Here is a 141,455-nt window from a genome sequence, read left to right as displayed (position 1 = left end):
GGGATTGATAGACACTATTACTCTATAACAAAGACTTCAAAAAACAACGTGGAAAGGAGATGCAGAATCCAAGGTTCAGCCCAGGAAAGGAAAAGGAATTCAAAAATAAACTACCAAGTCATTTGCTACAAGCTGCAGCTGGGGGCCGGGGCCACATCTCCTCCCCCTGCACAAGCCAAGGAGGAGCAGAGCTTCAGGGTGCACAGCCCCTGCATCCCAGGGCTTGCCTGCTGATTTTAGCCTGGCTCAGATGCCCATCCCCAGTTCTGGGCAACTCAGCCACAGGTTTGTGCCCTGGCCAGGAGGCAGGCGGGCTGCCTTACCCATTGCCTCCTCAACAGCAGCTTGCCTTGCCGCTGCTCCCAGCCTTGTGGCAAGCTGCTGGTGCTCCCAACACAGCCTCCCCACGTCCACCCACTGCGAGTGCTGCCTTAGCGGCTGGCTTTCTGTGCACCTCTGCTGAAGCCTCCCCACCTGCCTGATGCCTGCTCCCCTCCTGGGATTTTTCCCAAGCTCGCTCCTGCCAGCGCACGCAAGTTACTGCTGTTCTGGTTCTCACACGTTGAGCACAAACTGCTCCTCTCCACATGTGTTTTCTGTTCACCGATACATGGATCTGGTAACAGTAATCCTCTTTATTTTCAAAATGGTTAATGAATTCAGGCTCAATTTATCTCCACTGCGTGTTCAGCTTTCTGGCCTCTATGAAGTGAGCATAAAACAGAGTTTCAGACACTTCTGTTCACTGTGCACAAGAGTAAAGTGCTTGAAAAGATGCAAGATAGTGAAAAATCAGTGCGGTGTCTTTCTGCCTCACTCATGCCTGCCAATATCATTTAAAAAAAATCAATAGATTGCAATTTGCATTAATTTTAATAAATTTGCATAAACTCAGGCAAATACATTGAAAGCTTTGTCCCTAACAATTTTAAAGTTATGCTGGAGCAAAATGCTAGCATCAAGAGCTCATTGCAAGCAGTTGCCTTGCGGGGTTGGTTAAAGCAGGCAAGTATTCCTCTCTGTACACGGTACAACGTGGGCAGGCAGCATGAGCATGGGAGCAGGGCCTGACCCTGCCCCGGTAACACTCTTGGGATAAAACAGGCACATCCCAGGCTACAGTACGGCACGGGTGCACGTGTGTATTCAAAATACTACACGCTGCTGGGTAGCCAAAAATGTAACTTCATACAATTAGAAGTAAAGCAATCATTTGGTGGTAGAACAAGGGAGCCCAGACTTGTTTTATGACTGCAGCTAAGTTCTCAGGCTCAGACTTTTAGAGTAGCCTGTAACTGGTTTACTCCCACATTTTGGAGCCCAGCATTAGGTCCTTGAGGTGCTGATGAGTCCCATGCTACCCACAGCAGCCACTGAGTAGCAGATAGTTCAGGTGTGCACAAAAGTGTGGTTTGACATTGGGAAAAGGTTTAGATTTGTGCAGGCTAACAAATCTTTCTTCCCTTGACTAAGCCTCTAGGTCAGATCTGCAAGTCCACTTACTCCAGGCTCCCCCAGCAACCTCCAAGCCAGTATTTCTCTTTTCAAGAGGGTATCATAGAACAGTTTGGGTTGGAAGGGACCTTAGAGACCATCTAGTGCCAACCCCCCCGCCATGGGCAGAGACACCTTCCACTAGACCAGGTTGCTCAAAGCCCCATCCAGCCTGGCCTTGAACACTTCCAGGGATGGGGCATCCACAGCCTCTCTGGGCAGCCTGTTCCAGTGCCTCACCACCCTCAGGGTGAAGAATTTCTTCCTTTATCTACTTTAAATCTACCCTCAGGTATGTTTCTTATCTCCCGAATCCGTAACTGATCAGGTATAAAATTTGTTGCAAGACACTGAGATTGCTTTAAAAGCATCAGGTTTCCTGGCTCTCATTTGTGTTCTTCAGTCAGAGATGCATTCCCTCAGCCTATGGTATAACCTGCTACATGCAGGACCACCCCGCTGGTACAAGGCACCACACGCTTAGTGGCATGGACCAGGTAAAACCAAGCAGACAGGGCAGTGTGGTGTTGGCAGGGAAAACCATGAGCTCCTTAGCCACATCCCAATGTCAGCAGTTTGCAGCTCAGCCCTTCAGCAGGGCAGGCAGGCAGGCCATCGTGCCATCCCCCACAAGCAGCCATGCCTCTTGCCTCTCGGCATAGCAAGTCTGAGCAGAAACATGACTTCTGTAAGGTTTTTAAGCTGTGTTTTTCTGCAAAAATGATGTAGGTGACAGACAGGCATAGCACAGCGCCCTTAAACCTTAGTCAGCCAGCCTCAGGCAACAAGCTACCATGCCAGAGCCCCTACTAAGATTTAAGGGAGAAGAAAAATATTGCTGCTTACAGGCCTAAAAACAGAAATACAAGGGTAAAAATGCAGTAACCACTTTTCTGCAAAATGTGTAAAATATCAGAGAGAATAAAATCTGCAGTTGGCTGAAATATAAATAACAAAAATCTCACAAATACACCAAGGCCTTCAACATTGCAGCTAGACCAAAGAGAAGCAATACATTGGAAAAAATTCTTTCAAATCCAGTTCAGAGAAGCTGATTTCTGATGTTCAACTCGGAGCTTAGAATAATTTTTTTTCCCCTGTAGGAACTTACACAAAAATGACAAAGAAGGAAAAATATATAAAAAGCCAAGAAATAATGACTTTTTAATCTTTGATGATATCTACTCAGAGGGTAACTATCTGTGAGGATTGCAAAATTTAACCTATCATTTTCATAGTGACAACAGAATTTATAGATTAAAGATTTATAGATTTTAAACATTTGGAACGAAACCATCTGGCTCTGCAATAGCCAGCCCCAGACTCAGTGCTTCAATAGCTAGAGCTTTTCACACTGAACAAAAGCCAAACCTCAAGTCATCAACAGCATCTGGCTACGATAAAGCCTTGCTCCAACACCAGCTATTCAGAGATGCACTGCTAAATTAGCAGGATGCGCCTGAGAAGTTGAACTGCATAAACGTTAGGTGGAGATGCGGTCAGTGTCCCGGGAAGGCTGGATAAGGTATTGAGCACGTGCCTTGCTGACTCGAGAAGAGGACAATTAAAGGTGGGTAGACACAGACTAAGTTTTTTTAAATCTGCACTCACAGGGATCAAACACCATGTGGGTGCTTACAGATGCTTCCAGCTGGGGAGGAGGCGGCTCCTGGGAGCAGCTGGTGGGATGGTGCCATGCCAGGGAGGGTACCAGTGCAGCACCCAGCTCCGCTTGCCCAGGGAAGCCACCTCCACGCTCCCTCACCATCCCCACCCTGGGGCTGGAGACCCAAAACACCCCATTGCCCAAGCCTCAGCAGGGAAATGGGGTCTCCAGGGCCAGGGTGGCCAGAGGCTCGCTCCCCACCCACCCACGAGCCCCTCACGCTGCCCGTTTTGAAGCCAGTTCTGTTCCTCAATGGTGAGGTAGAAATAAAATACTTGAGACAAATCTCTGACATTTTATAACTGCATTTGCACTAACAAATGTAGACGACACATTTATTGACATTGTAACAACTCCTCCAGGACAACAACATTTTTAAAAAAATGGAAGAGTAAAGATAAATCTCCCATAGATATTGCAATGAATCTTACACTGACATCCTAACAGCTCTGATTCAATCCTTGAATAGGGAAGAGCTCATTAAAAATATCTTCCCCAGTCACTGCATGGGGCCGATGGCTCCTTCAGCCCAGCCCCAGCGACTCCTGCGTGCAGCTGGTGATGCCAGACAGGAACAATTTATGGTTTCATGAATTTGATGAAGTGACATATACACTCAGATTAGTATGTTCGTAAGAATTGTAAAGGTTTCAGGCCCAGATTTTGTGAACTACAAGTTTAATTGGCCTGCGATTACTATGACTGCATATGCAAATTAGATCAGAGCAATTTCACATGTAAATGGCCATAAATTGGGCACGCCAAGCCTGCTGCGGACTCACTGCTGCTCTGCCCGCGTGGCACATGAGCCAGCCCCCGAACTCTCCACACCTGCATCTTGCTGGTGCTACCCTCGGGATCCCATCTATGCAGCAACTGCATTCGTATCAGTACTGCAGACTGTTGTAATACACGGCTGAAAGCTTAAGCGATGGAGTAGGGAAAGCACAGAGCAATACATGGTCAAGAAATGGGAGGTGAGAGGAAGGGGTTGCAACCCAAAGGGTGAGCCAGCACATCTCCTCTGAGGAGGCTGCCTCTCTCACCATGTGAAATCCTAACCCAAGCCTCTGCCAAGGGCTCGCCTGTGCTGAAAACTCAGCAGTAACTAGAAGTGAACTTCATCCTAAAGATTTTCGTACAGACTTAGCTGCTCTTCAGAATGTTCACAAGTTCTCCAGACTTCAGCGCCTTTCCCCCAGGACAGTCCCTCTCTCCCTCCTGGTCTTGGTTCAAGGCAACAGGTTCCCACGGTTACTACCCCGAGCAGCAGGTATGGAAGTTGAGACTGAGCCCTCAAGACAAGGTGACTCAGTAGATTTAAGTCACCCTGGACTGCTGCATTTCCAGCCAGGGCCTGGAGGAAACGAGAGGAGCTTAAGGTCTGGCACAGTCACTCCTGTCCAGGCAGGAGGCACCTGGCAAGCTCTCGTTCTGTCATTAACACGAGCTTTGCTCTTGTGTATGGGACAAAGCTACACAAGGACAAATGCTATCAATTATTATTGCAAATGCAACAGTAATTCAGACAAAAGAACTGTTGCTGTAGGTTCAAACTGAATTTTTTGGTGGCAGAGGAGAGCAGCTGGGGCACAGGTGCACTGTGGGGCAGCACCTCACCTTTCTGCAGAGCCAAGCGCCCGCCCCAGGGTGCCCATCCTCAGGGCTGAGGGGGAGATGCTGCAGCAGCAGCACCTGGGGATGCCATTTGTTGTTATTTTTAATGAAGAAAGACTTCAGATCTTCAGCTGTGGACTTGGAGCTCTTAAAAAAAATTGAAAGGATAAAAGCCTAATATTAATGAAGAAAAACAGAGCTATGCAAGCCTGAGACAACTAATAACCTATGCAGAGCTATAAACTGATAAAGATTTGCTGGTCTCTAGTAAGAAGTGAAGCACCAAGAGTTTTCATATAATATGCTCTTAAGGAAGACTCCAGCATTCAGTCTATCTGAACAAGATGCTTTAGGCTTAGTTTCCTGAAGACTTTTGTGCCATTTATGGACCATTTCTGCATGTAAAACAGGAAATTAGTGCACTAAAAATGACTTATGCACCAAATTAGTCTGTTTTCATACCCACAAAATCCCAAAGCAGCTGTATTTAACTCTGACCCAAGTATTCACCTCAGGGGTGAATTACCTAGAGAAGCTGGAGTCAGATGGAAAAGCATTTGCAGCCTTAGGAAGCTTATTTTACATATTCACCAATAACTTCATCTTGTGGGAAAAAAGTGCAGATTTGGTGCCACGACCCAGGGTGGCAGGAGCCATTCCCATAGCACTGGATCCCCGCAGTGCTGCTCCGCCTGATCACTTCTGTTATTCTCAGGTCTTTCCATTTTAGGTAAGTCCTAAAAATATATTCCAACTTAAAAAATGAATCCAGACTACACAACTTCAATAAGCCACGTACATAACAGTGCCACGCTTTCCATGCCCTGCTGCTGGGCTGCAAACCTCACCCAGGGATGGGCACACAGATCTTGGGATCCCACATCAGTCTCCTTCCACATCATCCCATGCCTGATGGTAGGGAAGGAAAGCTAAGCCTGGGCTGTGTTGTACAACAGCTTCCTGAACTGTGGGACCTTTTCCCATCCATTTTCTGAGCATTTTGCAGAAATACAGAGATCCTCCTGGTTTCAACAGGAGGCACCACTGAAAACTTTCTCGTAACTGTCGCTCAGCCTCTGGGTGCGTGTTAGCCTTGGGGAGGTCACAAGCAAGAGCTGGAATGAGAAATTGCTTCTTTTGCTCCTTTTAACTCAATACAATCTCCTCTGTTTGCATCTGGAAGCTAGACTCAGCAAAAACATCCTGTGCAGATGAACCGTACAAGTTCATAATAAATAAATAATAACAATAACACTTTGTGTTAATATAGCACCTCTAATCCAATTATCTGAAAGCTCTTTGCAAATACTAATTAATTAAGTCTTGCAACACCCCTGTGACGTAGGTTGTTATTATTATCCCCATTTTACACATGATAAACGGGAGTCACCAGGATGCCGCTGCTTGCCTCGAGCGCACAGTTTGCAGCATGGCCAGAGCAAGCCTCAGCTGGGCAGAGCCTTCAGCCTGCGCTCCTGCACCAGCTCTTGCTTTGCATGCACATAATGTCACTCTGAGAAAAGGGGAGATTTGGGAAAGACTGTCACACTACAACAGCAGAAGGGTGGGAAACTTCCCAGCCATGCTGATGTACCACTAGAGCCAGCCCTCACGCACAGCAAGCACCAGGCTCTTACTTGCTGCTTTCCTGCCCCAGAGGGCCCCCACAGGGCCCTAGATCCACACAGAGGAAAGATGAGATCACACCTTACCTCTCCAGCCACCAGCACAGCATGGAGCAACAATTGTTTGCTTTGGGTCTACTCCAAGGCAGGAATTGTAAAACAAAAAGGCATAGGACAAGAGCTCAAGCCCCAACAGTGCTCACAAAAGCACAGGACCCTTTTATAGGCAGCTTTGGTTTCTTCCAGGTGCCATGAATTTAAGCATCCCCAGAAAAATCTGTAATTTGTGTCAGGTGGAGCTATTTGTGTTTAGCTAGGAAATGGCCCATCACCAAAGGGCAGGTCCATGGAGGCTGGAAGGGACTGAGAGCCTCTAAGTACCAGCCTTGCCCACGGCAGCCGAGGAGGCTTGGGCTAAGCACTGGTGCTCACACAAGTGATCTGCGCCGATGCCTTTTACGTGTCTCAGCAATTTCAATATTCACTTTATTCATCAATCCTTTCAAAGAGATTCTAACATCAAGAATGCAAATGATTTTTTAACTTGCATTTTATGAAAAATTCATTGTTAAAAAGAAAGACGGTTGCTGCTCACTCTCTGCTGGAAGCAGGTTGGGTTACTTTATGTATCGGGAAAGTCAAGGCAAAACACCTCTGAAAATGACCCTTTTCTTCTCTCCTCTGACAGGGGAACGCATTTGAAGGGCTTTGCATTTCTTACAACTGTTTTACACCCGCGCTGGTTTTAATTAACTGCTGCTGGCTGGAGGAGCTGCCGCAGCTCCCTGGACCAGCCATCCAAGTTGGGGACGCCCTGGGGCACTTTGGGCAGGAGTGTGGCTGGAGCCAGACCTCAACTTGTTTCAACTTACCCCAACACAAACGAAATGGTTCAAAAAATGAAATATTTTACATTCCTGTTGTACCTTTTCAGGAACATGCTGGTTTTCACTCCAGAAGAGTGTTGCTGTCAAACCCATCTGGGCTGTGCACTGAGCCATGGGCTGCTTGGTAGTAATGGAGGGAACCACCCTTTCGTCTGCAATGAAATCCATCCTCCCCGTTTTTAACATCCAAGCAATAAAATTCACACAGCTAAATGAAATATGTTGCTAATTATTTTATGGACTCGTTGCCAATTCATTCTCTCCCATGTTATGCTGAGGTCAGTTAAGTGCCGCCCCTAGCCCCCTGCTTCCCCAGCAGCACCGCGCGTGCCATGCGGAGGAAAATGGGCGAGAAGGTGTAGTGCTTTAAGTCAAACAAGATAAGGCATGTTTGCCAGTTGATTACTAAACCTAGGAAAGATCAAACAGCTCCAGTGGCGGAGAACTGGGTACAGCAGCTCGTAGCAAGTGCTGTGGCTAATTCCAGACCAAAGGGGAAGCAGGATAAGAGGAAATTTATGAGTAAGCTCTTGAAGTAATGAAACGAAAGTAATGCTGATTGGCCTCATTTACAGCAGTTCAAAAGCTGATCGGCATCACTGAAGTAGCGAAGGATCAACTGACAGTCATTTCCGCGGCGAGGAGAGGAGCTGACCCACAGGACACAGCGCGGGGGGTGCGGGCATGGTGGGCCACAGCCACCAGCCCCCATGTCCCCTCCCAGCATCGCCCGGAGGTCCTGCTGGCCCTGCTGGGGCACCAGCCCAGCTTCCTTGGGAAATGGGGTACGCAGTGCTGAGTGATGACCAGAGCGGCTCACTGGCTCGTTTTTTTGCCTCTGTAAAAGGGGGTGCAAGGCTGGAGAGCGGGTGAGTGCCCCAAAGACAGCTGCTAGGAGACGAGCACCGTGCACGGAAAGCACTGCCCTGGTGCAAAGAGGAGCCCGTGGCCGGCCGGGCTTCGTGGGAGCAGGACGTTGGCCAAGGTCCCACCAAGCGCTTGACCTGTCCGTGGAGCTCGCGTGGCCACCCGGGCTGTGGCAGGCTGGGGCGAGCACGGGCCCTGCGGCACGTGGTCCTCCCTGCTCGCCTGGCATGGTCCGGGCTGTGCTCAATCGCAGCAGCCAGTAACCAACAAATAAAAGCCGGTGGATCTTCAATTATTCGAGAGCCTATTTTTAGAATTAAGGAGGTTTCTCTCCAGTGGTTCACAGTGCGCTCACCCAGAAATGGGGCAGGGAGAAAGAGCGGCACATTTGTTACTAATATACCTCCGCTTCAAGACTGAGTTTGACCCGTGTCTGGGTCAGAGTTGTATGGGAATACATTATTTGTGAACGTGGAGCCATCTGGAAAACATGTGATTCCGCTGAATTTGGACAAAACCATCTGCCCATAGGTTGCACCGATGTGCTGATGGAACATGCAGTTTATGGAAATGTTTGTCTCTTCCTGGCTGGTGTACTGTGTTATGACTAATTTTTGTAGGCCACATTGCATTAAGTCAGGATGTGCGGTGAAAACAACATGCCTGATAAAATCTTATGTGAGACAATGAAACGTAATACATACATTTTGAAAGTGTGGAGAGAAAAATGGCCTTTTCCACCTACACATTGATTCAAGTCCTTATGTAAGCACGAAGTCGCTGTCCATAAACCTATGTGGCCAAAACCATGGTGTTTCACATACCTGGGGGGAAAAAAAAAGCTGAACCCCAAACGAGTGAAGTGGTTTTAAGCTGTTGTATTGGGATACTAAACACAGTGAGCTGGTTTAGTTTTGTCTCCAACGCAGAGAATCGTAATCCACAGCTGCGCCAGCTGTTTCCCAGGACACGGTGGTGGTGCCTCTCTGAGTCCGTGGGCATCGAAACCCAAACTTTGTTCGCGTAGAAAACAAAAATCCCATCAGATGCCCGGGAGTTTCCCGGTGTCCATGCGGACGCACGGCGGGACCGGGTGGCTCGGTCAGCGGCGGGTGAGGCTCCCCGGGGTGAGGCTGCTCAGCGAGCGCATTTCCCCCAAGGGAAACCTGTTGTTTCGGGGTGGCGGGGAGGCAGCGGCGTGGGTGCAGCCGTGGCTCTGCGGGTGCGGCGGGGAGGGGGCCGGGGCGGGCGCGGCGCCGGCGGGCGGGAGCCCCGCGGGGGAGCTCGGCGGGGCCCGGCGGGGCTGGTGGCGGCGCGGCCCACGAGGTGGCAGCAGACCCTTTGCAATGCGGCGGCCGGGGGCGGCGGGGGGGGGGGGGGCTCTGCCGGGCCGGGCCGGCCCCGCCCCGCGCCCTTCCCGCCCGCAGCCGCGCGGGGCGGGAGAGCAGCGGGGGCTGCCGCGGGGTGAGGTGCCCTCAGAGCGGGCTGACAGGGCGGCAGGACGGGCCCGCCGCGGAGCGGCCTCCTGGCGGGGCTGGGGCGACGGGGCGTCTGTCCCGGCGGTAACTCGGGGTCCGGGGACCGGTAGCCGCCGGTGTGCGGTGCTCGGGCGTGAAAAGCGCTGCCCCCGTACGAGCCCGGCTCTGCCCCGGTCCCGCTCGCTGTCGGGCGTGCTGCTGATACGATAAGCAACTTCATGCTGTTGAGATCTTTTGAACGTAACAACAGGAGAACATTGTATCTGAAGTATCTTGACCTCCTAGGAGCTGATCCGCCAAGGGAGGCAGGGCGAGAGGAGCAACCGGCGAGGCCCTCAGCCGGGCCGCCCAGCTGGGCAGCCAAGCGCTGCCGGGGCGGCGATGCTGCTGGAGCAAGAAGGTCCTCGCCCGTCCCCCGTGCCACGGGCAGAAAGGGGCTCTTCACCTGCTGGGGGACACGAAGGCATTTCCCACGAGGTGTGCGCAGCGAGTCCCGAGCCCCGCGCTAGCCGCCCTCCTCTGGGAGCCGCGTCCCCGGGCCCCGCGGACGTGGGTGTGCGGGGGGCCGGGTGGCGCCGCGGCCCGGGCGGGCAGGAGGCCCCTGCGGCAGGGTGGGACGAGGCGGGCTGGTTTTAGCTGCAGCGACAAGGCACGATCCGCAGTGCAAACCCAGACGGGGCACCATCAAAATTCAGCGGCTGGTAACTGTATCTGGGGACCGGCGGGGGGATGGCAGATGGCTGAAGGAGTTTTTCTTTATAAACTGAAAATGCAAACGTGGAATCGCTGTCCGCACTGATTTTTCCCCCCCAGAGAGCTCGCGCACTAATAGAGACTGCTACACATCTCCTCAATTAAGCAGTCAAGACGTGCTGAATAATAAATGAGCTCAGAACGGCCTTGGCTGCAGCTGGGACCGAGCCCCCCGGTAACTGCGGCGAGGGCAGTGGGTGCGCGCCGCGCTGGCAGAGCGCTCCCAGCCCCCGGCTTTGCCAGGGAGGCTCCTCTCTGAAGAGCCCCGCTTTCTTGCCATAGCCGGTGCCTTCTCCCTCGCCCGTCCCAGCCAGCCTCTGGGAGCCTGCAGCGCTGGTGGGGAGGACCGAGCCCAAAGACCCAAGCATCCCACCGGCCTTCACCTCTCTGCTCACAGCTGCCGCTTTCCTGGCACCTTTGCATCTGCGATACACAGACCACTGCCCACTTGAAATGAGTTATGGGGGGTTATATGTATACATATGAGAATAAAGTAAAAGTTAATTAAAAGATATGACCTACATCAGGCAAGACCATCAAATATCTGTTACGTTAAATGAGGTGGATGAGTTCGCCATCCTGCTCAGTTTTAGCATTTGTTTTTGGGCAAAGTGTGGGCATGATGGCATTTTACTCCCACCTTGGGTGCCAATATACCTTTGTTTATAAGACTGTAAGGAGCAGAGAAGTGAAAGGAATGAATATAGTCTGAGGTTATTGCTTGGGTGGGCAGGAGAACATGAAAATTCAAAACATCCCAGCAGCCTATAGATGTAGGCAAACTCCTGGCTGTTCAGGCAACTGATTGTTCAGTAAATGCAAACGGACAAAGCAAAGCATCACTGAACTTGAGAGATAAAGGTCCTAACAATAGAGGCTTTTTACAGTGTAAGGCCAATTTTTTTTGCCTGTTTATATAAGTAAAACCCAATTTGAGCAACTGGAGCATCAGCTCTTTGCAATGAAAGATAATTTGGCTGGAGCAGCGAATAAGATCATGTAAGATCCTCTAAAGAAAGCCCAAAATATGTATCCTCATTTCGTTAATAAATGGCTTGAATCCAAGCATAAAAACGATGTGACTTTAATGGTTTCTCCAACTGGTAGCCACATTCCTTGTTAGCGAGAGATCCCATGTGGGAACATTAAAATAAGACATCCCCACACAGGCTGGGAGTGATGAAACACGACCTAGCAGCTTCAGCACACATCAGAGGATGGAGCTTGGTAGTAAAATATTCAAATAAGCAATTCAGCCCTAAATGTTTCTGTACCTGCTGGGTGTCCAGATTTTGAAACTGGGATTTAAAGATCTTTATATTTCTAAGTGCCAAGTCTCCATAAGTAAATATGAAACCGAATGTCAAAAGCTGATAATTATGACCCAGTTTGTAGCTGGAAGTCTAACTGGATAATTTAAACCCATATTTTGGCTTAGTCCAGGAAAACCATCAAAATCTAGCATCTCTTTGTGAATAAATCTTTGTGAAGTTGGCATGCCACAGGTAGGAGAGGGACCACGTGATATGGTAGGTTCTCATTTTTTGCTTCAGTAGACTCATTTTTTATTGAATAGCAGAGTAAATATTTAAGCAAAACTAGTGTAAACTGCTGGCAGGTATGCCATGCTAAGTAGCAGTCATTTACTTTTAAATAATTAAAAGTCAATATACAAGCATAGCATTCTTGTTGCAGTGCGGCATAAAGTACCACCGCTCTGCCTACGTGTCACTTCAGAGCCTGATTTACTAACAAAACGTTTAGCTCAGCTCATTTTGCAAAAAAAAAAACCCAAAAGAGGTTTTTAAAAACCAGCCCGCTCTATTGTGTATATTCCAGGTATTTTGGCTACACAGACCCCAGCTCTTTCTGGGTAAGGCTGAATCTGCAGTACTTGTGGGGCTGATAAGGAAAGCCCTGATTTCCTTTGCATTATGCATAGTGGAAGTGTCAGGATGGCTCTGATGGCGTTTAATTAAATATTTGGCAGTGTTTAATTAATTAAATATTTAAACATTAAATACTAAATAGGATGTGATATCTGCTTAGTGGACATTATGTCTCAATAGCCATTAGTCATTAAATACGACTCAAATTGGCCCTAGAAGACTCCCCTTAGCTAAGCAAGGTCTTAAGTACATGCACTTTTGGATCTTCATTAATAAGTAATAGAGGCCAATTCAGACTATGTAGCAACACAGAGATCCCTATTAACGGAAATGTTAATGTCTCTGTTTGAGACCAAGCTCTCCAGTCCAGACAGCAGATGAGATGCTCAGAGCGGAGGGGTGGGACGCAGCTCCTCGGGTGATGTACGGGGCAGCAGCCGGGGCGGGAAGGCAGCAGCTGGGGAGAGCCCGCCACGGCTGTGGGACGCGGGCCGGCACCTTCGCAGGGAAGGACAAGGGTGCAGTGCTCGGATGTCTGTGGTCTACCAGCCCCGCCATGTCTGTATGGGACTATTTTGGGGTGAACTTCAGGGGATTTTAAATTAATTACATGGTTCAGCGTTCGCACACGCTTATGCTCGCTGCAAGAGCCCCGCTCACCCGGGGAGCCATGTACAGCCGCCTCAGCGTAAATGAGAATCAGGCTCCGCACACCCGCCCGCTGCCAGATTCCCACAAGCGTTCACCACGGGCTGATCCAGCCAAACGTTACCACATGCCAGCGCTCCAAACCCATGCTCTTCCCACAGCACCCACAGAACAGCTCACGCGCTGAAAACTAAGCACATGCATAAGCGCTTGGATGAGGCGAGGTCTATAAAAAAGATGGGGACTGATGCTTTAAAGATTTTTCCGTGAGATATTTTTAGCAGGGAAACGACGTTTTACAGGCCCTTGTGGTTTTGAATTTGCTGTTGCATTATTCTCTGTTCCCTAGATGACTACTAGTGGCAAACACTTCATACTTTTAATTTCAGTGATATTTTTGGTAAGATTTATCATTTTTAACATTAAATCCGAATACTGCACTCAAGTACGCATTTGCAGTTCCTTTCAGCGCCGCTTTGCTCAGCAGCGGTTTCGCAGCCTGCACAGGCGGTGCCCAAGGGACGCCGGCTTCCCGGGGAGGGGGGGCGATCCCGGCACCCACCCTGCCAGCGACCTGGGCCTTTTCAGAGGGTGATAAACTGATTGTAATTTAAAGCAACTCTGACATCATTTCAAATGATGCTGAAGTCAAATTGAAACCCAGCAAGAGGATCCCTAATCAGCTCAAGATTCCTTTTCTTTGGGGATCTGCCGTAACATGCCACGTGCCATCAGTGGGACTTCTGGAGGGGCAGCGGTGGCCGGCCAGCAGGACCGCTGCATGGGGCTCAGCCTGCTCCTGCCCCGCACTTCTCCCCAGCCTCAGCGTTCATAGATCTTCCATGCCTCCCAGGCTGCATACACGCCAATAATCAGATTGCACTTCTGCCTAGTAGTTTTTACTTGAAATATCATTGAGTTAGCTCTTGAGGGATTTGTGTCTGGTGACATATATATTGGTATTGAAGTCAGAGGTCGCCTATTGCAAAGATCATCTGGATAGGATGATTATGAAAAAAGCCATGCTGGTTAGAAGACCCTCTAACTAGATTTGGTCTTTTTCCTTCAGCCTCACATTAGCGACTCCTGGTTTCTCTCTCAGTTTTAGTGATCCAATCTTTCTTCTTCTGAATTTCTCCCTTGGGAGCTTTCTACACAGACACTTTAATATATCATGCTATTCTCTGCAGAAATCATTTGCTCAATAAAAAGACTGGATTTTTTTTAATTGTAATATTAGCAGTGTTCAATAGCAGCCACGATGCCCGCACCTACGCCTGGCACAGGCTGAGAAGGGCTGGTCCTGGATCAAAGCCATCTTAGGAGTGAGTCAGTCCTTTCGCCTTCGTGTTTCTACCGCGCGCAGCTCCCGGGGCAGCTGGGACCGGCCTTGGAGGGGACGATGTGGCTCCTGGGAGTAGCACTCTGCAGAAGACGTTCCTCCACCATTTTGCTCCATGCAAACTCTGGATGCACCTTCTGCACGTTTTAAGAAATTGTCAGTGATGGGATAGACACTGTAAAGCAAGCACCCTATCAAATATTAAGCAGCACAGTCAGTTGCTGAATTACCAGCTAACTGCCAAATGCAGGTTTATTTTTCAGTTTTAATGCTTCTTGTTGCACAATGTCAAGTTGTCAGAAGACACTGCCTGCAGAACACAAAACAAATATTAGTGCCACACATCCTAATAATTCAGACAACCTGCTCAGCATCCTCTGCCCACACCACCTTCCCAGGCGAGGCGAGCCCGCCCGAGCTGCAGGTGGGCTGCTCTGCTCCCCGCTCTCCCAGTTATTTCTCCTGGTAGCTTTGCATGCTTGTTGCGTGCTGTTAAAAGGCTTTTCATTTCCCGACAATTTATAAATATGTATTGGGCCTGAAGGATGAGGGTAAAGCAACTGCTGTTCCTTTTTTTAAAGAAAATTAAACATGACAAACTTAGTTATTCATGCAAACCATCCGCCTGTTATCTCTGATTATGCAGGATCCGAATGGTGAAGCTGAGTGAATGAGTGCATTCATCAAAGTAAACTGTCAGAGGCAGGAACACCGGTTTTAACCTACCCCTACCTATTCTCTTTTGTACTTGCGTTTCATCATCTTCAACAGGCAGTGCAGTTGCTTGGTACCAAGTGCACCTATCTCACTACTATCTCTCTATTTTAAGGGGATTAATTAGCCTCCAGAGAACGGAGAAGAAACCCTGTGTGTAGTGATCTCGTGCTTTAAAACATCACTTTATTGGGATATTTTAAGCTCACAGGCCAGAATGTATGATACTTCAGGAACAGAAGCTGGAAGCACAGTGCACGTGTATTCCTTCACACACCCAGCGCGGAAGGAGGTGAAGCATTTTGTTAAGCCTCGGCGTGCGTGCATATGTACGTATGCATGGGAGAAATAAGCAGAAATAAACTTCACACACTGAAAAGTGGCAGATTTATTTTCACCCATCCACCAACCTGCCCCACAGCAACAGTGAAAACCTGGGATACCTAAACTTGAGAAAACAAGAAAGATTGTATCATACCGTCTGAAATTTGTGCAAGTTCCACGGTTCACTTGTCTGTTTTAATCCAGAGTGACTGCCTCGGACATCAGTTCTTATATTCAGGAACAGGTTTGATATATCTTTGGGAGAAGCTCCCTTTTACCTGGCCCAGGGAGGAGGCTCCCATGCTTGGGGCCACGTCCCCTCCCGAGGTGGCAGTGGCCGTGGCCCCAGGGCTGCCTGCAGCACGGGCAGCAGAAAGGGCGCTGCTCTCCCTGCAGCCACCGCCGGAGTCAGGGAGAACCACCTCGCTGTCCCTCCAGGCATGGCCTTGCATCTCCTCACCTTCCAATGGGGTGTTACACCAAAACACTCATGTCTTTCTCACCTGCCTTAACCTGTCTGTTCGGCAGCTTGCTGGCTGCTTTCATAGGAGACTCAGGTGAAGACAAAATCGTTTTGAGCACACTTACTTAAAGTAGCTGACAGGGTAAAGACAGCGTTTAGGCAGTGCATTACGATGCTGCCTACCACAGCTATGTGCCCTGTCACGTCTGCCTGGACTGTAACAGCTCGCAACAGAAACCAGACTCCAGCACATGCTTATGTTGAGAGGCCCACACTACCCCAGCTGCGCACATGTAACTCTCAGTAATGTTTTCTTAATACCTTTTTATTTATCTCAGAGTGCACATACACATTGGGAAGGGCCAATTACTGTTTAATATGGCACACTTGGATCATCTGTGCAAAATTTGCAAGTTAATTAATTGGTTACAAGTCATCTTTTCTTCTTCCCCCAAAAATATCAACATTGCGTTGAATGGTACCTCCTGCCCAGATGCTGTTCAGGGGACCGCGGAGGCCCCCCACCTCCGTCCTGCACTACCCTTCACCACCGATCCCACTCATGTTGGTACAAGGCAAGGACCAGAATTTTAAGCTTTTGATGGCACTGACAGCAGCCACCAGCTCTGCGGGAGCCAAACTGACCAGGAATTTTCAGGGTGGGCCGAAGGGCAAGGAGGACTTGCAATCCTTTCTGTGGTACAATATGATGCTTTAGGACCAGGAAAAAGCCACAGCTCTCTCTCCACCGTGATTTACACTCTGGTTGAGTCAGTGTGACAGCAGGACTACTTAACGCTACCCTCCGCCCCCACTGTTACAGAGTTATGACTTTAAACACCGAATATGAATCAAGAATTTCCTTTCCATTCAAATTCTCCTTCTGCCCTTCTTATCTGACTCATTTCCAAGCTGCCCACTGACCTTCATGCTAATTGATCATTACTAATAGATAAGGGTAATGCAGCTTTTGAACTGTACTTACTGCGTGCTCTATACTTCTTGATTGGCACAGACTGCATTTTTTTGCCTGGACTAAGATCATCTGAAATTAAATCAGAAGCCAGTGGACAATACTTTGAGAATACCACTGCACGCTGGAGCGAGCTGCCGTGCTACTACACGCGTTACCTGAAACAAGGTAAAGCCTAATTCCATCAGAGGCGGGAATTTGCAGGGGGGGGGTGAGGGGGGGTCTTTAACACCCCCACGTAGCATGCTTGGTGTCACCAAGCCCTCTTACTCACACCATCACTACCACCACATCTCATGGGAAGGTGCCTGGATTCACTGCTTGGAGTGTAAGCGCTTACCAGTTGCACTTCCCTGAAGGCTGGGGTGCTTTGCTTCGTGCCTGGCCAACCTGATGGCCTTCTGTGATGGAGTGACTACATCAGTGCACAAGGGAAGAGCTATGGATGTCATTTATCTGGACTTCTGTAAGGTCTCTAACACAGTCCCCCACAACATCCTTCTCTCTAAATTGGAGAGATATGGATTTGATGGGCACACTCTTCGGTGGATGAGGAATTGGTTGGATGGTCACATCCAGAGGGTAATGGTCAATGGCTCAAGGTCCAGATGGAGACTGGTGACAGGTGGTGTCCCTCAGGGGTCTGTATTGGGACCAGTGCTGTTTAATATCTTCATCAGTGACATAGTGGGATCAAGTGCCCCCTCAGCAAGTTTGCAGACAACACCAGGCTGAGTGTTGCGGTTGACATGCCTGAGGGATGGGATGCCATCCAGAGGGACCTGGACAAGCTCAAGAAGTGGGCCCGTGTCAACCTCATGAGGTTCAACAAGGCCAAGTGCAGGATCCTGTACCTGGGTCGGGGCAACCCCGGTATCAATCCAGGCTGGTGGATGAAGGGATTGAGAGCAGCCCTGCAGAGAAGGACTTGCGGGTACTGGTGGATGAAAAGCTGGACATGAGCTGGCAATGTGTGCTTGCAGCCCAGAAAGCCAACCGTATCCTGGGCTGCATCAAAAGAAGGGTGGCCAGCAGGTCGAGGGAGGTGATTCTGCCCCTCTACTCTGCTCTGGTGAGACCCCAGCTGGAGTACTGTGCCCAGCTCTGGAGCCCTCAGCACAGGAAAGACATGGACCTGTTGGAGCGGGTCCAGAGGAGGGCCACAAAAATGATCAGAGAGATGGAGCACCTCTCCTACGAAGAAAGGCTGAGAGAGTTTTCAGCTTGGGGAAGAGAAGGCTGTGGGGAGACCTTATTGCAGCCTTTCAATACTTAAAGGGGGCTTATAAGAAAGATGGGGACAGACTTTTTAGCAGGGGCAGTAGTGATAGGACAAGGGGTAATGGTTTTAAACTAAGAGAGGATAGATTTAGACTAGATATAAGGAAGAAGTTTTTTTTTTACAATAAGGGTGGTGAAACACTGCAAAAGGTTGCCCAGAGAGGTGGTAGATGCCCCATCCTTCAAAACATTCAAGGACAGGTTGGACAGGGCTCTGAGCAGCCTAATCTAGTTTAAGGTGTCCCTGCTCTTTGCCAGGGGGTTGGACTAGATGACCTTTAAATGTCCCTTCCAACTCAAACTATTTTATGATTTGCAGGTGTTAGCGCAGGAAGCCACGCAGCACCCTGCGCATCCGACGAGCTGAGCGACGTCTGCCTTTGGATACAGTGAACTGCAAAGAATTTAAGTGACTTGTCAGGAGTTATCGGGAGAGCCCGAGGTGCAGCTCAGAACACAGTTGCTGCCCATAGCCTCCTCTGCAGCTATCAGATAATGCCAACCCTGTGTGATGCGCTAATACTGAAGAGCACATTTCATACACAAATGGATTATTACTGGAATCTTATAGATAAAGCCATTCATCTTCTGAGGCCCTTGGGAGTCTGAGTAGTTAATACATATCACAGCAGAAAGATATATAAAGCACACAATACAAAGACGTAGCAAGAAGCATGTACAGAAGTGCTGAAAGGGAGAGAAGAACCAGAGCAGAAAAGCAAATCTGCACAAGATACACAGCAGATGTGCATGCAAGTTGACCAAATAAACCAGTGCTCTTCAAGCACTTTCAGGTGGGGTCTTCAAAAGTATCAACATGAGCTAAAAACTTCAAACTCCAATTGTTCAGCCACCAATTTTCCTAGAAACACCGTCAACAATACAGGAATGATCAGCCCTTATTATCAGATTTGCACATGCGTGGGAGCAGTTGCAGGTGGAAGTAGGTGCTGGCGACTCAGGACACCCAGTCCGCCTAGCCCAGGTGTTTGTACATCTGCCCCTTTATCCAACCACAGTGACAAAAATAAGAGCCGAAATCCTGACGCCCCATTTTCACCAGCGCTCATACCCTGGTGATGAGCACTCTAAGAACCCATTTCAGGCAGAATAGAAAATTAATGAGGGAATAAAAGAGGTTGAGTCACACATCTTACATCTCAAATATGCCTTGCATAAATGGGCCGTGATGAATTGTTGTATGAAGTCTGGGTAAGGCTCCTCGCTGGTCAGAATACAGATAAAGCATGTGTGGGCTTCTCACATGTTAAACAGAGCTCATTAAGGGAAAGATGCTGTTTATCCTTTTAATTCTGACCACATCATTCACTCGTCATCTTAGTTAGACCCTATTTTTCCCCAGACTGGCAGGTGATATGATTGCATTGGCCTCGATACAATCACAGCTCGCACTCTGCTCGGCAATCCAGCAGCAGTGACCAGAGCTTTTGTGCCGGTGCAGCTGGGAGAGACGAGTGCCTGCACACGGAGATCCCACCCCATCAAAACCACGCGGCCAGCATAAAAACAAAACAGGCAACTTTCAGTCCATGAATATACATCTTATTCAAAGCAAAAAGGAGGCTCTCCAGCAGCAATGCCAAACACGCAGATTAATGACAATGCTTTGCCTGTGAAAATGGCCTTGCTGAGTCCAAACACGTTCTCCCAAGATGCCAGATTTTGTAAGTTAGCAAAAATGTTGAGCTGTCTGTTTGCTTTAAACAATTATGCCAGCTCTGCAAGTAAAATATGTTCCCTCGTCTGACCTCCCCATGCTGCTAGGTAGGGCAGCATTTGGCTGTCTCTTGCTTTATCACAGCCATGAGGGGACAGCTGGAGAGTTTCCTTTGGAAAAGCAGGACACAGCCAGCGAGGGGAGAGGCGGAGGGACCAGAAGCGCTGACGGGCTCTTGCAGCAATGTGCTTTATCACCTGCTGCATCACGGCAAAGCCCTAATACCCCAGTTTAGGTGCAGGCCCTGGTCAGGTGTGAGTTTAAGTCTTAACTGCCAAGTAAAAACCGACCTGTTTTGGGAAGGCAGCCCTTTAAATAGATGTCTGGTGCCACACTTTATTAAAAACATAGCCCTAAAGCAGACGAGATGAAGGAGGCTATTATTGTGGCTCCCACCTCTCTCCCCAAAAGGGGAGCTCCTGCAGAGAGAGAGATTAAATGATTTATCCCGGATCACAGGAGAAGTTTGAGGCAGAACAGGGAATTGCAGAGGCTCCCCTGGGTGCCCGCCCAGTACATTAAGCACAAGCTCAACCTTCTTCTCCACAGCACCAGGTCAGAGGCTGGGTCAGGCAGCCCCCATACTGGAACAGCCTGTCAGCGCCTGGCACTGGGCTGCCGAGCAGAAAAACGCTCGCTGTCAATAGTGAGGGCAGAGCAGCAATATTTATATCGGAGCTAATGGAGGTAAACACCGATCGCTTTCTTATGATTTACACCGAACATACCATAGCCAAGCTCAGCTGGAGGAGTCAGTCCCTCCGCCACCTTTCCCAAGGATGCTCAGCTGTGCCCAGGGGAGCTACACCAGCACCCTGTACCAGCGGGACTAGGCTAGAGCCAGCCTGCCAGGATATTTTCTCACACGAGCAAGGACTCACTTGAATTTTTCCCCCATTCAGTACAATGAATCATACAAATGTAGTTTACCCTAGGGCTGATACTTGATGTAAGACTGGAAGATGCATAGGAGCACTGCTCAGACAAACCTGGGCTAGATGACAACAGCCTTGAGCGAATTGCAGTGGAAATAAAACTAGCGGGCAACCTAGTGCTAGTGTTAGCATATACACATATCCCAAATATTTCATTGCTGTTATCTCCAGAGCCCATCTAGGCAGCCTTCTGCCATGTGGAAGATCAGGTTTGGGAAACCCAGAAACACTGGGGGTTATGCTGAAACGGTTGATTACAGCACAAGCCGATTTTGAACAAATAGGGGAAAAAAAAAGAAGGAAAATTAAAAAAAAAAAAAAAAGGGGTCTTCAGTTTTGCCACTGCATTGCCCTGCACCTTTCCACTACTAACCCATAAAAGTTGCTGCTCAGGATACAACTGCATATAAAGGCAATAGTCATCTTGGCTCAAACACAGTGAATAAATGTGTGCATGAGAATACACAGTGGTTATGGAAGGTATTTCCCACGTCGTAACCATGCGAAGAGAGAACATAACTGTGTAACAAATCCAAAAGCTATGACACTTTTGTCTCTGATGTTTCCACTTCCAAGCTAGCAGCAGGTGAGAGGACAACATAACTTGCTCTTTCCAATGTTCAGATACAGTTTAGCATCAAAAAATCTTTCAGACTGATCACAGTCCAGGAGAATACATCTAATTCCCTCTAAAATAATTTGGAGCTTCACCGAGTAGAAAATTGCTATTTCTGCTCCAATGCCAGAGAATTCCATTTTTAATTATAGAAATTTCTGTTATGCACAATTATAATATTCTTTCATATTCTCTCTCCCTCGTAGTTCAAACATACTATTAGCTTTTTAAACTACTGCTATGCGTTGAGCAGACACAGGTCACTCCTGCTGCAGAGGAATGCCGACGTTCATGCCTCTTGAATCAACTCAGACCAAGTAACAGAGGATGAAGCATCCTTTTTGTATGTTCCAGGACAAATTATCCTAACAATCAATGACTGTTTGGATGCAACCTTCAGTCAGATGAAATTAGAACAGAAAAATGTTATATACCTTCTCCAGAGTGCACATAAATTCTCATGTCCCAAACCAATAAACACAAAATTATCTTTACACAATAATTAATCATCCTGTAGAATTAATCAGCTGAACCAAAAATATCAACCTGTTTCTGAGGAGACAGCTATTCAAGGGCAACAGTGGGAGATTCGCAGCTCAAATCTGTCCCGGTCAGACGAAATGAGAAGACTCCAAACACGCAGGAGCTGGTCCAGACCCATATCCTGAGGATTAGCATTTGTAAAGATACGAAGATGATAAATCAGTTGCCTTAATCCATAGCTGCATTAAACAGATTGTCTCTGTGAGTTTAGTACCTGCTTCTTCAGTTCCGACTGGAATTTAGTACCTTTGCCGATCAGAATCAATAACTTTAACTGGTAGTTTAGAGTTAGGTGCAAGATGCATTGACACTAATGAAAATTAGTCGCTTAATTCGCCGGCAATGCAGGGGAGCATGCCAGGGAAAGTGGTGGGAAAGCCGAGGAAGGCTGCTGCTCTCTGCGCCCGTTCCCTGGGGTATGGAGGGATGGGACGGGGGCTGATGCAGACAGGCAGCAGGAGGAGGGCATGCAGGCAGCTGGCTGTGCCTGCCCAGAAGCACAGGCAACGGCCGCATCGCTGCACGAGCGGACACGAGGGCACAGAGAAGTTACTTACACACCGGCGCAGGGGAGAGCCGTGTCCCTGCCTGCTGCCCAGGAAGGTCAGAGCGCAGGGCACAGCCAGGCTGCTCTGTAAGCATCGGGGCTTTAAATGCACCAGGCAGGTCTCTCGCCCCTCAAGGAGGAAACTTTTCCTCGATACCAATCCAACACAAACCACAGCTCTGCAGGCAGGAGAGGAGGCAGGGCTGCGCCTGCCTGCACTGGGGGAACCTGGCAGTGAGCTCCCTGCTGCCGGGACACCCGCCCCATCACGCTAGAGACCACCTTGGCATCTGCTTTAACAGTGTCCTCTGCTCAACAAATTGAAGAGGCCGTATGCGTCAAAACCCCCAGTATCTTCCAATTAAGCTCTTTTGGTATGGATGAAAATTAAAACACAGTCACCATGCAGGCACATTTGAAGCCCTCGCTAGCCAGCAACTAAAGGGTCCAGGCTGGCCCTGTTTCCTTTGAAGCATGCCTGCTGGCTGTAGGTTTCTATAGTGCTCACTTGCAATTACAGCTCTTTTCAACTTTTCTCTCTCTTTTTTTTTTTAATTTAAAGAGGCTGAGAGGAATTAAAAAACCCTCATCAATCAGATTTATCAAATAAAACTGTAGAGGTAGGGCCAGCTGCAGCTACACATGTCAAACTCAGCTGCAGATATGAAAGGAAAGGCTGTAATTCATAATTAGGGTGCTCAGCTTTTTGAGGGTTTAGCAGCGAAGCTAGTCCCATTGCTGTATGCCTAAACCTGCAGAGATGCCCAACTCTGAGCTAGGCGAGAGCACCCCAGGGTCGGTCCCTGCATACACGGGTCGGGACTCTGCACCCTGTATAAGGGGGTACCTGCACTGTGCTTGCCGTCTGGGCACGCTCCTTCACATACTGCTGCGATGTCCCCGTTCTCAGGGCTCGTGAAGGACTTGAGAGTCATTTGGTTCCTTTCCTTCTCCTTGTACAACATGTGTGGCTGAGCAGCGTGGATGCATCATTTGTCTAAGACGGTATGCACAGGTTACTCTGCTCATAAGAGTTCAAATGAAAGACAATAATAACGGCAAAGCTTCTCATTGATTTACATGGGCCAGTATTTTATCAGCCTTATCAAGTTTTGCCTCACTGAGGTCTACTATTCTTGAATACCATTAGCTGAGTGGCGATGCAGCCCAAAAAATTCAAAAGCCAGTAACATCTGCAGATGCTTACACAGGGATTTTCAGACGTGGATGAGAGGTGCCTTGAGGGGGCAGGAGCTGAAAACGATGATGAGGAATAGATGGCATGGGAACAGATAAAGTCAGAGGTGGAGCAGTCTTCCCTCTTCTGCCTATAATTACTGTTATGACGATGTAACCCCCCCAAGTGTCGCAGTGCTGGGACACAAGCGATGCCCCTGATTCTCCTCCAGGCCCTGCTGTCCACTACTTTTTGCAAAGTCCCTGATCACGACCCTCCTTCTGCTATGGCAAAGTGTCAGGGGAGCACTCAGAAACCACAGGTATCCTCTCCCTCTGCTTTGCCACGCTGCTGTCCGAATGGCCAACTCCGTGCAAAGAACATCCCAGCGATTGCCGACACTTGCAAATAACAATCCTCTTCCTGTTAAAAACCCCAGGGAATTCAGGGACAAAGACATGTGCCTGTGCACAACGAGAGATGCTCAGGGATGCAAAAGTGTGGAGGTGCTTCATGATTTTCCTCATAATTATTTTAAACAAAAAAATTGTAAAAACTAAGAAGAGAAAGGATAAGGAGCTTTCCCACCCCACCTAACTGCATGCACAAGCCTCGCACATGGGCTCTGCCCTGGCCTCTCTTGCATCCAAGCTTCCACAGAGATGCTCTCCGACACAAACCATCACAGCCTGCCTTTAGACAGATGTTATAGTGCTGAGCAGCATCTTGTGTGGAAAGATAAGAGCATGACGTTTATCTTCCCTTCAGACCACCCCAGCAGCTTTGCCCTGCAGCGCAGCTGTGCTGCGGGGCGGCTCCCAGAGCCTTCCAGCACCCCCAAAACCACCACCCCGCTCCAGCAGGCCAGCGATGCTCGCCCAGCAAGGCTACAGCTTCTGCAGGGCCCAGGGCAGCTGCCATGTCAGAGCACACCTGCCTGCACCCCGTCGGACGTCCACGCTCCTGTACTTTTGTGCAGTTGAATGCAAAGCTGCTAATGCTGAAAAATACCAGTTGGCTGTGCTGAAACCAAAGCCTGTTGGTTTTTCCACCATCCAGCAGAAAGCGGCAGCAATGGTACCAGCCACCTTTGACTGCTCCTGGCCAAATCCCTTCTACCAGGGGCACAGGATCCCATACTGTCTCACCCAGGTTCCCGGCAAAGCTGCTCTCTGCAAATGCAGATGCTTCAGCATCAACCAACTTCTTTAGCAGAGGTTTCCAGACTGCGTCTCACATGGTAAAGGTTTTCAGTCATCACTCGCTTATGCAATCGAGCTGGTTTCTGAGGCTGCTGCCAGACCGTCATGTCCTCCAACAGACTCCATCTGCTGGTTTTTTAGACAAGCAACTCCTGCAAAGACTAAATATATTGAGTTAAATAATATATACTTCATCTTCTGTTTCTCTCAGCAAAACTGTGCAATTTTGGAGATCTTTTGTAAATTCAGATTTATGATAGTTATTTTTCGTACTATGGCTACCACAGTGACCACAGAGAATTTATTGAGGTAATAAAGTATTTAAATAGCCAATTTTCAAAAATTTGAACCATTGCAATGGATCAACTTTCAAACCATTAATATTCAAACATATTAAGTCACTTAAAGGATTTTTGTGGTGCGTACGCACATTTTGGGGTATATTCTCCTCATAATACATGAAGAGCAGATATGCTTTACTGTTGACATTTAGCACATTTTCTTTATTGCTTTTCATTTCATTATGAGTAAAAGTGTTATTTGTCCACCCAGCCTTCCCTAGGACGAATGCCATTATTTCTGTTTGCAGAGGCAACCAAAAATTAAAGGAAATATTTTAGATGTCAACATTAAATGTCAAAAACCGATTTTAAGTAATTACTAATACCCTGGCACGTATGCATTTTATTCAGAAAATCCCTGTTAAAAATATTCATCTGGGGATATTCAAATTTATTATGTAGAACAACACAGCGTTAACGCGCTAGCTTCTATTTAATGCTTTGGTTCATAGCAACAAAGATACCAATGGGAAATCATTAAACAAATATGCAATTTTTGCAGCATAATAGGTCTATGTTTGGTATCATTTGAAAAAAACTCACCGAGCTCAAACCGACAGAAAAAATGCAGTGATCAGGCAAAGTACAGCAACATTATAAATGTTAACAGATTTCAGAAAGTGATTTTATGTTAATTCAAATGTTAATGCTGTCCGAGGCTGCTGAAAGGAGCACGGGGCTGCGGGAAGAGATAGACATTGCAGGCAGGGGAAAGCACAGGGAACACAAAGGGCCGCCTCTTGGTGTGGGTGGGGGAGTTTCATTAATTATATTTCTTTTAGAGCCCTAACAATAACATCTCAGTAATCTACACATTCTGTACTTAATTGACGTTAATAATTTGGCCGGTTCCTGGTCATCGCCGGCGAGCCTCCCCACGCCGTGAGAATCCTGGCCATCTTGTGTTCCTCCAGCCCCACAGCACAGCCCCAATTAAGTCAATGAGCGCGGGGGCTGCTGAGCTGCTCCCGCTATCTTTGCAGCCCCTCTCCCAGCCAGGTCGCACCCAGACATCTTCCAACCCACTCTGCATCCCTGAAGGAGTGCACGACCCCCAGCGCAGCCCCACACAAAGCGATGCATTCATGCTTCCCCCACACCCCAGAGATGAACACCCAGCACGCATGGTTCCCCTGGCCGCAGTGGGCAGAGAGGGAGGTGGAAGAGGCTCGTCCGGTTCCCCTCCGACACCAACAGCTGGGGGAGAGTCAGGGATCTCTCTCACGCCCATGAGCAACAAATGCCAGAACACACACAGCCATCCCAAACCCAGCGTCTGACGTGCCTGCAGCTGCCCTCGAGGGGATGACCTATTTGTAAGCACGCAGCGAAGTCAGATACACAATTATAAGTGGTGAATTGATGCCTCTCAAAACTACTCCCCGGCTGGGTTGCTCTGGTACGTCTACCCTTGGTGCCAACCAGCAATGTGTCCCAGACTCCTGTGACTTCCCTTCTCCAGAGTCGAACCCTTCCGTTACGTCAATCCCAGGAAACGGGGTTTCTGTTCAGGCAGGCTGCTGGGGAGCAAAGTCCACCTGGCAGCAGGAGGATCCAAACTCGCTGCAGCTGCCAGCACACCCCAGCCCTGTTGCCACCGGCAGGCAGCCCTCAGAAACCACAGGAGAAACCTGCCGTCTTACCATAATTCAAGAGCACTTGCAAGTTACAGCAATGACAAAACCAGGTTGTTCTGGGCAGACGCACAATGGCTTCTTGGTACATTCAACCAATGCATTTCTTGCATCATCCCAGTGCGATGGTAGTACAGAAGCCAAGCAAATTTCTCCTTGAGCACCAGACTAACAGGCCCGCTCTTGTGCATGGCACTTCTTCCCTCCTTGGAGCCACTCTTAGCCTCTACTCAGCCCCCTTCAATGCCAGATGTACATCACGGCTGCCAGTGCTACAACCCCGATTCCTTCTTCCCTCTTGCTTCCCACCTTTCGTCCTGCCAGCACAGACCCCCTGCTGTCACTCGTCCAGGGCTCCGGCCGAGCACAGAGCACAGTGGCCGAGCCTGTGCCTCTCCTTCACATGGAGGATCAGCAGCCTGGCTGACTCCTTTTTCTTACCTATATTAACAGAAGTCAGGTCCTCTTGAAGTTGTCCAATGGAAGAAGCCAACAGATTGGGCGGGGGGGAGGGGGGCTGGGGAAAACCACCAGAAAAAAAAAAAACATGAATCCAGTTTTGATAGGAAATTAGGCTAAAAAAAAATTTAAAAATCAGTACACTATCACTGCAAGAAAATACCATCCTCTATTACGTTTCAGGACCAGCCACCCAGCAGGAGCACCTCTCCCACTCCCAGCGTAACAGGGTGGCACAGGCAGCAAAACATTCAACAAATTGTTCTGTTGCCACTTCTCAGGGGAAAACATTTGCTTAAAACAGTCAGATGAATTTGGAGTGATCTATAGGGCACTTTGTTATGTTAATGACTGTTACCAACTGTCTCTTCTTTATATTAAAGTGTTGACTCATTGTCAGTTGGGGCAAGACATGACAGCTTGCTTGTGCCTTGCGGTCCTTTTGCACTCACCCAAACTACTCATGTGAAGACACTTTAATATGAAGAGACACTGTCTATGGCCATTATTAATCTCCTGACTGAAGCTTAGAATACTAATAAAACCACGCAGGATCAGCTACCCTTTCCTTGGTGCATTCTTCATTCTGCAAGATTTTGGCTAAAATTAAAACACTTGTCTTTGATCTTGCAAGCCTGTGGCTGACAACCAGACTTCCCAAACCAAGATGTAAAAAGGTTTTCACTTGCCCTCTACTGTGCCCAAAATAACATCATCATCATTGTTCTGGCATAGGTAAGCAGGCATGCGTCCTGCGAGCCCAGAAACACCGGCTTTACGAACATCAGACAGCAACGTTTTGCAGATCTGGCTGAGATGAGAGAGCGACTTGTTTATTCTCAGACCGACCTTAAACTGAGGCATAACGACCAAACCTCACTGTGAGCTGTATGGTCCAAATATTACATTGATGTCTGGTAGGAACTTGGAAGATTAATGTTGGGGTGGGGAAGAAAAAAGGTTTTCTTTTAATTCATGTCATGGTCAATAATTCTTTAACATACAGAAAGACTGGGCTGAGGTGCTGAGCTGCAGAGGCTGGCATTTTGGTAGAGCACGCCTCCCCCACCCCCCCCAAATTAAAACACCTTACACAGAATTATAAAATAAAGCACTATATTACTCTTTTCTGTCTGATGTTGTTACTCTGGGATTCAATCCAAGAACGCTCAAACCATTTATCCTAGTTACATGCAGGGCACGCAATAGGTAGACTCATGTAACTGGAGTCTGAACACGATAACCTGGCAAATCACAGCTGTCCCTACTTCTTTTGCCTTGGGGGGGCGGGTGGGAAAATCAAACCCTTTCCTACACAGCTTTATTACATCTTTACTGTCATTGCAGTGAGTGCCTAATTTCCAGCCAAGCCACTTATTTTTAGTTCTACACGAGAACTCTTCCATCCATATTTAAGAAAAAAGCAATGATCCGAGATCCAGAGTGTAGTGGGGTGTGCTGCCTGCTCATGCTAACCAGCTGCAGTCTCACGCTCTCAGCTTTTGTGGATTTTGCATCCTTACACCATCAACGTATATGGTGGTTTCTTTCTGAAAGCTCACATCTGTACACAAGTTACTTTGGACCCCTGACCCTACTGAAAATAAAAGAATCTGCCTCCAATGGAAGAAAATATGACATACCAAGATATGCTTTTAGTACCAGGAAAATCATGTCTGTGGCATGGCCTTTAGCTGCATGATTTTCCAGAAAATGTTTAGGCTTGTTGCTTTTCTCTGTCAGGACAATTGTTTAGCTCATGATTAAAACCAGTGTCATTTCAGTTTCAAGGAACTTTGTTGTATACAGTTCGTAAAAAACCAAACATTTGATCATTTGATTTTGTCTTTATAGCTTAAGAGTCCCTTAACATATGTGGCTGAATATTTTATTTTTAAACAAAGTAAAGACCAACTGAAATATTGCCAGAAAGACACTAAATTGCATTTAGATTTAGAGAACCGTTTCCCCATCACAGCCGCTGCCCGTAAACGCACTAGCTCCTCCTCTTTCCAATGCTTATGGAAATTTCAGAAAGCAACTAAACCCTTATTTCTCTAGCCAAGCCCAAGTCAGAAATGTAACATTTGAGACTTGTAATACATCACAGGAAAACAGGCTGAGAAAGGAAACGCTTCCCCCTTAACCAAAGAGAAGGTCTTGTTCCCCATCTCAGGCGCAGAGGCTGGTGCACACGTCTTGGAGTACAGGCACCAGTCGGTAGAAGTAAGGTCTTAGTCTCATGCCAAGGAGTAGGAGATTTTCACCCCCCTTACGTGTTGGTGGCAGTCTCTTCAGCTCAAACAAGCAGATATTTAACTGAAACCCATGGGAAAAGGAAGGACAGGTCTACTCAGCCGGAGTCCACCAGCAAAACGAAGGTTAGGGTGAAGCTCTGTGCATTATTTTTCCTTATATGCCAGGTGATCACATATCCTAAGCCAAACAGAAATAGGCGTTCCATATTTTTCCTCTTGAGTATTATTGCAGCCCTGCCGAAACATCAAAAATCAGTACATTATAAAATACATTTGCCTTCTTTCTATACTTGTTACACAAGAGCATGTTCAGCTCGGCAAAACAAAACCAGTTTGCAAATAATATGCAGTTCCAACAGACAGTCTGCTCCTCTGAATTGCCAGCAGCCGTAGGACCAAAGCCCCCTGGGATCAGAAAGGTTTTCCTTCCTTCCTTGATAGCCATTTGATCTAATTTGCCCTCAAACATGCCAGTCTGCAGAGTTTTGAAAACCCTGGTTTTATTCAGTCTGCAAAGAATACTTTATCTCTTTTTATAATCTCAAATTCACCATAAACAGAAATAAAAACCTTCATATACAAACTTATCCTTTTGGGCTTGACTTGAACTGCTTATTTCAAGAGACTGAAAGGAGACAGATTACATAGTATTGCGATATTCTGCAGTCTTAATTAAATGTTTGATTAAGTATAAGTTGTGTCAGTAGCGGACAATTAAAAACTTGAGAGAAACAGGTTTTGTACTTTAAAGGTAAGACAATGTGACTTGTTTGCAGGTAGCATGGCTGAAAGAGCCCATCACCAAAATACTTATTGTTCAACAACCCAAGCCAAGTTGACTTTTTTTGCTGGAGTCTTAACTTCAAAGCACAGAAGCTTTGCAAGTGCTGTAATGGCAAGAAACGAACATTAAAGTCTTCTCCCCATTTGTACATAGTCATCACCTCCTGCCATCTCACAGACACAAAAAAATTTAAAAAATAAAAAAAAAACACCCAAACCTCTCAGTTACCCCACCTTGACTGCCCACCCTGCCCTCGCCAGTCTGCGCCCTGCGGCACAGGCGATGCTGGCCGGGGCGAGGGCAGGAGGAGAGGAAGGAAGAGGCATGCCGCTTCCTGCCATAGGCATCACACGACGGAGCTGCACCCCCTATTTACGTGCCAAGTCTGAGCAGATCTCCAGAGACAGAACAAAAGCCCAGGTCAAGCTGGTCTCAACCTTGACAGCAAGGAGGAGCTGTACTTAATCCCCAACAAATTCAAGGCTAGACAAAGTCTGGGTTAACCCGTATTATTTCACAGTATATGCTAGAGTCTCCCTTTTTTTGAGGGCAGAGGAAGGTTTGGAAGATGAGGGTGTAAGTAATCTAATGCTTTAGATGCATGTTGTTAAATACCTAGAGGAAGCACGTTCCCAAAATAAGAGAAGATTTATGCCAACAAACAAGGTAAAGTGGGTCCATCCAATGTCAGCCTGTGCACCCGCCAGTTCCCCCGCCACAGTACACACTGGCCCCCTGACGATTTCCTAACACACTTTACCTAACCTTGCAGTGCCCCGGCTGGGTTACTCCCACATTACTCCCATTAATGTCTGGAGGAAAGCCAGTTGTAGCCTTTGGCAATTCCCAAGCTAAAGTTCAGGTGCCTTGATGCCACCCACCGAGAGGCAACGCTGCAGTAAGCCTTGTATGCTTGCACCGAGGTCCGACTTCACAGCCTGGTCAAAAGAAGACCGTTTTACCCAGCTGCTTGAATTCAGGTTGATACTGCTGTGAGACAAGCCACCTGAAGGAACCAGCACCCAGGAACTCAGAGAAACTCAAGCCAGGCTATAGGAGCTTAGAGGGCCCGTAGCTCCCATGGGACGCCTGGCTGAATATTTGCACAAGCACTCCACTGAACTTGCGCCAGCTGCTTACCTCCACCTCATGCAAGCGAGGATGTAATAAAACCCCTCGTGATGTAATTCTTGAGAACCAAGAGGAGATGCTGACCTGAGACCTAGAAACTGACAGCCACAGGCAGACCATCCTACTGCTTTATGGGAGCCAAGCTGTGCAGAACTATTCCTATGAAGTACTGGTAGGTAATTACAGCATTTTCAACAGCTTAGCATCTGGCAGGCTCACAGCACAGACTTCTGCATCTTCCTCCTTTCTGCTCACGAGCGCTCCTCCTCCCCAGCCCCAGCTCACAACTGCAGCCTTGCTCACTCATTTGGGGTTATTTCCTTCCATACAGTCACAGCTACTGCCAACTTTCAATTTCATAGTAGCAGTAATAGAAAATTAGGACTGGATTCATTTCTCTTGTTCAAAGTTTCTCTGATGCCCCCAGCTTTCAGACCAAGGTGAGGTTTTGATACATAGTTATGACAAACCTTTCAGGAGGAGGAAGATAATCATATGCCACCTGGGTTACTGCAGAATTCAATTTACTTTGCAGCATGCTTTATGCTGGTCTGCAGCTATTAAGGCAGAGACAGTTTCCAGCGGAGGAGCATGCAGCAATACACAGCTAAATTGCTTTCTCGGCGTTCCCCAGCACCTTCGAGCCCCCCGCACTCCTGCGCCAGGAACAGCAGCCTTGCACATTGCCCCAGGGCCGTCCTCCCCTGGAGCCGTCTCCCCACCTCTCAGGGTACCAGGCTTAAAGTCAGAGACAGCTTGCAGGAACATATTATTTGGTATTAGCTCATCTTTGTTGCACAAACTTCAGCCCACTTGTAAACACACTAAACCTTTTTCTCTTACCTGGTCAGGCAGAACTGCCCACTCGCTTCCCCCTGCCTGCCATCAATCGGTCTCCAGATTGATCCAGGACCAGAGAGAATTTAGAATAGGATCTTCAGGCAAAGAAATATAGAGGGAACTCCCTCCTCGTTTTGTTTTGGGGGTCTTTAATAGGGACAATTATCTTCCTTAAAATTAGTTGCACCATTCCTCCCTAAAATGGTTTTCAGCATATAGTAACCAGTGTATAATTTTTTCAAGCTACCCTAGAAAGACAGCACATTCAGACAGACATAAGTACCCACATGTGTTGCAAGACAGCCAGAAACAAAGATTCTTAAAGCATGAGATAAAGACGAGAAAATAAGAAAATAGCTCTTAAGGTAAGTCACCCCTGCTGGAAAGTACTGCATCGTTGGTGCATGATTGCGTTCCTACCTGGGAAGCGGCAAAGCCATCACCTCCATCCTCTGAGCGGACTGCTTCCCATCGAAATAAAGCAGGTTGACCTTTCAGGAAGGGGAAAAAAAAAAAAGTTACAAAATTAGCAGGATTACCATCTAAAGCAGTTACAAAATTAGCAAGATTACTATCTAAAGCACAGATCCAATTGAGAAAGAGGCCTGTTATCTGAGCAGTTTCACTCATAGATAAATGCGTGTCTCTCAGATACAGGTTTCCCACACAGCTGAGAACACATGGAACACCTGCATTCACTCTTGAATAGGTATTAACCAAAAAGGTATATTTAGCTTAAACTGAAAGTTCATCATATCTGTAATGTTTTTACAGAATATTTTCTTGAACAGTTAAAAGTCAAAGCAAATGCAATCCCTATTTATAAGGGGCCAGTCATAGTTTAAATATGATTTTTTAAAATTAGTTTATAAATTAGTTTTTTTTAGAAACAGACGAAACATACTCAGGACTGAAAAGTAACAGCAAAAGGACTAGTACTGAAGCTTGGCTCGTGATTTAGGAATTAAGCCTAGAGACTACCTTTGAGGAGGGCTACTGTTCCCCCCGCCCAGGTTGGGTGTTCTAAATTGAAGGACAAAGTACCAAAATGTATCTTGACAATTCCTCCAATGTTACAAACTTTTTCAATAATAGGCAAATATAACACTCCTTTGTACAGGATATGTAGTTCCCCGAGAAATTAAAACCTCTCTGAACCAGCACCAGCTAACTTCATCAGCTAACATTGTTTTGTTAGCACAGAACTTATAACCATTCATTGCAAGGGGAGAAAAAAAAAAAGCCAGCAGCACCACATAATTTGTTTACCATTAGTTACCATAGGCATTTTTATTACATTAAAGCTTTAACATTTATCAGAATACTGGGTCAGGGAAGAGCAAAAGGGAAAATAACTTAAAAAAAAAAAGCAGCCTTGCTGGGAACTAATGTTTAGAAAAATTAACCAACAGCAGAGTAGGAGCTTCCTGAAATATAAGTGTTGTACATTTATCTACAGGAAGAGATGAACCCTGGTAGTCTCACAAGTTTTCAGTGTTGTTGAACAGTCCTTCAAAGTGAACATCATGAGAAAAACAAGCAAGCATTTTTTTACATTTATTTCTCTATTTCCCTTTTCTCCAGCACCATGACTCTCCAGAAAACGTCTTATTAGGACTTCTCAGATTCTCAGACTTTGCAAAGGTCAAGAAGCACAACTCCTCCTGTTAAAAGGCACACACCATTCCAGAATTCAATTTTGCACAGAAGACAATTAGTTGTCAAAGACTACGCCAAAATCCCAAAGTTTAAATGATTATGTTTTAAGAAAAGGTAGGCTTTTCCCAGCGATCATTTCTTGCTATTAAGCATAACAATCTAGACAATTCAAGAATTTCCCAATACACTGATCATTAGAAAGTGTGTTGTGGAAGGATCCCCCATATACTTGTCATGTTTATTATCCCCTCCCTAGCCACCTGCATCTGGCTAAGGGAAATCCAAGTAGCCCAACATGACAATTTTATCTTAGTATCCAAAAAGGAAGTTTTAATTGATAAGCCAGTAGTGGTAAATAAATAAAGCAATAGTTACTACATTATTCATCCCCAACTCCCACACTACTACTGGTCACAGTCTGAAAAACCTTAGCTGACCATAATTAAAAGAAAAATAGGAATATACATAAAACCAGCTGTCTTAGACAGCATTTTTATTAAAAATGGATACACAGAGACATAGCAGCATTTACAATAAAGGGTTTTTAAAAAGGCATCAAGTTGTAAGCCAACCATTTGAAAAAGAGGCTTTGAAATCTTGCCTTCCACAGCACTTTTTGCCCATTTGTCAACAGATAACAGTATGACTGCAGATTATCCAAAGGACAAACAGGCACAGTAACTAATCAAGCCCTTTTTCTGAACAGTTGGTCACATCAAGCATCACCCTCCATAGCAGCATTTGGAGCACTCTTCGGTGTTCTTTAAGTGGCTGGTGTACTTGATCCATTACTTTAAAATATTTTAACGTTCAATAAAAATATTTCAAATAGAAAAATTCTTCTGTCCCGAAAAAAGTAAAGTTTCCTTTTCAGATTCCATAAAAGCTTATGAACTTCACTGGCAGCATTTCTGTAATGGAGCAGGAGTTACAACCAGCAGAACAGGCACTTCAGCAAAATTGTCTGTCAACCGTTTCTATAGTCATATTGGCTTCAGTCCAGAAGACTGTTTCTTACTACTTTGTGGTGGTGTAAGGACACCGGTGGGGAAAGGTGAAGTCCTATTTTGCTCAGCCAATATGGCTTGTTTTGCTTGAGCTTTGTCCTGAAAGCACAGGAAAAGGAGAAAAAAAAAAAATCTTTATGTTGGTACATCTATGCAATAGATCAATATAATTCAGTGTCTTATAACTTGATAGATTGCTAATCTGGAAATGCATATCTGTATCTAACCCCCCAACAGTAACTGATACATCATGCAGTACATAACAGTTAGTGAACACAAACCCCAAGAAATCAGTATTAACTTTTGGAATCTGATGATCAGCATTATGGTACTTGTATCTTCAATAAAGCAAAATTCAGAAGCAACTGAACAGGAAGAACTTTCACTTCCACTACAATTAAATAACCTAAATAGAAAAAAAGCCCAATAGCTTAGATTAACTACAATTTGTTGGACAAGATTTTGTTCCTCTGCGAGTTCTTTGTGCTAAAAACCACTCTTGCTCAACTTCTTGTCAACCACCGCTGTCACATAACAGTCCCACAAGATCAGTCTCAAGTGATCAGTCTTTATTTTCTTTTTCATCAGACAAGGTTGTATTGCCTGTATTTCCTATAGAGGAAGGTCTAACATACAATATTTGAAGTATCCCAAAGGGTAGAAATATGCTTCCTATTACCAGGGTAATTATTTGCTGTTTGAGATGAGAGGCTTAAGTCAAAATCATCTTTTTAAACTAACTGAGCAAGTCAGTCCCAAGAGAAGTCTCTGTCCCAAGAGTTTTGGAACTGGAGTACAACCTTATGCCTTGTATCATCTGAATACACTCAGTCTCAGTCTGATAATGCTTCACTTAAGTTTACTGTATGTTCTGACCAAAGAAGAAACAAGATTTAGAAGATTTTACAGACAGATTTTTGTCTTCATTATGCACATACATACCAGCAAATCCAAGCTGTTTATGTGCGTCTGTATATTGTGCAAGTCTTCAGGAGCTATACCTCTAAAGTGTTTGAGTTTGGAGCTTCCTACTTCCCTTATAGCCATCGCAAACGGAACCATCCATTTTACACATTCCTCTATCTCACACCATTCGTAACCTGGAAGACAAGACATATATGCTTATCTACCTGAATGAAGACTTAATGTTTGTAAATATATTAGACTTAGTTTATAAATGCCAATACCTGAAACTTTCTGCATCAGCTCAGATGAGGAGAAATGATACAAAGCAGAAGCTGCAAGTACTCCATATGTATATTCCAAGCAGCCAATATCCAGCACACAGAGATCCAAGAGCTACAGGACAACAGATGTTTAATAAGTCTATCACAAGACCACTTTTTTCCCCCCAGGTGACATAGCATTTGAAGGAAGAAATCAGTCTTACCTCTGCTATTTGTACAAATATTTGCTGTGGATATTGTGGCAGCAATACCTCATAAAGCTCATTTAAATATGCAACTTGCATGTAAATGTTTAGCCATGATACAACTGTCAGCGGATTTAAGTTCCAATTAAGAGCCTGAAAGAGTAGACATGCACAAGACTTCAGTATTAATAAAGAGTTCCTAACTTAAACCATGCAACTTTATTTACTCCAGATCAGAAGCTGTAATTCCAGTTGGTCAAGGCATCTTTGAAACATGCAAATCTAATCCTCTCCTGTACCTCCTCCTGCTGATAGGGTGGGGGAACGATTCATTTTGTTAATACGCACGGACTGGTGGATGCTTTAAATCACTTGTTACCTAGAGAACACTATATTCTAATTAGAAAGAGAAATTGTGCCTCTTAGCAGCACATAAGATTAACTGAGGCTCTCTGCTTTTAGTCTGATTATGCTATACGTTTTTAAAAACTAAAGTAGAACTAATTCGACTTTGAAATATTACCTTCATAATGATCAATTCCATACTGAGGATTTCATCTTCTGTACAAGCTCCATCTGTAACATAGGCAAACTGGTGCAACTTTGGTGGATAAATTTCCTGAAAGATAAGAGATCAAGTATTTAATTTGTGGGATAGGTTGTAACTAGGCTCATGTGCTTAAAAGAAAGAAAAAAGAAAAAGAACAATCCACCACTACTTCAGCACTTCAAAACAGAGGGGGGAAAAAAAAAAAAGGAAAAAGAACTAACCCCCCATCATTACTTATGGTGTTCTCTTCTGCCTTTAATACACAGAGTTCCTGTTCAACCTTCCTGCTCATAGCCTTCACCTTTCACCTTTAATGGATCAGTACAACATGTATTATGTTTGACTACAGCACCACTGAGATGGTACCATAATTGACATCAAGATTTTTTTTTTACGCATCCCAAAGAAAAGGCCTTTTATCCCTTGCTTGAGAAGAGCAGATTGAAGAATAGCCCTCTTAAAAGACAAACAGTAAGAACTTAAAAAGCACTATGTATTTTAATAGTTCAATTTGTTCCAGTAAATAAAGAATAGCTCAGACTATCATCCAGTAGGTACTGCACTGACAACAGATATGGAACAAGTGGTCTCTGTATACAGCAGCCAGCCAAAACACTCCTTTAGCAACTGCAGTTAAAAACTTTAGATTTATTCTAACACTGAAAAGACTACCCTTTTAAGATTAAAGAGATATACGGTGATGTTAGCTAGTCTTAATTTTAGCCACTTCTAAAAAAAAAAAAGGAGGAACTTTGAAAAGAAAAAAAGGATTTTTTTCCTGTCTCTCAGCTGAAAAGTCATAGCAACAAACTTCATAAAGAATGCCAAAATGCGTCTAGTGTACAATAAGTGTACCGTCTGTCCATTCACATTTTTATGTTTAAGTAAAGCTGGAGATACTTACCTCAAGCTTTGCTGCTATGAATAAAGAAGAGATACCAATAAGCTGCAATAGTGTTTTTACAACATTCTGTTGTGTTGCCATAAACCGATCAAAGAAATCTTGTGCTAAATAAAAAGTTTCTCTATGAAGCTTGTAGACTTCACAAACCTGGAGAGACATCAGAGATTACAAAGGTCAAGAACAGTGTTATAAAGTCAAAAACAGATGCTACAGATGTATTAAAAAAAGCACAAGAGCTAAACATAAATTTCATATTGGCTTTCTGCTTCACTGCTATTGCAAAGTAACATGTTAACTAAGAGCATGAGTTAAACAGTTTCCTTTGACACAAGACAACTGCCACTACAGTAACTCCCTCCCCCCCCCCCCCCCCCCCAAAAAAAAAAAACAGATCAGAGTGAAAACCCTTTTAGGAAATGCAAGCACATGTTCTAACAGTGTCAGAACATCAGTTCCTCATTTTTGCAAAGCTGCACCATTCCAACACCTCAAAAGAGAAAATCCTCACAAATACTTCAGAATTAACAAAGACTATGCCACCAAGTCAGCCAAACGGCAAAAAAGACTCATATACAGACAGAAGAGTTGTAGTACATTCTACCTGCCAATAACAGATAGAGAGGTTGTGAGATGCATCTGGTCTCTAAGCTGCCACAACCTTCCTTTATACAGTGACTTTCATAATCATTTGTGCAGCTTTTATCTGCAGTGTGACCTTAAAAAGCTTACATCGTGGAGCTTTAGGGACAAACTGATTATTATCCACTATCAATCTAAATGAATATCAGAATATATTGTCAGTTTGTACACCATCAACTCAATCTATTATATATTCTTTTTTAAAGTTTGGTGCCATTAATTGACAAACTTTAAGATGAAGACAAGTGTCTAGTGCTAAATGGGTTATGCAAAGATCATGAAATGTACTCATGACAGTTATTAATGTGCTTCAACAAAAGCACACTTGAAATACTCACAAGCACAGACGCTTACCTCCATTAGCCAGTCTAGAAGAATTGTTCTCATTTTAGGTTGCAGGAGAGGGTGCCTTTGCATGTAAAGTTTATCCCTCACATACGTCTCTTCTTTGTTTATCATGTTTTTCCATACGTCTTCTCTGTTTGCCCAGCTAAGACAGATCAATGTTTAGTCTCGAATCATAAGGCAAAAGGCAGGCAGACAAGCAGCAGCAAAGTAGCACACTTACCCTAGAACTGGTAATGGTGAAGCTCTAGTTGGAACGACACTTAGATGTATAAAGTGAGAGTAATCAACACCAACTGGATCATCATCTTTATCCGGAGTAGGAATCAGCATATGGGCATTTTTGTGAACATTATTCCAGGATGGCTGTTAAATGAAATACAAGACTTTACACACTCTGCCTTTTAAAATAATCATTTTAGCTATAAATAGACAACAAGACTTGGCAAGAAACTATGACAGAAACCATGATTACCGCTTTAAACTGCGCAGAATCTGACAGAATCAGAAGGGACCTCTGTAGGTCATTTTGTCCAACTCGCCTGCTCAAGCAGGGCCACCTAGAGCCGGTGGCCCAGGAACATGTCTGGATGGCTTTTGGGTATCTCTAAGGATGGAGGCTCCACAACCTCTCTGGGCAACATGGGCCAGTACTTAGTCACCCTCACGCTAAAAAAAAGTGTTTCTAGGCGTTCAGAGGGAACCTCTGTGCTTCAGTTTGTGTCCACCTCCTCTTGTCTCATCACTGGGCATCACTGAAAAGAACCTTGCTCCATCTTCTTTACATTGTCCCTTCAGGTATTTATATACATTGATACCATCTCCCCGAGCCTTCTTTTCTCCAGGCTAAACAGTCCCAGCTCCCTCAGCCTTTCCTTATAGGAGAGATGCCCTGGTCCCTTAATCATCTTAGTGAACCTTTGCTGGACTCTTTCCAGTATGTTCAAGTCTCTCTTGCACTAGGGAGCCCAGAACTGGACACAGTACTCCAGGTGTAGCCTCTCCAGTGCTGAGTAGAGAGGTGTTGCTTATTGTCACAGTAGAGAAAGTTTGCAACTAAAGCTGAAGAACATTTACCCTGTTCTCCCTTTGAAGGATCACAACTGTTTCATGGAAGAATATCCAAGTCAGAGTCTCCTATTGTCATGTTACCTTTTGTTTTGACCAAAAAGATTTTGCATTAAAGCTAAATGCTTGCCTTCAGGTAAAGAATAAGCAGACAGAACTTTAAAACCCAATTTGTGATTATAATTATACAGATACAAGGTCAGGATTTCTGGTAAGGAATATATAGATGCAACACCTGAAGTTGTGATTCCATGCAAAGCAACCTTGACAATGAACACAGCAAAAGAGTAGTTTACAGAATTTTTCTTAATCATTCATCTTGCAGTGCTAAGATTAAAAAAAAAAACAAAGCACTTATGATCCAATTGTTTTCAGAATGAAGCAAGTACATGTTAAGCAACTGCCATGAAAGTATCAAGTTGACCAGTTCATATACAGAATTTTGCCAGTCTGCAAGCATCAGACATCCAACATTTCACTCATCATATCCTTTTACTTTTATTTGGACCAGAACTTAAGTTTAGGTTTACTTTTCTCCTGGCTAACTGTTAAACAAGATCTTGGTGTATGCTTCACACAGTTCCCCAGGAAAATACTACCTGTTTTATTTTGCAGTAGAATACAAAGCTAGCCCCATATCATCATGCCTAAGCAAATTAAAATTTGGCATTTCTGCCTAACAGTGAAGTCAGCCATCTTGCTGCAAACTGATCTGTTCTCTGCAGCACTAAAAGGACGGAACACAGTAACAAGATACTTAAAAATTTAAAAAAAATCAGAAGAATCATTAGGTGCTAACAAGTAAAATGCTCTACAGGAAATTTGCCTTTCACAAATAAGCTTCCACACCTGATTTTTGCCCTATCCTTGCTACAAATGACATCACTTTCCAGCAAAATGGCTACCTCCTAGCACCAGCTTCAGAAACAGAAACCACTAACTTGATGAAACCAAAAGCACATTTTGCAGTTCGCTCACAGCTAAGACTGCATTGTACTTTGAGTTACTGACACACAGATGGGTAGTTTTTCTTCTTGGAGTTCTACATGCAAATCTAGCATAGCTACATACCCAGCCATGCCACGATTTAATCTGGGTGGGGGAAAGCAAAAAGATGGAATAGTATCTTTATCTTAAAAATTACAGATTCCTTATGAACTGAAAGTTTGTATAAAAGTGCCACATCAGCATTGCTTTAAGTTAATTTTTGTCCTCCCTCAAAACTAGACTTTAGTCACACTTTGTCCTCCAAACTGGATGGCAAGCCCAGCTGCCAACGGCCTTTGGAGAAGGGCTGCCTTATCAGTTAATCAGCAAATCAACAGAAAGGCAGTAGATGATATAATATATATTTAAAGGTGCCTACTACACCAGCAGCTTCTGAAGGACAAGGGATCTGCTCCAGAGAGTCCTCAATCAAAGCAGGTACCTCGCATACTATATGGCAGCAACACTGACAATTGATTTAGGAGATTCCACCACTCCCAATCTTCTATATGGAAATATAAATCAAGGGTCAAGAGCCTCTTCCAGGCAAGAAGGAAACAAATGCGTAGGGGTGTAGGACCCTCAAAAGCAAGGAGCTACTGGGAAGGGAGACAGGAGTCTGAATTAGCGTAAGTGAGGGAACACCACAGCTCTGGCATGGACTCTGGCTGAGAGAATGAGCATATTAATCAGACTCTTTAAAGCAGATTTAGCAAAACGTTCAACCAAAACTAAGAAACAATATCAAGAAACTGCATTACATCACACTAACTGTAAGGAAATAGGAGCCACCACTGAAAAAAGAAACAGTTTAAGGTGGGGAGGGCGTGAGGAAACCATGAAGAGCTTCCTTTGGGCTTGCACAGAGCAAATATGAAAGCAGGAAACTGCCAGAAAGTGACAGATGTTACAGAGAATCTGTGCAGCCTAAGGGAGGAAATCCTACAGTCCTGGGCTTACTTCTGAGGCCAATAGGAGCTCAAGTAGGATGCAAGCCAAAAATCGGTGGGGAAAACTGCCTCTTGACATCTATGTGGAGCCCAGCAAGATATCTTGGTGACACCCACAGTAATATTCCAGATACAGGAATAGGATCTGTATCTCAGACCTGAGAACTAGATACACATTGGAGAAACTGAACTGAGGACACAAGAAGGCTCATTAAAGAGCACCAAGAAGGGCAGAAGGTAGGTGACCAAAGAAGTCCATCAGAGCAGTCAAGCCTATACAGCTCCAAAGAAAGAACACCTAGCAGTTCAGAGGTTGGGTTTGTTTTTTTTGGGTTTTTTTAAAGCTCAAATGTTCCCACACCTGAGTTTTCTGCAGCATGTCATCATTCAGTGATATATCAAACATTCATTTAAGTGGATCTTTTGGATATCCTTCAGGCATATAAGCCAGACACAAAATGGAGCAGGTAGCAACCATTGGGGTTATTGGTTACAGGCAGAGCCTTCAGTGAAGCAGCCACACCCAAGAACACAAGCTGCTGAGACACTCGAGCATGGGAGCCACCAGAACAAGCTTCCACAGACCCAGGGCGAGGAGAGCAGCAGGAAAGCAGAGGTAGAGGGTGACCTAGGACTGCATTCAAACAGCAAGATCAGAGGATTTTCTGCATGGCAATCCAAGGCAGAGAAACAGGACAGGGATAGGCCTGTTTGTCTCATCCTAAAAAGCAGCACCTCATAACAGAGAGACATCGATATCAACTACTGGACTGCAGCCTTAGTTTGCGCATCAAAAATAGTAAGACCTATAAATCCAGCCATTTTTCACTCACAGGATGCATTAGTTTGAAGTATAGTGATTTTCTTTGCCATCAGAAAGGGATCCCAGAATTAATAAATAGGAGAGAGAAGAGCAATTCCCATTATTAAGTTGTTCCAATTCTTTCTGAATAGCATAGGCACTTCTACTGCTTTTAATTTTCTAGAGAGTCTGAATTTTGTCCTGCCCCAAATCTGGGCCAATTCAAGCTCTCACACTGGATATAGTTTAACTTTCTTTATCTGTTTGTTTGAAGACTTGTAAGTTGTTTTTTGGGGTTTCTGTTTTGTTTTTTAAATTGGATCTTCCAAAGATAACCTAGACCAGTTAAAGAAACTTTTTGGAGGATATTTTCAAACCAGTTAGGTGGAACATTTTGACAACAGTAAGACCGGATTCTGGAAAAATGTCTAATGATAAATTGATCAAAACTATTTCCTGAAAGTTTACTCCATTTCTTTTCACCTGAAAAGATTGGTTAGTTTCACCCAAAGAAACTACCTTCTAGATTCCATTATCCACTCTAGATGGAGGTGGCCATGTAATTTGTATCACAATTGCTTGGATGACTCTAATCCAGTTAGATGAATTTGGTTTTACACGGAGCCTTGGAAGTATATCCGTCCACAGAAAGCAGCCAGAATTAATATGAGAATTGCTAGCAGAACTACAGCAGTGCCAGTTCTCTAAAATCAAACACAGAATTTATGCAATATTCTGCTGTCACAAACCTGATGATATAGCCACCCTTTCATCACATAAAGGGTAACAGCATCCTAATTAAGAACTCAGGCCTTATGTTCAACAGAAGCAAACTAATGAATTGACTATGAAGATGCTATAAAGTGGGATGTGACTATGATATTTTGCCTTGTGCATAAACTACTGTCAGTAAACAATTTATTTAATGTAGAAGTCATGTGGTATAGGCTGCAGTGGATTTATAGCTACTTGCATTTTAGAATTGTTGTGCCTCAACAGAATAACTATCTCACTGGCTATCATACAAGCCAGCTATACTGCTGCTGGAACCGTAAACATATTCTCATTAGGGGCCCATGGCAATTTATATCAGAGAATAGCTTGTGTCACACCATAGACTGAAGAGCTGCTGCTGTGCAGCCAAATGTTAGCTTTTTTAAACAGATCTGTAACAATCTGGCTACTTTGTCACAACAAATAACCTTCTCTATGTAGGGACGGATATACAGGTACCCATTTTATTTATGGTTTACAGAATCAAAGGGCCAAATCCCACCAGTATCCTAAGCTTAACTTGAAAAATTCTCAAGTAAATAGCTTGGATGCCTACTGCCTAAATTATCCAAATTTTAATTTACCTATCATTCCAGAAGTAACATTGAACAGCCACCAGGCCAGGAACACAAAGAAGAACAAAAAATTCTAAGTCTTTATCTACTTTCAAAGTTGAAGGTCAGTGTATACCAAATATATTTCAAGTTTCTTTTCACTGTCTTTCTGGAAGAAAGTAAAATTAGGCCCCTGCTGAGGGTTTTTTAACACTACCTTACTATTATGCAATAAACATGCACAAGGAGCCCTTGCTCAGCTCAAACAGAATAAATCTTTTGGTGAAGGAGAGAGCTGTGGTGAAGGACAGGCAGCTCTTCCTTGTCAGAAGTGAGAAATTAGTTCAATATACTGCACAAAAGAAAGACAGAAGGGAAGGAGAGATCCCCTCATTAAATGCTCACCATTTGAGCCCTGCTTAATATGTTGACTGATAACTAGTATACGCAGTTGCAACAAGCAGAGGCCATTCCAAACAATGATGCCCATCTGTTATGGTAGCACTTTAGTCTTAGAACTTCCAGCTGCCACTTCTGGTTAGATGTGCCACATTATGCGTAGTCCCGCGTACCAAATGAGTACGGTCTGTACTCCCTGATCGTGACTTTTGCAGCTTAAGTTTCACCCTGCATGTGCATTAACAGGCTGAAGTCCTAGTGACAGTGACTGAGCAGGCACGTGTGTGCGTGCAGGAAAAAAAAAAAAAAAGAGGGGAATAAACCTGTTTCAGAAAACAGGCTACTCTGTTTTCTTTACAGTGGGCATCTCAATGTACAAAAGCATGATGCTTTCAATACCATATATCAACATAGCATCCGATAACAGACACCCATAGCATCTCAGGTTCAAAGATTATAGGAAGGGCACTGAGGGAGCAAGAGGACACTAATGAAGTTAGTTTTGACTTTCTAAGTCCGATCATTCTAAATGTCTTACTGAGAAAACTGGCAATGGTCACTACTGACCTCCACTGCAGGCCTGATTTCCACAGCGAAGCAACTTTACAGAAATTATCCCTTTGTTCTGCAGAGAAATGAAGCCTATTTTACTACTGCATTAGCATCTAGTATAAACTTCAAAGTTCTAATCAGGAACCTCGTACTCTCTGTCAGTCTGACAATGACACTTGTCAATAGGAATGGAGCTGATGGTGGAAGGGGCAGGGGATCTTTTATCTTTCCCAGGTGATACGTAAGTAGAGACACGACTACAAAAAGAATCATCTCGGAAGATGATCCTGTTGGTATGCTTAAGTGTCTTGTGCTTTCGCCTGCAAAGTACAGCACATAAGCACACGACTGTGCTCTTGCAACTCTCTAGAGAAGTCAATGCAGAGTCCCTCCATGTAGGCCTAAATGCATATTAAGGCTTTTGTAAGGTGCACCCTTGCAGTCCCAGGACAGCTGGATATACTGAAGTATTAATGTGATGCTTTAGGCCAACACAGGCCCCACCTCTTACAAAGACTCCAAAGCAACCTGTATGACCTGACGTGGTTTGCACTCTTCATCAGCCAGGGCTGACAGTCCCCCTTGCCCATTGCTACACAGCACATGGTAGCTGTGTATCTGTTGCACCATGTTTGTAATCATAATGAGGTACTGCAAAGTAATAATAGGGTTCAGTAAGATTACAGGAGCACGGTCTAAAGCCAAATAAGTTACCTGGTTTTCATATTGCTTTTTTCTAGTCATCTCCATTTTAGCAACTTCTTCATCAGGATCCTGTAAGAACTACAAAAAGCAAGATATAATTTCAGGAGTACAAACCACGGGACAAGCGACGGCTGGCCACTGCGACACGCACCCCATCCCTCAGCATCCCGGCCCGCAGCAGACCACCGCCTGCCCCACACCCAGGCCACCACATGGCCCCCAGCCCCCCAACAAAAGGAGGCGAGGGCCCGGAGGCCAAGCCCGGCGGCGGGGCAGGCGGTGGCCTGCGGGCACCAGGCAGGGCCGCCGGGCCGGCCCGGGCCCGCACTCACCGTGGCCACATCGGCTTTCCTCTTGCGGGCTCGCATGGCGCTCTCCGCACCCCCGTCCCCCTTGGCGGGAGCCTTCTCCTCCGCGCAGTCGCTGCCAAGAGAGGGGAAGCTGAGGGCGCCCCGGCCGCGGCGAGCCTCCTCAGGGGCGCCTGACGGAGACCTCGGCCTACAGGGCCCCGGGCACGGCGGGGCCGGCAGACTCACCTCTCCCGGCGCATGGTGCCCGCCTGGGCCGGCTCGGGGCGAGCGGAGCGCCGTGCGGGGAGCGGCCGAGCAGGCCCGGGCCCCAGCCCCCACAAAGGGCCGCGGAGGCGCGGGCGCACGGCGCGGAAAGGGCGGCCGCAGCCCCGGGCCGGCCCCGCCGGCTCCCCCCGCCCCGCGGCCGGGCACCCCGGGAGGCGGCAGGGGCGCCCGCCGCCCCCTGCCCGCGCACTCGCTCACTCACCGCCGCGCCGGCCGCCCCGGACCCTCCCGGGCGAGAGCGGCGGCTGGGTGCCCGGCGGCGCTGGCGGGGCGCAGGGGCAGGGCAGGGCGGGAGCGCGGCGCGGGCGGGCTCCGCTGGGCGCCTCCTGCCTCACGGCGCGGCCGCTCCCGTCCCTGCGCACAGCGCGGCCCGCGCCGAGCGGGACATTTAAACGCGGGGCGCGGGGCCGCCTCCCCGCCCGCCCGCCCGCACACGTGGCCCCGCGCGCAGCGGCGGGGGCCGGCGCGCGGGCGGGGCGGGGTCTGCGGGTGGCGCGGCGGGGCGCCGCCGGCCGTCGGCGGGCGCCGGGGGAGCGGCGCGGGGCGCCGCGGGGCGCGGAATCCCGCGCCGGGGCCGGCGGGGCGGGGCGGGGCCGGGGCGGGGGCGGGGCCGGCGGCGCCGACGCGGAAGCGGCAGCGGCAGCAGCGCGCGGGGCCGCCGCAGGTGGACGCCGCCGGGCTGGCGGCGGCGGGGGCAGGTGAGGGGATAGGAGCTGAGGAGAGGAGCGGAGCTGAGGGGAGGGGAGGGGCCGCCCGCCCCGCCGGCGAGCGGGAACGGGATCGGGGTCGGGGTCGGGAACGGGCCCGGCCTGCCCGCGGCCGGAGGCGGGCCGCCGCCGTGGCGGGCCGGGGCCTGCCCGCCCCGCTGACCCGCTCCCTCCCTCCCCGCAGGGCATGCGGCTGCCGGGGCTCCGCGGGCGGCTGAAGGCGGCGGTCGTCGGGGTGGTGCACGTGGGAGCGCTGCCAGGTAAGCGGCGGCCGGGCAGGGCCAGCCGGCGGGACCGGGCCCTGCCGCCCTGCCGGCGGCGTCGCCCCGCAGCCCGGCGGCGGCCCCCGGAGCAGAGCCCGCTCCGCTGGAAGGCTGTGCCTTCAACCGCCGCTGCGGGCCCCCCGTGAAGGGCCCCGGGTTTGGGCATCGCCCCTTCCTGGAGGGAAAAGAGGCAGGAGACACCTCCATGTGGGGAGCTAGGCTGGGAAAACGAGGGTATGGTTTTGGTGAGCTCTCCGCTGCCGTGTTTTAAGAGGCGATGGTTATGAAATTACACAAACGAGCGCTGGGACAGGACAGATGTTGGATAGAGCTCCCGCAGGTCCTGCGAGGCTGCAGGGAGCTCAGGCAACAGCAGGCAGGGTTTGTTCCACCCTGACCTCCTCATCCACCTTTCCGGGGGCTCAGGGGAGGCAGAGCCCGTTACAGCTACTGACCTTCCCCGTGACAGGCTGGTGCCTGGAGCTCACTGTGCTCCACCTTGTCGCAGAAGCAGCCTCCAGGCACTACGGCCAGCTTTCACCAGGCTGTCAGATCAGACCATCTAAAAAAGTTGTCGGAGGGCTCTTCTCAGTCCCCATTTCAGACTGTCAGTGCCTGGATTTAGGAGCCCAAGTATCAGAAAAGACTTTGGAGTTGATCTTAAGGAAAGTTCATTGAACTCCAACAAAATCCATGCATGTTCATTTCTGCCATGAAGCACTTGTACTGAAGATCAGGTACAATCAACCTTGCAGATTAGAGTTTAAGATAGGTTTAACTAATTTTAAATTGACTGGTGTTCAGCATAGGTATTCTGCAGACCTAGAGGTCGGTCTCACCATAGGTGGTATTGCATGGAGCATCACTAATGCAGGATAAGCTATAATAAGTACAGGAATAGCAAGCTAAGAGCAGACCTGGTACAATAAGAGATTATAGCAGATATTCCTCATGTTTGTGAATTAGATTTAGGAGCTGAATGGTCACAGCAGATCTGTCAAGTTCAGGTAAGGAAAGAGATGCCACTAAGGCATGTCTCAAGGAGATACAGCAGCCTTTTAGAAACTTTACCCTGTTCCTCACTATTTCAGTATGCCAATCCCTACAGTTATCCTGCCTGAAAGCTGGTTTGTGCGTGCCCTGGGGTAAGCAGCATTATTCTTGCAGGGACACCAAGAAGTTCTCTTCCATTGACCCAGATCATTGACCAAGCTTGTCAAGAGGCAGAAGCTTACAAGGATGCTGGAGTTGTAAGTTTTGTTTTCCTTCTTTCTATGGCAGCATTTACACAAAGCTGCTTCTGCATAGCCAATATTTTAAATTAAGTAAGTCTATAATTCATCAAAAGCATCTTTGCTTTTGTTGTGATCAGCAGTGTAGAATCTAGTTGGAGGTCTGTAGCTAGCGATGTTCTCCGGGGTCAGTACTGGATCCAGTCCTGTTCAACTTATGACCTGGATGAAGGGACAGAGTGTACCCTCAGCCAGTTTGCTGACCATACAAAACTAGGAGGAGTGGCTGATACACCAGAAGGCTGTGCTGCTGTTCAGCGAGACCTGGACACGCTAGAGACCTGGGCAGAGAGGAACCTAATGAAGCTCAACAAAGGCAAGCGTAGGGTCCTGCACTGAGGGAGGAACAACCCCACGCACCAGTACAGGTTAGGGGTTGACCTGCTGGAAAGCAGCTCTGCAGAGAAGGACCTGGGAGCCGTGGTGGACAAGTTACTCATGAGCCAGCAGTGTGCCCTTGTGGCCAAGGCCAATGATATCCTGGGGTGCATTAAGAAGAGTGTGGCCAGCAGGTCAAGGGACGTTATCCTCCCCCTTCACTCTGCCCTGGTGAAGCCACATGTGGAGTACTGTGTCCAGTTCTGGGCTCCCCAGTTCAAGATAGACAAGGAACTACTGGAGAGAGTCCAGCGGAGGGCTATGAAGATGATTAGCAAACTGGAGCATCTCTCATGAAGAAAGGCTGAGGGAGCTGGGTCTGTTTAGCCTGGAGGAGACTGAGAGGGGATCTTATCAATGCTTACAAATGTCTTAAGGGCAGGTGTCAGGAAGATGGGACCAGACTCTTTTCACTGATGCCCAGCAACAGGATAAGGGGCAACGGTCACAAACTGCAACAGAGTAAGTTCCATCTGAATATGAAGAAAAACTTCTTTGTTTTGAGTGTGACAGAGCACTGGAACAGGCTGCCCGGAAAGGTTGTAGAGTCTCCTTCTCTGGAGATATTCAAAACCCACCTGAACACGATCCTCTGCAGCCTGCTCTAGGGGAACCTGCTTTAGCAGGGGAGTTGGACTAGATGATCTCCAGAGGTCCCTTCCAACCCCAGCCATTCTGTGGTCTTAAACCACATGGTTTAGGAAGATGTTTAAATCCACATCTTTTATTTCAACATAGTAAGTAGGCTTTCTAGATTACAAAACCTACAGTAAGCATCACATGCACCCAAAACAGTTGAAAAAGCTTAAATTCAAATTGTGCAGTTCAAGTTGCTTAAGTTGGATTACCATCAATTTCAAAGAAACAAGTCAATTTAGGGTGAAAAAAAGAAAAGGAAAGTTGACTGCAACACAGACGGTTGCTGGCATTGTAGGTATCTGGCTGTAGAATGCTTCATCATCCAGTCTGACAAGCCACTGTATTTTTAGCTCTGTACAACACTCTGGCTTCATGAAGTCATGGAGGAATGCCATGTGCACAGCTGAGGCACTGCATATATACCTCAGTCACTTGTAGGCTGCAGGATCACCCCACATTGGTGTTTGTAACAAAACAGCACAGATTATTCAGGGACCAAAAAAAACCTCAGGCCCTTTTCTGCCCTCTTTAACCCTTCTATCCTAGCCCCCTCACAGCAAGCATGCCTGCCTTGCACATCTAGAAAAGAAGGCCCAAAAGGCCAGTGTCAGCCAGAGGCAAGAAGAGGCAGGTACTACTGACTGAATTGCTGTTGGACCTAAAGTGGCGTAGTAATCTTCATAGGTCAGTAGATTTTAACAGGGTGTATGTCCTTTTGAAAGGTCAGATATGTTTTAAACATTTCATTGCACCTTGTCTTTGGGTGTTGATGTGCTTTTTCTTTGACGTGCCTACAGTATTATGTACATTTTCTGGCATGGTAAGGTGGTGTCCTAATGTCCGAGGTTTGAAAATATCTTAAATGAACAAGTAGTCATTGCTCTGAGCTGCTGTTTTCTGCAAAAATTTAATAACAAGCCAGTTGAAACCTTTTTAATGGCATAAATTAGAATGATACTTTACAGAGTGAACAAAATTGAATATAAGAGCTTAGTCTAAATTATAGAAGGGGCAGAGCACTAGTAAGGCTAAATTAGGAAAGAATCCTGAGAACAGAATTGTTGAAAGGATAAACAGCAGTGCAGAAGAATGATGTTTACATAGGCAGGCTTCAGTGCCTATGAACCAGATGACCATGTGCAAGATGTCCACTCAGTTAGAATAATCTCTAACTGCAAGTTGTACAGAATGAGTAAGTTTTCTTCCTTTTCATGCCTGTTGAAAGAACAGGTGTGCAATAGCTCTGTATTCTGTGCTGTGACTTTATATTTTGCCTTTACAGTTACTTTATCAACATGCGGTATAACATGATTTGATCTACATCAGAAGAGTGACAAGTACTAGTCTCTGTCTTCCTGTGTTAAAGGAAGTGGTTACACAAGTGATCTGTAACTCTTGAAACCATTGCCCTGCATTCCAGTGCTTGTTTACCCATTTCCCTTACGTACCAATTACACATTGAAACCTTTCGCAGCAGGGAGAAAACACCAAGTATACCTAAAGGTGAGGGAGTGTACAGGAGCAGTTACTTTCACTGCTGACATGCACAAAGCCGGAACAGTTTTAAGATCAACTTTAAAATCAGTACTAACACAAAATTTTAATTTGGGTTTTATACTTATTGTCTTTTTAACAGTTGTAATAAATTCTGCTGTTCCAAGTCTAACTGGTTTACCTTTTCTCCTACTGCATCGCAGTCTCTGTACTTGACTTTTTAAGTATCTTTAAATATTTAAATATAAATAAAAATTTAAATATTTTAAAACCTACCTCTCAGGTAGAGAGATGAGGTGAACGTAGTTGTTTCTCTACACATTTGGACAAATTCAGGACTTAAAGTTATGCTTAGTCCATTTCCAGTAGAAGTCGCAAGAACATCAGTATACATTCCACACCAATCTTTATTCTAAAGGTCTGTACACAATAATGTTACAGCAATATGACAAACAAATCCTTTATTAATGCCATAAAGGTCAGAGATAATCAGGAGAGCTTCCATAAATATCAGTATGGTTGCCTAACACTTTCTGCCATTCACTTGTTCAGTTTTTCCTGGTACTTTAAGAGAAATGCAAGCTTTCGTGACAGATACTTCAGGAGCTTCCTGGCTTTTGCACAGCAATCACCACTCTGCCAAACTAGCTATCCTGCTTCTTTAATGGGAATATACTTAGGTTCCCCCTCAGTACTCTGAGTGAGCCGTTAAGCTGGTTTTCTTGTGGAAGAAGAGCTAGAAACTTAAAGTTTTTTTTCCACAGATGTTTCTACTGACAGTATTTCTAAATGCTGCCTACAGTAGCCTTTAAGAAGGTATGTAACCATCTTGCTGTTACTAGATGTTTACATATTATCTCAAGTAGCTTGAATTGGCATTAACATTTAAAAATAAAGTATATGATCTTGCTCACTCAGTATGCATTACACTTGGAAGTAAATCCTAGTATACTCAGAAAAAGGTGACTTGTCTGGCACATTAGCAGCTTAACATAATAAATATGAAAGATTTGTGATATTAGAGCACAGTAATGAGAACAAGTGAGTGCTCAGTTAGGAAGCCATCTGTGCTCAAAATGTATATGCTTTGTACTTGTGTGCTGCTAAACAATGAAATTCCCTAGACAAGATTTTTATAAGCAGCAAGCTAGGAGGCATTATGATCCCTCCAATTTGTATCCGCTTTTGTTTAAGAAAAATGCAAAATATGTTTGAGTTAACTTTTATTCATTTTGTTCAGCCTGGGTAATGCTTACTTTGTAGCCAGAAAATAGAGCACGAGTTCCCTCTAATTTCATTGATATAGATCACTTTACTACTAGTTGCTGTTACTTAGCTGTAGCTACTTGAGTAGCTAACATTAAGACAGTTAGAGGTACATAAGTAAAACTATTTCTTTTTAAAAAAAAAACCCAAACCCCAAATTATAAAGCTATGTTGAGTTGCAAATATTATGGTGCTTCTTACCACATAAAATTTTAGGTTTACTTCTTTTACCAGTGCTGTCTCTGGAGATGCATGCATTGCTGTTCTGATCCTCCTGACCCTTCTTTTGTCTTTGTACCTGGAACAGTAGCTGCTACTACATCTTTTACATTGAAGTTTTTAAAAAAATAAGTTTCAAGCCTATTACTCTTATAGCTACGATGATAGTTGGAATTCAAATTAGAGTTTAATAACAGTTAAGACAGAAGAAACTAGTATTTCTGCATAGAAACATGGAGGTAGTTATCACTTGGAATACAGATGTTAACATTTCAAATCTTAGCTATATTACAGTAGGAAAAAAATAGCAAACCTCCCTGCAACTACCTCCTATGGTATATGTGGGAGAACATAAAATACCTATTTACCTATATTAAGGCAGTAACCTCTTGCTCCGGAGGTAGAGTTTTTAAAGGAATTGCTAGGAAGCTGTGCCTAGACACAGCAAATAAATGCTCTACAAAGGCACCTGATTTCCTTTATAAGGGGCACATGACTGTGGTGGTGGGAAAGGCTGTAATTGTCTTAGTGCACACCTGAGCCTATATAATAATGGGTATGATACAAAAAAGCCTTTTCTTCCTGTAGAAAAGAGTAGTTATTTTAAGCTTGCAAAGGTTTGTATTAGTATGTATATGTTTGTAGGTAAAGCCTTTCTGTTAGGGGAAACACCGGGGTTAAAGTTGCCCTAGGTAAAAGCTGTATTAGGTAGATGGTGAGTTAAAGTTTGTATGATTGTTATACCTGTTGTGGTTTGTAGTGCTGTGACTATTTTTGAGGCTTGTCTGCTGTGATATGTGTGCATGTGGCTGAAGTTTTTAAGAGGTCATTTCTATAAGTGGAATAAAGCTAAGGAAATTATTTTTCTATATAATCAGAGCGCTATTTAAATGACCCGTTTTCCAGTAGCTAACTGTGATACAGGAGGCATTTTGCATATATGTAGCACTTCAGAAGTCATTCAAATTAAAAAGGAAATATACTGTTTGAGAATTACTTATAATAAGGCTATTATATATAAGCAACACTTAAATCATCTTAATATTCAATGGAAAAAGAGCATAATAGATATTTGCTAGAGTTTTATCTCATACTATCCAAATAAATTCTGCTTTGGAGGGTGTAATATAGTAGCTGTTCCCATAGACTTCTAAACTATAAGCTTAAGTTCCAAGAACTTTAATTTAGCATAACTGTTTTCTTTCCACCATTTTAATTAGCTGTCTGATAGTACTGAAGTCTGTTTTATATACATATCAATTCCGTAAACACAGAAATCTGTGGTGTTATATTTTTATATAAAATATGAAAGAAAGCTTTGAGTTAATGCATCTGTAATTCAGCTCTCTGTATTGCAGAACATATGTTGTTCTTTTTTAATTAAACAAAACATAATATGCAAAAGAACATAGTCTGTTGGATGGTACCAGAAGAATAACACATTATTAAAGTAATACCAAAAATATTCATTGTAACTATGGACCTTGAGACCACAGGAAGAGACAACTGCTGAAAAGTGAATATAATAAGTTTAAGGCAGAAGAGAGAAATGTTGGAATCTCCCCATATGCTGGCAGTTTGAACTAGAATTCAATCAGATACTTTTCATGCACAGTAGTATGGCCAGAGTTTTTAATTAATTTTTAAATGAATTAATTCATTAATGTATCTAATGGAATAATTTGCTTTATGCAAATCCTGAGCTGTAAAAGTAGTAGCAACTCAGGGAAATCTGTTTCACTGTGGAATTCCTGTGGAATTCTGCCAGCCTGTTCTCCTGCTTTTTTGGCTACTAGCATGGCTCTTCAGGAACCGAGTGTCTGAAGCCCCGTTCCCAGACACCTTTCTTCCTGCATGTCCTATTGGGATTGATTCTTGACTGCCTGAAAGCCTGGGGCTTCTGGTTTGCAGATCCTAGCTCCTTGCCCTTATGATAAGCTTGGAGTTTCCCAGATATCCAGGTTTTGGTGAAGCCTGCCAAGTAGAGTGTTCTTGAGCCAAGACCAAGGGCTTCCAGGTTTTGTGGCCTCAAGGAATTACCTGGTTTTGAGGGTTCGTTGCATTTTTTGAGTTTGTTTTGTTAAAATATTATAGTTCTACATTAACCCTTTTGCCATATATTACTACAGACGAACTTTGCATTCTTGCTTAGCCTGACCTAATATATTTATGTGTACAGAGGGCAAAAGGCTAAGGGATTTCTTTTTCTGTTGGTGCCACAAAGGATTCAGTAGTTGTGCCTGAGGTACAAGACCATTTGGTCAGTTCAGGTTTGTTGGAACAGTCCTGACCTCATTCCAGAGAAACTGACTAAAAGTTTGTGATTGATGTTTTGTTTTTTTGTTTTTTTTTTTTTTTCATTTCTGAAAATGCAGTGGGTTTTCAGGGGACTGGTTGTCATCTTTGTTGTACAGCTACCTCCCATCACAGGTGGAGAAGTGTGGATGTTAAATTATACATTGAATTGGACATAGAAACAAAACCAAGGACGGATGTTTTGGTTAGTGACCATATCTGGTTTTCCTTTGCCTAGCTTAGCTTTTCTTGGACTGGAATTCTGTAATTAAAGATGCTGATGAATGGCACCAAATAGTGCATAGGCCTAATGTTGGGTGCTCATAATATTAGATCACTTTTTTCCATTAATAGGTTGTGTCCTTTGGTTTTTAAGGTAGCATGTATTTTGTGTATTTAAATATGCAGCTGTACCTTGCTACACTGACTGTATGTGGGTCGTGTGCTTGGACTGACCATATTGTTCCATGGGATTATTTCCCTTCTCAGTTTTCCCCATCCTCCATGTTAGGTGTTCATTTATGATGTCTGTGGCTTAGCCTGTAACTCAGCCATTAAATGCTAACTGCATTTTATATACTGTCTTGTCTTTTACTGCCAAAAGGGCTTCTACACTATGACAAAGATTAAAGAAGCATTACATATGAAAGTTTTTAAAAAAGGAAACCTTTTTTTTTTCCCTTCCTGATTCTCTACGTTATTATTAACCAAACTTTTTTGTTTAATCTCTAGTTGTATTTTTGTTCTTCTTTCTATTCCGGTTCAGTTACAATATCTTTGAAATGTAAAGATCTCATTTTAAAAGGATTAAGATGTGTGATAATACTCCAGAGAGTGAAATTTATTTTCTATACATACAATTAATTTGTCTATTAAACTTTTTGTGTTTTTAGATTGAAGCAAGTGAGAAATTTCTAGCTTCTTTTAACATTCTTACTGCAAATGCAAAACATCAGGCTTGAAATATGTTTCAAGGCTATACTTTTACTCTTGTTATTAGTCCTTGACAAAATTATATATGATTTGCAGTTGTTGAAAACTTTCTGGTATATACTATACAATGACTGGAAAAGTACAAGGTACCAGATAATGTACAAAGATTTTCAATAAATTGCATAAATTATATCAGCAGAGTATTTTATCATCACTCCATTGTTTGATAACAGTATGCCCGTATGGAGTGAGAGGTATAGCAATATCTTCCGTAAAGTAATTCTGAATCTGGAATGGGAGAAATATCAATAGTTAATACTATGGTATTAGGCACACTGCAAAAAGGCACAATAGTAGTCAAACGAAAAATTCCTTTATTTATCCAAAATAAGTTATTTTCTGACATTAATTGAATTGAAAATTGCCTTGATTATCTCTAAATCCTCCGTTATCCAAACATACTCAATATCGTATATTCCACTTGGATAATTGAAGTTTGACTTTACACTGTTTTTAATGAGGTATAAGATTTAACTCATTCGCCTATAGTTCACATTTTAGGATGGATCAAAGGAAACCAAATTGATGAATGTATAATTAAAATCACATTTATTTCTCTTCATGATTTTACTGCAAATACCATGCTGTTGATGAAAGCACTTTTGTAAGTGGTTGTATGCATCAACACAATTTACTGTAGATAATCCTTCCTTTGAAGGAAAACCTTTAAACTCCTGTGTCTTTTAATACAAAACAGCGTAATGGTAAACTAGCCATGTTTTTTAAGTTCCTTTTTTTCCAGTTTAATCATATTTCTTTATAATAATCTCCACAGGATGGCTTGATAGTAGAAAACATGCATGATCTTCCTTACACGGTATGTCCTGGGCCTGAAGTAACTGCAGCAATGACAGTCATTAGTGCTGCAGTGAGACAAACCTGCCCTCATCTCGCGCTGGGTGTCCAGATCCTCTGTGCTGCAAATCAACAGGCAATAGCAGTTGCTCTTGCTGCAGGTAATAGAAATGACTCATCAGTTATTACTGTTGTTTGCTGTGGCATTTACTCTCTGCAAATTGTGCATTGTACTAACATAGATACCATGAAAAATGAGACATGAAAAGCTCACTGTACCCTGAAAAAGCAGAAATTAGATTTTGAGAAAGATGCCTGCTTGATTATAATAGATGATACTTGTGCACTGCTTCAGTAGGAGGCAGCTAAAACTCCCAAGGCCGCTGCCGCAGCTTTCTAGGCGAAACCTGTCTAAATATAATGATTAGTTTAAACCTACTCATGTCTAAAAGCCACCTTTGGTGTAACCCTATTTACTTCAGTTAAATTATATTTGAGGATCAATTTAACCCACTGTGGTTAAGCATCCTGTTTCAGCATCTAATTATATATTGTTGCTACTACTGTTATCCATTAAAACTAAGTTTTCATTGCCTTTTTTAATGAATGGATGGAATTAAGCTTTTTATATAATAACAAAAAATTGAGTGTACAGCTAGCCAAACTACTTAAAATTAAATTGCATTTGGGGAAATTAAAGATAAATTAATCTATCTTTATTGCATGAATCCTAGACTTACTAACCTTTCTGCTCCTACTGCTTGCTGAAGCAATTTTAGTTTTCCATATGTAACGTTCCATGATTTAAAGATGGAGGCTGGTTTAATATGGAAGGCTTGTACTTCCTAAATACTTCATAAATGGAGGGTTAATGCCTGTTTTTGCCTAAATTGCATATGTGATTACAATTAGGTTGCACATTTTTGAATGTACCAATTTTATAAACAGGCAGAATTTTGTAAGAATGCAAAACTAAAAGATGTTGGTGTTAATTGAAAACCGTATTTCAGATAAAATAACGTAGGCTAACTTACCTGCAGTGGCAGTTTTAATTATGTTGAATATGTTCTAAAAGTCTTAAATTCCTTTTTTGTTGGGGGAAATCTTGTTAATAGATGTGTTTTGAACAAAGATTTGAGTGCTTTAAAATCAGAACCTGACACTTTCAAGGTATCTAGCTACTTGACAAACTGACAAAACCTGATTTTTATTGCTGCAGTGGAACCTATATGAAAACAAAATAAAAATGCTAACAGAATCTAGTTTTAGTTTTTAGGGGTTGTGTGCATGTAGGATACTTGACATACATAGGCATTTGCAAAAATATTTATACATCTTATTTTTTTAAAAGCAATAGTCAAACTGTTAGTGAGTTATGCATCCTTTTAGGAGCAAACCTGATTACTAAATAAGGGATATAGTGTGGGAACAACGTATTTCTCTTACTTCTCAGCAATTATTAATGAGGGAGAGAATTCCTGGAGGGCTTGGGTTTTGCTCAGCTCTACTACTGTTCTGCACTATTTGCTCTGAAACTGGAGAATGCCAGCTAGGAAAGGCCTGTGTTTAATGCATTTCATTGCACTTCTCTAAAAATGATTGTCTCAAGTTCACTGAACAGGAAAGCAAAAATAAAAGAAAATCACTTTAAGCAAAGCCATAGTAAAGTGAGTGCTACGTTGTAGGTAGCAAATCTGAGTAGTTTTTCAGTAGCAACTTAGTAGTGACTTTAACGTCAATACAATTTTAATAGGTAGCTATTAATAAAGCAAGCCCTGTATGCTTTCACTACAAAAAATACTTGCTGAAGGTGTTTTAGCTAAAAAGCATAAGTAGCATCTCGTGCTACTGTGCAGTCATGTCATTTTCCCTGTGGAAACTGCTATCTTTGGTAGAAATAACCATTCCAAAGAGAACTGCACAGGGAAATCATAAGTGGTCTCTAGGTGAAGCTAATGATTTTATTTTGTAAAGGGGGAAAAAAAGTCAGCAGGTTTACAATGTGACTAGAAGGAGCTCAACATCAGCAACACGTGGTTAATGCTAATAAACATGTTGTGGGTAGCCAAGTAGTAACAGATGAAATTACTGAATTTTCCTAGTATATTGACAAGGTATTGGATAAATCTGAGAATAACGGTATTAATCAGGGGATGAGGCATATGAGAAGGCTGAGAATTTTTTTAATTTATTGAGGTTCCTTAGGAAACATTTATTTATTCAATTAGGCACCTAAAGGAAGGAATGCCAGCAAAAATGTGTTTGTGCTGGGTGCTTCAGCCACAGGTATGGGCAGTGGTAGGAAAATAGTGGGGGATGTTGAGGAAAAAGGGAACCACTGTGTCTGCACTCTTCTGACAAACAAGCAGTTCTTCATGTTATCAAAAAACAACTATTGAGCCAAAACCATCGTTGCCAGCATCCTTCCAGCTCCAAAAGGTTATTGCAGACTGTTACACCAGTGCTGAATGGTCCTGGTTCAGCGCACTGACAGGTCCACCACAGGGCGTTGAAGGAGGCGGTTGCCCAAGGGCATCCATCCGACAGGCCATGGCATTCTCCTGCCGTGGGCCTCGCTGCAGGGCCCGTGTTCCCCCTCCGTCTGCCCCACAAACCAGCGTCACTGCATCTGATCTTTTGCTTTCGCTTTTGACTTCAAGAGGTTATGTTGAAAGCTGCCGGATTTCCCTCAGTTCCTAAGGGCTGATATGGCAATGTTAGCCCACTCAAAAATTAGTGTCATTATATACACAAATAGTGGGGGAGATTCATGTCACACCTTTCTTTAATATTAAAAGTCCTCTGCTGCTCAGTTTTTATACTCTTCTAATGTAGGCATTTTAATTTAAAATACAGTAACATCCCTAAGGAACCATAGAGTGCAAAACATAGAGACAATACAGAATAGTACCGTTTTGTATTTATATTTTTGACTGGAAGCCATCTTAATCTCAAATACTTATTCTCAAAAAAACAACCCTTAATAGTTCATTTTAATGACACCCTCCAAAGACTCTATCTTCCTTCTTTCTTAAAATGCTCTTTGTGGAGAAGCAAGTCAGAATTTGTTTGCTAGGGTTACCTTTCAATTGGTTCATTATTAACAGGTGTACCATGTGTTTTTTAGAGGTGTATAATTTCCTGTTTGTAGTTTCTGATTTAATTAACTACATCTGCTTGAGGTTGAAACAGAACCATATATATAAGCAGGTTCTATGAGCATTTGTAGAGGAGATAAAAATACAAATGCTCCCTTATGTATTTTTGTTTAGCAAATATTACTGGTTATCATTTCTCAGTGCTCAGGAATGTCCACAATATGTTCACTAAGTCTGGGTCAGATTGAGGCATAGTGTTTGGTTTTCCTTACTTATTTATCAGTATGTCTTGTTTCCTGAAGTTAACCATTGTGTTAATTTCATGTACTCATGTTGTTTGTTGTTCATCTACTTCCAAATTACATGGCTTTTCTTTTACTGAAAGCTTGCTAATTATGAAGGACTATTCATATTAGAGGGGACTGTTGTGTCTAAAGGAATTGCCCAAAAGCCCTCAGCTGCTATTTGTGTTTTTCCTCGTTAGTGAGATGTTCTGCTTGGCTCTAATCTATCAGTGTAGGTCTCTGCAGAGGAGATGCAGAGCCTTTATAATACCGGGAGTATATGCTGGTGATACTCCCTTTATTATTTCATACATTCTGCATGTTCTCTATTACCAACATGTAGCAGTCATTGAGAAGAAATAAATAACTGGCCCATCATTAACCTAATGGAGACAAAGGTAATGGTAAGAAGAAGGATTTCAAGAAATATTGCTGTTGTAGAATATTGGCCTGGCCATCTGCTGATCTCCAAGGCATAACACAGTCCCCATAGCCGTATCTTTGTAGTGATGCACAGGAACATTTCTGATATTCCAGGTGCCCCTCCCTGTTGTATCTTGACTCCACGGGGTGGAAAACCCAGGCTCATGGGCCAGAGGCAAGTTATGCTCTTGTGTTCTGGCCAGAGCTTCAGTCTGGCTGCCTGGGAGCAAGGACTGTAGGGTCTACTGTAGAGTGCAACTTTCCTACACCTGGGTGAGCCTGTGTTATGCTCATCATGAATCAGGGCTCAGTTTTTACATTTATCTTCTCTCATCTCATAAATTTAGAATAGAATAGCTCAGTTGGAAGGGACTTAAAATAATCATCTAGTCCAACTGCATCTCCACCTGACTGTAAAACTGCCCTTTTTTCCTTTAAGGATCATGTTACTGAAATCCCCTTTCTGAATTAGTCTTCATCAATGATAATGACACAGTTGGTAGCTGATTAAGTGAAGCTTCATATCAGAAGATATCCCAGGTACCCAGATATCTCCATGTCTCTTATAAACACAGCTTTGCTGTCTGAGACTGTTCCTTTCCCTCACCCACCAGCAGAGATATCGTCCACAGGAGTTACTTGCTACAGCCCATGATACTGTTTAAGGTGGGATAGAATTGGGCAGAATTGTATACTGCTTTTTCGTTTTTAACTGCCACCGTCTTAATGCTGTGGTGGGGGGAAGGCAGCTAAGCTGAGAACTGCAGCAGGGGTGTGCATGCCTTGGGAGCATCCACAGGTGCTGTGGGGCAAGGCAGTGAGTGCAGCGGACTCTGCTGGAGACGCTTCTCCCAGGCCTGCTAATCCTGCTGAGCGTGGAAGGAGCTGCTGTAAGACAATGTCCTGAATAGTAAAGGGTCTTTGTGGCACAGAGACTGTATGCCTCTAGCATCAATAGTAGGCAAAGTCAATACTCCTCTGAGTTTTCATTTTCAGCACAAAATCAGTCTTTCAGATTCTTTTTGAATTAGGAAGGCAAGAAGAGCTGGGAGCCAGGATTTACTGTGCATATAAAACAAGATATCACCAGTAAAGTTACCTGCAGCATCTCACCTTTGTGTAAAGGCGAAGAAGTTTGCCTGAAGTCCAGAATTCAGCAGAAACCAGGAGCTGCTGCCTTGCAGAGGCCAGATCCCATCTCTGTGAAAGCAGTAAATCCTAGCTCCCAGCTCCTTTTGACTTTATAACTCAAGGAAGGAACATACCTGAGAAAGGGCTTCTCAATGGTTGCATCGAATTCACTGTTTTGTGGTGTTAAAATGCATCGATAGCACATTTTGCACATTTAAGATGGATAAAGGAAAAGTACTATTTTCTCCATCAACTCAGTCTTGTGATATTTTCTCACCCAGCAAAAGTGTTTTAGTCTGTCATTTTTTTTCCTTTTAATCATAAATTATCATGGGAAGGAAAAAAAAAAAATTAAAGCTTTTATCTACAACTGATATACCTCTGCAGCTGTTTGGGTAATGCTGTTTAAGTTGGATTAAAGTAAGTGGAGTAACACTAACTTTTGAAAGAGACAAGCTCGAGTTCCTTGAACAGGCCCTGCAGCGGCTGGTTACTTGATTGTATCATCTTCCTAATACAATCTTGAAGTTCTGTTTATTAGGTTTTGTTGGAAATTTCCTGTTCTTGTTTTCCAGTGAGATTACAAAATTTTTTTGTTCCCATGTAAGTCAGAAATGGCACTGCCTATTAACTGTTCAACGGCTATTACTTTTCAACTTGCCAAATGTGAAAGTAAGCAATAGTATCATTCTCACAATTTTATGAGCGTAAAAATGAATTCATTAGCAGAATCTGATTATGGCTTCATAAAACAGAAGGGTAATGATTTGGTGCCTGCACCTATTAGAGTTGGTTAAAATTTGTATTTTCATAGCCCCCAAAAACTCAAGTAGAGTGCAGCCTTGTTAAACTAAGTACAATCCTAATGTTTAGCAGAAAGTCTTAAATTATTAAGGTAAGGAAACACAAACCAAGCTTCCACAAACAACGTGTAAGCAGTGATTTCAGTAAATGAAATTACTCAATGAATAGCCCCTGTCCTGAGTTAGATATTGTGATTGCTGTGGAAATGTAACATATCTCTGGACTCATCGATAGTCTTATGATTAGAAGAGAAGTAATTTTTCCTATTTAAGTCTGAATTGTACTGTAAACTTGGGTGATTTAAACAGACCCTTTAGCTTTTGTTCCTAGATGCAGAAATCTAGCTATTTGTGCCGTGTTTATTACCCAATATCTACTAGCACCTATAACAATACTTGTGGCACACTCTTGTCTTTGGATCCTGAGAATACTCCATGCTCTCCACCCGCTAATCTCAAGGCACAGGACAGCTCCTATTTGATTTGGCATCCATCTGTGATGTTTCTTGTTTGCTGGAGTCTGTGTTGCTAAGCAATACGGTCTCTTCTCTATCAGGCATAAGCTTCTGTTTCTGCAACTTCAGGGCTTTTGGAATGAAACCGAAATTTTAAAATAAACAGGCACCTTGTCATTTGGTAAATAGATTTTAAAGATCGTTTATGTTTATATTTGAAATGTGTTAAGGTGAGGCCTCTGTTGCCTAAGCAGTTCTCTGGTGGGTGGGATTGCATCCTTGATGGCTGCCTTCACATGCGTTGGTTTCCTTGGTATGATGTCAGCTCTAATTAAATGTGCAGCTGACTCCAAAGCTGGAGCCGCAGCAGAGCTTCACAAGGGCCTGGAAGAGACCTCTAAAGTAAACTGGAAGAACAGCAAAAGCTGCACAAGATGAATGCAGAGCTTTTACACGTATGTTAAGTGACAGGTGAAATAAACTTCAAGGCTATGAAAGACTGGAGAGAAGAGGGGAATACAACAAGGGAGTCAGAATTCAATCTTGTGCCTTACAGCTGTGGGCTTATTACACCATGGCCCAAGGCTTCAGTATTTCAACACAGATATTTCAAGGCTGTGTAGGGGGTCCCTGAGAGTAGATGAATGGCCTGTGTGAAGTCATTGCTATTCATAATCTTCCTCTTAAGTATCCATCCCACAAAACCTTCCTAGAGCAAAAAAATGAACGAATATGGTGGAATCTGTGTTGCTAAGACATGGTAGAGTTGATGGTTGGAGTAAGTTCGGGATAGAGTGGAAAATGTTTCGCTCCTCCCAAACCTTATCTTTTCGTACCTTTGGCACAGCTCTAGAAGTAATTTGTTGATGCTGTGCTGTGTAGAAAACACAAGCCACATTCAGATGGAGAGTCAAACAGATTGTATATCATGTGTCGCAGGCTGTGTCTTCTTGCCTAATTTCCTAAAGAAAGAAGACTTAATGCTATTCCTCTGATTCTGATGGCCAACTTCAGGCATATTTAACAGGGGAATAGACGTTGGAAAAGAAGGAATACAATGAAAGAGGTATCTGGAAAGAGGGGAGACACCCAAGTTAATGACCCTTTTTGGAGAGAAGATGCATCATTAGGACAAAGGAGCTGTGTTTTGACCTACCTGCTCCTCTGTCGGCACGTGCCCACTGGCAGGTCATGGCAAGAGGGAGGGCAGGGTGTGCAGCCGCCAGTTCGGAGCCGCATGGGAACAAACTGATATGATGGGGCTGAGAAAGAGAAGGGAACTGTGGGGATAGGGAGAAAACTGGTGGGCTCTATGGGAGAGAAGGGAGTTGAAGGTGGTAAAATGGAAAGAAGTTGGAGAGAATATGGGTGAAAATAAAGAATGTAAAACTTAAATATGTGGAAAAGCAAGGTTGGTTAGCCCTAGCGCCTATGGAACAACTTGTGCTGGGATTAAATAAGAGGGGCAGTAAGGTGGGGGGTTGTTTGTTTTTAGTATTTCTGTTTTTCAGTCTTCAGTTTTAGCTAAGATATTGCTATTGTGTTTTTTTTTTTTTTTTCAGATCTTGATTTTATCCGGGCTGAAGGGTTTGTGTTTTCTCATGTTGCTGATGAGGGGATTATAAATGCCTGCGCAGGTAACCTGCTACGATACAGAAAACAAGTTGGAGCAGAGAACATTCAGATTTTTGCTGATATTAAAAAGAAACATAGGTAAATACAAGCAATATTTTATGTAAATATGAATGTAATAATGATCTTATGTTTTTCTCCATTTTCTGATTTTTTTGATGCCTATTTAGTGTCAGGAAAGTTAATGATATAGGGAGAACTTTATTGTTCAAGCAAGGGGTGGCAGTGCTATTAGGAGATATGTTTAAAAATAAATTTGCACCTGTAAGCTGCAGGTTGCTGCATCTGTGAAGTTTGCAGTTGTTTAACCTTCAAGATTTATAAATGCAGACTGTAAAAGTTTTGCATCTGGTATTAGGTGAGATTTTGTATACTTGTGTATATGCCTGTTATGTTTAAAGAAATTTTGTTTCTGGAGGCTAGGCATCCAAGATGATCTTTAGTTATGCAAGCAGTTGCCATATAAAAGCATCCAAATCATAATATTTTGGCATTTTTAAAAAGATATTCTCTTTTTTCTTCTTTCTGCCCATAATACTGGTTTCTTCTACTTAAATCAGTGCTGTCTACGTATGGATTATGTTCTATGATTACTAAACAGAAGGAACTTATGACAGATGAATCCAGTTTCTTTTCTGCTGATACTTTATCATAACTGTCACATGGTACTTTCAGCTATTTAGATGTCACTCTTTGTTTTTTTTTTTTCCCTGCAGAAGAACTGCTCAAGTGTTATGTATTATACATGCTAAATAACCTAATTAAAATGTTTGTGTGCAGTATGTGGGTAATTGTGAGAATAACCAAGTCAGGAAGATCTTAAATACCTAATAAACAGGTAATAAATTTCAAAATAGAAAGGAAACAATTTGGTGTAGTCAAATTAAGCTTTTAAGGTCCTTTCAGAGTGGTTTCTTTCTAATGATTTCTTTTTATATATGTATGTGTATATATATAAATAAAAATACATTGCATTATCTTTTTTATAAAAAATTGATTACATCATGTGATTTTTTTTTTTCCCTTTGTCTTGACAATTGATGAATTGATATTTGGATTATACTTCCTATTGTTCAAAGGGTTTGCATTTTAAGAAAGGAAAAGAGATTTTTGTTTCAGGCAGATTCATAAGCTGAGAAGGAAATGTTAAAGGACTTGTTTGAGTCTTTTAATGTAGAAAAACACATCTGCCACTGAGAGCTGCTAGCCTCCTGTTCTTTAAATGGGGAGAAACTATTTTTAGTAGTCTACTTGCTGTGTTTCAGCTACCCTCTATGTGCTAGTTTTAGGGTGCCTATTACTCTTAAGTCCTGTTTCAACCTCATTATATGCATTAGGTAGTTAGGCCTGCCTTTCTCCAGCTGCAGAAAGGGAGTTAGTGTACTTGTTCTTGCATCCATCACCATGAGTGGAACGCGCTGCACACACACGCTGCCTCTGAATATGGCCAGAGCATGGCCCCCCCAAGAGCGTTGTCCGTCCAGGCTGATCCAGGAAAGAGGTTGGCTCCATCACCGCTCATCAGTGCAACATGTTGGCCATAGCCATTGTTTTCTACTTAAATGGAAGTATAGAAACAACAAAGTCAGGTGTTAAACCAGCAATGGCTGGAATTCTTCAAAGTTTAGAACTGCTTAAATTAAAAGCTGCTATTGCTATAGGTTTCGGACAAAGTGCGCCACCCATATATGAAAGACTGCTGTTGAAAAACTAGGTTGCAGGTAACTGATGTTTGTAACTGTTGTGCAAGATGATTCCTGTGATTATATCATAGGTAATAACTATACTTTCTGTTAGTTGGACTTTGTGAAATGGAGGGGTGTTAATTCTGTTCTAGGCAACAGGATCTGATTTATGAATGACTGCGCATCCGCAACTCCCACTTGAAGTCGGAGAGCTGTGTGTGCTCAACATTTCTGAAATACAGGTGCTTGACATGTAAGCAGCTGTCTCAATTGACACTTGGTAGTTCACACTTAGCAATCACTCTTTAGAGACAGGAGACCCAGAGCAGTAGACCGATCAATTATGGTTCCCTGATGGAAAAGGTTGGGTTTTTTCTTGTTCGTATTGCAATTTTGCTTCCCGTTTTAAAACAGGACAGTTACCCTCCCTTGCAAAGCCTGCCTTTGGTTGTTCTGACAGCGGGGAAGATGAAATGCAGTCTAAACATTCAACAAGATGGATAACAAATGTGTGTGCCGACAGTAACCACAGGGTACGTTCCTGCTGTTTACAGTGCTCACGCTCTGACGGCAGATGTCAGTGTGGCCGAGACCGCTTCTGCTGCTGAGCTCTTCATGGCTGATGGGGTCGTACTGACTGGCACGGCTACCGGATTGCCTGCAGATCCTCAGGAGCTGAAAGGTGAGAGCTGTCATACGAAGGTCGGACAACAGGCAGTGAATCAGCTTCTGGGTTAATGTAGAAAGAAATCTATATGTCCACTGGTCCCTAAGGAAAAAAAAAAAGGGAAGAAAAACTCTCACTGTAGGGTTTGGTTTGATGCAGAACTAATGTGATTGAGGTGCTATTCAGATTGGCTGTTGTATGTTTCTAAACAACAATTTGGCGGGACAAAAATGAAAATTATTTCAAGCTTTTATGACACTGAATGATGTTGAGGCTTAAATGAAAAAAATGTAAAAAATGTGTGTAAAATATGTTAAAAACCTACCTGTTCCATTTCTAAAAAGTCTTAATATAAGAAAAAGGTACTTTATAGCCTTATTAGAAAACTAACTATAAATCTTTCCATTGAAGAGTTAAGCATTTTTGTCTTTCGCAACAAAAATGGAAGTCCTGCAAGAAAAGAGGCATTTTGGTAAGGCAACATTCCAAACAAGAATATCGGGGGAAATACTGCTTAGAAGATTTTCAGAAAGAATGTAAGTTAATTGGTAGATAGAAAGATATTACATCAAAATAATTTTTAAATGGTGTGGACTTTTTATCAAGGGAGAGTCATTTGACCTATGAGCTCTGACCTTTGCAAAAATTTTATATGATTCTTCGTATTTTTATATTGGCATAAGTCTGGGCTGTCTTCATGAAAATGGATTGCTCCCATGCCAGAATTAAAGTTCTATCATGGGGGCATTTGATTTTCATCACTAATTTAGATTAATGGCTTGCACTTGAGGGTCTCACTACATAAAATAGAATGTGTGGTTTTTAGGTTTTATTTTTGCTGACATGCTTAAACTTAGCATGTTTTGAAGTTCTAGGGCAGAGTGAATTGTATTCAACTTATGTTAGCTGATGAGGGTGAAAACCATACTTTACTTGCCATAGATACCTGGACCTCAAACATCTTTTGAAATAATATGAAATCATTTAGCGTTTTCAGGGTTTTACCTATATCATACATGCTTAACAGCATTTAAAATGAATGTTGAACTTGTCAAAATGGTTTTTTATTTAATACATATTAAGTGAACTTTTTGCCAAATCGGTTATAAATTACTACACTTCAGTCACCAATGCTAAAAAGAAAATGATGGTTTGGTGTGAATATTGAACCCTTCAATTAGTTGGGTCTTTTGGTACAGTAAACTAGAAATGATCCATGGAACAAGTGACCCTGAAAGCCAGGCATAGTTTCAAGACTACAAAATTTCGTTACTCTAGAGCTCCAGCCCTAGAGTTTGCAATGAATGTCTCCACCACCCTTAATGCAGATTAAATAATTAAAAAAAAAAAAAAAAGGATTTGATAAGTCTTAGGGCAAAATCCTAGGTTAAATTCTGCTTTCGCATATGCATGTGCAACCTCCATTGATTTCCTGCATCAGAGAGCAAAACCTGATCTCTAGGCCCATAGGTTTTTTATCACAGGACTCCGAGACAGCACTATGGCTTCTGCTTTTCTTTCATGTGAACAAACACGTCAGTCTCCGTCTTGTTCTCTTTCTGGGTCCAAAGAACAAAATGAATCAGAGTTGGCAGCTGTAATGAAGTACACACATTAATTTTGTGTTTGGATTTCTGCTATGAAAGCAAAGAATCTGTGGATCACGGATTTATTTTACTTAAGTCACAGCATTTTGGATGTTAGCAGGCCCTCTTATAAGAAGGATGTTGGCTTAAAACAGTTACGAGAACTTCTTAAAAATCAATATTCCAGGGTATAAGGAAATGACAAATTAGGCACATCTATGTCAGCAGATTCTTAAAAGGAATCAGATATACAGTCTACAAAGTTGGTGTTGATGTGAGTGAAATTTTGCATTTCACGAATTTATGCAGCCCTGGAAGTGCTGTGTTACGATGATACACACAATTGGGCACCTTTCATCACACTGCAAAGCATCTCTTGAAAGCAGAACCAAGAGACAGATGAGATTTTTGTCATGTCTTTTTTTCAGCTTTGTGGTGCAGTAATATAGAAGTGTTTTTGCCTTTGTGTCTGTGTTGAATTGACTGATTTGTGATGGGGTGTGGGAAATGAGTGTTTCCCTGTCAAGCCAGAGAACGGCGTTCAGTAGGGTTTTGTTTGTAGTTTGTGTCGCCGCCTTTTCATAGGCAGCCATCAGCGTCGCTCCTCGCAGCGGCTGGCAGGCTTTGCTCTGGGGCTCTCTGGGCGTACCGGGCTCCAGTGGTCAACAGAGTACAAGGTCTAAAAATCAGACTTCAGGTGATTAAGGAGCAGGAATTACAGCTGAGCATTTTGAATTACAATTAATTTATTTAATAAACCATACTTTCATTTAAGAGGTTATAGAAGTTTGTTCTAGTTTGCTACATTGCGAAACATTCTTTGGTTGGAGAGTGAACCTATCAGGTTTTCTCTTTGGGTATAACTGCTGAAATACCTGCTTCACATCCAGGCTGTATTTTAAGTGATCAAAGCTTTGTATAACGACTGCTTAGTTATCTGTGTGAACAAAGCAAATGGCCTCAGGTGAGTAACCAGTGGAAAATGGGGTACATCATGAAACTCACCAGCTGGCTGTGACTGTCACCTCCTCGTTTTTGTTCATAAAAGGGGCATCAAGACTGATTCACCCTCTCACATTTTGATGGTACATTTAGGTCAAAATAGAGGCTGCTGCCTTTGCAGTACCCTCATAGAGATAAACAGGAGATGCAAGTCTCTGATCTGTACTTTTTGTAAACCGTAGATTTAATGACAGAGAAAGTCCTTTGAATTAAAAAACTAAAATGTGTTACAGTGGAGCATTACCATAAACATAGTGTTGTGTACGGTACTGCACACTGCAGTGATTACTGCATATGAAACAGCTATTAAAGAAGAGTAGTCGAGCAAGTTATTGGCACAGTGGCGCTTATTTTTACGCTGCTCTTCGCCATTGTTTTCAAGCTAGGAGCATTTGGCCTTTATTTCATGTAACTTGTGCATACCGTAGTTCAAATGCTTTCATTGTGCTTTGCAACCAAGCACTATTTAATTTGATTTTATTAAAGACATGTCTGCAGATGTACCGTCACAAGAAAGAGCACAGTGCCCTCTAGTTACAGTTTATTGAAACAGAGAAATGTACAAGTTATGTAAACTTTAGGATCTTGTCACTGTAACATCACAGAATTGTCTCCTTTTCTTTGTGTCAAAAAATATAATCAGAAGCAGAAAGCCAAGAAAGCTGAGATTTAAAGGAAAGCTCTGTATTTAGAGACATCTTGACAGTGACTGAACATTGCCATGCAAAAGCACATCTCACTGCTGTTGCTTTATTTTCTTTTACAAGTTAGAATTTGTATTAACACAGCCAATAGACAAATCACCTTCTACTAATCAACTTTAGGCCTTGATGTGCTTGGAAATGACTTAACAGTAGCATCTGTAGCATACTTAATTAGGTAACCCTGTCTCATTGCAGACAGAGTACTCCCTTTGCCATTCTTCACATTGTCAGTCTGAATAAATCTCCAGCACAGAGAGATGTGTGTGGACTCTGTGTGTCATGTATGGATCACAGCAGGAGTTGGATACCTTGCTACTTTGGAAAGCTTTGGGGTTTTTCATAGTTTCACAGCAGTCTCAGATTTCACTGGTTTTTACTCCTTTGCCTCGTAGGACTAAGCTGTTGTCTTACACCCATGTGATCATGCTTTGTTTAATTATTTGGTTCTTCATTTTTCCTGCTGATGTGAAATAATTGTAAACCAACTACCTGCTAATGTGCCTTACGCACTTGTCGTAAAAACAAATATTGACTTGGAATGAAGTTCCTCTGGGAATACAGTAAAGTACTGTTGCACAAATCTCCGGTCAGTTGTAGCACCTTAATTATGCCTTGGTATCTATGTAAAGCAGATCTATTTCCAAGAGAATGTAGATACTATATAAATAAAATTCTGATTTTTCTAGAACAGGATTTCAGCAATAATACTATAAATAACTAAAAATGAATTATTTTGTTGCTGTAAGTAGTATGACTATAAGAATATAAAATATGCGTAGAAATAACTATAGTTTTAATCATATATGCATGATCCACCTGATTTGTTTAAAATTTTCAATAAGGGCTGTGTGGAATGGTTTTATTTTTGTGTTAAAATGTTTGTAAGGAGTTATTGTTCCTAGATGAGAAAACGGTAAGGCATGTGACCTAAAAAGAGAGCCAAGAGCATTTTAATTGATCCCCTTTCTTTGGTGAAGTAGGAAGGTGATAAATAATTAGTCTTCCCTGAAGCATAATTAATAAGTTTGGTGCCTGATGAAACTTTTATTTAAACAGTGTTTTGAAGCAGACTTTTATATGTTACATATATGCTTTCCCTGGTTTACCTCAAGCTCTTACCATTTTACATCAGCTTATCACCAATTAAAGCAATATACATGGTTTTTAAAGGTCAGAAGTAATGCCTCACAACATTTCTCTAAGTAAGGGAAGAAACATCCAGTCCTGTGAGTGACTCTTACGATGGTCAGTTTGAAATGAAAGGCTGAGAAGGGTGCTTAGTGATTCTTGAACTGGGATTTTTAATATTTTTTTTCCAGAGCTAGTACTGACCCAAGTTCTGCAGAAAATACTCTAATAACCTTTTATTTATCTATGGGGAACCTTTCCGTGGTCAAAACAGCCATCCCCTTTTCTTTTTATTCTAAAAAAAAAAATGTAAACTACGGTGACTGAGCCATAAATCAGTTTCTGCACAGTCAGTCTGTCAGAATGCATGCATTTCACAGTGAATGTGATCACCTGAACCATGGCCTGAAATCCACCCCTGTGCACAAGGGATGAAATGGATCTGTAATATTTTGAGCACCATTTTGATATTTTGTCTATTTTTCCTTTTGGAACCAGGTAAAGGCCCAGATAATTAAGTAACAAATACTGTACATAGAAAAAATAATTGGGTTTTTTGTTCCATTGCCATTCATAGAAAGATAACTAGTCTTTATCAGTACTATCCTTTTGCTTTCTGGTAAACTAGCTGGAGCTATCAATGTAGTCTATATGACCACTGCTTGCTTTCCTGCTTCCGAGTCCCTGAAATTTATCATGAAGTAGACAACACATTCCTTTTCCATTCCCTGTGAATAAGGCCCTTCTTTCTTCACTGAAGATCTCCTACTAGTTGTCAACATAGCATAAATTCAGCAAGGAGACCTGGCAGAAATACACACCAGTCCAACTACCATTATTGTGATTTAAACTGATGACTGAAGAATTGTAATGAGCACAGCTCTGCTGAATAGTTCTGCCACTGTAACGATCTCACCAGAATTGCAAAAAAGAATCTGAGCTGATACAATGAATGGAAACAAGAATGGCATCTTATTCTTGCAGCTGTATTTTGATTACTTTGTGGAAAGATTGGGGGAGGTGATTATTCACATCTTAAGGTGAGGGAAATTGAGAACAGAGTTAAGACTCCACATGGGGCATGGAGCCCACATGGTTACTCCAACATCAGTAAATCCTTTGTCAAGGCAATGGACCTGGTTTGCCTGCAATCTATACTGGGTGCTACTGCAACACAGTAGTGAACGATAGCTCCTTTCCATGTACATGTAGTACCTCAAGCACAATGGAGCCTCTAAGCGTGATGGTAACAGTCACAGTAAGTAAAAAGGGTCTGGTCCTGCTGTGCAAAAACTTCCTGCATCCAGCATCTCTTCTTACCAGGGGTGTGGAACAAAAATTAATTTATGAGGGAATATAGTAAAATGCAGTACATTCTCTATCAACCAATTCAACTTCATCTTGCTTAAATCTTGTTCCTTAAGAATAAAGAGGCATACAGGTATGATATGAAGACCCAACTTTCATATCTTCCATAGCACTGAAACCATCCTCTGATATGTGGCCAGGAATATTCTTCTGCAGTGTTTCATACAACAACAGAATGCAAAATAAAATAAAAGTGAGATTTTTCTTAACAGCTGTTCAGAGCTAAAGGTGTTTTTTCTAGAGAAGTTGTTTTGTTCTGTAGTAGAAGACATAACGTGATCATGAGTTTCTTGATACCTTTCTTTATTGTTGAAAAACTATGCAAATTAAGAGTCTTGATAGAGCTTCAAAGATGGGACTTAACCCTAATTTTGGTTTTCTTCTCTTCAGAGGTTAAACATGCTGTGAAGATTCCTGTGTTGATTGGGTCTGGAGTGACTCTGGAGAATGTGAGGAATTACTTGGATGCAAACGCCCTAATAATTGGTTCGTATTTCAAGAAAGAAGGTTATTGGGCAAATGGTGTTGATCCTGACCGAGTGAAGAAGTTTATGGAACACATGAGTAAACTGAGAGAATGAGTTTGTCGGCAAACAGTATTTTTTTGTGTGTGTATAAGTGCAGTATGATACATCGTACAAAATTAATGCACAAATGTGTGCTTGAATGGCTAATAACATTAAATGAAAATGCACATCATCTCCATAACTAGCTGGGAAACATGGTGACACTTGGCAATAAACTGGTGCTCTGGTGTTTGTTTCTAGGCAGCACATTTCTGTGGCACTCAAAGCCATCACCAATGCAAAACCAACTCTCCGAAGGCATGTAATATATTCTCTCCTATAAGTAAAATGCTTATGGAGTTTAAGAATTTGTAGTAAATATTCATCACAGGTGAGCTGAATTTTGTTTTGCCTGTGAGTACAATAGGATGCCCTAGGTTTACAGCTTAAGAGTATTGTAAATTGGACAAGTTAATTAGCCTTTCAGTTTTCCCATCTGTAAAATGATGATAATAGTACCTATATCACAGGGGGGTTGTAAGACATAATAAATGAATGAATGTACAGCACTTTCATCTCCTCAAATGAAGGGCTCTATTAAAGTTAAAGATCATTATTTTTTCATTAGAATTGTGCATTTATTACAAAAATGTAGTAATTGTATACCATACAAAAATTTAAGATAATTAGGAAATTGATTTACTTGCAATACTTATTGGAGAATAAATGTAAATATTGAATTACATTTTAAGTAGAGTTGGAATTTAGTCAAAATGTTTTTGCAAAAATTGGAAATTTTAATAAAGGTTTATTGTTATTTTTCAGCAAGCTCCTACAGTGTTGTACCTCTCCAGACTAGTATTAGTGATGTTAAAAACTGCCAGGTTCCTTCCAATACACAGGGTGTAATTATGGAAACCTTTCTACCAAAGCTGACAGGTAAACACAGATTTACATTTTTCCTGTAAAATGTAGAGGAAAAATAGGACAGTCTCACTGTGTATGTTGTAAGAGATTCCCCTTGAATTTGATCTTGTAGCTCTAAGGAAGTTTAAAATAACCCAAAGAATACCTGTTATGTCATGGCTGTACAAAATGTGGGCATATGTTTTCATTCCTTGGGACTGGGAGCTAAGTTTGTCCTCTGGGATCTCTCTCTCTCCCTTTCCTTGACATCTATGCATCAGGCTTCTGCTGATGCTAATGAAAGTTGTATTGTGGGTATCAAAGCAAGTATACAAACACGTTTTTTGTGTCAGCTGGCAGAGTGCCCATGCTTCTCTGAACAAAAGATACATCCTCCTTCCAAAGGCAAAAAAGATTTTTCAAGAAATTTAGTTTCATTAACATAATGGTGATTCCAGAACATCACAGTATGAGATTAAGTCTTCTCAGGTTTCTTTTTTCTGCACTAGTCTGTCTCCCACGTGACTCCCATCAAAAGCAGTGAAATGTGTTTGGTGCGCTGACTTCCTGGAAAAGAGATTCTTTAGACCCTATGACAACCTTGGCATTCTGCTTTTCTCTCTTTTCCTCCTAAATAGGCTGACAAAGTTTCAATGCATAGAAATCCTTTCAGGTGCCTCTTTATTGTGGCTGGCACTACTTTGTCAACGTCTACATTTACACAGGTGTGTTAATCTGCTGTGTGTTTGGACTTCCATCGAAACCAACAGTTCTGTCCCGACCACTTGTCCCCACTGTTTCTCTTGTACCAGCAGGAGCATTCATGTGGCCTTGCAGGGATCAGGAAACTGATTCTAGCTGAAAGCTAACCCAGTCTTGTACCAGCCATGCTTGGGGTGGGGGGAAATTCAGGTCATCTTCCTCATCCCTTGCATCTGCAGCTCTAACTCCAAACTGCTGGTATAGGCAGTGCAGAATTATTTGAGGATCATGAAGATGCTTTCTAAGTCTGTCTTCCACACTCTCATTCACCCACAGCATATTTACCAGGTAAAGCATTGTATCAGGAGCAGTGTGGCCAGCAGGACCAGGGAGGTGATCATCCCCTTGTACTCAGCACTGGTGAGGCCGCACCTCAAGTACTGTGTTCAGTTTTGGGCCCCTCACTACAAGAAGGACATGGAGGTGCTGGAGCGTGTCCAGAGGAGGGCAACAAAGCTGGTGAAGGGTCTAGAGCACAAGTCTTATGAGGAGCGGCTGAGGGAGCTGGCGTTGTTTAGTCCGGAGAAGAGGAGGCTGAGGGGAGACCTTATTGCTCTCTACAACTACCTGAAAGGAGGTTGTAGCGAGGTGGGGGTCGGTCTCTGCTCCCTAGTAACAAGTGATAGGACGAGAGGAAACGGCCTCAAGCTGCACCAGGGGAAGTTTAGGTTGGATATTAGGAAAAACTTCTTCACCGAGAGGGTGGTCAAGCATTGGAACAGGCTGCCCAGGGAAGTGGCTGAGTCTCCATCCCTGGAGGTATTTAAAGAACGGATAGATACGGTGCTTGAAGACATGGTATAGATGGACTTGGCAGTGATAGGCTGACGGTTGGACTCGATGATCTTAAGGGTCTTTTCCAACCTTGACGATTCTATGATTCTAGAAAGGCTGACGTGAGCAATGAGCACTGGCCAGTGCTCTAGTGCCATAAGAAGAGTAAACGTCTTCAGGCAGTCAGCTGAAAACTACAACTGATACACTGATAAGGATTGTTCAGTGATGATAATTATTTTTAAAGAAACTGATTACAGTTGCCAAAAGTCATGTTTATCACTGAGAGTGCGAAAATATAATGTGTTACCAGCATGTTTCTTGAATTGGTTTCTACTCATTCACATCTTAAAAACTCAGAAGTGACTGGAACTCGAATGGGCTTTCATCTGAATAAAAGGGGTGGTAAGTGAGAACTACTTCAATGCTGTATGCAAGTTCTAAATGAAGTAATATGTCATACGCAGTAGTCTTTGTAAGACAAAATCCCTAATGAGTTGGTGTAATACTCATAACATGCAACGAATACTGTAGACAGCACTTTCACTGTCAGGATTTCATTTAATACACCACTGTCTAACTCTTATGGAAGGAACAGGCCATAATTTGGGTCTGCATTTTTACATATGAATTGTAAGTGCAGAATTTAGGGAACAGAAGTCAAGGAAAGCTGATTTTAAAGCCTGGAAATGTGACTGATCGCCAACTCTTTATCATTCTTTGTGCCGGAAGTATCTGTCTAGCAGCATTAAGCATCTGCTTGCCTGTTTCACACAGATGCTGTAAGTAGAATTTGACCTTTTGTTCAGAAAGTGTTTGAATATTCAATGTAAAAATATTAAGTTATCAGAAAGGCTGTCTCTTTTGGGAAGACTGTTCAATTTTTATATAGCCCAAGTTGTTAAAGTACTTTGGAGCATGAACAACTTCAGAGCAGAACAAAGCTGGCAGTGCTAATGTGTAGAAACTCCAGAAGTAAATAACAGCTGTTCAAGAAGACTTCTATTAAATATGTATTAATTAATTTGAAGTGCAGCACTTAAATATGTGAAGAGATTATCTTGTGTTAATTTACATTAAAACACACAGCACTTGTTAGCCTCATTATAGTATCCTAAGTATATCCTAAGCTATCACCTCATCCTACATTGAGCATTTTGTTGGGTGTTGATTGCTTTCGATTTGCCCTTTTAAAATGTCAGATAGTGGCCTCCCTTCCTTGTTGGATCTCTTTCTCTCAGGTTTTGCTCTTGCATAGGTGCTGTACTTACTCATCTCCGTTCTGTGCCGAGCAGAAAAAACTTGAAAATAGATTGTGAAAATAGAACAGTAATTGCCCACAGCTCAGTTCCCTAATGTGCCCACCTGAACCTCACGTGTGGTTCTCACTGTTACTTTATGAACCAGCAGAGAGAATGTAAGTGTCTGTTTGTGTAGCAAAATGACTTTACATGAAGATTCAGTATCAGCATTAGTACAGGAAAGATACCTAGTAAAATGGGGGGACTCTTTAGTGAAATCATAGATAAATAAAACTTACTGGTAATAATAGACTTTGTGGTCTAAATCAATGTATAAATCTTAATAAACCCTCATTCCATTCATAAAACTTAAATATTTTTATCTGTACCTCATAAGACAAATGGGTTTTTACCTATTTTGGTGCTGAAAATATATAAGCTTGTAAGATTTACGGATAATTTTCAGAGATTTTCATCCCTGTGTCATTTAGGCAGCTGATCCAGCTGCTAGGCTGTTCTTTCATCCCATTATTTTGACTCTGCAGACGCCCTGATTACAAGTTGGAGTCCAGTTCTTGTTTCCTGCACCTATTCCAACAAACTCCTCACTGGGGGAAAACTGAGGAGTATAAATGACTTGCAGGCAGGTCCTGGCAGAGCGGGAAGTGGGAAGGAAACCAAACTATTTGGCTTTAGCAAAATCTCGAAGTCCATGACAAATCGCTACGTTGCATGGGTCTCTTGAGAGAAGTGCATGGGGATGTTTGCTGTAGTTTCAGGTTGTTTGCAGCCTCTTCAGTTAAGACTTCATGAGTTCACACCCAGGTTATGTTTCCAAGATCATCTCTGCTGGTACGTGTGCTTTCGAAGACATTTTTTTCCTAAATGAAAGCTGAAGTTTTGCAGGATAATTATGGCAATAAGGGGTGATATCTACCAAAATCCAGGCTTGGAATTCACAGCTCCTTGGTTTAAGAGCAGATTTAGATGTATGTATCTTCAAAAAGAAACCATTAAAGGTTTGCATTACAAAAACTTCACTTACTTCCTGCACCTTTGCCCTGACATCCAGTCAGTGTTTGCTGTGCTGAGGAACTTCGAAGTTGAGCTTAGAAACAGAACTGTCTGTGGCTTTTTTTTCTTGCACATTTGCGGTGCTTACCTATGTGACCTAAATAATATATTGTTCAGAAAGGGTGGAGAATTGGGCCGAGATATTCTTTTGGGGGGGCTAACATGCCACGGGTGTGTTGTAGAATTGATCCTCCTCTCCACTCTATGGTCCCTGCTGCAGAAACACCATCAGAACTTAAAATCCTTCAGAGAGAGACAGAGCTGGGTTCCTGCCTTAGAGGTGTCAGGGAAACCTACCCAATTAGCTCCTTGCTTTTATAAGAACCAGTGCTTGGACTGGGGCTTGCAAGAAATTGTTCATGTTGAGGCATTATGGAACTTCTCTCCATTTTTTTTTTCCCTACTCTTAACCATTGTTTGACTCTTAATGACAAGGATTATTTGATCCTTTCAACACTTGTTTTAGGGATTTAAAAAAACTATTTCCCTTAGGATGTCCGTTAAAGACCTGTTAGGACTAATAACTTTGGTCACATTGTTCTCATATGGTGACTGGTTAGGAATCTTCTATTGAAAAGTCCATACTTGGTCAATATTAAGTTGAAAATGTTGCATAGTTTCCTGACTGCACTCATATTCCTGGCTTCATCTGTCAAAAAGACTTTGACACTCACTCACTCGCTCAGGTCCAGACAGACCTGTTAAATACTTTCCTTGGATTATTCTTCACCTGGCAAAGTTACTACTTGCCTGTGCACTATCTCAGTGCCTTTGGGGCAGCGAGGTATTCCAGGCTTCATAGATGACTCCCTTTCTCCCCTGTACTTTGCTCACAGACAGAAAACCATTGCTCCTTCCTGTCAGCCTCTGTAGGTCTGCAGCAAATAGAGGAAACAGAGGCAGCAGCTGAACTAAAAGTAAGGCCAGATGGTTTCTAATGAAATGTTGAGAGTAATAGATGCTTTTTCACCCCAATCTTTAAATGCACAGATAATTTTAGGGAGAAAAAAGTCTTTCTGCAATGCAAATAGGAAAGCCTGTCACATGAGGCAAAAGGATTGCAATTCACAACATAGTCTGTTTCTTTGCTTACAGTTTGAAGCTTTAGAAGTAGTAAAGGTAAGGAGAGCCTAAGATGTTTCTTGTTAAACACTTAAGGATAGGAAAAGATGTGTGAGGGTAATTATCTTGATTGAAAATCTGTTGATCTTATTAACAGGTAGGTTTCTTTCAAGATGTCAAAAAGGGATTTTGCTGATTTGGGGTGAAACTACTGCTCTCTGTCTATGTTTAACTTCCCTCTTTCCTGTCACTGTCAAATTTTCATTGTTTCACAAAGTAAATTCAGTGTCAGACAGCAAACGTTAGTGTTACATAATTTCTTTTTCCAGAAGACATCACTCCTTGAAAGGAATGGGACAGAGATGCTCTTCGGTTGCATGGATGGCTGCATTATTGGGTGTTTTGTATATTAAAATGCAACTTCTACTTCTGTCCTACTACCTGTGCAGAGGGAAATGGAATATCCAGTGTAGGGGGTAGGAGCTGATGAATCAGTGGGTATTTAGGACCTTTTTATTACTTAGTGAACAACTTTAACTGTAAAAGTGTAAGGCAAGTGTACAGGAAATTTTAAATATCTAAATTTGCCAAACCTGATATGAAATTAAGCATTCAAGATAGTAGTTAAACTCAAAATTGTTTGACTTTGTGCCGCAGTCACTGTATAAGCTGCGCCATGTCATACTGCTATCAGAATGAGGTTGCAAAACAGAGGACATAATTGAAATCATGTTTCTTACAAATGTAGGAGGAATCCCAAATTCAACAGTAAACAAGGATGAAAAAGAAAGCAGCACAGTAAGGGCAAGAAAAGATGCTCAAGTTTCCCGCAGCTCCTCCTTCATTGTTTATTCCAGCTTCCTGCTTTTCCAGTTTGCCTCTCAAGCCTTTCTTGTGCATATACATAGATTATAGTATGCAGAAGACTAAGAATAAGCTGAAGGCAGAAACTGACTTAATGAAGACATTCTTGTGATAGAGAAAAGATTTTGTTGTCCACAGATGCGCAAAGAAAAATAGAAAAGCAGCTGCCCTTAGAAATGGAGTAAAAGTAGAGATGAGTGCCACGTCATGATGCTTTAGTCAAAATCTGATGTGTTGAAAGTCTTTGAGAGGATCTGTACTGTTGTACAGGGATATAACCAAGAGGGGAAACAATAAGCTTCTGCTGGAAAAATACTGCAAGTCTCATGTCTTAGATACTGTCCTAAATAGTGCTGACTTTTTGTTGACTCTCAGCTGGAGAATAAGGATAAAAGGAAATAGCTTTCAGCCATTCTGTTAGGGATGACAATATTAATAATCAGTTTCCTGTCAAAAACTTCTGTTTCCTTAACACCAAGCTGTAGAGGTATAGTCGTGCGCTGTCATCTTCCAGAGGAAGATTCTGAAGGGCAGAGGTCCTCATCTCATTAGTTCCCATCTCTCCTCTGCAGGTAGTTAGTTTGTCTTTTCTGAAAGCCTTCGTGGCCAGAGACAGCACAAAGGTGATGGAAGAAACTTATGTGGCGAGTGGGTGGGTAGGTGAGATGAAGTGGAGCTGAGATACAGCAATCAAGTGAAGGCTTCCTGGGTCACCTGGCTTGCAGAATTAAGTAACTAGGGATGTAGTTGGTCAGTAACGAGTTATTAAATTACAGAGTATCTGCACTACACCCATGAGGTGGTGAGCACTGAAGTTTGGGTGAACTGGGATGGCTTATTTTACTGCTTGCACTGTTTGTTTAAAGTATCAACTGAAGCATTCATGAGAGCAAATGCAGCTGGTGGCATCTGGGCTGTGGAAATTATAGTTTGTAATACTTTTCTAAAACTAATTTGAGACCTTAAAGAATTAAATGACCAATATTTCAATTGGGGACTGAAAACCTTCAAGTTTTGGGAAAGATTTTTTTTTTTACATAGCCTTGACTGAATAGCCAAAAATATTATAGGATTCCTCTGAAGCACTAGCCATGGCTGCAGCAACATACCCAGTGAAATAGATCAGTGGTCCAATCTGCTTTGACAACTCCTATGTAACTAAAAATAGGAGAAATAGAAGAGAAAATTTGTAGGGCTGGTAGTGCCTTGTATTTTTCAATAATTTATCAAGATTCGAGAGCACAGATTTCCTTTGGGAAATATTAGTTCTTAGGTTTACAAAGTGCCTCAGTTGTAAATACCCATAAAAATGACAATTTGGTAGGTCGTATTTATTCTTAAGCGGGTCAAAGGACATTAGTGTATTCCTACTATATAAATCTGTCAAATACAGAATTTCTTTATGCTCCCAAATCACAAAAGCGCCTCTTACAGTCAAGGAGAAAATGTCGCATTATTGCCAATCAAGGACAACAAGCAAGCATATCGATCTCTAACCAATAACTTTTGCCCTGCTTGCTAAGTTTTTATCACTGAAACTGGACACATCAAGGGATTGGATTTAATATATACATATAGTGCTGATTTATTACAGGAGGAGAAATACAGTCTGGCCTTACTTCTAGCTCAGTATTTTAACACTTATTTTATTCCTTGCATGGAAGCTTGAAATGACTTTTTCTACAGACAAAGTGTATAACTTTCGAATATCCCTGGATGTGCACAAATCTTCAGCTCACGTAGGAACGCTGACTGTTATAGGTGTACATGCATCCTGCATTCAGTGGTCTTACAGTCTTGAGTCTTGATTTTAAGAGTTCATGTATGTGGCAGTCTGCAGCAGAGTTGCTGTTTGAGGGAGGCATAACTAAAGACAAGCTTGGGGAGATTGGAGGGCATATAGACACAAAAGGTCTGGGTGCTGCTTGCTGAGCCTGGTCTGAAGATGTGTTGGCTTTCATCTCATCTGTGCAGCTGTGTATATAAAGCCTTATGTATAAGGGCTGTTTACCAGTCACAGATATTGGAATGAAGCAGAGGGCTAGCATCATCCTTCTTCGTCTCTTTTGTTGGTAAAACATCATTTTTTGTTGATAACTGCAGATTGCTGTGGAGGATTTGGCCTGCTCCGCAAATACAGCATCTTTGAACTCTGTATGCAGTGATAACCATGGCTTATGGTAGAGGTATGATCAATTAATTACTTCTTGGAAGGCAAGCATATCTACAAAACTGAAGGGAAAGATCTTCACCACAGAATTAGAGAACAGTGGAGGTTGGAAGGAGCATCATCTAGTCCAGCCCTCTGGCTTAAAGCACGGTCAGCTAGAACAGGTTGCTCAGGATCTTGGCCAGATGGGTTCTGAATATCTGCAAGTTTCCACAACCTCTCTGGGTAACCTATTCCAGTATTTCACTGGTCAAGGATAAGCTACTGAGTTAAAAATACAGGCCGTGTAAGTCAGTAGGAGCAGATACCTGCTAATTTTGTTATGATAAATGTGTGAAACAAGTATCCTAGAGAGCAGCTAGCTCTCTGTTATTGTGTAATTGTAAGTCCTGCTGGCTTTTTTACCTATCTGGGCAAAAGATGCGAGTTTTGATTGCTCTCTGGCCTCTTAAGAGCTGGGCAACCCTTCCGTAGAGTAAATGGATGCAGAAGTAGCTGATGGATTTGCTGCTCCTGTTCATAATGATGTGGAGAGAGCTGGAAAGGCCATACCCTCCTCTGCATTATTTCCTGATGGAGCAGGCAGAGGGACATACGTTGAATTTCTCCAGACGTGTCCTTCCCCAGGCAGACATTTTGTCAAGAGGTTATATTCAAGGATTACGTATGTTTGTCAAGATTTCCAGATGTCTAGTAATCCCAGCCTTTTCTCGGCACGTGAGCAAATCCTTTCTACTGTACATGTATAGCAAATCTGACACTTACTGGAAATGGCCAATGCACATGGTGTCCACACTCGCAGTAAATCTGATGTGGCTGGGGCTCTTGTGCATGTGCCCTCCTGTGGATTTTCACAAGCACAACAAATTGGATGTGTCCCAAACATTTTGGATTTACTGAGCATGTTCAGATCATCTGTGCAACACGTGTACCACAGGTCTAGTGATGCTCTAAGGGTTTGACACAAGGCATATACTACACAGCTCCTGGTGATGCATTTCAGTATAGGAGGAGTTCAGAACAGGATCATGGCACACTCAGAAATCATGCTTTTCCCTAGGAACCTCTAGGAAGAATTCTGCCCTAGGAAGAAGCTGATCTTTAGTTCTTCAGTCTCCTGACTTGTCACAGATAATTGTCCAGTAAGCCTTGTCCTACCTTCGGCTTGCTTTCCTATTGCACGGATTTCGAAAGGATCTGAGAAGGCAGTGGTTTTCAGTTTTGGGCGGGGGGTGGTGGTGTCTTGACTGGAACATATTTTCTTCACCAATGTGAATTCAAGCCAGAAGAGGAGATAAAAAGAGAGTGAACAACTTGGAGTTGAGACGAAAATATGACCCAGGGTACGTGTTATCCATTTCCAGTGTCAGATGGAAATCGTGAGCTTTGCCAGCTGCCTTCAAATCACCTCTCAGAATCAGGTCCAGAATGAGAAAGTTACAACTACTTCCATGCCATTCTCACCTTTCCAGGTAAATACAGAAAGCTGTAGTTGCCAGAGCAATGATGAATCATGACTTCCATCCATCCAAAGAGCCTTGGGCTTTTTCTCCCTCCAAACATTTAACTTACTTGCAGGGCTGACAGAAAAGCTGTAGATTTTTTTTCCAAATATCCATTTGCCTTTCCATTTATCTACTTTGATCTAAAGTATAGAACCTGATGGATGCCCTAGGTAAATCAAACATTTTCTGTCTGCCAAAACGGTTTTGCAAATGCTTATTTCATGCCATTACCATTTTCCTGTTTCTAGCAGTAAATCAAAAAGTATCAGCCATTCATCCACTTTAAAAGTAATGCCTTTCCTTTGCATAATTACACATACCCAGTGGAGATCTGTATGCACAGTAAATCTATTCCTTTAAAAGGTTTCGCCTTAAGTACCATAGTGACATAAATTGGTGTAGCGCAAATTTATTTATTTAAAAGGTTTATTCTTTTAACTGATCGGGTAACTGTTATACTTCCATTGTTTGATTTGGGTGGGGAGGGCTTTTATTAATGTATCAGATTTAATTCTGCAGCAGATGTTTATGTAGAAAGGTCTCACTCCTTACAGGACCTGTAGCAATTGATATGTGTATGTAATTTATTCTCATTACAGGTTTATTCTTAACTGGTGTTCAGGGGGTCTTCACTGTATCTCCAGTAGATCCTTGAGAATTAAATAGTTTAACGAATGTAATGAGCAAACCTGAAAAAAGTACACGTAGACAAGTGTACGTATTTGGACATTACCTCTCCAAATTTGCCAATAACATAAGAACGGTATTAAAAGTGAGGGAGAAATTGCCAAAAATAAATGTCCTCCAGTATTAAGTGCTCTGGACAGTATTTTGGCAAAGTAAAGATTAAAAAATTTGATGTCTTCATCATTCTCATGTAAACTTGCTCATCTTTATAAGTTGTGCATGTAGCTCTCAGGGGTGTCAAACCTAAAGGAGACAAGCCCAGCTGGTGGAAGCCTGGGAGTGAAATGATGTTGGGTTTGGTTGTTTGTTGGTTTTTTTTTTAGCAGATCTAAGTTTATTTTTAGGCTTTACAGAATTATTGTTCACTTCCCTGTGAGTGAAATTGTAGGAAATATCTTAAAAAAAATTAAATTAAGAAACTTTACTAGAATGGCAAAAAGTAGCAAAGCACCAGAACCTAACTACAGTTGAGCACGTAAGCATACCTGGATTGCATTTGAAATTGTGGCTACAGTATAATCCTGCAAATGTTTACATGTATGTTCAGTTTAATGCGTGTGAGAATTCTTCGGATATGCACAGAGTCTGAGGATGCACCAGGTTGCAGGTTAGGTTGTGACATGAGTGATGTCATGGAGAATTGATCTAAATTTCTAGTGTGAATGTATTTTCCATGGATGTATTTTCCATGGTACTGGATATGAAAGTGAAATTCAAGGTGGCTGTATTTTGTTAGGTTATGCAATAAAAACATACAGAAACATTTTGGGGAGAGGATGGTTCATAAGAAAGTTTGGGGTCTTGAATCTCATTTGGTTAATAAAGGTAGTTTCATTACATAATCAAAATATTCAACCCTATAATTTCACACTATCCATTTCAAAATGTTATCTTTTTTTTGCTGGCATTACAGAGCTGTCGACACTCTTTCCTACAGTTGGAAAGGAAAAACTGCTTTAGTATCCAAGGCAAATCTGGGAAAATGCCATGGGCCTGGGATGAGAAGACGCATATGATACTTATAGATCTAGCAAGGGCTGTATAGAATCATAGAATCATTCAGGTTGGAAAAGACCCTTAAGATCATCGGATGGCAAGATCATCGTATATTGGCGGGATGAAGTTTATGACATGCCACTCCACATCCCATGTCCATTAAGGTCGCTCTAGAGATTTCATTTAAAGTGGATCTAGCTTTTGGGGGTCTTTTTCTAATACATAAAGTAGATCAGAGGTTGCCAGCTGTCCTTTTTGATCAGAATTGATTGTGGTGGTTGCAATCATACAGCTTCGCAGCGGTATTGGGGAAGAGTAACAAATACTGGGAAGGGGGGCTTGGGGAAGCAGGGTAAATATCCCGTTCAGGCATTAGGGAGCTGGTTTGCTACTGGTGTTTTGGCTTCAGTCGATTTACATACTCTGAAAGTCTGACTCTGATTCTTGTTTCAGGTCAATTCTAGCCGTTGTATTTCACACTAATATTGATCTGTGACAGCGAATAGCAGGCCTTCTTTAGTATTTAGGTTGATGTGTAGATACACAGTCTAATTCAACTGTGCCAGCCAACCTGGTATGTTTTCAGAGAGATGTATGCCCTGAGTAGGAAGATAAAGCACTTGAGTGGTTTGTAATGGTTCTTGATAATTTTGAGGGCAGGACTGTGTGATGTAGTTGCCTGTGATAGAGCCTGGATTAGTAGGTGACAAAGATGCCTCATTGAATCCTGTATCCTAGAATGTGCTCATGGGAGCTGCTAACTGGGAGTGCTGGAGACTGCAGCCTTCCCCACTGAAACAGCCTCGCCTCTGTTCTGCAGTTGGGAACCAGAGGAGCCTCCTTAAAGGGTGAGAGAGTACCTCAGCTCCCAAACTGGCTCAATCTTTGTCTTCCCATGCTGTTTGCATCGATGCTAATCAATGTTAATTATGGTAGTGGGGCTTGTGATGTACTCATTATAAGAGCCATCCTATTTTTCTGTGCTTGTACAGTCTGTAACACAATAGAGCCCTGATTGGGGTTCCCTAGATGCTACAAATAGTAATACAAATTGCTGTAATAATGAATACGTGGTTCATGGTGTAAGACTACCAAACTCAGTTCATACAGCCTGCGGAAGCATCACTTGATAATTCTGTTTGCTGTTACCACTAACTATGGCATACTGGATATGTCTTGACAGTTGGGGCCTCAGCGAAGCAAGCCATTTAAGCTTTTGTTCATGTTTAAATAGGTGCTTGTTTTTAAATTTGCATTTGAGTCTGTGGCTGTTAGCGTAAATATATGCTTAAAGCTGAGCATGTGCTTAAAATCTCTTGTGATTCAGCATCCTTATTGTGCTGGGTTCATTATCCCACCACCCCTCCATGACTATCCTGGGAGCTGACAGGATGGTATGCCAGGATATATGTTTCTGTCCTAGGCTGAAGGCTATAGGTGCAAGAGCGGGAAGATGCTTCCTCCCAAGAGCTGAGCAGCTGGTTGGGTGTAGGTTGTAGCAAGGGTTCCCACCTCCTGCAGGGGCTGGAAGTGGGTGGAAGCCAAGAGCTGGGAGCTGACGCTTCCTTCCTCCAGAGGCTGCGGTCCCCTTCCCAGTGTCACTCCGTGCTGGGCACCCCAGTACTGAGAGCCGAGACCTGACAGGTGCAGTTTCCTATGCTGAATTTGGTTCAGTTCTACTGTTATCCTCGCTGGGAATTTCAGCGCCATTGTTTATGTGCATTAGTTGGTATAAATAATTACTATGCAGCCCCTGACTCTGCATCCCCAGGCCTTACCCTTGTGAGTTCCAGTGACATAAACAGTCTCATAATTTTTTTTTCAAAGAAAGTTTTCCACAAAGAGTCCCTGATTGCTTGTTACCTGGTTTGTTATGGATATTCATTCTAGTCCCATTTTTTTTCAATTCCCACCAGACTGCATGCCTGGATTTTAGTTATCTATGTGCAGTTTAGGCATGTGATTATCTGCCTGACTTCTAGTTAGTTCTCTGGTGTGTACCACACTGTGTTTACCAAGCCTGTGTAACAAAAATGTTTTAAATTGTTAAAGTGTTATATTACCTCTCTTGAGTGTGTATGTTGTTTTAAAAAGAATTTGAGTCAGTGTTTAGTTGCTTCTATATTTGTAATGAATTTAAAATATTTAGTATAGCAGACAGATTTTTCCCTGTTAACTGTGCTTTACTGAAATTTCATGATCTACAGCACACCCTAGTGATATCTGGAAATCATGAAGTTAGACCCAGTCAATTTTACTTCCTTTGTGGTGAAGCAAAACTTAGGACTCCACTGAGCAAAGTCCAGGAAAGTAAATGCCTTCGTATCCAAGATGGGAAGCGGGTTGAATCCCTTGGTTTATAATACAAAAAACAGTCTTAGAAATTGAGACTATGGGATATTCTTCTGTGAAAAGAACATCTGTATAATGAGTTCATCTGGTTTGCAATCTGTAATGTTGGACATATTTTGCAACAGACCATGGGCAAAAGCAGCCCAGGGTTGTGTGAGGAGAGAGGAGAATGTTTGTTGGGTTCCCATTTATACTGGAGAGAGCATGGAGAGAGCAACCAGATGTAAATAAAGCATTGTGGAGGAAACCTGCAGGCAGTCTTCACAGGTCAGAAGCCTGAATGATCATTTACTGTCTTATGGCCAGAACATTAAAAATAGATATTCAGTTCCTCCTTTTGCAGATGGTTAGGTCACTTGGTTTTTCAGGTGATGGCAGTTATATTTAGTTTTCAGTGGCCAACAGGCCCCATATGATCCTGCAGAGGGATGTGCACCTACTTAACTTTTTAGGCTACCTTGCACTCACCTTTTTCTGGATTAGGATCTGTATTTCAATCATTTGATTTCTTTTTAATTCTCTGAATGCACAGAATGGCAAGGGTTCTGAATTGGATGCTGTTGACACCCCCCCCCCCCATAGGGTGAGAGGTGAAAGCAGGTTTGAGAAAGAATCTGAGAAGTAAGTTTATATAGTCAAGGAGGAAGGCAAATATTTATCAGAGGTGAAATCAAATTGGTGATGTGTGGATAACACTGAATGGAAGTGAAAACAATATGAGCATCAAAGAAGAGTGTAGGCCTTGTAAGATATGGTGGTTGAAGTTAAATCTCATGAATTCTCAAAGAGAAACAGAGAATTCATCAGCAAGATGCAAGTTAACAGTGAAAGCTGTAGCGAGTATCCGCTGCGGATGCGGTCCAGCACCCAAGCGGCTTGTGCAAGCTCAGGATGCCTGTACAGTTGTTGTTGTCATTGTTCGCTGTGTGTGCTTAAGCCCTAAACAACTAAGCTATCCCAGAAAAAGCAGGTTTGGCCAGTGAACATTGCATGCCAGCAGACAAGCAGTGCTGAGGCTGTTCTTATTTTCATGAAGGGCCATGAAGCCCTGACAAGTGCAAGGCAGCATATACCAGTACCCTCGACCAGCTTGCAGCTCCAGCTTGGCTCAACAGAAAGATCCAATCCTGTATCTCTGTTACATCTACAGAGCATTAATTGTCTACACAAGGCAAGGCTAAAGGTGGGGTCCTCCTTTCTGGCTCACTCACGCATGAGAAATCTCCAATATTTTGGAGAGACAAGTTTCCTCTCAGACCTCTGCATTTCACTCTTGTCAGGTAATCCAAACAATAATGGAAATGAGCATTTTGTTTTATGTAAATAAAAACAAAAAGTTTGCAATAATTTATGGTATTTATTTAAATGACATGCAAATTACTTTGTGAAACTTAGGGGGGAAAGCAGCACAACTGAAACAGCACAATTGTTTCCAAGAACATTCATTTCAAATCCACATACAATATTTCATTCATGCTTAATTATTTCCCCAATGCTAGCCTAAGCATTACTAGTTCCCTTTGTCTTTTTGCTTTTGCATGCAGTGTGATTAGCAAAACTGCTTGTGCTCTACCAACTCCTGCACATATGGGGTTTAGCCTCATTGTTCAAGGGGTGGAGCAACAAGCAATACGAACACTCATGCTGCCAAATTTGGCACACGTGAGCCCTCCAAAGTATACAGATATCACCCGCTTCATTTAAATCCCTGTCCATATTTTGCATTGCTACCATAATGGCAACTCCATTGTCTGGGTGTATTATTTGAAGCAGCTTTTCTCCCATTGTTTGTGCACTGTAATCCTTGAGGTTTCTGTAGTCATCGTGAGCAGCTTACTTGAAAGAAATCACTTAGCTCTCACAGATCACTCTCTCTGAACCTGCTGGCAAAGGAATGGGCCATGACTAAAGCATGAGACCTGTGATCTTTCTGAAGAAAATCTCTTCAGTAGAGTTTATAATTTGTTGCTTTCATGGGGCTCTGTTCTCAGGGTTTGGACTCAGTGTTATCTTTCGTCCCCCATGGATTTTTCTACGAGGCATGATGGGAATGTAGGCTGAAAAAAAAGAGTAATAGTGCTGGCTGTGGATGTGTACCCTAACAACATTTTACACACATTCCAAATACTGGCAAAGGGAGACATCTACTGTTTGACAGAAATTAAGGAGAGTTGTTTATTCTAATTGCAGCAAAATCTTAGTCTTCTTCCGTGGTATAGAGATTGGCACATCCTGCTGTGAGTCTTTTCAACAGACTTTTGAGAACTTAATGCTTGTCTACTTAGGGCAGAATGAAAGATCCCCTGGAACTTATCATAGAGAAGGGCCTGCCCAGTTCTTTCCCTTTCTACTCATCTGCTTCGTCAATGCTCTCTATTCCAGCAGCACTTGCCTCTCATGATTGTGTATATGCACGCTGTCGTAGGTAAAGCCATTTGGCATTAGCTATTCTTTATAAATTATGCCCATTACCGGTTTTGAATGCACATCATTTTACTCCTGATACAGTCATTTGTGACATTTTTAAGGCAGTGGTTCCCAGACGGAGGTCTGCAGAAAGCCAGCAAAGGGCCTCTTTGTAGTTTGCAAAGAGTTTCCAGTTCTTTTTGTTTCCAAAGTCTAGATCACATTATAGTACAACTACAAATACAGTATAAACACTATCATACTCTTCATTTAGGTTAGCAATAGCTCTTTAGACAACCCTGTTGTAGCCACACAGGCATTATGTGATCCTAAATGGTGACACCCTTGTGATTGCAAGTGAAGCAGAGAGGTGGTCCAGGAGGCAATATTAAAATACAACATGCTAAACTGCATAAGTCTGAAAATCCCATTGTAACACACTTGAGTATTTGCAGTGACTTTTGGAAGCTTTGAATCTGGTCCATCATTGTAGAGAGTGATTCAAATTCACCTTTCCATCTTGCCTCCAACCTATCACATGAGAAAAGAAAACCAGGCAATGTAATCTGTACGAGATGGCCTCTTCCCTTGCACCCTGCTACCCTAGCTGACTGCGAGCTCCCCTCTTGCCTGCCACAGTATCGGAACTCAGACCCAAGAAGTCTGGAGAGAATTGTTCTGTGTTCCCAGAAGAACAGGAAACTTAGTCTAACAGCTTTCTAAAATCTGGGCTCTCATTCAGCACCCGTGAAGTCGGTGTAAGGCTGGAAGTGAAGTCAGCCAAGGACCCTTGACTCTGATGGGACTTCAGTCAGCTTCTTTGTGCTTACTCTTTGCATCTCCAAAGTACTGTATGTTTGGGGCCAGAATTATATGTAGCTGAACATTTACTATTCTCAGACTCCACAAGCACCAGCTTACGGTACAGATTTCTCACACCACTGAATAGTATCAAGCATGGAAATCTATCACTGGTGTTATTGCAGGCACCTTTAAATGTCATCCTTCCATCCTTGATACTAGAATGCTTTATTCCTTAACTGAATTTACAATATGCATTTTAGATCTGATTTTGAACTTAGTCTACTTTATGTATGCTCTTTAATTAGAGGTTTGAGGAAACCTCAGATACACTTTTCTTAGATGTATTCTGCAAAAGTGTGATGAGTGGGGGACGTGGTTGTAGGAGATGATTGTCTCTTTTTTAGCTCTTCTCTGGAATCCTTGCAGGTATTTTGTGTAGCTATTTTTTAACCAGGATTTTATTGCCGCTTCAGTGTTCATACATGCTGTAACATATAAGCACATAAACTAATTTCAGGACACTGACTTTTACATTTAGATTTGCTGTATCTTTTTCTGAAAAGGTCACAAAATGGCTACTCTGTACCAGTAAACACAATTACAGAATTAGGCTGCTGAAAAATTAAAAAAAAAAACAGCACAAATTACTACTTTAATAAGAGTCTAAAAGAGCAGAAGATAGGTATGTTGTTTGCAGTTAAGGATTTGCCTTAAATATCTTAAACAGCTTGCTTGGATAGTGCTAGCTAACAAAGTGTGCTTTATTCCAAAGTGCCAGCCTATGTTTTTGGATCATCTTTCAAGACCGAGATGATATAAGATAATTAATAGTGTTTTGTGACCTTCTGCACCGGTAGTCCATCTTTTTGGCATTGAAACTGATTTTGCCCAACTTGGCATTTTATCACCTGAGAGTGTGCGGGGAGACCAAAGAAGCACCTTTTAAAGCAGCAGTGGAATGATTTAATTCAGTCACGCTGTTCTTCAAATTCACCGTTTCCTGATGAAACAAACCTCCTCTTTGCTTACTGTCACATAAGGTACATTGAAAGGCTGTGAAGAGACAGATGTTCTATATCTTCACTTCATATGCAAAAACCTGTTACATCCTTTATTTGCATTCAATTAGAAGTCAGATCCTGATGAATATCTAATGTAGGAAATGGGGAAAAGATTTGCCATCAAGCATATGCTTTGCTTGTAGTGGATCTCTGTAACCTGCTATTGTGTCTTTCAGTAGCGATTCGGTCATTTTTACTATATTATTTACACCTGCATGCACAGAGGTGAAGAGTGTTAATAGGTGAAAATTGGACTTAGGTTCCTGGATTTAGAAATGTTACCTTTTCTCATTGCACAGAGTTCAGGAGAAAGCGCCGTTCCTTTTAAACAGCCATTCTGCAGTTGGAAGATTTCCCTTACTAAGTGGCTCTGTTTAAGGACTTAAATGCTATAGCATTACTTTTATATTCATTTTCTCTTTCAATATAGGTTGTGCCTTGTTTGATCTTGTGAAGCTCACTATTTTCTTGGTAATCCAGAATATAATATCAGGAACTCAGGAGTTATAAAACTGAATTGTTGTCAAGAAGAGAAGGTTCAAATTATAACTATAATATGAAGCAGAAGTGGCAGACTCAGACACAGCACTATACCAGCTACTGGGAAGAAAACTCTATCCCAGCTGAAACCAGGACACTTTGATGTAACCTTGTAAATTAAACCATCCTTACCTATATCCAAGTTAACACATTGACACAAAAGGGAAATCTCAAGAGTATTCTTAGGTGCTTTGCAAACTTAGGCAAATTGACGTATATTACTCGTACATGCCTCAAGTTTGGAATGTTTTTTTCCTGCCATTGTGATAGTAAGAAATGTAAAGATTTTAAGCGGGGTGGGGGGGAAAGGCCAACTAGATGAAACGAAGTCTGTCACATACAGTTGCCTAATCCTTGTGTTTTCTCTGTGAATCTCTGGCACAGAAGAAAATGTAGAGAAACAGCTTTTTTCTGTCCAACAAGATTAAGTGCCTCGTCTTAAAAAAAATCTGTCATAGTTTCCTGTGAAGGTAATAGGTATTTCAGATAATTGCATCAGGTATTTCTGGACAGTTCCTCCAGATGAGCCTGCTCCTGATGGGCATTTTCTCGAGATCCCATAAGGAGCAGGCTGAAAGCCAGAATGAATCACTGTTGGTAGCAACAGTCCATCTCCAGCTGAAATCGTTCCTGGCACCCCTTGGCCTACCTCCTAGTATGTCAAAAGCTGTGAAAATATGCAGTGAACCCAGCACACTGGACAGGCTGAACCAGCTTGTGGTTATTTTGGGTTCCGCTGCATGTTAGGGAAGGACTTGACAGAAATCTGCCAAGTGGCTCATCAAACCTGAATGCCAAGGCACCATTGCTGTGGTTGATTTCTGATGCTTGCTTTTGGCAGATGACTTGAAGATTTTGGGGGGTGAAAGGGAATTTTTTTTTCCTCCTGATTTTTAAAAGTATAGAGTTCCTAGTAACCTGAAGAGGAAAAAGATGTAAAACATCCTGATAAAGGAAATTAAATAGTGAATCAATGCTGATAAAGGGGACAAAAGAGAACTATGACATAGGAATAGCAATGACATCTAGTACTTCTAAGAGCCTGGCATACTGCAGTGAATACAGTGAGATTATTGGCAGGATCTGATTTGCAGCAGGACCACCTTGGACTTCACTCCTAGAATTTAAAAAGCATGTGAACGTTTATCTCGGATAGTAATTATTTGTGAAGAGCGGATGTTGAAATGTGCATAAATACATGCTAGAATTACAGGGAGAGATCCAGCCAGAATACACAATCCTGTACAAGAGACTGCAGCCAGCAGAGCTGTCCCTTCTCGCATTTAGGATGACTTTTTCCCAAACTGAACCCCTGCAATGGCGAGGTGTGGGTAGCCACCAGATGGAGCCCGCCAGGTAGCAAACTATCGCTGGTCTTGCTGCTTCAGCAAGACCGAAAATAGGACTTCTGCGCTGTGATTTAGCCCAAACGCACAGAATGTTTGGTGGAATGTGTGGTGTGCTGATGCACATGTATTGGTTAATGCTCTCCAAGGAGCAGAACAGGCATGCCATCAGATGCTGGCTGGTAACTACGTACGGAATCAAACCTTAATCCAGCTAGTAACAATAACCAGATTCCCATTGACTTCAACAGTCAGAATTTCTCTGAGAGTGTAGTATGATTTACAGCAGTGCGTACATCCTTAAGGGATACACTCTGCACTGTTATCTTGCGTTTTCATTTTAGTAACTTCTACCACAGAAAAAAATAGACCTAATAAATACCTGCTGATGTAGCCCTAATAACATAATAAAAATAATGTTTGTTTTTAACCCGAGGAGTGAAGTAATGATTCAGTTTGGGATAGATGGATAAAAATTCCCTCCTTTGATGGTTGGCAGACTTCATTTCTTTTAATTTTGCTCCTTGGAAAGCTGCTTACAGCTGGAATTTGGGGTGTTACTTTTTAAAACATACATGGCATTTCGGTTCTTTGCTCATTTTAGGAATTACATTTGCTTTTTACATCCAAATCATAAAAATCAAGAGCACCAGTAGACCTGTAACATTTTGAATTGTTACCCAGAGGGTTATTTTATGTGATCGTATAAAGCATGGGGAGGTTAACAAGTCCCCGGTGCAGCCACAGGAAAGGGACAAAAATCGTGAGTTACATTCCTCCTTCTTTTCCTCATCCTGCTGTTTCATCTTCTCAACAAGGAACCGGGGGCAGGTGGTTTACCTGGTATCAGGAATGAAATCATAATAAAATGCTGACAAAACCAAAAACCTCTGTTAATAATCCGTTCTTGGGAAGCAATAGCATTTTTAACATTAGGCAGTAACTTTTCAAAGATTGTACTGGTGTTAAGAACAGTGTGGTCTTTCAGGAGCCGTATGTGACACAGCTGTTGAACGCTGCTTCAGCGCATAGCTGGTTTGATTACGTATGGTGCTCCGTCAGGCTAGCACGCTGCAGTTTACCGAGCTGACGACTGAAATAAACCTGGATGAAAAGTATGCAAAAAATATCCTCAGATTATATTCTCAGCTTAGGTGCAGGGCTGTCCTAGGAGCATTCTGTGGTAAGCAGTCCCTTTCTTCCTCCTCCTTAGCAGCTCGGCCGGGAGCGGGAGGTGCGTTTCCCCAGCAGCCTGCTCGAAAACACCCCGACAGTGTCTAACGCCCTTCCCAGAGCCCGTGTCCGCAACCGGAGCCGCAGACGCTCCCCGGGCGCCTTGCGCCGTTCCAAAACGAGCACCCAGCTGCAGGAGAGCGGCTCCGCCGGGCCGGGCCGGGCGGGGCGGGGAGCGCGCACCGCGGCCCGGGGCGCACCGCCCGCCTCGGGGAGCCCGGGCCGGCGCGGCTCTGGCTGCCGCCGCGGGGGCAGGCGGGAGGAGGCGGCGGCACCCCAACACCCACTGCTGGCGCCGCTCCGGGCTACGAGCTTTCCCCGTGCAGCGAGCGCGGCAGCCGCCGCAGAGGCCGGCTGTAGCGGAGGGAGCCGGGCCCGCCGCCCCGCTCCCAGAGCGCCCCGGCCGGCGCGGAGGTGAGGGCGGGCTGCCGCGGGCGCGGCGCTGTCCGGCGGGGCACCGCCGAGGCCGGCGGGAGGCCGCGGGCCTGGGGCGGGCAGGGCAGAGGCCGAGCTGCGCGGGGGTCGCCCCGCCGGGCCGCGCTCCTCCCCCGGCGCCGCAGCCCCTTCCCGGCCGGCCTCCTGCGAGCCGGGCGCGGCGGGCGCCGCCGGCTGAGGGGGGCGGCTGGAGGCGGGAGAAGGAGGGAGGGCGGGAAGGAGGGAAGGAAGGGCCGCGGCGGGGCTCGGCGCCGGCTGTGCCCGAGGGGGCCGGGAGCCGCGGCGGGGCCTGCCGCTGGCCGGGCGGGCCCCGCCGCAGCCCGGGGAGCTCCCCCGGACCCCGGCCCGCTGCCGGCGGGGTTTGGGTCGGCGGCGGCCGGGAGGGTTCCCGAGGAGGCCGGCTGCGGCGGCCGGGCGCTGCGGGGAGCGGGGCCGGGGGGCCGCGGCCCGCAGCCCGGCGGGTGCCGGCGCTGCCCCGGAGGGGCCCTGCTGCGGGCCGTGGCCGGGCCGCGCCCCGGCGGGCCCCCCGCCGCTCCGGCCTGCGGGGCCGGCCCTGGGCCGGAGGGCGGTGTCCGGGGACGGCGAGAGGAGCCTTGGAAATCCTGGCAGCGGCCTGAGCTCGCCTTTAACGAACGCTTTCTGCTTGTCCCCAAATGGCATTGCGGCTGTGGCGGCGCTTCGGCGGTAGTAAACCTGAGCTGGGCCTTGTAGGAAAATGAGTGAAAAATACCTGAAGTGTCATTACATTTCAGCTGTTTGAAAGAGTTTACAGTTACCTTTCATGCACAGCCTGTTTTAGTCATGAAGATTTTGATAAATTTCGAAACATTCAGAACCCGTGGATTGATTTTAATGCGCTCAAGTTGATGTTTTTGTAGTGAGTCAGGGAAAGCATCTTGAACTTCGGGGCTTAGTTCAGATTTTGGAGAGACCACTGCCCTGTACCGTGCCAAGTATCTGTGCAGGGGAAGAAGCGCTGCTGTTTCTGTGTTCTCCAAGTGTTGGCTCTCTTTACTTTCTTAACGGAAAGCGATCGTTTTGGCTTCAGTAGCAGGTAGCCGACGCAAGCAACCTGCAACTCTTTCTTTCTCAAATACTGCGTTCAAAAGGGAGAAGCTGGCTAGGAACTGAAAGAAATTTCCGCCCTTAATTTATCAATTAAAAAGACAGTGAGTAGCTCTGAAAAGGTTTCAAGGGCTGGAGGACGTGCAGCCAGTCTTTCGCAGGTGCTGAGTAACTTTCCAGTCCAGGTAAGCAGGACATCGTCAGTGCCTAGGCAGGTTAGGTCCCAGATTTCCTTTCATCTCGGTGGAAGGAGATCATTCCCACTGAGTGTTTACCTGCATTTTTAGGCATCCAAGAGCCTTGTAAAATCAGCTCCTTGGTTCCTAGAAGGAGTGAGTTTGTGTAATGAGTAAATTTGTTGCCTCTTTGGTTAAGTAAAGCAATTGGATGCTTTGGTAAATCTCCATGCTTTGGTAAATACACAAAAGAAGAAAGTAAGCAAAGCTGTTAAGGTCGCAGTTCTTACCAAACAATATTAAAATGCTCTTTTACACATTTCGGTTGAATTTGGATTGTCTAGCAAATGGATGAGTTTCTTACCATCTTCTAATATAATTGAAACTCAAAAATAAGCGTTCGATTTATATAGTCAGCAACACGCTTGTATTCTTGCAATAAATATTTGTAGATGTAGTGAATCCTCACCGTTGGGAGAGAAGAATGCCAAATCCAGAGATAAGGAGTGGCAATCAGCATGTTCTAATCTTTAGACCAATAAGTAGGAGCGAACCCTGCCTGAGGAAAATAACTGAAAATCACAAATGCAGGGCAGGGTTAAAACTGGTATATTGAAACAAAGTTCTTCTGGCCGCTGATGCCGATGAAGCCACCTGCTTGGCGGATTTTAAATACTAGGCTGAGCGCTGAGGGCTCCAAGGGTAGGATTTTCAGAAGCGACGGTGTCGGAGCACAGATGCTGCTTAGGCCAGCATATGCGTATGGCCCAGCGATGAGACGGTTGTCCTTTGCAGATAGGAATATCTTGATTCCCTGCCTGCCCACCAGCTATTACTGAAGTCGTTAATGGACTTCTGGCCTGTTGAAGCATCAAGTCAGACCTTTGTGCACGCTGTTGTTTGTGAAATTGTGTTCTTTCGTCTGCCTCAGTTGCCGAGTGCTTTGCATTTGGTTTTGCTCTGGTGCTGACCTGGTATTTAGTACAAAAGGTTGCATTACCGATAGAGCTGTTGCTGTACAGCTGAGGCAGAAGAAATTGTCCTGGGTTATCTCCTGGTCATCTCTGCTTGCAGAAGTATTTGCTGTTGTCTTGAAGTTGCATCTTGAAGAGCTACGCAGTTCATGTGTCTGCTTTCTAGCGATTGTATGGAGATTCTCACGCCACGTTCTTGCTTATCACCATATGGGGCCCACCAAGATCAAGTTAGCTCCTGGTAAGACGACTTAGACCTATGTCTTCATTGCTTGGTAGGTTTGGAGTTTGTCCTGTAGGGGATTTTTGTTCTGTGCACCTGCAGATGGTAGCGATGGTTACTGAAGAGTCTACTCAGTTAACTCGATAGGAGACTGTAAGGAGCAGTGAGGACAGCTCGGCTGTGGGCCAGGCCGTGTGCTGGTTAGAATATCTCCTGTGTGGGCATTTGGGAGGGTGTTTGTTTTTCTGTAAGTGGGACAGTGAACCCAGGGGATGAAATGGCTTTTGCCTGTCAAAAGTCGTCATTCTGTGAAGGGGGAAGTAGGATAATGCGATGGGAATGTTAAATAGAAAAGAGATGAACTGAGGTTCACACCACAGATGAATCTGGGGACCCTCTCTGGTTGTTTGCATTAGTAGGACTTTCAGTGGGTTGGGTACGGTGTGATCATTTTGTTGTGGTTTTTTTTTTTTTTTTTACTTCCTCCTGCTCCAGGATGAACAGAGCAGCCATTTGTTTATTACTTTGAGCTTGAATCGTGTTGAATGAGATAATATATAACTCTGGAAGCAGAGCGTGTCACTCTGCTGTCGCTAACCAGCACGCGCTGCCATCCTGATACGCTACTGTGTCATAAGCCTGCCAAAAACCCAAAAGCAACGGTGGTAAAAGGAAGAGCTTTGATGTTTTCCTTTAGACTGGCACGAGGATGAATGAAGTAGTGAGAGAAATGCAGCTATTTGATGAATTTCCTACTGTGCCTCTCTGCAGCTATGGAGCATATGTGGTGCCTTCCCAAAACACAGATTTTTGTTCAGTGTCAGCAGTGCTTGGATAGTACAATGACACGGATGATTTGGGGTCAGCTATTTTAGTGCAAAAGAAAGCTTTCGCTTTCGCTTTCACAGTATTTAATTTAAAAACGTTTTTCTGGTCTACTCTGTGGTTTTTATTAGCAGTTTCAATAACTTTTAGCTGCTTGGAAAGAGGTTTGGCTTTCCCAGAAACAAAAGAGAAAGCAAGTCTTTTTTTTTTTTTTCCTATATTAATTGTGCCTCTGTTCTTTTAGTTTCATAAGCTCCTGAACTTGTTTAGCTGCCATCAAAAGATAATGTAAAACGTCTTTTCCAGGACCTTAACTTGCCAAGATGCCCATCCGTGTTGATGATGTGATGCAACTGTTCTGCCGTCTCTCTCAGGCGAAGGGGATGGAAGCTGCTGTCAAACACTCTGGTCGAGGAGCCCTGCTGGCGGGTGCAACAGCATTTGTTGGGGGTCTGATGGGAGGTCCGCCTGGAATCGCTGTAGGTAAGTGCGTTTTGCTATAGGAACAAGAAGTGTGGTTAACTCCCTGAGTGAAGAAACGAGGAAGTGTGTGTAGGAGGTACGGATTGAAGGAAGGGGGTGCGCAGCGCTGAGACTTCGTGTAACTGGGCTTTAACAAGATGCCGTTTTGTATGTTAGCTGTTTAGAAACGAGGCGGGCATCAGGAAGGCATGTGTCAGTGTTTCCTTCTAGGGGGATAGAGACCTTGCTGACCTGGGCTGCTGTGCGGCAAGCAGGAAGCCATCCAGAGGTCTGAGGCTGAGACAGCGGTGCCTTTGAAACCCTTTGAACAAGCTCTTAGCAAATCGTTGGCTTTTGGCGGGTAGAGCCCTGGTTCCCATCTGCTGGGGTGCAGCAGTGTCCGAGGTGCGGGACGAAACAGAGAGCAAACTAAGGGGCTCTGAGCTCGTTAGCGCAGGCTCTGCTCCAGCGCCGCGGTGGGGGAGTGGAGAGGAGGGGGTGAGGCAGGGGGAGGGAGCACAAGAGATGATGGTAGCAGTCGGGGGGGGGGGGGGGGTGTGGGGGGGTGTTGTGTTGGTTGCAGTGGGGGGGGGGGGTTGTTGGTACCAGGTGGCACAGCAGAAAGACAATGGGGGTGTAATGCGAGGGTGAATAAGTATTCTTAGTCAGCTTTAGCAAGGGACGGGATCATCTTCCTAATGATCTTACTAAAAATTACGTTTATTTCTGTATTTTAAAAGTACCGGCTAGCCACTTCTTGGTGAACTTGTTTTTTTCCTCTGGAATTCGTTGTTCCCTGTCACTTTGCTTTTTCCTGGTATGGAAAATTACAGGAAGTCCAGCGTCTAAGAGTAAAGAGTTGTCTCTCCTCCGTCTCTTGAATTAAGAGTTGTCCAGTTTGAAAGCTGCCTCGTCACTGAAGTCATGTGGACCTTGGTCCTTGAATGCTCCTTACGCTGCGAGCAGTTGCAGCAGTTTCACTGGCTTATCAGTATTGCACTGAATTGCAGTATGCCTGTGTGAGGGTTAGCAAGGGTGAGTTACAAAACCCAAGCAAATACTACGTGAGGAGCGATAACAGAAAATGCAAAATGAAGGTCTGCGTTCACTCCTGTTACAAGTACAGAGCTTAATTAATAGCCAAAATTAATATTTTTACAAACACGTGGCTGACGTTATCAGGAGCAAAGAAGAGAAATAAAGCTTTCCTAAGAAATTTCTAAGCTGCAAATCAGAAGTAAAAAATGTCAGCGGCCTCATTCTTGAGTGAGATGATGAGAAACACCGAAGTTATTCTTGGATGTGTTTTCTCATTTTGTTTAGGTGTTTGTTTAAGCTTTCATAGTGTCTCTTCAGCCACTGCTGAAGGCAGTGGAACAAGTATACCTATTACTGTGTGCCAAAAGTATACAATAGTAAGTACATATAATAAGAATAATAAGTACTAAGTGTACCAAAAGCTGTGTCCCGATGACAGTGCAACTAAATCAGAAGGCCCTCATTTAATTGTAAAAATTGCCAAGGTAAATGACCCTGGGTCTTTAGTGGGTTTTAGGACGGTTACAGGGACGTTTGCAATCCAGTGCGCTTTCACTGAGACAAACAGCCTGCAAGGGTGTGGGACTGGACAGCAGGGGTTCTCCTCATTGCTGCCTTGCACCAAGGATTAGTGGGTGAGTTACCTCCCATCTGCAGCGGTCGCTGCAGCAGAAACTTGCAGCGTATCGTGCTTTCTAAGGACTACTTAGTTGCTCTGAGACGAATGGGTTGTGGATGCGTTGCCTGGGGGGGGGGGGGGGGGGAAGTGTGATCATGTAACAAATCTTCTCTCACTAAACTAGGAACTTAGCCATCAGTACTTCAAGTGGGACCGGTAACTCTTTGAAGGAGAGCAGCCGCGTAGGAGCGTAACGCTGGTTTCTCAGCAGCGGCCACAGTCACGCCAGCTGTAGGGAATTTCGCTGCTCTTACCTTGATGACCTGGAACCACTCGAATTACCGGAGCATTTCTTGGCCAGCCGGGGTGGGCGGTGCGGGTGGGGTGCTGATGTGGTAGAGGAAAGCATGAATGTGTCTAACCCCATGAAGCTGATGGCTCTGGCCTCTGTGAGCACCTTCTGAGGGGGGGACTTGAGAAGCAGAAAGCTTGGATCGTTCTGGGAGTCTCTAGTAAGAGATTATGGGTTAATGGCACTGCTAAGGCAATTCTTGGTCAGATGATTTCCTTGGGCATGGTTTTATTTAGTAGTCGAGCTTATCCTCAAGAGACCGGTGCCCTAAGGAGTGTTACTTTGTTTCTGATTTCCAGCCTGAAGCTGTTAGCTCTGATTGATTGTATAAAGAGTTTCTTTGTGCTTGCTGGAGATGTAGAAAGCTTCAGAAAAAACCTTCCTGGTGCTGTGGACATCGTGTCTAAACCTAGTTAAAGTAGACACGTACGCAACTCTGCATTGATTTCTCATGACGTCGTTGATGAAGGCCGTGGATAGAATTTCAGGTTTTAACATTAACTGGTAAAGGGTAACATCTCTCTCTCTCTTTTCCAGGAGGAGCAGTTGGTGGCTTGCTTGGTGCCTGGATGACTACCGGACAGTTCAGGCCGGTCCCTCAGATTTTGTTGGAATTGCCTCCTGCTGAGCAGCAGAAGCTCTATGATGAAGCTGTTGCTATTCTCAGGCACTTAGACTGGACTGATATTGTTCAGCTGACTGCTCTTGTAATGGGAAACGCTGGCCTCCAGCAGAAGTTGACAGCAGTCCTGATAAATTACCTCTCCAAAGAGCTAAGAGCAGAGATACAGTATAGAGAATAAACTGTTCCAGAGCAGGCTTTTTGCAGTGTAATGAATTTTTACTCTGAAAATTGTGGTTCTTCAACACAGCAATTACTAGTTATCAGTACTGATTATGAATGTAGGAAGATCTAAGTATTATTTTGGGGGTTGGGGTGGTTTTCTTTTTTGTTTGTTTGGTCGATTTGTTTTGTATTGTAAGGATAGTATTAGATTACTGCATTATCCTGACACTGACTTGCTATGTAAGTTTGAATTACTCTGCACTAGGATTGAATTCAAAATAACTGAAGGGAATTATGCTTCTCTTACGCTAATGTATCACTAGTTAAAATTTTCAGTCATTGTGTTTTATTCAGGAGATTTAATGCTGTTTGTGTAAGTGCTTTAAGTTTCTTCTCTGGCTGACGTATAGGTGCCAAAGTAGGTAGGGCACTTTGAAGAATTTTACCTACCGTCTGTTTGAGTCCCGCAAAAGAAAGTTATAAGGAAGTACGTTATTCTACTGTGAACTCGAGGATCTCAATCCTTACTTCGTTCTTTGTCGCAGTTTTGTTGTAATTCTTGAGTTACTTATTCCGTTCTGTAAGAAGTGAAGCCAATGCCTAAACAATGTTTAAAGCAACAGGTAAACAAACTGCGCAGTTAGGAGTTCCTGGTGTCCTGGAATGGGAAGGCATGGCAAGAATAGACTTTAAAAAAAAAAGAAAAGGAAATGGGGAGCCGAATCTGCCATTTTTGTACTATCTCTAGGGCTAGGGTTGTCATTTCAGCATCGGGTTCTTGAGTGAATCTGAAGAGCTGGTCCTCTGTTTTCATTAAAATATTCATAACAAGCATCATGGTGGCCTGTGTTTTGCTTTAAAGTAAATGAACGCTTTACGTTCTGAAATTTGAGGAAGAAGGCAGCCCTGTACTGGTCAGCCAGCAGCTGGCAGCAGCGGTGGTGGTGGTGTGGGGTGACATGCTGGCTGCAGTTAACACTGTAAGCCCCAAATGCAAGGTTACCAGATATCCCAACCAGTTGTTCAGCATTTGTTTCCAGGCGCTTGTAAGACAAGTTCGTAAGTAGAAAAATGTGCAGGTGTGCCTTTGTTGTATGTAAAACCAAGTGAAACTGCTGTCCTAATTGCCTTTGCCCCCCAAAATAAAGATTTACCTGTCTGTGTGTGGTGAGGTTCCTGGTAGTTGCGTTTTAAGCGGTGAAGCTTTCAACTCAGAAGTTGCTATGGTATGCATTTGATTAATTTACTGCTGCAGGTACAATTTGCCATTAATTAATTCAGTGTACTTTCCTGTCTGGAGCGCAGCGCAGCGATGGTTCTTCTCACCATTTGAGAACACTTTTTGTGAACAAAGACATCTGCGAAAGGTGGAAGCGAACGGCAGGCAGGCACTCCTTACCCTGGCATAGTTCCGTAATGCCAAGCCTAAAATCAGTGTTCATTCAGTTTCATTGCCACATGACACACACTGCACCTGGCTGTTTAAGACTTCACCTACTCTGTATAGCCACGTGAAAATACTATTTTAATGAAGGCGGTTACTTTTATTTGCAATGTGCTGGTGATTTCCCAAATTGAATTCACGCTTTCCAAAAAAACACACTGCTAAAGCAGCAGATGACTGAATGATACAGTAGGTTGGAGCCTGCCGTCTTACAATCAGGTGTTTGGACCCATGATGAAAGAAGTTGACATCTGATTGTAAAGCAGGCCCCAGGAAAGATGTTGGTTGCAATTAATTTATGAGAGCATCCGGTATTTCAGCAGATCATGAGCAGATCTCAGAGTGGTTTCCGACCTGCATCATGACGCCCGTTTTGCAGGCATTCGGGCACCGCCGAGGCCGGCGGGAGGCCGCGGGCCTGGGGCGGGCAGGGCAGAGGCCGAGCTGCGCGGGGGTCGCCCCGCCGGGCCGCGCTCCTCCCCCGGCGCCGCAGCCCCTTCCCGGCCGGCCTCCTGCGAGCCGGGCGCGGCGGGCGCCGCCGGCTGAGGGGGGCGGCTGGAGGCGGGAGAAGGAGGGAGGGCGGGAAGGAGGGAAGGAAGGGCCGCGGCGGGGCTCGGCGCCGGCTGTGCCCGAGGGGGCCGGGAGCCGCGGCGGGGCCTGCCGCTGGCCGGGCGGGCCCCGCCGCAGCCCGGGGAGCTCCCCCGGACCCCGGCCCGCTGCCGGCGGGGTTTGGGTCGGCGGCGGCCGGGAAGGTTCCCGAGGAGGCCGGCTGCGGCGGCCGGGCGCTGCGGGGAGCGGGGCCGGGGGGCCGCGGCCCGCAGCCCGGCGGGTGCCGGCGCTGCCCCGGAGGGGCCCTGCTGCGGGCCGTGGCCGGGCCGCGCCCCGGCGGGCCCGCCGCCGCTCCGGCCTGCGGGGCCGGCCCTGGGCCGGAGGGCGGTGTCCGGGGACGGCGAGAGGAGCCTTGGAAATCCTGGCAGCGGCCTGAGCTCGCCTTTAACGAACGCTTTCTGCTTGTCCCCAAATGGCATTGCGGCTGTGGCGGCGCTTCGGCGGTAGTAAACCTGAGCTGGGCCTTGTAGGAAAATGAGTGAAAAATACCTGAAGTGTCATTACATTTCAGCTGTTTGAAAGAGTTTACAGTTACCTTTCACGCGCAGCCTGTTTTAGTCATGAAGATTTTGATAAATTTCGAAACATTCAGAACCCGTGGATTGATTTTAATGCGCTCAAGTTGATATTGAAACAAAGTTCTTCTGGCCGCTGATGCCGATGAAGCCACCTGCTTGGCGGATTTTAAATACTAGGCTGAGCGCTGAGGGCTCCAAGGGTAGGATTTTCAGAAGCGACGGTGTCGGAGCACAGATGCTGCTTAGGCCAGCATATGCGTATGGCCCAGCGATGAGACGGTTGTCCTTTGCAGATAGGAATATCTTGATTCCCTGCCTGCCCACCAGCTATTACTGAAGTCGTTAATGGACTTCTGGCCTGTTGAAGCATCAAGTCAGACCTTTGTGCACGCTGTTGTTTGTGGAATTGTGTTCTTTCGTCTGCCTCAGTTGCCGAGTGCTTTGCATTTGGTTTTGCTCTAGTGCTGACCTGGTATTTAGTACAAAAGGTTGCATTACCGGTAGAGCTGTTGCTGTACAGCTGAGGCAGAAGAAATTGTCCTGGGTTATCTCCTGGTCATCTCTGCTTGCAGAAGTATTTGCTATTGTCTTGAAGTTGCATCTTGAAGAGCTACGCAGTTCATGTGTCTGCTTTCTAGCGATTGTATGGAGATTCTCATGCCACGTTCTTGCTTATCACCATATGGGGCCCACCAAGATCAAGTTAGCTCCTGGTAAGACGACTTAGACCTATGTCTTCATTGCTTGGTAGGTTTGGAGTTTGTCCTGTAGGGGATTTTTGTTCTGTGCACCTGCAGATGGTAGCGATGGTTACTGAGGAGTCTACTCAGTTAACTCGATAGCAGACTGTAAGGAGCAGTGAGGACAGCTCGGCTGTGGGCCAGGCCGTGTGCTGGTTAGAATATCTCCTGTGTGGGCATTTGGGAGGGTGTTTGTTTTTCTGTAAGTGGGACAGTGAACCCAGGGGATGAAATGGCTTTTGCCTGTCAAAAGTCGTCATTCTGTGAAGGGGGAAGTAGGATAATGCGATGGGAATGTTAAATAGAAAAGAGATGAACTGAGGTTCACACCACAGATGAATCTGGGGACCCTCTCTGGTTGTTTGCATTAGTAGGACTTTCAGTGGGTTGGGTACGGTGTGATCATTTTGTTGTGTTTTGTTTTTTTTTTTTTACTTCCTCCTGCTCCAGGATGAACAGAGCAGCCATTTGTTTATTACTTTGAGCTTGAATCGTGTTGAATGAGATAATATATAACTCTGGAAGCAGAGCGTGTCACTCTGCTGTCGCTAACCAGCACGCGCTGCCATCCTGATACGCTGCTGTGTCATAAGCCTGCCAAAAACCCAAAAGCAACGGTGGTAAAAGGAAGAGCTTTGATGTTTTCCTTTAGACTGGCACGAGGATGAATGAAGTAGTGAGAGAAATGCAGCTATTTGATGAATTTCCTACTGTGCCTCTCTGCAGCTATGGAGCATATGTGGTGCCTTCCCAAAACACAGATTTTTGTTCAGTGTCAGCAGTGCTTGGATAGTACAATGACACGGATGATTTGGGGTCAGCTATTTTAGTGCAAAAGAAAGCTTTCGCTTTCGCTTTCACAGTAATTAATTTTTAATAGGAAAAATAGTGTGCTAGCACTCCACTTTCAGTCTGCACTGAGGAGATGTATTCAAAAAAGACTTGAAGGCAAGTTGGCCTGGGCTGAGAAAGTTGCACACGCACTGGGATCAAAAGTGTCCTAGAGGCTGGAAAACCAGACGCTCATCTGTTTGATAGTGCTAACGTTACACGTACAACAATAAATCTGTGCCTTCGGGGTGAATATATGTCTAATCATACTGAATGCTTCCCCCCACCCGCCGCAAGCCCTTTCCTCCATTGGTGTGCAGAATGGAAGGTGTTTGCTTAACGAGCAAGCTTTTTCTTACTGTTCAGTGCCTCGTCCTCGGGCCTTATTTACTGAACACTCCTCCAACTCTGCTGTGGGGGTGGCGTTTCTTCATTTCCCTTTGTGGGTTTTCCTCTGGTCTCATTGGTCTGAATCAGTGTCTTCCATTAGTATTGAACCTGGTTTTGCGACATGAGATGAGGATATTTGTAATATCTCGGTTCTCCTATCATTAAGAGAGTTGTTAAAAGTATCCACTTGCTTTGCCAAACTGAATGCCCAAGGTGGATCGTTCAGGGCTTGGCATTGCGTAACGCTGTACTCGGGCAGCGCTGCATTTGAATTCAGTTGTTATTTTGAGGGGTCAGCATTTTTGCAAATCTCTCTCTCAGATTGCAGGAGGGATGCCTGGAAAAGTTAGAGCGTAGTAACCATTTCTCAAAAGTTTGATTGAAGTGACTGGCTTACCAGCAAGCAAACGTGAGGTGCAAAACAAGGGGTAAAATCTTTTTCTTCAGGTGGAATCTTCTCATTTGTAAAGCAGAGCAGCCGTACTGTTTCTTCGTACAGCCTCTTTCCTGGCTCCCTACACTTGCTGGCACCTGCAACTCTGAGGCATGTGTTTTCTTCTGTTACGCCTCCTGAGCCACCTGCTGTGACAAGGCAAGCGACCTGGGGAAAAGAATAGTTAATACGCAGAAATTCCAAAAAGGTGCCCTGTGTTAGTATTTTTTTTAGCTAGGCCATGTTCATGTGCCTTTTCTCGGGGTTGCGCTCAATGCAATGGCGTGGCTTCCCGTGCCTGCAGGAGTGGGGGCTGGAACCTTCACCTGGGCATGGCCCGCTGCCCTTTTTGTCAGCGGTGGCCGCAGCAGCAGCAGTGGGTAGCCATGCTCTCCGTGGGCCTCTACGGAAATGGATGGGCTTAGATAGGCGGCGGCAGCAGCAGCAAGCGAATGAGGTGGAAAAGGTTTGGTCTTGGCGGGATCGTTCTCGGGGGCAGGTGTCTGCCCCATGCTGGGGACTTGTCATTGTGTGCCAGGGGGCTGAGGTCCCACCTCTCTGTCTCCTCGTACACGAGAGTCGTCTCGCGTGTCTGCTCTGAGTCCCGACTGCCGTGCCCATACACGCCTGCATTTCTGATGCCCTGTCTCCAGAGCTCCCCCTTTATTCCCAGTCCCAGGTCTCTGACTCCTTCTGAAATCTGTTCCCTTCCTCAGGCTCTTCTTGCTTGCTATAGACACCCTCCTGCCTTCAGAAACCAGTGTGAAAGTGTTTAAGTGTGCAACAAAACGGGGAGAAAAACTGACATGTGAAAACAAACAACTGATTTCTGGCAAGGATTAGGACAAGGAGAAAATACCTGGCAGATTTGTCAATTATGACCTGCTAGTTGTGGTAGAGGGGGTTCTGCTTTGCCTTTTTCCCAGAGCTGTGCACGATGCTGAAGACACGCAGCAGTTGCTCGAGGCAAAGGCAATGTGCTGTCGAATTAGCTAGAAACTTTCTTAAGCCTCTCATTGCTGGTACTTGTTCTTGTTTGGTCTTCTGAATTGGTCTTTAAACCATATTTTTCTGGTCTGCTCTGTGGTTTTATCAGCAGTTTCAATAATGTTTAGCTGCTTGGAAAGAGGTTTGGTTTTCCCAGAAACGAAAGAGAAAGCAAATCTTTTTTTTCCCTATATTAATTGTGCCTCTGTTCTTTTAGTTTCACAGGCTCCTGAACTTGTTTAGCAGCAGGATTTAGTCCCTGTTGCAGCACTCAAAAGATAACATAAAACGTCTTTTCCAGGACCTTAACTTGCCAAGATGCCCATCCGTGTTGATGATGTGATGCGATTGTTCTGTTGTGTCTCTCAGGTGAAGGGGATGGAAGCTGCTGTCAAATACTCTGGTCGAGGAACCCTGCTGGCGGGTGCAACAGCGTTTGTTGGGGGTCTGATAGGAGGTCCGCCTGGAATCGCTATAGGTAAGTGCATTTTGCTATAGGAACAAGAAGTGTGGTTAACTCCCTGAGTGAAGAAACGAGGAAGTGTGTGTAGGAGGTACGGATTGAAGGAAGGGGGTGCGCAGCGCTGAGACTTCGTGTAACTGGGCTTTAACAAGATGCCGTTTTGTATGTTAGCTGTTTAGAAACGAGGCGGGCATCAGGAAGGCATGTGTCAGTGTTTCCTTCTAGGGGGATAGAGACCTTGCTGACCTGGGCTGCTGTGCGGCAAGCAGGAAGCCATCCAGAGGTCTGAGGCTGAGACAGCGGTGCCTTTGAAACCCTTTGAACAAGCTCTTAGCAAATCGTTGGCTTTTGGCGGGTAGAGCCCTGGTTCCCATCTGCTGGGGTGCAGCAGTGTCCGAGGTGCGGGACGAAACAGAGAGCAAACTAAGGGGCTCTGAGCTCGTTGGCGCAGGCTCTGCTCCAGCGCCGCGGTGGGGGAGTGGAGAGGAGGGGGGTGAGGCAGGGGGGAGGGAGCACAAGAGATGATGGTAGCAGTCGGGGGGTGTGGGGGGGTGTTGTGTTGGTTGCAGTCGGGGGGGGGGGGGGTTGTTGGTACCAGGTGGCACAGCAGAAAGACAATGGGGGTGTAATGCGAGGGTGAATAAGTATTCTTAGTCAGCTTTAGCAAGGGACGGGATCATCTTCCTAATGATCTTACTAAAAATTACGTTTATTTCTGTATTTTAAAAGTACCGGCTAGCCACTTCTTGGTGAACTTGTTTTTTTCCTCTGGAATTCGTTGTTCCCTGTCACTTTGCTTTTTCCTGGTATGGAAAATTACAGGAAGTCCAGCGTCTAAGAGTAAAGAGTTGTCTCTCCTCCGTCTCTTGAATTAAGAGTTGTCCAGTTTGAAAGCTGCCTCGTCACTGAAGTCATGTGGACCTTGGTCCTTGAATGCTCCTTACGCTGCGAGCAGTTGCAGCAGTTTCACTGGCTTATCAGTATTGCACTGAATTGCAGTATGCCTGTGTGAGGGTTAGCAAGGGTGAGTTACAAAACCCAAGCAAATACTACGTGAGGAGCGATAACAGAAAATGCAAAATGAAGGTCTGCGTTCACTCCTGTTACAAGTACAGAGCTTAATTAATAGCCAAAATTAATATTTTTACAAACACGTGGCTGACGTTATCAGGAGCAAAGAAGAGAAATAAAGCTTTCCTAAGAAATTTCTAAGCTGCAAATCAGAAGTAAAAAATGTCAGCGGCCTCATTCTTGAGTGAGATGATGAGAAACACCGAAGTTATTCTTGGATGTGTTTTCTCATTTTGTTTAGGTGTTTGTTTAAGCTTTCATAGTGTCTCTTCAGCCACTGCTGAAGGCAGTGGAACAAGTATACCTATTACTGTGTGCCAAAAGTATACAATAGTAAGTACATATAATAAGAATAATAAGTACTAAGTGTACCAAAAGCTGTGTCCCGATGACAGTGCAACTAAATCAGAAGGCCCTCATTTAATTGTAAAAATTGCCAAGGTAAATGACCCTGGGTCTTTAGTGGGTTTTAGGACGGTTACAGGGACGTTTGCAATCCAGTGCGCTTTCACTGAGACAAACAGCCTGCAAGGGTGTGGGACTGGACAGCAGGGGTTCTCCTCATTGCTGCCTTGCACCAAGGATTAGTGGGTGAGTTACCTCCCATCTGCAGCGGTCGCTGCAGCAGAAACTTGCAGCGTATCGTGCTTTCTAAGGACTACTTAGTTGCTCTGAGACGAATGGGTTGTGGATGCGTTGCCTGGGGGGGGGGGGGAAGTGTGATCATGTAACAAATCTTCTCTCACTAAACTAGGAACTTAGCCATCAGTACTTCAAGTGGGACCGGTAACTCTTTGAAGGAGAGCAGCCGCGTAGGAGCGTAACGCTGGTTTCTCAGCAGCGGCCACAGTCACGCCAGCTGTAGGGAATTTCGCTGCTCTTACCTTGATGACCTGGAACCACTCGAATTACCGGAGCATTTCTTGGCCAGCCGGGGTGGGCGGTGCGGGTGGGGTGCTGATGTGGTAGAGGAAAGCATGAATGTGTCTAACCCCATGAAGCTGATGGCTCTGGCCTCTGTGAGCACCTTCTGAGGGGGGGACTTGAGAAGCAGAAAGCTTGGATCGTTCTGGGAGTCTCTAGTAAGAGATTATGGGTTAATGGCACTGCTAAGGCAATTCTTGGTCAGATGATTTCCTTGGGCATGGTTTTATTTAGTAGTCGAGCTTATCCTCAAGAGACCGGTGCCCTAAGGAGTGTTACTTTGTTTCTGATTTCCAGCCTGAAGCTGTTAGCTCTGATTGATAGTATAAAGAGTTTCTTTGTGCTTGCTGGAGATGTAGAAAGCTTCAGAAAAAACCTTCCTGGTGCTGTGGACATCGTGTCTAAACCTAGTTAAAGTAGACACGTACGCAACTCTGCATTGATTTCTCATGACGTCGTTGATGAAGGCCATGGATAGAATTTCAGGTTTTAACATTAACTGGTAAAGGGTAACATCTCTCTCTCTCTTTTCCAGGAGGAGCAGTTGGTGGCTTGCTTGGTGCCTGGATGGCTACCGGACAGTTCAGGCCGGTCCCTCAGATTTTGTTGGAATTGCCTCCTGCTGAGCAGCAGAAACTCTATGATGAAGCTGTTACTATTCTCAGGCACTTAGACTGGGCTGATATTGTTCAGCTGACTGCTCTTGTAATGGGAAATGCTGATCTCCAGCAGAGGTTGACAGGAATGCTGAGAAAATACCTCACCAAAAAGCTAGGACTAAAGATAAGGTATAGAAAATAAACCATTCCAGAGCAGGCTTTTTGCAGTGTAATGAATTTTTACTCTAAAAATTGTGGTTCTTCAACACAGCAATTACTAGTTATCAGTACTGATTATGAATGTAGGAAGATCTAAGTATTATTTTGGGGGTTGGGGTGGTTTTCTTTTTTGTTTGTTTGGTCGATTTGTTTTGTATTGTAAGGATAGTATTAGATTACTGCATTATCCTGACACTGACTTGCTATGTAAGTTTGAATTACTCTGCACTAGGATTGAATTCAAAATAACTGAAGGGAATTATGCTTCTCTTACGCTAACGTATCACTAGTTAAAATTTTCAGTCATTGTGTTTTATTCAGGAGATTTAATGCTGTTTGTGTAAGTGCTTTAAGTTTCTTCTCTGACTGACGTATAGGTGCCAAAGTAGGTAGGGCACTTTGAAGAATTTTACCTACCGTCTGTTTGAGTCCCGCAAAAGAAAGTTATAATGAAGTACGTTATTCTACTGTGAACTCGACGATCTCAATCCTTACTTACTTGCTTTAAAGTAAATGAACGCTTTACGTTCTGAAATTTGAGGAAGAAGGCAGCCCTGTACTGGTCAGCCAGCAGCTGGCAGCAGCGGTGGTGGTGGTGTGGGGTGACATGCTGGCTGCAGTTAACACTGTAAGCCCCAAATGCAAGGTTACCAGATATCCCAACCAGTTGTTCAGCATTTGTTTCCAGGCGCTTGTAAGACAAGTTCATAAGTAGAAAAATGTGCAGGTGTGCCTTTGTTGTATGTAAAACCAAGTGAAACTGCTGTCCTAATTGCCTTTGCCCCCCAAAATAAAGATTTACCTGTCTGTGTGTGGTGAGGTTCCTGGTAGTTGCGTTTTAAGCGGTGAAGCTTTCAACTCAGAAGTTGCTATGGTATGCATTTGATTAATTTACTGCTGCAGGTACAATTTGCCATTAATTAATTCAGTGTACTTTCCTGTCTGGAGCGCAGCGCAGCGATGGTTCTTCTCACCATTTGAGAACACTTTTTGTGAACAAAGACATCTGCGAAAGGTGGAAGCGAACGGCAGGCAGGCACTCCTTACCCTGGCATAGTTCCGTAATGCCAAGCCTAAAATCAGTGTTCATTCAGTTTCATTGCCACATGACACACACTGCACCTGGCTGTTTAAGACTTCACCTACTCTGTATAGCCACGTGAAAATACTATTTTAATGAAGGCGGTTACTTTTATTTGCAATGTGCTGGTGATTTTCCAAATTGAATTCACGCTTTCCAAAAAAACACACTGCTAACAGCAGCAGATGACTGAATGATACAGTAGGTTGGAGCCTGCCGTCTTACAATCAGGTGTTTGGACCCATGATGAAAGAAGTTGACATCTGATTGTAAAGCAGGCCCCAGGAAAGATGTTGGTTGCAATTAATTTATGAGAGCATCCGGTATTTCAGCAGATCATGAGCAGATCTCAGAGTGGTTTCCAACCTGCATCATGACGCCCGTTTTGCAGGCATTTGTAAATTGGAGCCCAAACATAGGTAGTGAATTGATTTTTATCACTTGTGTCGGTGTCATAGCCATGAACGGAGCTTGAACTATGTGTGTCCTAGTTCTGGACTCTATGTTACTCTGTTTCTTAGGGTATTCTTTCAAATGATTTTTATTATACACTTAGAAATGTTAAACTGGTTTTAATTACAATCTTTTAGCCTTCACTGTCGTATGAAGGGGGCTTGTATCATATGGGTGCCAACAGAAGTTTATTCCAAGTAGTTGAGTTGTGCGTGGACCAGTCTAGCTTATGTTAAACCCCACTGCCCCTGAGCCTCCCCAGAAGCTTTAGACTCTGTGCTACAGAGTAGCGCACTCTTACTCAATACCACAAATACAACTTCCATAGCTTTTCAGATGACTGAAGTAGAACCAGGAAAAAGTGAATTGAGTTCTGTTTGTTCTTTGTGTCATTGTTTAACAGGTTTGATGCTCATGGAACTTCTTGGAAGGTGGCAGCTACCTATTTTCAAAGTGGTAGCAATAGGTTTGCAGTTTGGTCTGAAACACATTTCACTGCTGGTAATAGAACAAGAAGAGAACCCAGCTCAAGTGTTCATCTCAAGTGAATTTGGACATAGGAGAATTACGAAATAACCACTTCTGATTGAGGAGACCCTGACAGATAACTACCCAGGGAGAATGAGCATGGGACCCCACAATGGTTTTGTTGTTTGCATTTTAGTGGTTTGTGTCTGTGTCTTGGGAGCAGCAGCCGCCCGAGCATTCACCCACCGTCCAGGGAGTCGCACACATACCACCCGAGACTGTAACTGCTAGGACGGAGTCCCTTCGCAGCGAGCAGCTCCGTTGAGCTGATGGGTGCCCCGCTCCGACTCCTCGCTCACACACGCACTCACCTGTCCTGGTTTCAGCTGGGATAGACTTAATTTTCTTCCTGGTAGCTGGTATAGTGCTGCGTTTTGGATTTAGGATGACAATAATGTTGATAACACACTCATGTTTTGGTTCTTGCTGAGTAGAGTTTACACCAGTCAAGGACTTTTCAGCTTCTTGTGCTCTGCCAGGTGCATAAGAAGCTGGGAGGGAGCATAGCTAGGACAGCTGACCCAGACTGGCCAAAGGGCTATTCCACACCATACGGCATCATGCTCAGTATATAAGCCGGGGGAAGAAGAAGGAAGGGGGGGATGTTCGGAGTGATGGCGTTTGTCTTCCCAAGTGACCGTTACGCGTGATGGAGCCCTGCTTTCCTGGGGATGGCTGAACACCTGCCTGCCCATGGGAAGTAGTGAATGAATTCCTTGCTTTGCTTTGCTTGTGCACGCGGCTTTTGCTTTACCTATTAAACTGTCTTTATCTCAACCCATGAGTTTTCTCACTTTTACCCTTCCAATTCTCTCCCTCATCCCACCAGGGGGGAGTGAGCGAGTGGCTGTGTGGGGCTTAGCTGCCGGCTGGGGTTAGACCACAACACACCCTCGGGCACTTCCTCTCCCCTCAGGCTCAACCCTAGGTTTCCCTGAAGCAGAGTCTCAGACACGACGTACGCCAGGTGAATTTATTGAGTGGTACAGCGGTGGAGGGCAGCTTGAGCTGGGTGCCTTCGGAGCGGGACTCTGAACAAAGGAATCCCTGGGCAATTGTACCCTTACAGTCTAAGTTCCCCTCCCCTCATGCGACAGTTCAGTCCAATAGTAATATTTGGGTCTGGGGTCTTCTTGTTCCTTATTGGATCCTTTCCCAGTCTCCAGGCAGGTCATTTTTTTTCTTACCTTGATTAGCTGCAGCTTCTGCTGATTGTTCCGGCTACCTTACCTTCCTGGGTTGCCCCGGTTTCAGGGCCTTCCTTCAGGTGGCTAAGTAAGAGTTCAGCATACGGTCAGCGTATCTGGGTTCAAGGCTTGCAGTCTAAGGTTCCAACAGGCCTTGCTCCTACTGCGATGTATTGGATTCTATTTGAGCTAGAAAGTGACTTCTACAACATCAGTTCTTACTGTTGAATGCTGCAGAAAGACCAAATTCCACCTTTATTGCTCTGACTACAGCCCTATGCTGTCGTATCAAGGCCACCGTGATATTTGTTATGTAGCCTTATGTGGGGATTTGGGCAACTTAAAAGAACCCTCCAGCAGATTTGATCATCTGAGAAAAGACCAGCTGCATGAGAATGTATTCATATCCATCTGTTGCTGTTCTTTGGTAGAGATGTGGCTGTCCACCGCTGCATCCCTTGTTGGTATTGGAAACAGCCGCAGGCAGGGGCTGGCATCTTCTGAAATCCATTCCAGCTGCATACCGTCCAGGCTGAGCGTAAGGCACAGCTATCGCCTAGGAAACGAGGTAACGCAGCGCCAGCAGTTTCAGGAAGCAGCTCAGGGAGTCACTGTGGGGAGATGTACGTATTTATATATATAAAGAAACCATCTGTGATGCTGCTTATTAACCTGGTTTGGTTGTAGAAGTGACAGAATCAAGCTAGATTTTCACTGGCAGATGGTGTATTTTTAGTTAATTTTTTTTTCCTATATGTTCTTATTTTTTTTAAGCTGTCTGATTTAAAAATAGAAAGCAAGCATGATTATAAAGTGTTATGTTAGCAAAGAGAGGGAATATCTTCCTAAAAAAAATAAAAGCTGTCCTTGATTCAAACATAGATTAGTAATTGAGATGTGCCATCTAGTGGCAATCAGATTATTTCTTAAATTCAGCCTATCAAGGCTGCCTCAGTATATGGATAGCACAGTTATCTTTTTCCATTAAAAGTAGGGGTAACTTCTTTTTTTGCTCTTAGTCTGTTAGATTCCTGGCTTTAATGAATTTGTATTAGATTACAAATATCAGCCTAGCTACAGACTAGACTAGCATTCATATACGTTCCCTGACGAAGTTGTTTTTTGGTGATTATCATTGTGAGCTATGACTGCACAAATATTTATTGCAGCTGCATGTCACATGTAATTACAGGGAGAAAATGCACAATCAGGCAGAGGAGGGGGGGTTTACCCTGCTGGTTACTGAAGGACAAGTGGATTTTGTGAGCTGAGCAGCAGCCAGTTTGCAAAGACTGATTGACCACAGGTGAACTGGCAAGCCAGTAAAGAATAATTGCATGGGTTTTGGGAGGTTGCATTTCTTCGTTCATTTTTATCACCTTCAAATCTGCACCTGCGCAGCCGTTGGAGTGGTGCTCGCCTCTCACGTACAACTGGCCTGTGTGTAACTGCTGCTCACGTGGACCCTGCAGGACCCAGGAGCATTTGGCTGTGAAAATTCTGTCTTTTGCTAGTCACTGCCACAGCGCAGGCTTCCTGAAGGTCCCATTCCCAACAGCATCGCAGAGGCTCCCAGGCTTGGTCCTCTGGAGGAGCACGAGAACTGCAACAGAGACCTTGAAGTAAGGGTAAGGAGCAGGGTGCTAGGGTGGTGCACTGTGGTGGCACACCACGGTGCCCGTGATACTGCTTAATTAGTTGCTATAGTTCTCATTAACTGGAGGTTTTACAGGATTTTGGTGAGATCCTTCTGCTGTGGAAGAGGGTTCCCTGTATTGACCCACTGACTCCAGAGTGCACAAAGAACTGTAAAAGCAGAGCAATCCTGAGATCCCATTAACTGACTAATGTTGAGTTTACAGCAGGCAGTGAGAACCTTGCCAGCAGCGGTAATCTGCCCAAAAGGTGATCAGGCAGAGAGCTGCTTTGAACCTCAGTGCAGAGGGTCTGCAGAGTAAGTATGTGCCCCCACAAAGGAGGCTCTGGTGGCTCTTGGCTCAGCCTGTTTGCACGGTCTTGGTCACATCAGCTCTTACCTCTTACTCCAGTATGACAAGTAACATGGATTAGCATTACGTGGGCAGTTTTTCTCAGAACAGCCCCTCTCCTTCCAGGGCTGCACACCCGCACCTATAGAGGGCTTTGCTGGAGAAGAACATTCCCAAAGGAGACAGTCTCCATCTCTCTCGAAGAGGTCTCCTGTGGGCTGCTGGCGGGAGGGGGTGCTGTGCCACCATCTGGGCAGGGGCCTTGCTTGCCAGGGGAAGCCGGTGGCCGGGGTTCCTCTGCAGGCTGCTGCTCCCCTGCCTGTGCCTGCTGGCTCTGAAGAGCAGGGTGGTTTGGAGAGGTGCTTTGCTGCCTGACTAAGGGCAGTTTGTTTAGGGAAGCCGACTGATCCCCTGCAGCAACAGTTTGCTGGATGACTTGGGGCAGCCACCCAGCTTCCCCATTCAGCTGCTTTTGTGTGAGGTGGTGATGACAACACCCAGCTAATGATGGAGGGCTGTGTGAGGTGATGACTACTGACTGACCGTACAGTGGGGTGTGATACTACCAGCATTTTGTTACTGTAATTTGATTTCTCGCTGTCTCATTTGAGATGATTCCAGCGGTGCAGCGTGTTGTACTGTCCGCTGTAGCCTGGTTACGGGCCACTGTGCCCTGGCAGAACTGCTTTCCCCTCTCATAGTTCACGATGTATAGCTCCTGCCATACGTGCTTCAGTGCCTGGGGCACGGGTGGGGTGGGGTGGCTGCAGTCACCTGCTCCCGGTAACACTCACCTCGTCTTTAGGGAGGAAATCTTGTGCTGCAGAGGACTTGGGTAGGCCCGCGTAGCTGCTCTTTTGAGGTGAAATTCTGTTTAGCGCACACGACATAAAGCTACTTGAGACCCAGTGTGTCCATGTTTCTTTCAGATGACAGCAATTTGATGATTGCAACCCAACAGTGGTTACCATGCCTTTTCTCGCTTTCACTTGGTTCATAGGAAATTAGCGTTACAAAACTCACTGAAAGATCTTATGGAAGGGGAAGGGGATTGTATTATTCAAAGTCATTAAGCAAATTGATTTTACGCAGCCATACTCTCATGGTATACCTGGTGAAATGGTCTGACCAGGATTGCTGGTGCACAACATGGAGGAGGAGTCAAATCCTCAATTCATCTCCTGGGTTCTTCTTGGTTGTCAATGATGAACTAAGTTTTTGGACAAATCCTTTATATCCTTTAGGATATCATTTATATCCTATTGCTATTGTCTTGCTGTTAGCCCAATGGGCTATCAGAAGGAGGACTGGCCTATGTGATTTGCTGTAACCTCTGGCCACTGTCCTGCTGTCAGTGTGGGGCCTTCTGTTCAGGGGCCATCTGTGCTGTGGTCTCACCAGCATGGGGCCTCCGGGGGTCAACAGCAGCAATGCGTTCCTCCATTTGATGAAACGGCATCCCTCACTATCCATATAGGCCTTTCTTTTAATTGTTCTGGTGCTTACACACACACACACGTATTTCCAGTCATACAGCGTTTATACCAATCTTAATACTTCTGTTCAAGACAATGCAGATTCATACGGAAATTCTTTTTTCCCATTTTTTCCTCACAGTGTTGCAGCAGCTCCAGTAGCGCTCACTAGTGAAATACAGGCAGGCTCAGGGGTTTAATCCTGCATAGCTGCAGTGGTAGGACCTGCTGAACTCAGTCTCCACCAGCAATTTAGCAGCACCGGTGCAGCCAGAGGATGTAAAAGCAATGCATTTTTTCCCCAGAGTTAAAGCTCTTATGGAGAAAGCACTAGCTTCTTAGAAAGGCTGTCATTGCTTGACCAGCTGATGAATAACTCCAGACTAATTGAATAGCAGACTTCAGCTGGGTTGGAAAGCTTTTAAAAAACCAAAGGCCTTTGCATTGGAGTGAACTAAAGCTATTAGCCCCTAATTAAAACATGAGGTTTCATCTTTACCTTTCTAGAGATCACAGAAATCTATGTATTTTTCAGGCTGTAAGCCAGAAATCAAACATTCATCACGTAATTGCAGTAAGTGTGTGCTAATACTTCTCATTAAGTGTGATTTATGAATTCCAGAAGAGCCCAAGAGGTAAATATATAAAATTATTCTGAAGTCTGCAAAATTGAAGGCATTCATTTCTTTGGATGACTGTTCAGCAGGAAGGATTTAGGCAAACGTGAACATTACGGCTTTCAACATTCAGTAAAGACACTGCGTTTGAACATCTGTACCTTTGCAATTCCCTCAAAATGGTCTGGTTTCATCACTGCTGATCTTCCAACAAAGACAACACTTCAGCTGTCAGCAGGTACAGCAGCACAGCTTGGTGGAAAGCCCATTTTGCTGGGCCTTGCAAGAGGTATCACCTTCACTGGCTCTTCTGCTTGTTTGCTGGGTGACCTTGAGTAACTTCCCATCTCGTTCCTGAATGTGTTTTTTGTTAAACACTTTGCAATCTATCCATAGGAAATGGCGTGTTACAAAAATGTAATGGCAGTATTATGCAGCTAACCACTCTCCGATCCTGCAGTCAGGACATGAGCATCGAAGAAGGGGGAATGTAATAAATGTTAGTAGAGGCTCATAGCAATGGGGATGAAGAGGAAACTGCTAGGTTATGAAATGTAGCTACTTTCTTTGTTGCAGGGGAATGAAAGATTTACACTGGTGTTTGACCTTAACTAATTATACCCATCATAGGAATGTCTAACAGGATGCAAACGTTTTGTATTCCTTATTTCCTGCTCAGCCACAGTGGGCAGGAGTGGTTTAGGGTGAAATTAAATCTTTCCCATGCTCTGGCATGCTGCTTTGGAGTAGAGCACCCTCAGATATTCCCTTGTACATGTAATCTGAAGACAGCATGAAGGGTTTCTTATTTCTGTATCAGTGAATAAAATATGATGAATAATCTATGTAATTTGGGGTCAAAACTGATCTAACAAAACAAAAGCTTTGAAGGTCTCATTTTTACCTCACCCTGCTGCAGCTCCCTGAGCAGCTCCATGTGTTAAGACGTTATTACAAATTAATTGGAGAATCACCCAGCTGAGTCAGAATCAGCCCCTGACCACTTGCAGAGATAGGAGGGTTCCTGATGAGAGAGATCCTGGAGCTGGGGCAGGGGTGTGTGTAGCCCTGACCGTACCTCCTCGGGCACCGGCATTCCTTTGGAGCTGGAGGAGAGCCGCGTCTCCTGCTGAAGCGTGTGAGCCAATGGGTAGAGCCTGTCCTGGTTGCAAAATTGTAGGTAAGCACGTTCGCCTTATATTTGTATGCATTTCCAATATGATATTTTGTTCTCGCCCAGCTAACTGTGCCAATGGATAGTTTTCTGCCCTCTTCTTGGCAGGCAATTCTGTTGGATAGTAATGGAAGCTTTCTGCAAAAAGAAAGGCAGGCCAGTGCAGCTCTGCCTTTTAACTGCTGTCTGCATTTACTCAAACCTCTCTGGCTCTAAGAATCCTGCTCTTTCAGGCCAAAATGAGGGGGGCATCTAACTTCTCTACCTTGCCCTTCCAGGTTAATTTTAAGCCCTACATGCCCAGATTTTCCAAAATCCTAAGTTAAAGACTTGCTCTCTTTAGAGCAGCGAAGGGTACAAAAGATGCAACAGCTAGGCTTGGGAAAGATGGACTGCAAGAGCAAATGCTTCTCATTACTCAAGAAGGCAGGGGACAGGGCAAAACAGTTTAGCAAATACTGTGTTAAAGCAGCAGAGTTGCTGGACTATCAGTAGGAATCAGCTGCCTGCTCTGTGCCTATCTGTGAGCTAAAGTTCATGCAGCAGACTTTTGACCAAACTGCAGTATATTAATTGCTTATGCAGGAACAAAGTCAGTAATAAAATGCTAAATAGGGTGCTGGCAAGGCAGGCTCTTGGATCTGATTTTGTTGGTTTCCATAAAAGGGGCTTCCTTGCTTTTTCCCAACCATTCTCTCCAGGAATCTGTGTACAAAAATATTTGTTCCATAACCACAGCGAACAGCCTCCCATCGCCTGGCAGCTGCCCGCATACTTGAGGCTTTCTGCCGTCTCTGAAGTTCAACTCTGCAGGAGCCTGTGCTGCTGCTGAGTCTAATCCTAATTTCAGGCTTTCATGTCCCCAGCCCGGCCCAGTGGGACTGGGGCTGCTGACAATGGTGGCAGCACATCCCCCGTGAGTACAGGGTGAAGATTAGCCTTCACATTGTGCCAGTAATGATAAGTAGCAATGTGGATAATAAGGAGCACTCTTGCAGCACTTTACGTCTTCAAAGTGCTCTGCTGATACTAATTAAGCTGCCACGCAGCCTTGCGACAAAGGTATGGATTTCTACTGCACATAATTTAACTGTACTGTATTGTGATGCAATAAACCAAAATTGGATGGTGTCTTCAGACAGCAGTCAGGAAATCAGTTAACCAACTACTGGCTGCTTACACCCCGACGACTGAGCCAGCTTCAAAGCTGCCCCGTGTCTTTTGGTTAGCCTTGGGGCATCTTTGGGAACCTCAACCATTCATGCAAAGCAGCACGACGCCAAGTGTTTAACAAAGTGGCTCCAGTGTTTTGCAGCAGCTCAGTTTCCATCTGTGCATATGGCCTCCACCATCTCCTAACCCTGCCCAGAGGATGCAGTCCCATTGCCACGGAGTTAAACCCGGGCACTGCTGTGCTTAACTGAAGAGCCCCAGTTTCTGTGCCACTGGCACTGTGTTGTATTTAGAGTATCGGACTGGTGTGTACTGGTCGCAAAGGAAAACAAGGTCACACTGCTGTGTCATGTGCTGTGCTGACATGTCACGGAATAGAGCGGATGCTCTATTTTAACGGCAAGGTTTCAAAGCCTTTCTGGGCAGCAAAGCCACCTGCCCGCAACACTGCAGCACCTGCCATCAGCTGCTAGCATCGAAGTGAGCAAGCAGTCAGTAGAACGGTAGGTATTGGTTAGTATTGGTGAATGCCCCTAGAAGAAAGATAACCCTGATGATATGGTCACAGTGCTGGGCCCCGAGTGACCTGTTTTTTCTCAGGAAAGAGTTTGAGGTCACTGTGGACAGATTTCTGACAACACAAGCTCAGTGCTCAGCAGCAGGTCAGAAGGTAACAAGAAAGTTATGACGGATGGGGAAAAAAACTGAGAAGAAGGCAGTAAATGTTATATCACTGAATGAATCCAGGTCGCTGCCACATGTTGAATAGTCTGTGCAGTCTCCTTGATCCACTCTGGTTAGTCCTTTTTGAGCCAAAAAGGGCATTATAGAGCTAGGAAGGATACAGAGAGGATAACATGGTATAGGAGGGCATCTGTGTAAAGAGAGGTGGGCTAGTTTAAAACTGTTCAACCTGGAAAAGACACTAATGGGGAGAGCTTTGGTCATGGCTGTGAACGGCAGAGAGATGAACAGGAGGCACAATACCGTGGCTTGGAAGGCAGGGTGCACCCGCTGAGCTGGCAGAGGTGAAGGGAAGTGCTTGTTCACACAGTCCGGCAGTGACTTGGGGAGCTAATTGGCACAGGACGCTCTAGGTGCCAAAACAAAAATGTGTTCAGAAAGCGATTAGGCAGGCTGATGGCAGCAAGGACTGTTAAACACACCGGTCCAGAGTCAACCGCTGCCTCAAGAAGTTTCTCACCGTGGGCTGACAGAGACTAAACCAGTGGAAGTATCGCTCTATACGTGCCTCTTACATGCCATCCCTCAGGATTTTGGGGTAGGTGAACTCTGGCTCTGATTTATTAAGACTGCTTTCATATGTTATCCCAAACATATGCAGCACACAATTTCTGCAGTGTTGTGCCAACATATGTGCCATTGCAAGTAAAACATGACGTACGTGCTGCCAAAGCAACCGCGCTCTGAAAACAGCGCAGCGTGCTTCGTATTATACAAAAGGGTTTTCCTGTGATAGGGGAAGACCTGCCCGGTTGCCTTTGTGCCTCTTATCCCGCTCAGGAGTGGAGCCTTCCTCCCTGAACACTTGCCTGTGTCCAAACAAGTGATTAAGCAGAGGTAGGAAACCTAACCTCCCTTGGTCCGTCAGTTGTGATCAGTTATTTCATGTTCTTGAAACTGCAATATCAGCTTACAAATTAAACCAAATGTCTTTATTGCTTGCACCAAGCAGAAAATGTTTTTTTGTCACCAGAATCCAAATCACTAGGCAATATTTTTAAAGCAGGAAAGCTCCTTTATTCACGCTCACATACAGTGAAAGTTGTATTAAGATATGGTCATGCTATTGCTTTGTTTTGCAGAAGGGAAAGTTGTTTTACAGAGAGAGATTACATGGGTCATGCTGATTGAAAAGTTCTTCATGTTTTCTTTTTGCTTGTTTAAGTGTTCTCAAATAATTAATTTAAAGTTTATCTAAAAAAAAAAAGCTCCTTCTCTTTTCCTGTCTTGCTGTTCTTCCTGGACCTGCAGCTAGCAAACCCTCAGCTCGCAGAGGTACCCGCTGTGCAGGGCTGGTTCAGCTGGCTGGGAGGGATGCCCTGCCCGCTGCGCTGTGCGCCAGGCAGCTCCGGCGTGCTCCACATCACAGCCTGCGTCCCACCGGCATAGCGGCCCCGGGAGAACCCAGCCTCTGAAACCCAGGAGGCTAATTCTGGTGGGGGAGGATGGGCAGGGAGGAGAAAGCTCAAGTGCTGTTGGGTGGGAGGCAAAGCTGTACTGGAGATGGATCGGCCTGCTGTGCTCCAAACAGCTGTTAGCACCACATCTGGTTCTGGAGCTGCCTGTGAAAGCTTGCATCTGGGGAGCTGTATTGCTCGTGCTCGGGTAATGACCAGCTCCTCTGCCTGCTTCCCCCATCTCCCAGGGGGAAGAGAAGTTGCAATCCTGGGGGCTCCCCCCCGTGCTTCATGGATTGCCGAGATGGTTCTCCTGAGTGGTGAGGGTGCTGAAATGGGGGAAGCTGTGTGGAGGAGTAACCCCACTCTGTCTCTAACTTGTAAGGTCTAAACCAACAAACTCCTTTAGAATCCCCTCTGTGACACAGCCATGTGCTGCGCTTTGGCTGCTGCGTGTCCCTGAGGAGAGAGAGATAACGTCAGCTGGTGTGAGGGATGCTTGCTTAGAGATTGCCAGGGTGCTTGCAGCGCTGCTGCTCCAGAAAGGGCTGTCTCTGGGCTCCAGGGGCATGCTGTGAGGGGCTGCCCTTGGTCGGGGGCTACACCAGCTGCATTACAGACCCCATTTTTGTGAAGGTGACATACCTCTGAACTGCTGTATTATAGCGACAGCAGTGGTACTGCTGAAGTCTTGAAATAGCAAAGTGTGACAGTCTCCATTTGTCATCCTCCCCAGATTAACACCGTAGCTCTTTACCAGTGGATTTCATAGATGAGAGCATCGTTAAGGCTGTTTCCTTGCAAACAGATGGCTGCAGCGTGTGATGTCCTGAGAGCCTGTTGGGACCCAGCACAGATACGGGGGCTTGCTCACCCTGCTGGCCTGCAGGTGTTGTATCTACCTTGAAGGTGGTAGAATGAACAAATGCAGCTGCAGCTTGGCACCCTGTGGGACAAGTCCTCTCCTGGCTGTGGGATGGGCGTGACTGACACCTGCCTGTCTCTGCTGAGGTTTGGGGGGGTAAGGCGCCTCACCTACATGAACCGCAGCAGAAAGCTCTGCTGCAGAGGCCTTTGCAGGGTTAATGCATAGCATCACTCCTCCCTCTGCTCCGCTGGGGTGGTTGAGTAAAGTCAGCTGTGTCAGGAGTGTGTCAGGGAGAGCAGCTGGATCCTGCCAAGCCGGTGAAAAACAGCCTCTCCTTGGAGAGGAGACACCCCTGCGAGTGCTGTGAGGCTCCCTGCTGCCGCAGGAGCTGTGCAGGGGGAAGATGCTCAGGTAGCTCCCCTGCTTCTGTGGCCCTAGCCATAGGGGCTGGACCAGAGTGCTTGCTCTGGGTACCGCTGGGGAGCAGGGCTGGGCTGCAAAGGGTGTGCAAAGTCTTACAGGAGTGTATGAAAGACCTTTGGCCTAAGAAAGCCACGCACAGTGAAACCTTGCTGGGGTGCCTGGCTCTTAGAGGCTGGCCAGTAAACAAGCATGCTCAAGGCCGTCTTTTGGAAGGAGCTAGACACTCAGTTTGCTTTGCCTGAAACTTGCTGCTGAGCAAACGCTCCTCAGGTCAGAGACTTTGATGGAAACCAGGTAGTTGTGACCTGGGTGCTGGTGGCTCTGGTTTGTGGGTTTGGTTTGCTGGCTTGCACCATAGTGTCTGAGCCAGTCAGGCCATTTCAGCTGTCAGGACAGTTAAGGACGACTGTAAGGGGTGCTCCCGTAAGCACTGCTCTCCTGGTATGCGCTCCCAGGCACAGGGCTCATTCTGTGGCAATGTGCAGAGCCAGCATGCCACACACAGGGAGAATGAATGGACAAGAGGAAACAGCCTCAGGTTGCGCCAGGGGAGGTTTAGATTGGATATTAGGAAAAATTTCTTCACCGAAAGCGTTGCCATGAACTGGAACAGGCTGCCCAGGGAAGTGGTGGAGTCCCCATCCCTGGAGGTCTTTAAAAGACGTGTAGATGTGGTGCTTAGGGGCATGGTTCAGTGGTGGACTTGGCAGTGCTAGGTTATCAGTTGGACTCGATGATCTTAAGGGTCTTTTCCAACCTACATGATTCTCTGCTTCTATATGCAGTCCAGGCAGGCTGCCGACAGGTTTCCCCCAGCACAGACGCTCACCCTTGCTGCCTTCTCGCAGCTGGGCTGTGCTCTGTAAGGCGGCCGTCGCAGGCTAAGGGCCACGTGGGGATGTGACATGTGTTAGGGGACATGGTTCCTCCTGCAGGCTTCAGCGGGAGGGGGGCAACAAATCCACGGAGAGGCCTCAGTGTCACACTTACTTTTCCCTCTGGTGTCTCTGGAAGGTCCTTTGTATAAGAAACCACTAAAGGTCTAGTTTTACCTTATGTGTAGCTCTTCTGATAAAAACCACGTGTGACTTTTTTTTTCTTGTTGCTGTCTACTAGAGGAAAAGAGGCTTGTCTGGCATTCAGTTAATGCTTTTCCCTTCTCAAATCCTGTTTTTTCTAAGGTTCTCACCAAAACACACTGGTTTTAGGACAAAAAAGGAGAGGCTAGACAAAGCTCAAACAGGGGTGCAGCACTCCCTCGCTGCGTGGGGCAGCCCGGGCAGCAGGATCACGGGCAGCACGATCGCTGCCGGCAGCAGATGCTCTGCCCCAGGGTGGTTTGACTGTGCAAGAGAGGGCAGTGCACGAGAGCGCTCTGCTAAAGCAAAACCTCATCTCTAACTCCCCGCCTCCTTTTTCTCTGCGTTTCCTACAACAGCAAACTGGGGAGGTTGTGTAACTCGCTCTTGGCCATGAACCTCTCAATAAGAGGTTTACGGAAAACCTGGCTACGGTTTATTTTCATTTCTGGGCCTTACTGGAAATGAAGTCAAATGCCAACTTCAAAGGGAGTCGCTCAGTGTTTGTCAGTACTCGATACCACCTCCCTGCCTGCCTTGTCTCCTCCAGCTGCCGTCTCAGGACCACAGGACTGACTGCTGTGTCTGTTCGGAGGTTTTATGAGGAAGTGCACGGGCAGGAGAGGTGCTTTCCCATACCTGTGTGCGGCACTGGGTTTTCTCCTGCCTGTGACATGCAACGTAAAGCAGACCTGGCTGTGTGTTTTACAGTGCTTTACACCATGGTGTGCAGCTGGTGCTTGCCTGGAGCACAGTGCTCCTCCCCGGGTGCTCTGGAGAGCATCTCCAGCTCTCGGGTCTCAGGCAAGGGTTTCTTGGAGCTGTTTTGCCATATCGTGTCCACCATGGAAGTGACAGCAGGGTAACATGTTCTTCCTGCCAACGCGGCCTGGAGGAGAAAGAGTCAGAAACAGAAGCCTGTATTTTTTATTGGAGACACATCGCTTTAAAGCTCAGCAGTAGTCTGGACCATCTGTGCTCCTCAGTTCCTCCTGCTAACCAAAAATCTCCGGCTGAGGAACGTGAGAAACTGCCTTGCAGCCGTAGTGAGTCGGAAGAGGCCATGGGCTGCACAGAGCCAGAATTCCTGCTTGGATACAAACTAAGTGTTTGAGTAACTGGGAGCAAGAATCCAACCGTGAAGCTGGCTCGCTTCTCCCTGCTGCCTCCAAATGCTTGTGAACTGCTGAGTCAGCACTGTACTCTGGAGTCGGCGGTGTGCCTTGCCTGCACCTTGGGACAGCGGAGCACGTGTTTCATTGAACCTCTTTGATCCTTTCTTTTCAGTGTATTCACAGAGCAAATCTCCACGTTACCTTTCCTTTGGCTTTTGTGACTGGCTGCTACAGTAGTGCTGTCCTCTTCCTCACCTTCCTACCGACTTTGGGGAGCAGAAGCGGATTGCCTCACTGCATGGCCCTTAACTCTGCTTTCCTGTCTCTTTGCTGGAGAATCCCCAGCAGTTTCAGCAGGTCTGATGCTACCATTCAAGTCTTGCTTCCGTGTTCAGTGCACTAGTGTGTGTTCTTCTTGCTCCTGACAGCTATGGGGACTGTCCTCTCGCTTTTATGTGCCCAGCTGAAAAGGAACCATGCTGTTGAGAGCCAAAAAACTCTTCTAAAAGTGCCTGGGCTACAATTTCTGTTCAAGGTAGCTGAAGGAGCAGTTTTCAGCCAGTCCGATGTCCTGAACCAGCGCACCCCGGGGTCAGGCAGTGCCAAGGCTGGTGTGCAGCAGGGACGGCTGCACGGTGCTGTGCCCTTTGGGCCGTGACACCTTCAGGCAGGGGCCGAGCAAGGAACCCCTCCTGGCAGCTGATCCCCACACATCCTATTTGGGAGCCTGTCAGGAGGAGGATGTGACCCCACAAAATCCCTAGCCTGCAGATGTTTTTCCAAAGTGAGCATTCAAGCTACCGCTCTTCCCAGTAGCATGGGTTTGCAAACTTTAATGAATCCCTGGTAAGGCATTTATTTAGCTCAAAAAAGAAAAAAAACAAACCATCAGGAAATGCCCCATTAATACACTGGAGATAGAATCAGGCTGGAAAACTCCAGGCTGGACTGTAACAGCACAGCCCGTGATGTGAAACCCATGTGTTGAGCAGGCCAGAAGCCAGGAGCCCCAGGCTCTAATCCCAGTGCTGAGCTCCCCAGCTTGGCTAATAAAACTACAGGAAGAGGGGGGAGAGGCTTTGTTTAAATTTCCCCATGTTTTCCTGGGCAGGCTCATTTTACCATATGCATTAACAGTTTAAGAGTCACTAGGTTACTTGGGGCTTCCATGTGAATTGTCTTCTCGAACCTGTGGCAGCCCCAGCCTTTCCGGGTCTCCCCGCTCGGCAGCAGCTACGGCGCGATACCCCGATGCTGCCTGCACGGCTGCGGAGCTGGGAGCAACACCGAGCGACTGGCTAGCAATCGGGAAAGCTCTGGGAGAAGGCACTGTAACGCACACAAGGCAGCATCCATGTCAGAAGCCTCTAGAAGTGCAAGTGGTCATGGGCACCTCCTGAGCTCCAAAACGTTTCAAAATAGCAGTGTCTGTATGTGATGCGAGTCACCCTTATTCACAAGACTATCACAGCTTTTCCACCCTTGACTCTTCTCCGTACCCACCTCCTGTAAGAAACGGGGATGTACCAGTTGCTGGAAGATGTGTGCATTTCCAGAAAGGCCATCAACTACAGCATGCACAGAAAAAAGCAGCTGGGTTGTTTTTGGTGGTTTGTTTGTTGTGGCTTTTTTTTTTTTTTTTTTTTTCCTGCTGTGATTAAGAAAAGCTCTTGCTCAGCAAGAAGGCATTTGTTAGAGGCATGCCTGTCCTTCATTAGTGGATAAAAACAGTTCATAGCTCTTTTGGGGCTGATACTGTAAGACCTTTGGACACATAAGATAAAGAGAAGCTGATGTCTAAGAGAACTAAGGAGTAGGTTCAAAACTGGAATACATTTCTGGAGCCAGTTACTAGGAAGAAACGGGGAGTCTTGCCTTAGGAGCAGGGAACTGGAATGCCAGCTATGGACGTGGATTCAGCGGCTGGGCTATTTTTGGCTTGTGAACCGTTCTAATGGCTGTTTATTTTTAAGGTCATTTTCTGTTTGCATAGCATGTACACCCTTCTGGTGGGTGGGAGGCATTATAAAAACAACCACTGCTGCGCAGAGTTATGAACTAAGCTTGGAGACGGATGGGAAAAACAGAACTCGGTGTACTTATTGCTTTAAAACTCAAAAACATCTGTTTAGGTCATAAGGTTTGTTGACCCACTCTAAGCTGTGCCCCCATCGGAAAAATACCATTTTAATTAATACAGACTACTGCAGGGGATTGCAAAAGACTTGGGGAAACTCGGTCAGATCATAACGTGGTATAAATAGAAAGGAAGCATCAGATTTGGCAATTTTTTTCACTCGCGCTTACCTTCAAGCAGTAAATAGAAACCCAGAGCATTCGCCCCATGGCTGTGGAGTCAGAACTCATGCTGGCCGGCCGAGCCTGAATCCCAGCTCTTGTTTAAGACTCTTGTTAAATAACACCACGCTTTATTGTCATGTTTTCCTGGCTTCTTCCTGTTTGCCATATCTTTGTTCACACACAGTCAAGTGATACAAATTCATTGGAACAGTGGCAGTTTACAAAAGACAGTAAGAATGATTATTTTGAACTGAAATTTAAAAAACCCCAAGTCTGGCCATCTGGCAGGCAATGCACTGTTTGGAACAGGTTATGGTAAGGAAACTGTTTATAGCATTGGCAGTGTACTCCCAGCCATGTTCCTTTTCAAGAGCATAAAATACATAATACAAAAATATACTAAAAGTTTGTAGAAGTGTCTGCTGCAAAACAATTGCTGTTGTCTGATTTTCAGTATATTTACTCCCACGCTCTATTATGATAGAATACTTGAATAAACATGGTTTATTTCTAACTTAATTTGAAGTTTAAAGTTGATCTCAAGTTAACTGTAAAGTCTTGGGCTCCAATCCTGGAAGTACATAAAGGACCTTAACTTTGGACTTGCGAGACTGATAGGCATTAGGTGAGCCCACAAGTGAGCGTTCAATGCCTTGGGCTCCTGCTCGGGAGGGAAGTGGAAGTTGAAGTGCTGTACTTCATATGGTCTTAATTTCAGGCATTTTCCTGGATTTTTCAAGACTTTTAACAAGTCTTCCCTGGGCTATCCTTTTACCTGATAGGCTTGAGTTCATCCAGTTGCCTGTAATCTGGTGGAACTGCCTGTTTTTGAGATCTGGGGCTCTGCAGTTAGTTGAGTCAACTGCGTAAGTCTCTCCCCCCTTATCTCACTCCTCTGTATAATTTTACCCGTCCCTTTCCCCTCTCCTTCCTCCCTCCTGGACCAGTACCACCAAAATGGCCTCTTTCCATGCGACAGAGCTGGATGCTCCCACCGAGCCTCGTAGGAGCTCCCTGCAATCGGAGCACCGTTTCCTTAGTGTTTCCAAAGTTGAGAGACCCAGATGTAGAAATGGAAGCCTGTGCTGACGTTACCGTGCAGGGATGAGTCGTTTTCCCCTCAGGCTGGCACACTTGCAACGAGAATCTCTGACGTAGATGCAATGCTTATGGAAAACGGCATCGGGAGCGCCCCTTGATGTGACAGAGGAATGCACCGCTGGCAGGCAAGTGTGTTTAACTCCAGGATTTCTTGCTCTTTTTTCTCCCAAGAGCTGATCTCAAAGCTTTTGAGAAAAGAAGTTAGTATTGCTCTGTTTTTGCAGACGGGAAGACTAAGGCACCGAAGGGTGAGCTCATTTGGCCAAGGCTGATCTGCAGGTCTCTGCCCCAGACCATGCTCTTCACCGAGCTGTTTCTCTCTGTGCTCGCGTTGTATGAGACACATTCTCAGAGGGGTAACCCCAACTCTGTTCCCCAGGAAGACACCACACACGGGAGCCAAGATCCACCTTCCTAGGCATGGCCTCCAGAGAAAACATCAAGAAGAACATGCATTGGAGGCCAGAAGTTGGCTTCCCAATGTCTAAATGCCACCAACTCCCAAGGAGGTCAGCTATGGAAAGATGACCAGGATACTTCTGAGGTATAAAACTCCGTGTCTGCTGGCCACTGGTCAGCTTTGTCATCATCAGACTTGTCGCTGTCATCGCCGCTGGAGGGTTCGTAGCCTGGGATGGCAGAGCAGATCGGCTCTGGCTGCCTGCAATCTGCCTCTGCCTCCTTCTTCTTTTCTGCCAGCAGCTGCCTGTAGCACAGGTTGCAGACCCTCAGGGGCTTGGGGGACAGACGGGGCATCAGGAACCTCTGCCTGGAGCAGTCTGCGCAGACGACAAAGCCGCACTTGCGGCAGTGGTGCCTTCGGGTGAGCGTGGAGAACTTGGTCTGCGTGCAACGCATGCAGATGTCCGTCGCTTTGTCTGGGATCCAGGGGGCCGCGTGCTCCGTGGAGGGCTGCCGGCCCGTCTTCGTCAGCAGGTGCCTGATGCACTCCTCCAGATGGCTGATCCACTCCTTCCTCTCTGTGAGGGAGGCCGCGGAAACCACAAAAGACTTCTTGGAGGTTTTAATCATCCAGCGGTTCTTCATCTGCAAGGTGTCTGGCAGCGTCTCCAAAGTGACATCTTCAAGGGGAATGATGTGCTGGGAATTGTATTTCCTTTTGTTGATGACTATGCTGCCGTAGACAAGGATATCGTTGAAAAGGAAGAATATGCGAGGCTTTGGTTTCTTGCGGCATTCTTTGGTTAAAATCCCTTCTCCTAGAAGGACCCTTCCCGGCACGGCTAAGGGCTGTCCGGAAGCCCCAAAGCAGTTTTCCACAGCAGCAATGCGCTGGCTGTTGATCTCAGTGTTTGCAAGATGGTCCACCATCTCCAGCTCGCTCTGAAGAGAGGAAAATAAAGAGGGAAATGGTGAAGCTCCAAACATCTGCACCAGGGCGAGGCTGAGTAGTAAACGTATGCACAGGTGAGATGCTCCTAATGCAACCTGAGGTTATGAATAATCTCCTTACCACTCCTCACTTTAGTTTGTTACCCTTTAAAATTAAATTTTCAAACTTTCTGACCCCACTTTGCAACAGCCCGGTCTATACTGGGATAGTTCAGTTTGCAGCAACGGAAGCCCTTGAAGGCAGAGACAGGTCTCCTGTTACAGCTGTGCTTTTTACCTGTATAACTACAGACCCACAGGAAAGGAAGCCAGCTGGTCTGAACCCGCTCTTATGAGGGTATAGGTACTTGCTCAGGAATTACCATACTGTGACGGCTGAAGGGTACCAGGACTCCCCCTTTCTGTCCCTCTCAGTGCTGGCAGCAGGGAGTGCAGCTGCAGCAGGGAGCTAACTGATGCTGGGCTGGATGCAGGCTCAGGGAGATCTGTGGTCCTGGCAGCAAGCCTCCCGTTTCTGACTGCACACTTGCTTTCTCGAGGATTAGTTACAGACACACACACCCCACGATGCCATTTTGGGCCAGAGCTGAGGCAGCAACAAAACAGTGTGGTATTGCGTGTTCCCACTGGTCCTCCCTGCGTGACAAAAAGGGGGAAAAAAGAAAAAAGCACCCGCTCTGTGAATAAACCCACACAGGCCAAATCCTTCCTCCATTACCCCAGCTACGCCGGGTCTGCCAGTGCTTCCAGTTACAAGACACATCATTCTGAAAGTAGTCTGACCTCTGCTGAAGGGGAAGTGGAAGGCAGCACGCTCATCCCTCCCCACACCTCCGTGCCCTCCTTCTCATATAAACTGGGGTTTCGATAGTCGGTAGGGTTTTTTTTAATAGAAAAACCTAGATAAGAGTAACTCTGAAGTGAGAGCCAATGTTTTGCTATTGGTAGTTTGCAGTAAGGAAAGTGCTTCACGCTGTAAGTTCAATTCTTCGTTGCACCTAGCCCCTCCTGCGTTGAAGGGTGCTGCCCGAGGCTGGCCATGGGAACGTGAGTCATTTCCTCCTCCAGCGAGGTAGCTCAGCCATCACGAGACAGCTCCCAGATCACAGGGATGTGTGTCGCCCTGGCTACTGTTAGCGGTTCATCAAATCACTAATGCAGAACCACTCTCCACCATTTTCCCTGTCCTCCTTGTCCAGAGCCCCTGTAGCCATGGAGGCTGGAGGGGAAAGGGAAGAGGAGGAGGACAACATGCCTGGTCCTGTGTGTTTGGGACAACGATGATTTACATTCTTCCCTTGCCCTTCCCCCCAAATCACCCCTTCGGTATGCTAGAAGGGAAACCATAGAGCCGCTGCTCAAGGCTGCTGCATGGTGTTTATGTCTCGCCTGAGCTATTTGAGAAAAACTGGTCAATTCCTCTGAGTCCCCAGAATTTTCTGATCTAGAGCAGGCTGGTGACCTGCACAAAGCTAAGATGCTGGTTTAGCCCCGTGAAACCTGAATGAAGCGACCTACTCTGCAGAAATAGCTTTCACCAAGAGGTGTTGTGTGGCCAGTGCTCCTGAAGAGCTGGCCTCTGTGATGGCAGGTATGGGGATTTCTTGCTCACCATGAGGACCGCACCTTCAGCAGCTGGGGCCTTGCCTGAGCCTGCAAGAATGCCAGCGTGGCGTCCACCAGCCCTGTCTGCTCCATGGCAAGAGTTATCTCCCAAGGGCTGTTGGGATCATCTCGATACCAACGTGGTAAGGTGAACACAAGCTGACAAGATACTACGAGAGGACAAACCCCAGGGTCTCTCTCAAATTAGAGGGAGGATCCCAAGACCTCCAACTTCCTTCTAGAAGGATATGTATCTTCAGGGCCTTGAAGCACCAGAATGGATTTGATGGAGTTGGGCAATGTTAAGCATATCCACTCATGTGTGCGTTCTCCAGTGTGGAGGGCAATTTACAGTTAACTGCAATGCTCCGACTGGGGGCCGTACTGCAGCCAGACGGGGGGAATCCCAGGGGCCTGACGCCATCGGCAGCGGCTGAAGTAATGCCCCAACCCACCTGCCATTTCAGTATGGATGTGCAGAAGCTGTGCGAAGGGATTTACTGCCTGCCATCAGGAGAGGAGAAAGGCTCCGTTCCCCTCCTTGAACTGTGAGCATGAGTGGACCTGTGCATGGAAGGGAGCTGCTCTGCTGCAGGACATACATTCAAATCTATTCTGAGTTACAACAATGCAGCGTGTCCTTTTTTCTCTCCCTCTTAAATACACAAATTAGACTGAAGAACAAACAGGCATGGTAAACTATGGTCCACAACTGAACACCAAATTCCCTGACTATGAATACCCAGAGTCTCACCTATCCTGGGATATGGTCTGTTGGGGTTTCCTACCAACAAATCCTTGGATGAGGAGCTTCTGAGTGAAAGAGCAACACGAGCACACAAAATAATAAAGGAAAAAGAAAAACTGAAATTACAGCTTGGGAAGTTTGGTGTGGAAAGACTGTGAATGCAAGAAAATACTGTGAAGAATTTCTGGCACCAGCAACACCAAGTGGGATAAACCAAAGCAGTTAATCCTGCTCCTACCAGTCTTGCTTCCTCATGTTTCTGGGTTTTGGAGCCCCAGCTCTTAGTCTGCCTCTTTTACTTTTATGTATTTTAGAAGCATGGTCCAACCTCTCAAGCACAACTCTATTTCTAGGGATCTCCGTGTACTGGATCCCAGTGGAAATGAAAACATTTTGTCAGATATAAAGACCGTGCCTGCAAAGAGCCAGGAAACATAAGCCCATTTTCAAAGAGGAGTGCAAGCCCTGCTGCCGTGAAAGCTTTAGCTTTTGTATTGATTTGGGCCCCTGCACAGGCCAGAAGGCTCTTGGACTTGCTGCGTGGAGCAAAGGGAGAAGGGGCTGGACACAATCCTGCAACGTGGAAGAAATGAAAGTGAGCTCTCATTACACATCACACTTCCACCTGCAGGGTTGTCCTTATTCCTCCACCCTCTGGTTTGTTACCTAGTTAAAACGCCACAAGTTAACCAAAGAAAAGCTAACTCTGTTCTGGGAAAATCTTCCCTGCTAAGACTAAAAGCTGCTGCTCTACCCCAGGGTATTTCCCGAAGGAGTTTTCCCAGGGAAGCAAAAGCAGAGTGTTTGTCTTCCATCTCTCTCCCCTTAGGCGTAAAGGACTGGAGAACAGCACATACACATACTAAGCAGTAAAAAAATAGGAGGGGTAGGATTCACATTGCCTACCTTTAGACTTGGACAACTAACTCTATCCCTCTGCACACCCTTTTCAGTCAGGGAGGGAGAAACAGCCATCTGCCGAGGGTGCCTCGCCTCATCCCACCACATGCGAGATCAATCTTGCCCTGAGGTCTAGATAGCGCTCAGCTTGAGTAACCACATACAAACCGATTTCATGTTAATATTGTGACTCACTGCAAATAATATTCAGTTTGGCTTTGGAATGGAAGTACTATGTGAATTTGGTAAATAAAGATAGCTGCTGAGTGTTATTATGGTCTCTTTTACTGGGAGCCTCTCCCTTTGGAACAACAGTGATGAGATATAAAAATGAGGATATAAATTCTGATCTACTTGATTCATTTTGGTAAGTATTTTTTTTCCTGTTTGTTCAAATTTGCTCTGTCAGGTCAGCAGGGCCACGGTGCTTATTACCAAATGGCCCATATGCACGTGCACCACGTGCGGCAGAAGCTTACACAGCTGAAATGAGGGGGGAAGGTGCACTTTATCGGCGTGATATTTTTCACAGGATTTTTTGGCGTGGCAAAGTTTGGGGTTGTTTTGGTCAAGATCTGTTTGTTCTGCATGCGATCAAGTATCACACAGTAAATATATAACTCAGTGAATATGACTGATATTCAAGAGAAAAAGAAACCTATTTTTTTTCTGCACTCAGCTCCAGAAGTAAGCAAGCCACATCTTTTAACAATGAGCGCTTGTTCACTTGTGATTATAAACAGCCATGTCAATGCATGCCAGGCAAAGCATTTCAACTTAAGCTCCTGGGTCAGCGAGTCTGGGGTATGTTTTTCAAGTCTTTATGTATCTATGGCTTAGGCATAGCAATGTAGTGAGCTGTTCTACCTGATTCTGCTGTTCTTGCTGTCAAATGGAACTGACAGTCTTGATATCTATTGCATGCCTCATGCATACCACATGCAAGTGACAGTCCACGAGTATCAGCATGCTGAGAGCAGATCTGACTGCTGGGGTCTGCCAGCAGAAAATGCCCTGAGCCTCATCTCTCTGCAGCTCCCTCTTACTCTCTCTTTTTGCTTTGCTCAGCTGAGAAGTCTCTCCTGGAGTTAGGGCTGGCACAAGCTCCTCCTCGCCAAGCTCAGTAAGCAGGATGCAGCCACCTTTTATCCAGAGCAGGCATTTAGAGCAAGAAAAACATAGTTTGTCTCCTTTTCCTGCCCGAGGAGATTGCAGCTTGCCTCTCCCTTCTTCCCAGCGCGCTGTAACTACTGGGTGACTGGGGGCAAGGGGGCAGGCTCCGGCAAGCCCCCTCCAGCTGTGCTCATGAGGAACCCGATTCAGTACACGTATGTTTTGGGAATGACTGTCACATTAGGCCTTTGATTGAGAAATGCCACCAGTCCCTGTGGGATATGGACTAGCCGAGTTACTGAGCCGCTTGCTGCTGGTGCTCAGCATGCCCAGGACTTTTGGCATGTAGGGCCAGAGCCTGGGGACAGCTGAGCAGTGGCTTTTGAAGAGCTCAGACTGATGCTACCAAAACCAGCAGTTGGTAGCCGGAGCTCAGCTGTGGCACGTGCCACCCAGGCTCACAGGCATCCAAGCAGCTTTGTACAGAAGGAAGGAAAACCTGAAACGCAAGGAAGAGCCTTGCCCCCTCCCTTTCCCCTGCTCCCCGTCCGTGCACACCTCCTCAGCGGCGCAGGTGCAGCAAGGCGGCACTCCACGTGCACCTCCTGCTCCCTGCTCTGCCACTCAGCAGCATCACCCTGGTGAGCGGCCCTAAGGAAGAGGCCTCCCTAAGGAACTCTCAGGTGTTGGAGCTGGAGGCGACAGGACTGACGTCAGCCTTTGGTCGGGCCGCCCGTCACCGGCTCGGGCTGGACCAGTGCTCATGACCAGTGACATTCGCAGGCGTGCGGGTGAGGGCGGGTAATCCCCGAGGGAAGAGATGAATTCTCCGTCTCTCCCGATGCCTGAAAGCCCAGGTGCCTTTGAGAAGAGACGGACGGCCAAAGGCGGGGGATTCCTCCTACAACTCCGCAACGGCACCAGTTTCTGTGGTTTTGGTACATGGTCAAAGTTGGTAACTTCAGGGTCCCTTCTAAGAAAACCAAGTAAATCGTCACTCTAACCGGCGCTTAGGCCGTGCACAGGCAGCAGGGTCCTGCGGGGCGGCGGGCGGTGGCTCGGCCCAGACCGGCTCCCCCGGAGCGGGGCACCGCACACGCGTGGCGGGACACCCGCGGGTGGGCGCAGGCCCCGGGCGGACAGAGCACCCCGCGGGCCCCAGCGCTCCCGGTGGCCAGCACGGCCACCCCCCAGCCCTCTCTCCTACAGCGGGCGCAGCCGCCGGGCCGCTCCCCTCCCGCCGGCACATCCCGCCGGCACCTCCCGCCGCACCGGCCCGGCGGCGGAAACCCTCGACTCTTCCAAAACTCTCCCCCTCCGCACAAGCTGCCCGCCCAGCCGCCGCGCCGCGCCCCCCCGCAACCCCGCTCGGCCCCGTACCTCCGCGGCAGGGCCTCGGCCGCCTCCGGCCAGCGCTCCCCAGCCGCCCCGCGCCCGCCGGCTGCGCTCCGCCGCCGGGCGGGGCTGCGCTCCCGCGGCCCCGCCCCCCGGCGGCCCCGCCCCCTCCGCGGCAGACGGCCAATGGGCGCCGCTGAGTCTCGGTGCGCCGCAGGGGGCCGCGCCCCCTCGCTGGGCGGCGGCCAATGGCCGAGCGGAGCAGCCGGGGCGCTGCCAGGGGGCGCCCGAACGCGGCCTCCCCGCTGCGGAGCGGGCGCGGGGGCGGGCGCGGGCGCGAGCTCCCGCCGCGCCTCGCGCCGCTAGCCGTTCCCTGGAGCTGCCTCGTGGCGGCCGCGAGCGGCCTGTCCCGCGAGCTGCGGCCCGCCCGGCGCCTCCGGGCCTTCCCTGCCGCCTCTCCCCAGCCGGTGCCCTGTCAGCGCCGGGGCTGCTCCCCCCGGGGCCGTCCCAGGGGTGCCTTCCCGCCGCTGCGCCTTCCCCCGGCGGCTGCCGCGGGCCGCTGAGCCCCCTTTGTGTGCGGCGGCCGTGAGGGTGGTGGGGCGGGCGAGCTGAGGCCGTGGGCGTCCCCCAGCACCGTCTGCGGGTGCCCCAGGCCGGAGGCGTGGGTGAGCTGAGCTTTGGTCCTTGCCCGGCGCTGTAAAGCAGCCCCAAGGTACCTGGGCCTGTGCTGATCTATAATTCAGGTGCTTGCTCTCTTTCTGTAATAGCTTTTGTATTTTTAATGGGAACTGATGGACCTGTCAAGGTATTAGAAATGTTTTTTTTTCCCCAGGTTTTCATTTTCTTTGGTAATAATAACATGGGCTGGGAAGCTCGTGGTGCACTTCAGAGCTAAAGGGCTTGGGCAGTCACTGGAGTTTCCACAAGACTTTTATTTCTTCATACTTTGCGTCAGATGAGCAGATGAGCAAGGACATGGACTAAGTTAATTGCAGTACATGGCTCCCCAGCAGTGTATGAGGGAGGGTTACAGAGAGGGCCCTCGGGTCCGGTCGTCAACAGGCTTCTGAAAACCTGGGAGGAGAGAACTCACCACAGAGGGCAGGCTGCTGGGCCGAGCAGTGATTTTCAGGTTGCTGCTGGGGCTCTGGTGTGGGGTCTTTTCTGTCCTTGTGGCAGAGCAGCACTGAGCGGTCTGTCAGTGGAAGGAGGGGCAGAGCCTTTGCAGACCAGTTCTCACAACTGGGAGCTGTTTTGTGTTGAGCACTGACACCAGCTGTCTCCATCCTGGCTGCCTTGCAAGCAGTCTTCTAGGTCTGCGGAGATCTGCCCAGCTTAGACATTCATCCTTGACAGAATGCTTTTTTACATAAAGCTAACTGTAAATATACAAAGTGCCGAACTAAATATGTCAGAGTTTGTCTTAACTGCCAGAATAATTCAGGTCTATCGAGCCACAGATTATTACCCTTAAACTATTTTTTTCCCTATGTGCTAAAATTATTCTGAATTTGCTCTCGTGTTATCCTAATCGTAGTCTTTATCACTCAGATGTAGTACTTTGATTTATTTTTCTTGTTTCTCAATATGTTCACCTGGGCAGTACTCATGATGTGTTGGCCGTACGTAGCATTGGGTTAGCCAAATAGTCTGGGATTTGAAGGTTGTTCCTTTCTCCCTCTTCAGTCAGAAGTGGAGGTGTGTTCAGGCAATTGCTGCATGAGGCGAGGGAAGCCTCGGGGTACACGCGGGGCATGCAGTCGTTATTAACCAGTTGCACCTGAGAGCTGACTTTCTCTTGGTTGGTTGGTTGTTTTGGAAGCGGTTACATCCTTGTTTGAATGCCTTATTGAGATACAAACTCAGAGTTTCACCAGTAATCTTAAGAGCTGTTTGATAGGCAGGCTCAGGAGCTCTTTTTTTCCTGGCTGTAAAAGTGAAACATTTGTGGGACCACTTGAAAAAGCTGCAGCCCAAATTACCAGCTTTTAAAGTCTCTTTACCTTGCTCCAGTTGCATTATCTGATCTATTGCCTCTGGCATTTTCTCCAAAACCACTTGTTTCTCAGTAGCAGAAATATCTTGCCCAACTGGGATGCAGTAATTTCAAAGCAAGTAAAGGAAACTGCAGCTGCTCAGCTGAGTCAGCCAAAGGTAAGCTCTGCAGGGGAGAAAATGGCTTTTTATTATCTTCTAGTGGCAAAATTACAACAACAGCCTGCAGGAAAAGATTAGATTATAATAGTAACAAAAACATCTGTTAAATTCTGAGCTCAGTGTATGTTTAGTGCATGTTTGTGTTTTTTTTTTTTTTTAAAAGAGGCATTTGATAAAATTATTTTGAACAAAACTCGATATTCAGTTTGGAATGTTAGGAACCTACCGCGATCATATATCCTATGGTTTTAACAGTGGTTTTAACTAATTGACTGTGGAGCATTCCATCGGTGGACAAGACAGCTTTTAGCTATGGAGATTTTATTGAATTGAGCTTGGAATACTCCTGTTACTTAATGAGTGAATACGTCAACGTGTGTTCATTATACGGGTAACTTGTAAGCATGAATAACCTCTGTCCGATGGTCTGTGAGAGTGCGGTGTGCATGGAGGGATGAATGTTTGATCTGGCTCCCGATGGATTCAGTAATCGGCCTATTTTAGAAATGCATGTACTGCTGTGATTGATTTGCGTCTCTGAAGTGTTACCAGCATCATTTGCATGCTTTAGAAATGAGGTGTTTCCAAGTCTGACAGTGCAGAAATCAGAGCCCTGTTCAGCTCCATCAGTACAGACTGAAAGTTCAGAACATCAGTTTCCAAAATATCACTAGTCCACGTGCATTGAAACCACTGCCAGACAAACCCGTTTCAGAGGGTCTTTGGGTCCTTGGGACTTCTCTCGGCCCACCTGTGGGAAGTTACCCACTTTTTGAGTTGTTCCTAGGAGCCTGGCTGTGAAATGATTGTCGGAGTGATGGAAGTATTCCTGAAGTCAACCTTGAGACTTGCTTACTCCCCTGCCTTTCACATAAGGAAACAATACATGTGCTTTTGTTTTTAAAACGGCGTTGCCTGTGCTTTGTATGTGTGCAGCACTTTATTCTAAGGACCTTGAAGCGCAGCGTCAATTCTAATAACTGTGTGAGGGTTTGTGCCCTCCTTACAGAGAGTGAAGCTGAAACTTGGAGAGTTGCATATGGTCATACGCAGCTTGATCACTGAAATAGGAATAGTGGGTTATTTGCTATTGTTTAGAGCAGCAACAGGCTCTGGCTCAGAGTGAATCACTTGGGAGGCTGAGGAACAGCCCCCGGAGCTCCTGACTCATAGCCCCATGTGCCTCACTGCAGGGTCAGGTCCCAGCTCAGAAATCTCAGTGATCGTTGCAAAAGCTGTTGTGTTCAAGGACCACAAAACCACTCATGCTTGCAGATTCTAAAGTTGCAAGTTTGCATCATAAGAGCCTTTGTATTTGCTGTGCGTTGCCCTTCCCTGCTCAGACCTTCAGCCCTGTTCTGGTCACGTATGTGCGGTGCTGTGCATGGCCTTTAGGTAGAGTTGGAACTGAAGTCTTCAACAACCAATAATGACCAAGCAGGTAAACAGCAGAGGCTAAATTTAAATGCTGTGTATAAGTACACAATAATTATTTGCTCTTGGAAGGGTTCTAGGAAAGAGAAAGAAGGGGGTGTGTTCTCCCCAGTAAAAAAGACACATGGTTTGTCAGCACTATGAGAAGGGTTTCAAACCCATGTTATCTTTAGGCTGTATGCTGGTGTTTGTCTTAAGCTTTGGCAGTTGTCTGTGGATCTCGGTGCTGTGAAGGCATAAGGTATTTTGCTCATTCCTTCTTAATTTTCAGTGATAAATAGCAGTGGTGAAACATACAGTGGGAGAGAGAAATGCTAGGGCTTTCCCTGCTAAGCCAATTTTGGTGTTAATAGCTTGTTCACTTCACAGTGGTGTGTAACTATAATCACAGAAGCGGTTAGAAGATCTGATCCAAAGCTTGGTAAGAGTTTTAATTTCTGTTTTGGATCAGCATGTAATATGTAGTTCCATTTATATTCCCCTTCTTAACTGTAAAATACTCAGGATATTTTGTCACTGAAATGTTCTTTATATGATGTCATCAGGGTGTACCATTCTGCATGATAGAGTATACTGTAAGCAGAAAACATGATAAAACTTCAAACTTAAAACCATGAGCAAACCAAATACACTGATTTATGCTTGTGGGGCCAAGCAAAGCGTGTGCAGGAGCGTGGTGGATGTCAGGAGGGCACACTGGACCTCTGGTGCTGGGCGTATGAAGTGGTGAGTGGGAAGCTGCTGCTGCCAGGCGATGTGGATGCGCCTCGCCTTGCAGTGCACAAACACCCCCACTGTCCCACACTGGCAGCCCTCTCCCTGCCTTCCGGAGCACCAATGCCGTGTGCCCCGTGACAGCTGTGTGGCTTCTCCCATGGGGGCTGTTGGGCTGAAGGTAGCAAGGGCATTTTGTAGCCGAAAAGTGAGCAAGTCCAAGCAAGGAAGGAGTTGCATTGTTTCAGTGGAAAAGGGTTTTTTTTTAATCCAGGTTACCTAGTCTCAGTTTTTTCAGGCTGTGTCACTAACCCATGCTTTCTTTCATCCGTAACAGCATGAGCTTCGTGTTCGTTTTCTGAGTGGATTCATCAAGTGGGTCGGTTGCCATGAGTCTCCAGATTGCACCCAAGAGCCCAGTATGGGGACATACAACAGGCAAAGCTCGGAAGTTTGTTCTCTTCAGAGTGGGATGGGTGAGTACACACTGACAAACAAGCAGTAGGTTTTGGCACGCTGCCAGACCACTATTTCTGAGTAGTGT

At 45.1% G+C, this 141,455-nt stretch overlaps 5 protein-coding genes across 21 annotated transcripts; 3 read left to right on the top strand and 2 right to left on the bottom strand.

Annotated features, from left to right (window-relative positions):
- Positions 1 to 33,486: 33,486 nt before the first annotated feature.
- On the bottom strand, positions 33,487 to 46,396 carry CCNE1 (cyclin E1). Of its 3 annotated transcripts, none has more exons than XM_087739452.1 (11): positions 46,030 to 46,396; positions 45,826 to 45,916; positions 45,503 to 45,571; positions 38,926 to 39,068; positions 38,712 to 38,847; positions 37,719 to 37,865; positions 36,788 to 36,883; positions 36,283 to 36,417; positions 36,080 to 36,191; positions 35,835 to 35,992; positions 33,487 to 34,991 (listed from the first exon to the last, which is right to left on the bottom strand). In XM_087739452.1, the coding sequence occupies exons 1-11, from the start codon at positions 46,041 to 46,043 to the stop codon at positions 34,869 to 34,871; spliced, it is 1,224 nt and encodes a 407-aa protein (XP_087595578.1). In that variant the 5' UTR covers positions 46,044 to 46,396; the 3' UTR covers positions 33,487 to 34,868. The 3 variants fall into 3 exon arrangements, with proteins under 3 accessions (XP_087595578.1, XP_087595579.1, XP_087595580.1); XM_087739453.1 differs by having other exon boundaries at positions 46,271 to 46,388; XM_087739454.1 differs by lacking the exons at positions 45,503 to 45,571; positions 45,826 to 45,916; positions 46,030 to 46,396 and adding an exon at positions 40,006 to 40,038.
- A 282-nt stretch (positions 46,397 to 46,678) lies between these two features.
- LOC104013307 (uncharacterized protein F13E9.13, mitochondrial) lies at positions 46,679 to 73,705 on the top strand. Of its 2 annotated transcripts, none has more exons than XM_087738721.1 (7): positions 46,679 to 46,766; positions 46,960 to 47,035; positions 48,206 to 48,288; positions 56,390 to 56,570; positions 64,166 to 64,316; positions 66,475 to 66,602; positions 72,766 to 73,705. In XM_087738721.1, the coding sequence occupies exons 2-7, from the start codon at positions 46,963 to 46,965 to the stop codon at positions 72,954 to 72,956; spliced, it is 807 nt and encodes a 268-aa protein (XP_087594847.1). In that variant the 5' UTR covers positions 46,679 to 46,766; positions 46,960 to 46,962; the 3' UTR covers positions 72,957 to 73,705. The 2 variants fall into 2 exon arrangements, with proteins under 2 accessions (XP_087594847.1, XP_087594848.1); XM_087738722.1 differs by lacking the exon at positions 72,766 to 73,705 and adding an exon at positions 66,999 to 67,123.
- LOC104011299 (protein C19orf12) lies at positions 72,764 to 102,779 on the top strand. Of its 12 annotated transcripts, none has more exons than XM_087738727.1 (4): positions 95,689 to 96,349; positions 97,481 to 97,555; positions 98,669 to 98,845; positions 101,371 to 102,779. In XM_087738727.1, exons 3-4 carry the CDS (start codon positions 98,686 to 98,688, stop codon positions 101,634 to 101,636), a joined length of 426 nt encoding a protein of 141 aa, XP_087594853.1. In that variant the 5' UTR covers positions 95,689 to 96,349; positions 97,481 to 97,555; positions 98,669 to 98,685; the 3' UTR covers positions 101,637 to 102,779. The 12 variants fall into 12 exon arrangements, with proteins under 12 accessions (XP_087594854.1, XP_087594861.1, XP_087594856.1 ...); XM_087738724.1 differs by having other exon boundaries at positions 97,415 to 97,555; XM_087738732.1 differs by having other exon boundaries at positions 95,692 to 96,349; positions 97,415 to 97,555; positions 98,737 to 98,845.
- Positions 102,780 to 104,400: 1,621 nt separating this feature from the next.
- Positions 104,401 to 111,655, top strand: LOC104011300 (protein C19orf12). 3 transcript variants are annotated; one of them, XM_087738739.1, is made up of 4 exons: positions 104,401 to 104,904; positions 106,600 to 106,744; positions 107,942 to 108,050; positions 110,566 to 111,655. In XM_087738739.1, the coding sequence occupies exons 3-4, from the start codon at positions 107,951 to 107,953 to the stop codon at positions 110,829 to 110,831; spliced, it is 366 nt and encodes a 121-aa protein (XP_087594865.1). In that variant the 5' UTR covers positions 104,401 to 104,904; positions 106,600 to 106,744; positions 107,942 to 107,950; the 3' UTR covers positions 110,832 to 111,655. The 3 variants fall into 3 exon arrangements, with proteins under 3 accessions (XP_087594865.1, XP_087594864.1, XP_087594863.1); XM_087738738.1 differs by lacking the exon at positions 106,600 to 106,744; XM_087738737.1 differs by lacking the exons at positions 104,401 to 104,904; positions 106,600 to 106,744 and having other exon boundaries at positions 106,790 to 108,050.
- Positions 111,656 to 128,787: 17,132 nt separating this feature from the next.
- PLEKHF1 (pleckstrin homology and FYVE domain containing 1) lies at positions 128,788 to 136,744 on the bottom strand. The gene is made up of 2 exons (XM_087738720.1): positions 136,652 to 136,744; positions 128,788 to 130,896 (listed from the first exon to the last, which is right to left on the bottom strand). The coding sequence occupies exon 2, from the start codon at positions 130,882 to 130,884 to the stop codon at positions 130,063 to 130,065; it is 822 nt and encodes a 273-aa protein (XP_087594846.1). The 5' UTR covers positions 130,885 to 130,896; positions 136,652 to 136,744; the 3' UTR covers positions 128,788 to 130,062.
- Positions 136,745 to 141,455: the final 4,711 nt, after the last annotated feature.

The sequence above is a fragment of the Nipponia nippon genome, unplaced genomic scaffold (assembly GCF_047370975.1).
Source record: "Nipponia nippon isolate SJK-2023a ecotype South Korea unplaced genomic scaffold, ASM4737097v1 scaffold_7, whole genome shotgun sequence".
Classification (NCBI taxonomy): domain Eukaryota; kingdom Metazoa; phylum Chordata; class Aves; order Pelecaniformes; family Threskiornithidae; genus Nipponia; species Nipponia nippon.
This window is presented reverse-complemented; position numbering and strand designations above follow the sequence as displayed.

What these genes read in the sequence shown, in the direction of transcription:
- CCNE1 (XM_087739452.1), bottom strand. An exon ending in TCACCATTACCAGTTCTAGG is followed by an intron (nt 38,848 to 38,925) that starts GTAAGTGTGCTA and finishes GATCTGTCTTAG; the next exon opens with CTGGGCAAACAGAGAAGACG. An exon ending in TCATAGCAGCAAAGCTTGAG is followed by an intron (nt 36,884 to 37,718) that starts GTAAGTATCTCC and finishes CTTATCTTTCAG; the next exon opens with GAAATTTATCCACCAAAGTT.
- PLEKHF1 (XM_087738720.1), bottom strand. Translation starts at nt 130,884, where the DNA reads ATGGTGGACCATCTTGCAAACACTGAGATCAACAGCCAGCGCATTGCT.
- LOC104013307 (XM_087738721.1), top strand. Translation starts at nt 46,963, where the DNA reads ATGCGGCTGCCGGGGCTCCGCGGGCGGCTGAAGGCGGCGGTCGTCGGG. An exon ending in GCACGTGGGAGCGCTGCCAG is followed by an intron (nt 47,036 to 48,205) that starts GTAAGCGGCGGC and finishes TTATTCTTGCAG; the next exon opens with GGACACCAAGAAGTTCTCTT. An exon ending in GATATTAAAAAGAAACATAG is followed by an intron (nt 64,317 to 66,474) that starts GTAAATACAAGC and finishes TGCTGTTTACAG; the next exon opens with TGCTCACGCTCTGACGGCAG.
- LOC104011300 (XM_087738737.1), top strand. Translation starts at nt 107,891, where the DNA reads ATGCCCATCCGTGTTGATGATGTGATGCGATTGTTCTGTTGTGTCTCT. An exon ending in TCCGCCTGGAATCGCTATAG is followed by an intron (nt 108,051 to 110,565) that starts GTAAGTGCATTT and finishes TCTCTTTTCCAG; the next exon opens with GAGGAGCAGTTGGTGGCTTG.
- LOC104011299 (XM_087738728.1), top strand. Translation starts at nt 98,686, where the DNA reads ATGCCCATCCGTGTTGATGATGTGATGCAACTGTTCTGCCGTCTCTCT. An exon ending in TCCGCCTGGAATCGCTGTAG is followed by an intron (nt 98,846 to 101,370) that starts GTAAGTGCGTTT and finishes TCTCTTTTCCAG; the next exon opens with GAGGAGCAGTTGGTGGCTTG.